Source organism: Malaclemys terrapin, chromosome 1 (genome assembly GCF_027887155.1).
Source record: "Malaclemys terrapin pileata isolate rMalTer1 chromosome 1, rMalTer1.hap1, whole genome shotgun sequence".
In the NCBI taxonomy this organism is placed as follows: Eukaryota; Metazoa; Chordata; order Testudines; family Emydidae; genus Malaclemys; species Malaclemys terrapin.
Genome location: NC_071505.1, coordinates 153835782 through 153960002, shown reverse-complemented (window position 1 = coordinate 153960002; position 124221 = coordinate 153835782). Strand labels below are relative to the sequence as shown.

The window sequence follows — 124221 nt, the reverse complement described above, 5'->3', positions numbered from 1 at the left end:
CTGACAGGCTCCAGAGACTTCAAATCCAGTGCAGGTTAATAGAAACCGACAGCTGCTACCTCAGGGAAGCTCTGTGGTAGCCTGTGAGAATCCGGGAGCTCCTAGTCGACAAGTGTCCACATAATCAGATAATAGACATTAAACGCTCCCTTTATTAGCAGGCAATATGCCAAACCTAAAGGAGCCAGGGAGACTTGACTCCTCTTTTGTCCAGAGAGAGCGAGAGAGAGAGAGAGAGAGAGAGAGAGACCCCCTCTAGCTCAGCTTTGAGTGGAACTGGCTGACATTTTTTGAACATTTTCTTTTCTTTTTTTTTAAGTCTCAAACAATTTTATATGAAAATTTGTTGACATTGTTGAAATTTGACATCAACATTTTCAAGTTTTTTGGATACTTTTGGTTGATTTTTTTTTTACATTGAAAACAAATCAAATATTATCAAAATGGTTATTGACTTTTTTTGGTTTTCTCCCAATGTCAGGTTTTTTGGGTAAAAGAAAAACAGTTGATTTAGGTTTTTGATAAATGCAAAGTTCCAGTAATCTTTGACAGTGTCTTTGCTAAAAATGTAATCAACAAGAACAAACAACAAAAATCACAAAAGAAAGAAAACTAGACTGAATTTAAAACACTTTGAACCAAAAACATATTGGCAATTTTCCCAAATTAATTTTGGATGTAAGCAACCAACAAACTCTAGCTCTGGGATACATTTACAGGCAGTGGTGAGCAGGAACCAGTTGCTAAATTTAGAAGCCCCTTTAGAACCAGTTGTCCTGCGCAGGACAACCGGTTCTAAAAGGGCTTCTAAATTTAACAACCGGTAAGTTGAAGTGACCCAGGAGTGTAGCTGGGGGGGAGCAAGGGGAGTGGCCACTCCCCAAGCACATTATCCAAAAGTGGCGCCTTGCCGACCCTGTGGGTGCTCCAGCTCCCCGCCTCGCACCCTGGCCCCAGCTCACCTCTGCTCCGCCTCCTCCCCTGAACGCTCCACTCCGCCCCTGCTCCCCCTCTTCCCGCAAATCAGCTGTTCGTGTGGAAAGCCTGGGAGGGCAGAGAAGCAAGTGGCAGCGTCGCGCTCAGGTCCAGGGAGGCAGAGGCGGAAGGGAGGTGAGGTCAGCCCTTCCAGGCTTCCTGCACAAATAGCTGATTCGCAGGAACGAGGGGGAGGCTGAGAGCTCGGCTTGACCCAGTGCTCCAGGTGCTGCACGGCGTCGTTGTGGCCCGGCTCCAGCTGAGTGGCGTGGCTATAGCACCGCCAGCCACCTCCAGGCAGCATGGTAAGGGGGCAGGGAGTGTGTGGGGGGGAAATGGGGGTTGGATAGAGGGCAGGGGAGATCGGGGGGTGGAGGGGTGGATAGGGTTTGGGGTGGTCAGAGGGCGGGGAACAGGGGGGTTGAATGGGGGCAAGGGGTCCCAGGGGAGCAGTCAAAAAGGGCGGGGGTTTGATGGGGCAGTGGGAGACAGTCAGGGGCAGGGGTTCCAGGGGTGGTTGGATGGGGCAGGGGTCCCGGGGGGGCCATCAGGAATGAGAGGAGGGGTTGGAGGGGGCAGCGGGGGGCAGTCAGGGGACAGGGAAGGGGGGGTGGATGGGGCAGGGGTCCCGGGGGCAGGCCACGACCCCCTTGTGGGGTGAGGAGGGAACCGGTTGTTCAAATTTTGGCAGCTCATCACTGTTTACAGGGCAGTGGAGGGGAACTTGTCCATGCTTTACTGTTCTATTCTCGGGCTCTCCCAGATGCATAGATTTTAAAGCCAGAAGGCACCATTATCATTATCCAGTCTGACTGCCCACAAGACAAAGGCCATAGGACTTGCCTGAATTAACTCCTGCTTCAAGTCCAATAGCTGTGGTTGAATGAGAGTACATCCTTTAGAAAAACATGCAATCCTGATTTAAAGATTTCTAGTAACAGAGAATCCAACACATCTCTAGTAAGTTGTTCTTGTGGTTAATTACCTTCACTTAAAATGCGCATCTTGTTTTCAGTCTAAAAATATCTAGCTTTAACTTCTAGTCATTGGATTTTGTAATGCCTTTTTCTGGTAGATTAAAGAGCTGTCTATGTTCAGAAATTTCTTCTCCATGTAGGTACCTGTAGGATTTGTTATACCTTCGTCTGTTAGATCGAAGAGCACTCCATTATCAAATTTTTGTTCCCCATATAGGTTCTTCCAGGTCACTGACAAAAATGTTAAACAGAAGAATCGATCCCTGTGGGATTCCACCAGAAACACACCCGCTGGATGATGATTCCTCACATTTACAATTTCATTTTGAGAGCTATCAGTGAGCTATGTTTTAATCCATTTAATGTGTGGCATGTTCATTTTGTATCACTCTAGTTTCCTAACAAATTAAAATACCACATCAAGTGCCTTACAGAAGTCTAAGTATGTTACATTGACACTACTACTTTTAACTAAACTTGTAATCTCATCCAAAAAGATATCCAGTGAGAAAACAGATTTTGTCACCCTATAAACCCATGTTGATTGTCATCAATTATATTATCCCTCATCAAGTCAAGTCCCATGTCAGTCGTTCTATTATTTTGCTCGAGATCCATGTCAGACTGACAGGCCTATAATTACTTGGTCATCCTATTTATGCTTTTTAAATACTAGCATAACATTAATTTTCTTCCCATCTTCTGGAACTTCCCCAGTGTTCCAAGACTTATTCAAAATCAATAGTAGGGGGCCAGAGAGCTCCCCAGCCAGCTCTTAAGATTCTTGGATGAAAATTATCCAGACCTGCTGATTCAAAAATGTCTAACTTTAGTAGCTGTTGTTTAACATCTTCCTTAGTTACTGTTGGAATGGAAAGTATTTCATCACAACCATATGATATGAAAATACCATTTTACTTTCTTCCCCAAACATAGAACAGAACTATTTATCAAACACACATCTGCCTTTTCTGTGTAGTTATTGACAATGCCACTATTTCCTCAAGTAATGGACCAGTTATCGTTGTAGGATTTCTCTTGTTCCTAATGTATTTAAAAATTCCTATGGCAAGCAGAAATAAAGGACAGTAAGATTTCTGTGTGTCCTTTTGCTTCTTGTATTAAGTTTCTACCATTGCTAACTTGTGATTTATGTTCATTTCTATTAACTTCCCCTTTTTCCCATTTGTCATTATAACAAATGGAAAAAAGGGGAACTTGATTGCCATTAATATAATTTATATATAAAATTTTACAGCTGTTTTTACTTCTTCTCTCAGAGTCAGGCTGCTTTCTAACCAGCGTAGTCTTGCACCTAAACAGTGGCAGATTTAGAGAGTTAGTGGAGCCCGGTGTGCAGCTTCATTTTTGGGGGCCCCCCTCAGTAGCGGTGGCCGGGAGCCCTGGGGCAGCTGCCTCTTTTGCCCCTACCCTTCGGCGGCGGCCCTGGGTGTGTGGGGGTCCTGCAGCACCCCCACCTTTTATATGGGGCTCTGCTGCTGCCCCGCGCCACTTATGTTAAAACATTGTTAGGAGCACAGAACTGCCTGGGCTCCTGGGGAGACAGGGAGATGCCCGAGCCTGGCCATGGGGGCTACAGCGTGGCTGCGGCAGTTAAGACGGAATTGCAGCCACCTGCTTTTCAAGTGCCCAGCAGAGATCAGAGTGCAGAGGCAGCAGCGTGCTCAGGTGGCTGCCGATGGACCCGTGCTCTCCCCCCCTTCAGGTGGGTGTTCAGCCCACGAAGGTCTCTGGCCACCCAGTGGGGCAGCAATGGAGCCCGCAGAGCCCCGGGTGTGGGGCAGCAGCTGGGACCCTGGAGGCAGCGCATGAACGGAGTCGCCACGGAGCTGGAGAAGGAGACAGGAGACACCAAGATCTTCATAGCTGAGAACAGCTTCAGGTATCCTGGGGCCTTGCACTGGCCGGCCCCTGAAGGCGGTGGTGGGGAGCACGGCTTCATCGACGGCCACCTGAGCCGCCTCCATGCGCTGATCTCTGCTTGTCTCCCCTGGCTGCTGGGTCCTTGCAAAGCAGGTGGTTGCGATCCCCCTTAGCCGCCGCGGCCATGCTGCAGCCCCAGTGGCTGGGCTCAGGCACCTCCTTGTCTGTCCAGGAACCCAGGCGATTCTGTGCTCCTAACAATAGATTTTAATATCAGTGGCGCAGGGCGGCAGAGCCCGCAGAGCCTTGGGCGCGGGGCAGCAGCCAAGACCCTGGGCGGCAGCAGAGCCCTGCAAAAAATGAGAGGATACTGCAGCACCCCCGTACCCCTAGTCCCTACGCCTATGTTTTGGGGCCCCCTGTTGTTGGGGGCTCCGTGCCACGGCACTGTATGTTTCAGGGTAAATCCGCTCCTGTAAGCAAATAGCAATTTTTAGTTAAGTGATCAATTCCTCTCTATTGGTTAAGATGAAGTCTAATATAATGTTGGATGCTATACTTTGAGAGTTAGGAAACTGTCATAATTTTTAGACATTTAGGGGAACACAAGACCTCCAGTGTGTGTCATTCAAGCTGACGTCCCTCATGAGCACACACAGCTTTTTTCCCCGTCACATTATAGATAGGTGGTCATCCTGTTCTCTAATGTGATTTGATGGTCTCTAGCAGACACCAGTTAATACCCCCATCTTGAGCTTTGTTGGTTAGACCATCGATCCATAAACATTCAAGATAATTTGCTTCCAAACGGTCACTGACTCTCTCCCCCTTTTTGCCCACTTAAACCTTCCTAAATACGTTATAACCACTGATTTTAATATTCCAATGGTGTGACTCACCCCACCAGGTTTAATTAACACTAACCAGATCCAATTTTTTTTCTCATAAATGAAGCAATTCCAATTTTTCTTGTTTATTACTCAGGCTCCTAGCGCTGGCGTATAAGCAATTACAGAATTTCTTCTCTTCACGTCCCTTGATTACTCCCCCACCCCCCCTCCCAATTTTGTTCTGAGTGCTCATATCTTCCCCATTTGTTATTAGTTTAAATCCCCTAACTTCTGTAGCCAGCCTATCTGAGGAGATTGGGTCCCATTCTACTGAAATGGAGGCCATCCAAATTGTACAGCCCCCTCCTTACATAGAAGGTAGACCAATTTTCCACAAACTAAAACCCTCTACTAATTTACCTAGCCAACAGCTCACTTCCAATGTCTTCTGTCTTCCTTTGCTCCTGGGACAGGAACGACTTCAGAGAAGATCACTTGGACATTCCTTTCCTTCAGCATGCTTCCGAGTTCCCCGAAGTCCTCTATAAGCTGTGAGGTATCATTTGAAGTGGTGGTGTTAGTGCAGATATGCAGCATGACCAGTGGATTCTTATCCTTGGCCACCAACTTCAGAAACCTAATCTGATGGTATCTAGTTTGCAAATTCAGATTAGGCCTGAATAAAGACTGGGAGTGGTTGGGTCATTACAAAACCTAAACTTAATTTCCCCAATACTAATTTCTCCCTACTGTTACTCACATCTTCTTGTCAACTGTCTGTAATGAGCCGCTCTCTTACCACTTCAAACATTATTTTTCCTCCCTTGGTATCCTGCTGTTAATTGATTTATCTTGTTAGACTGATCTAACACTTGGTAAAGCACTCCCATCCTTTCATGTATTTATACCTGCTCCTGTATTTTTGTATTCCACGAAAGCTTCATAGAAGGGACCTCAGGAGGTCATCTAGTCCAACCCCTGCTCAAAGCAGGACCAATCCGCAACTAAACCCTCAAATCCCTAAATGGCCCCCCTCAAGCATTGAGCTTACAACCCTCGGTTTAGCAGGCCAATGCTCAAACCACTAAGCTATCCCTCTCTCCCCCCACCCCCTTGTTAGTCTCTAAGGTGCCACAAGGACTCCTTGGTTTTTTTTTTGCTGATACAGACTAACATGGCTACCACTGAAACCTGTAAAATTAGAGAAGAAGACAAATTCTGCGCCCTAAAAAGTTTATATTCTAAATAAGCTAAGGGAAAACGTAGGAGAACAGTTCAGGAAAGGGATATCCATGTTTGTGCCACACCTGAAGAGATTCCTGTAATAAATTATAACAATCCTCCATTGCATCACCAAATTAGGTAAGCAAGTCTGGAAGAGAAAGAACTGTAGAATAGTTATTAAACTGCCTTAAGATAAAAAGAATTGAGGAAAAAAATAAAAACAATTTAAAAAACATGCGTCCAGCAAACATTTCCCGAGGGAGACTTTTTTGGGCAAATAAAGGAGTTAATTATTTAGCTGCAGCAAATACCAGATTTTGAACATAGGTATGAGAGAGAGAGAGAGAGAGAGAGAGAGACTGACTTACCAGGCCCAATGGATGCATTTCAAAACTGGGAGTGGTGAAACAATCAGATGGGTATAACCATTTCTACAGAAAGGCATTAAAAACAAGAGAGGTCTGCAGGTTCTTTTACTAGAAAGGGGTTTGAGTGTGGTTTACCTATTTGATAACCATGTGGCCCAGTGGGTAGAGCACTGCCATGGAACTTAACCAATGTGGGTGCTAGTCCTTGCTCTGCTAGGTGACCGTAGGAAAGTCACATCAAATCTTGGTGCCTCGGTTTCCCCATCTATAAAATTAAGAGGATGAACCTGACCTCCTTTGGAAAGTGCTTTGAGATCTACTGATGACAAACCTGCACCTAGAATCATAGGGTTAGAAGGGACCGCAAGGATCCTCTAGTCTAACCCTCTGCCAAGATGCAGGATTTGCGTCGAAACCATCAAGACAGATGGCGATCCAGCCTCCTTTCGAAAACCTCCAGTGCAAAAGCTTCCATGACCTCCTGAGGCAGTCTGTTCCATCGTCCTACTGTTCTTCCAGTTAGGAAGTTTCTCCTGAGATTTAATCTAAATCTGCTGTGCTGTGGTTTGAATCCATTGCCTCTTGTCCTGCTCCCTGTGGCAAAAGAGAACTTCTCCATCTTTTTTATGGCAGCCTTTCAAGTATCTGAAGACCACTATCATGTCCACCCTTAATCGCCTTTTTTCCAAACTAAACCTTTTGCAGTCATTTACATTGGTGCAAAGCGTGAACAAATTAGAATAGTAGCATTTCACACTCACTTGGCCCTGGTGTAAAAGGGTCCACAAAGTACAGTGCAGAATAGAATTAGGCCCCAAAGCATTTATGTGCTCAAAATCTGTATAATTCTCCAAAAGAAAAGAAGTCATAGAAATCCACCACCGTGCTGTTCTGAGAGTAGCCAATGCCCTCACGCTCACATGCCAGGCCAGTTGATAAGCAGGCTCAACTAGATGTGGTCTCAATCTCTGATGGAAAAGGTAGTAGTCATAAAGGGTAAGAAAAACCAAAATAGTACAGCAGTTAACATCCACACTGTCAAAATCATCCAAGGGAAGAGACACATCTAAAGCAGCTTGCAATTAAGGTAATGTGTATTATCTGAGATACACCCTTTTGTAAATTGTGGGCTGCTTATCAAAATATACGCTCTAGTTTTACAACTTCGTTTCTGACATACATACCAAGTACAGTGTTTTGTGACCAAACTAACTTTTGGTCTTCTCATTCAATTTCACAAGCTGAGCCCAAGGGACTTGTATTCCTAGATAAAAAGTTTGTGGGTTGAATTTTACTTACGTAATTACTGGCAGATAGAACATGTACGGGTACAGCAGGGAATGACTGCCTTAGTATGCTATTGGTCTAATGAGACATTTATAAGATAGATCTTTTCCTGTATGACTGAGAGCAAGGCTTTCTAGTTTCTACAGTCATCGATTAGATTAAGTTGCTTGCTGTGGACCAATAGACATTTAAAAAAAAAGTTTCATTCCAAGGCAGCATTATAAGGTCAAAGTTAAGAACCCCCACCTAAAAAAAAAGTTACAAGAATATTTGTAATACACCTCTACCCCGAGAGTAGACAAGCAAGACGCCAGAGGCCCAATGCAGATGCTATTACAATCCACAGCAGCACCTATGGAATTTAAGGGTATGTCTACACTACGGGATTAATCCGAATTTAGATAATTTGGATTTGAGAAACAGGTTGTATAAAGTCGAAATGAGTGCGGCCACACTAGCACAGTAATTCGGTGGTGTGCGTCCAAGTACCGGGGCTAGCGTCCATTTCTGCACCGTTGCACTGTGGGTAGCAATTCCATAGCTATCCCATAGTTCCCGCAGTCTCCCGTGCCCATTGGGATTGTGGGTTAAGATCCCAGTGCCTGATGGGACAAAAAACATCGTCGCAGGTGGTTCTGGGTACAGCCTCACTTCCTCCCTCCCTCCCTCCCTGCATGAAAGCAACGGATGGCAGACAACCATTTTCGCGCCTTTTTTCCTGGGTGGGTGAACACTGCAGACTCCATACCACGGCAAGCATGGAGCCCGCTGAGGTCAAGACAGCACTCATGAATATTGCAAACACCTCGCACGTTCTCGTGGAGTTTATGCTCAGCCAGGACCAGAAAAACGAGGCGAGGAGGCAGCGGCGGCGGCAGCGCAGCGACAAGCATGATGAGGACATGGACACGGACACGGACACAGAATTCAGTGAAACCACAGGCCCCGGTGCTTTGGAGATCATGATGTTAATGGGGCAGATTCTATCCATGGAACGCCGATTCTGGGCAAGGGAAACAAGCACAGACTGGTGGGACCGCATAGTGTTGCAGGTCTGGGACGATTCCCAGTGGCTGCGGAACTTTCGCATGCGTAAGGGCACTTTCATGGAACTTTGTGACTTGCTGTCTCCTGCCCTGAAACGCCAGAATACCAAGATGAGAGCAGCCCTCACAGTTGAGAAGCGCGTGGCGATAGCCCTGTGGAAGCTTGCAACGCCAGACAGCTACCGGTCAGTCGGGAATCAATTTGGAGTGGGCAAATCTACTGTGGGGGCTGCTGTGATGCAAGTAGCCAAAGCAATCACTCAGGTGCTGCTACGAAAGTTAGTGACTCTGGGAAATGTGCAGGCTATAGTGGATGGTTTTGCTGCAATGGGATTCCCTAACTGTGGTGGGGCAATAGACGGAACCCATATCCCTATCTTGGCACCGGAGCACCAAGCCACCGAGTACATAAACCGCAAGGGGTACTTTTCAATGGTGCTGCAAGCACTTGTGGATCACAAGGGACGTTTCACCAACATCAACGCGGGCTGGGCGGGAAGGGTTCATGACGCTCGCGTCTTCAGGAACACTACTCTGTTTAAAGGGCTGCAGCAAGGGACTTACTTTCCGGACCAGAAAATAACCGTTGGGGATGTTGAAATGCCCATAGTTATTCTTGGGGACCCAGCCTACCCCTTAATGCCATGGCTTATGAAGCCATACACAGGCAGCCTGGACAGGAGTCAGGAGCTGTTTAACTACAGGCTAAGCAAGTGCAGAATGGTGGTAGAATGTGCATTTGGCCGTTTAAAAGGTCGCTGGCGTTCATTATTGACTCGCTCTGACCTCAGCCAAAGAAATCTCCCCATTGTTATTTCTGCTTGCTGTGTGCTCCACAATCTCTGTGAAAGTAAGGGGGAGACCTTTATGGCGGGGTGGGAGGCTGAGGCAAATCGCCTGGCTGCTGATTACGCGCAGCCAGACACCAGGGCGATTAGAAGATCACACCATGAAGCGCTGTGCATCAGAGAAGCTTTGAAAACCAGTTTCATGGCTGGCCAGGCTACCGTGTGAAATATCTGTTTGTTTCTCCTTCATGAAAACCCTCCCCCTTTACTGACTGATTTTCTGTAAGGAACCCACCCTGCCCCTTCCCCCATCTTTCTTTCAAACCAAATAAAGTCACTATCATTTAAAAATCATTTATTCTTTATTAATAGATTAGAAAAAGAGGGAGGGAACCCGGGTGGTATTTGGGAGGAGGATTGCTGGGAAGGAAAAAGCCACAAAGAAAAGGTTAAAAAAATGACAGCCTTTTGCTTGGGCTGTCTACTGGGGTGGAATGGGAAGGTGTACGGAGCCTCCCCCCCCCGCGTTCTTACACGTCTGGGTGAGGAGGATACGGAACATGGGGAGGGGGGAGGGTGGAACAGGGGCTGAAGCGGCAGTCTGTTTTCCAGCAGCCGTTCCTGAACCTCCACCAGACGCCGGAGCAGCCCCAGCGTTGCATCCTTCATCCTCTGGTCTTCCTGCCGCCATCTCTCATCTCGATCGTCTCTCCTCTCCTCACGTTGGTCCCTCCTCTCCTCACGTTGGTCCCTCCTCTCCTCACGTTCACTGACTTCTTTCCTATACTTTGAAACTGTTTCCTTCCACTCATTCAGATGAGCTCTGTCACTCCTGCTGGATTGCATAATTTCAGAAAACATGTCCTCCCGCGTCTTCTTCTTACGACGCCTTATCTGTGATAACCTTCGGGATGGAGGAGGGAGGCTTGAGGAATTTGCAGCTGCTGTAGGGAGGGGAAAAAAGAGAGAATTGTTTTAAAAGCTACATTTTGCAGAACAATGCTTATACTCTTTCACGGTGACCAACACTGTTCACATTACATAGCACATGTGATTTCTGTGCAAGGTCGCATTTTGCCTCTTAATGCTGAGTGCCTGTGGCTTTGCTGCTAGAGATCACAGGTCTGGGCAACAGAATTCGGCTTGCATGCGGCCATGGTAAGCCATTGTTTTACAGCTTCTGCACCCTCCTTTCCCACATACCAAGCATAGCCTGTAGAGTGCTGCAGAAGCCTGGCCAATCTCAGCCAGTTGGGGGGGGGGGGCAGTGTGGGGGGGCTTGTCTGGGCCCCTTCAGGCAAGTAGAGTGCTGCGGTTTTTCTGTTAACATTCAGCAGCACCAGAAAACAAACTAACCCCCCCCCCCCCCCGCCATGAATTCTCTGGGATGATCACGGTACCCCTCCCCCCACCGCGTGGCTGGTATCAGGGAAGATCCCTGCAGGCACCAAACTACCCCCCCCCGCCGCCGACCCCCCCCCTCGCCATGAATTCTCTGGGATGATCACGGTACCCCTCCCCCCACCGCGTGGCTGGTAACAGGGAAGATCCCTGCTAGCCAAACGCAAAAAACTCAGGGCCAATTTCCCATCTGCGCTTGGCTAACTGCAGGGAAGGATTTATTTTCCGCCACAGGCAAACAGCCCAGTAGGAACGGCCACCTCTGTCCCCTTAATTAAGTTCCCGTATTTCAACCAGGTTACCAGGAGTGATATCACTCTCCTGAGGATTACACAACAAGATAAAGAACGGATGTTGCTTGAATGCCAGCAAACACCGGGACCATACGCTGCCAGGCTTTGTCAGGCAATGATACCAGATTACTTGCTGCAAGCATGGCGTGGTCAAGTGTCCTACCATGGAGGAGGGAATAAGGATGCACTGCCCAGAAACCTTCTGGCAAGGCTTTCGGAGTACCTCCAGGAGAGCTTCATGGAGATGTCCCTGGAGGATTTCCGCTCCATCCCCAGACACGTTAACAGACTTTTCCAGTAGCTACAGACTTTTCCAGTAGCTGAACTGACCGCGAATGCAAAGTCAGGCAAAGTAATCATTAAAAACCGTTTGCTTTTAAAACAAGTTTTATATTTTAAAAGGTAAACTCACCTGAGGTCCCTTCCATGGGGTCAGAGTCTTGGGTACTGGCTTGGGAGGCTTGGGAGGGTACTTCAGTCAGGGTGATAAAAAGATCCTGGCTGTTGGGGAGAATGGAGTGCTGTGTGCTCTCTGCAAGCTCATCCTCCTCCTCCTCCTCCTCTACCCCATCGGCAGAATCCTCAGGCGTCGAGACTATCCCCGACCCAGAATCCACGAACAAAGGTGGGGTAGTGGTGGCAGCCCCCCCTAGAATTGCATGCAGCTCGGCGTAGTAGCGGCATGTCCGCGGCTCTGACCCGGAGCGACCGTTTGCCTCCTTTGTTTTTTGATAGGCTTGTCTGAGCTCCTTGACCTTCACGCGGCACTGCTCAGAGTCCCTATTGTGGCCTCTCTCCATCATGCCCTTGGAAATTTTTTCAAAAGTTTTTGCATTTCGTCTTTTAGAACGAAGTTCTGCAAGCACTGAATCCTCTCCCCATACAGCGATCAGATCCAGTACCTCCCTCACGGTCCATGCTGGTGCTCTTTTTCGATTATCAGCCTGCATGGTTACCTGTGCTGATGAGGTCTCTGTGGTCACCTGTGCTCTCCACGCTGGGCAAACAGGAAATGAAGTTCAAATGTTCGCGGGGCTTTTCCTGTCTACCTGGCCAGTGCATCCGAGTTCGGATTGCTGTCCAGAGCGGTCACAATGATGCACTGTGGGATAGCTCCCGGAGGCCAATACCATCGAATTGCGGCCACACTAACCCTAATTTGAATTGCTAAAATCGATTTTGGCGCTACTCCGCTCGTTGGGGTGGAGTACAGAAATAGATTTAAAGGGCCCTTTACATCGAATTAAATGGCGTCGTTGTGTGGACGGTTACAGGGTTAATTCGAATTAAAGCTGATAAATCCGAATTAAAGTCGTAGTGTAGACCAGGCCTTAAACACATGCAGGGAGGCAAAACTGAGATGAGAATAGGAATCAAGACATTTTATAAAGCAGGAGGCAGATGACTTAGGAAAGACAGGTATAGTCATAGGAGCTTCAAGATGAACCATAGACAAAGGGAGCTCCTATAACTTGGCTCCTCCATAGCCTCTCTGAGATGAAAGCAGGAGGGAAGGGCTGGGGCCTATAGGAGTTCCAGAGATCAGATTCTCATAGGGGCATGGAAAGCTACCATTGAAATGCCTGTGTTAGGATCAGCTGATGGCAGTAGCTCAATTTCCTCTCTCTTCCATACATGTATCCTAATGGACATCTTTTACAAAGAGCAACAAAATAATTGTGTTGATGGAAGTCATTGACTAACTTCAGCATCACTGTTTCTCAACTTTCCTGCTGGCATCAAACTCATGTTCCTCTTGTATACTTGTGAAAATTCTGTTGCCTGGCTCTTGCTGGTGGCTGATTCTGCCACTTACATCCAGGCCCAGAAGAATGGGATCATTGTCAGCCTCTAGTGTACCTGGGGAAGGTGCAGGTGAAGATTTTGCTGCCACCTAACTCCCCATTGCAGGCTGCTGAAGATTATACCATCATCTTCCCTGCAGAGGAAGGCATTTAAAGATTCTGCCACTGCAGAAAAACAGCAGCATCAGCAGCTGGCTGCTTCTAGGGTATCACCCTACTAAGACAAGGCTACTGCTGTCGCAGCTGACAGACATTTCTTTCTCTTTCCAAATGTAGCAGCAGGGTCTTTCCAGGAATCTTCTCACCAATGCTTCAGGGGATACCCCTCTCAGGGAACTCTAGTGTCTGAGGGAAGGTGACATGGCTTAAGTAGTGGGGACGGAGGAATTTTGACAGTTTCAGATGGTATTATGCTCGACTTACATGACAAATATTTGAAGAGGGTGAAGGGGGAAGGAGGACTGAAAAGACCAGGGAGAACAACAACAGAATTCAGAATGATAGTAGTTCGAAAGGATAGAGACTATAGCATTGGACAAGTATAGCCTCTGTCTGCCAGGGGGTATCCACTAACTGCACTTCCCTCAAATCCATAAGCCATAATTTATGTTTTCACCTAGGATTTAATCTGGAATAGCTGTTTAATCAACTATTGCAACTAGGGGTATCTCAGGCACATAGCAATGTTTCAATGTTTGGGTGAGTACGAGAGTACTCATAGGTCAATTTAACAATTGTTGGGCCCAGCTTCATGCAGTTGCAACTTTGAACATCACTTCCAATGAGCAGTTAGGAAAGAAACAGGTAAGTATTTGAATCCAGGAAAGAATAGAAAAGGAACACAAGCACAACCAGAGCAAATTCACTTACAAATAATGGTGGAAGTTTATGGACTACTGGTGGGCATGACTACTAACCCAATCTACTAGGGGATAGAGAACCACATTAAAAAGCCAGTTAACATTTTGAAATATTAGAATGGAAAATAAGCTTTTTAAAACAAAAGCTTAAGGCACTGAGTTTGTTCTTCATAGAATATCAGGGTTGGAAGGGACCTCAGGAGGTCATTTAGTCCAACCCCCTGCTCAAAGCAGGACCAATCCCTAACTAAATCATCCCAGCCAGGGCTTTGTCAAGCCGGGCCTTAAAAGCCTCTAAGGAAGGAGAATCCACCACCTCCCTAGGTAACTCATTCCAGTGCTTCACCACCCTCCTCCCCCACTGCAACTTGAGACCATTACTCCTTGTTCTGTCATCTGGTACCACTGAGAACAGTCTAGATCCATCCTCTTTGGAACCCCCTTTCAGGTAGTTGAAAGCAGCTATCAAATCCCCCCTCATACTCTCTTCTGCAGACTAAATAATCCCAGTTCCCTCAGCCTCTCCTCATAAGTAATGTGCTCCAGCCCCCTAATCATTTTTGTTGCCCTCTGCTGGACTCTTTCCAATGTTTCCACATCCTTCTTGTAGTGTGAGGCCCAAAACTGGACACAGTACTCCTGATGAGGCCTCACCAATGCCAAATGGACGTGATCATTCCCCTCTCTCGATCTGCTGGCAATGCTCCTACTTATACCTTCCTGGCAACAAGGGCACACTGTTGACTCATATCCAGTTTCTCATCCACTGTAAACCCTAGGTCTTTTTTTGCAGAACTGCTTCCTAGCCATTCGGTCCCTAGTCTGTAACAGCGCATGGGATTCTTCTGTCCTAAGTGCAGGACTCTGCACTTGTCCTTTTTGAACCTCATCAGGTTTCTTTTGGCCCAATCCTCTAATTTGTCTAGGTCCCTCTGTATCCTATCCCTACCCTACCCTCCAGCGTATCTCCCACTCCTCCCAGTTTAAAGTGTCATCTGCAAACTTGCTGAGGGTGCAATCTACACCATCCTCCAGATCATTAATGAAGATATTGAACAAAACCGGCCCCAAGACCAACCCATGGGGCACTCCACTTGATCCTGGCGGCCAACTAGACATGGAGCCATTGATCACTACCCGTTGAGCCTGACGATCTAGCCAGCTTTCTATCCACCTTATAGTCCATTCATGCAGCCCATACTTCTTTAACTTGGTGGCAAGAATACTGTGGGAGACCGTATCAAAAGCTTTGCTAAAGTCAAGGAATAACGCATCCACTGCTTCTCCCTCATCCACAAAGCCACTTATGTCATCATAGAAGGCAATTAGGTTAGTCAGGCATGACTTGCCCTTGATGAAGCCATGCTGACTGTTCCTGATCACTTTCCTCTCCTCTAAGTGCTTCAAAATCAATTCCTTGAGAATCTGTTCCATGATTTTTCCAGGGACTGAGGGGAGGCTGGCTGGCCTGTAGTTCCCTGGATCCTCCTTCTTCCCTTTTTTAAAGATGGGCACTACATTAGCCTTTTTCCAGTCATCTGGGACCTCCCCCAATTGCCATGAGTTTTCAAAGATAATGGTCAATGGCTCTGCAATTACATCCGCCAACTCCTTTAGCACCCTCGGATGCAGCGCATCTGGCCCCATGGACTTGTGCTCGTCCAGCTTTTCTAAATAGTCCTGAACCACTTCTTTCTCCACAGAGGGCTGGTCACCTCCTCCCCCCATACAGTGCTGCCCAGGGCAGTAGTCTGGAAGCTGACCTTGTTCGTGAAGACAGAGGCAAAAAAAATCATTGAGTACATTAGCTTTTTCCACATCCTCTGTCAGTAGGTTGCGTCCCCCATTCAGTAAGGGGCCCACACTTTCCTTGACCTTCTTCTTGTTGCTAAGATACCTGTAGAAACCCTTCTTGTTACTCTTAACATCCCTTGCTAGCTCCAACTCCAAGTGTGATTTGGCCTTCCTGATTTCACTCCTGCATGCCTGAGCAATATTTTTATACGCCTCTCTGTTCATTTGTCCAATCTTCCACTTCTTGTAAGCTTCTTTTTTGTGTTTAAGATCAGCAAGGTTTTCCACTGTTAAGCCAAGCTGGTCGCCTGCAATATTTACTATTCTTTCTACACATCGGGATGGTTTGTTCCTGCAACCTCAATAAGGATTCCTTAAAATACCACCAGCACTCCTTGTACCTTCAAGATTAATCTGGAGGTCAAGAGAAAACACACCAAGTTAGGAATGAGAGTATGTATCTCGCAAATAGGCTTTCTTGCCCACCATCTCAACACTATGCTTTAACAACATTTCATATAAGCTATCTTTGCTGGTTCTAGGACTAGCTATTTTTGTTTGTGGTGCAGTACAAAGAGTTAAAACTTAGACAGGATTATCAACTTTTTATCAATATATTAGAAGCAAGAGGAAGACCAAAGACAGGGTAGGCCCATTGCTCAGTGAGGAGGGAGAAACAGTAACAGGAAACTTGGAAATGGCAGAGATGCTTAATGGCTTCTTTGTTTCGGTCTTCACAGAGAAGTCTGAAGGAATGCCTAACCTAGTGAATGCTAATGGAAAGGGGGTAGGTTTAGCAGATAAAATAAAAAAAGAACAAGTTAAAAATCACTTAGAAAAGTTAGATGCCTGCAAGTCACCAGGGCCTGATGAAATGCATCCTAGAATACTCAAGGAGCCAATAGAGGAGGTATCTGAGCCTCTAGCTATTATCTTTGGAAAATCATGGGAGACGGGAGAGATTCCAGAAGACTGGAAAAGGGCAAATATAGTGCCCATCTATGAAAAGGGAAATAAAAACAACCCAGGAAACTACAGACCAGTTAGTTTAACTTCTGTGCCAGGGAAGATAATGGAGCAAGTAATTAAGGAAATCTGCAAACACTTGGAAGGTGGTAAGGTGATAGGGAATAGCCAGCATGGATTTGTGAAGAACAAATCATGTCAAACCAATCTGATAGCTTTCTTCGATAGGATAACGAGCCTTGTGGATAAGGGTGAAGCTGTGGATGTGGTATACCTAGACTTTAGTAAGGCATTTGATACAGTCTCTCATAATATTCTTATCGATAAACTAGGCAAATACAATTTAGATGGGGCGACTATAAGGTGGGTGCATAACTGGCTGGATAACTGTACTCAGAGTTATTAATGGTTCCCAATCCTGCTGGAAAGGCATAACAAGTGGGGTTCCGCAGGGGTCTGTTTTGGGACTGGCTCTGTTCAATATCTTCATTAATGACTTAGATATTGGCATAGAAGGTACGCTTCTTAAGTTTGCGGATGATACCAAACTGGGAGGGATTGCAACTGCTTTGGAGGACAGGGTCATAATTCAAAATGATCTGGACAAATTGGAGACATGGTCTGAGGTAAACAGGATGAAATTTAACAAAGACAAATGCAAAGTGCTCCACTTAGGAAGGAACAATCAGTTTCACACATACAGAATGGGAATAGACTGTCTAGGAAGGAGTACGGCAGAAAAGGATCTAGGGGTTATGGTGGACCACAAGCTAAATACGAGTCAACAGTGTGATGCTGTTGCAAAAAAAAAAAAAAAAAAAAAACCAACCAAACATGATTCTGGGATGTATTAACAGGTGTGTTGTGAGCAAGACACGAGAAGTCATTCTTCTGCTCTACTCTGCGCTGGTTAGGCCTCAAATGGAGTATTGTGTCCAGTTCTGGACACCGCATTTCAAGAAAGATGTGGAGAAATTGGAGAGGGTCCAGAGAAGAGCAACAAGAATGATTAAAGGTCTTGAACATGACCTATGAAGGAAGGCTGAAAGAATTGGGTTTGTTTAGTTTGGAAAAGAGAAGCCTGAGAGGGGACACAATAGCATAGATACCTTTTAGGTATCTAAAAGGGTGTCATAAGGAGGAGAGAGAAAACTTGTTCACCTTAGCCTCTAAGGATAGAACAAGCAGCACTGGGCTTAAACTGCAGCAAGGGAGGGTTTAGGTTGGACATTAGGAAAGAGTTCCTGTCAGGGTGGTTAAACACTGGAATAAACTGCCTTGGGAGGTTGTAGAATCTCCATCTCTGGAGATATTTAAGAGTAGGTTAGATAAATGTCTATCAGGGATGGTCTAGACAGTATTTGGTCCTGCCATGAGGGCAGGGGACAGGACTCTATGACCTCTCGAGGTCCCTTCCAGTCCTAGAATCTATGAAGCACTTCCTTTTCTCCTTCATCTTCTCAGAAAGGCACTCAAGCAAATCACCACAAGTTTCACCATGTAGTTTAAAAAAACATGTGAACTGGAAGTTATTTGAAAAATAAAAAGCATTTTATTACTGAAGCCAAAAGAATCAAGCTTAGACTCATACCGGAAAGCAAAGTTTTAACCTTTGATATGAAAGAGCTACTAGCTATAAGTAAAAAAGGTGCTTAAGGATTAACTAGATTAATATGTGAAAATAAAAACCTATACTGCAAGTATAGGAATGAAAAGTGGTTTATTTTACACACAGATCTTCATTAAAAAGTAAGGCTGGTAGTGGAACTTTTTATTTTGATGCATAAACTTGATAAAAGTTGAATGTTACAGAAACAGTGTACAATGCTGAACAAACAAGTCACATGTATAGGGTTTTTTTTTTTAAAAAAATCAGAACCAGTAATTAGCATAGACATTTGTGATTTCTAGTTACATTGTAAAGTGTCTTGTGTAGTCATATTCTATTGTTGGAATGACTGCTTGTACAAATTTCAAGAAAATAAGAAGGTACCTGAATCTCTAGTTAAGGTAAACAGAGTAAAAAAGAGTAATTAAATACTTTATATCCAAGAAAACTAGGTGAAATCATGTCTTTTGTAAGTGGCCTGAATCTTATTAGTATTTCATTAGGTAGGAAAAGTACAGCTTAGAAAGTCTAAAGGGGATAAGAAAACAATACAATAATATAGTGAAGAGTGGCACTTCTCAAAACTTATGATCTGAATGATCAGGTATTATTTCAAGTTTAATAAATTCACTTATTTTTAAAAACAACTTTACCCTGCTAACACTAAGCCAGTTTTGCATGAAATACTTTGTGTGTACATTGAATTGCTTTCAACGGTTTACCTCCCAGTTTAACTTGCTTTAGACATATGTTACACCACATAATCTGTCCCATCCACAGGTAGCTGATATGAAGCAGACTCTACAGTTTATCAAGTATCAGAGGGGTAGCCGTGTTTGTTGCTTTTTACAGATTCAGACTGAGGGTCCTGTGGCACCTTTGAGACTAACAGAAGTATTGGGAGCATAAGCTTTCGTGGGTAAGAACCTCACTTCTTCTTCAGATGCAAGACTTGCATCTGAAGAAGTGAGGTTCTTACCCACGAAAGCTTATGCTCCCAATACTTCTGTTAGTCTCAAAGGTGCCACAGGACCCTCTGTTGCTTTCTACAGTTTGTGTCCATCTCAAACTGTAGTAGAATGACAGAGCCACATGAAGGGTTAAAACCCCACACTGTTAGCTTAGTTATCAGCCTACACTAGCTGTAATCTATACTGGTACAACTTTTTTGTTTATTCAAGGTCTAAGACTAGCTGGTATGAGAGCTGCTGGTGGTGGTTCAGAGCTTTCAGCAGAACCACAGCCCCCCCTTCCCTTCTTGTTTTAGAACAGGAAAGCCAAATGAAGGATTTAACGGGACACTGGTACCTTGAAAGTGACATTTCTGTCTGAAAGTGTTGTACTAATATATTAATGGTGTAATTATTGTACCTACTGTTATTACAAGTATCACTTAAGATTCCTCATCTCACTAAGAGATCAGAGAAAGTACTATTTGTACAAATGCAACTGACCAACAGAAGAGTGAAAGTGACTAGCTATAATATGAATTATTTTCACTGTTCTGTTGGTCAACTGCATTTGTTTTAGAACTAGCATGAGATAACTAATTAATTTTGCTGGGGGAGCTCAGTCAGAACATGCATGCTACTTCCCAATTCCTGCACATAAGAAAAAATGGCAACTTGGCGTGCCTTGGATGTTATTGCTAATCTAAAAGTGACTTCAATAGCAGTAAGCCTCACAAATTACCTGCAAAATAAAGTTTTAGGAATGGACGGAGGATGGATTAGACCTTTATTAGATAACATATTCTTCAGAGGTCTCCTGACATTCCATGGAAAGGATACATATGAACTCCAAGTTCTCCCCCACCTTCTGCAACTGTTTCAATTATTTTCTTCATCACTTCTGCATGCCTGAAAGTAGATTGGGACTCTTATTAGAGATATCATGCCAAGACAACTCACTCTTCCATAACTCAATAAAATTAGATTATTTGTGCAGATTAATAGCCTTAAGAAGTATGACTGGATGGCTACGGAAAGTGGCATTTGGATAGGAAATTTTTTAACCTTTAGCTTACAGGCGTCAAACCAACTCCAAACCATGAGGAAGTTATAACCAATTAACTGTTGTTTGGTTAGGCTTCTGAAAGAATAGGGCATACTTAGTCCACATCAGAAAACACCCTGAAGAACGTTATCCTTATCGGTAAGTTTCATACTTCACCCTGGACATTGTTGCACTGTGTCAGAGGAAGTACATTGTTGAGACAGCGTGGAATAAATTGGAATTAACTCACCTGGAGGTAGGTTGCTTCCATCACTAAAACGTTGTTTTTAAAAGTTTTGGTGCTGGGCAAGCAGAACAATGCATGAGAGTTTTCACAGACCAGTTTTAAACCACAAGATGCCCTCCATACTGTTAAGTCTCATACTTCATGGTTTAGTATGGCAATCTTCAAGCTAGTTATGGCTGAGATTCTTATTCCAGACCATGCACAACAAGATTTTAAAATCAAATCATACTAAGAGAATACACTCCAAAGTTACAAGCGATTTTCATTTTCAAAACAAGTTTAAAACTCAGATCTTGCTTTTACATACCTGCCATATCAGAGTTAGAAAGTTCCAGTTTTTTGCAATAGTTGTGTCAACACCTTAAACTGCAGTAAGATGTTCTTATTTTATTTTAGGGGGGGTTAAGTTACATTTAACCCTTCCACAAATGGCAGTTTAAATTCACCGTCCGATTAATCAAGTCATTTTACTAGCTGTTAGCATAAATCTGACCATGGAGCACCGTGGCCAGAGTGAGATTAAGATCAGGTTCACTAATTATTTATATGTGTATTTTCATCTAGCATCTTTCATACATGGTGCTTTTCAAACTATGAAGAAAGCACTTCATCCACTACTGAAACGGGCTGCAGAGAGACGAGCAATTACAATATGTTTAGGGCCCTTCGTTTTCAGTTATTTTATTTTATTTAATTTTTCCCAGGAATTTATCAGCATTTATTACTACAACAAAAACAGGTGAAAAAAACATCTATGGAAAAACAATTTTTCTGGGTAAATATTGGGTTTATTTTGGTGGATGGAAGGAAAGGGGAAAAATATTCAGTAGATTAATGCTTTGATGAATGGAATTCAAATGTGGTTTGCTGCAGAACTTAAAACACAATGCCACCTCTGAGTTTAAGGAAACGATCTCTCTAATCCTGATTAAACTTTTCATTTGAATAAACAGTTTACTGTTGTAGACTTAGAACTATTAGCCTATAAATATTTACATTTAATAATTGGGCCACGCTGTTTGCAGTGCATATACTCAACTTCATCTTTTCTCCTGTTTTTTGGTTGCTTTTTTTGTAAGTACTTTCAAATACTTCCTTGTGTTCTGAAACGTAATCCGATACGTTTTTATTTTCTTTGCATTTTAGTGTCTCAGATCTTGAAAACGTTATCTGCTAACAGCTTGAAATGTGTACATGGTGGGCGGGAGAGCCATCAGGATGTTCAGATGTGTACACACTTCAGAGCTTGTGGGCGTGCTTGTTTATTGTGTGCATCTTCTAGACTAATACATAGCCTTACTTCAACAGACAGCTTTGCATATACACAAACTAATGTATTATTGTAATACATATATCTCTTGCAATGTATTGTATTTTCCTAATAAAACAAGTTATTTTTTATACATTTGAATGACAAAAGTAGGGTGAAAAATCAGAAAAAAACAAATAATGCTTTTTGTAAAAGTTGGGATATTTTCAATCAGTTTCAATTAAAAATGAAAGGGCTTAAATATGTTTCACAATTGTAAGGGAGGAGAAAGTGAACATTTCCACCTAATGACACTGGAGCAAAAAACTACTTTAAGAATAGCTATAGGACCTTCAATATGTCCATGCAGACCACAACCCCAATTAAAGATTTTGTCAAAGCTCTATGTAGTTCACTTTGAGTTTATTTGTCCCAGAGAAAGGGCGGGCTTGATCATCCCTGCCTGAATCCAAACTTGTGCTTCCAGATCTGATGCTCAAAATACTAAGAAATATTTTAGCCACTGGCAATTCTACATTTCACATACACCGTCTGCCATGCAAGCTAAGTTATGTAATTTGATGGTCAGTAACTGTTCTTTGCTTTTGTAAGCTATCACCACTGTTTTTCGTTTATCTCAAATATGAGCCCACATGTACTCACTTATTGGCATTCTAAACACTGGAAATGTTTCTCTTTTAAAGTGTTTGGCACTTTAAGCCACCATGTTTTGACACAATGATCCATTACACATATCTGGAGAAACATCAGTAGCTGCACACAGAGATGCTCCTGCCAATGCATCAGAACTTTTCACAACCAGTTACAGTCTCAAAGTAAAGATGGCTGTCTGATAGGTTTCCAATATAACATTTGTAGATATGGTAGGGTAGGGAGCAGCAGTGAGAAGGGGTACAGAGTGGGAAGGAGAGAGGACTGAGCAGACAATTCTCAAACAGGATTGCAGGGGAGAGAAGGAGGCATCAAGAACGACAAAGGAGGTGCTTTACATGAAGATCGCTTTAGCTATGCTTTTATTTTAGGTTTTTGTAGTCAAACCTTAATTTGTGAAAAATCCTCAGGTTAAGACGACAAACCAAGGGAAGACCACAAAGAAATTAACAGGATTTTTTAAAAAAATGGTCACCTCAAACTGATTGCTATTTAGGGGAAGCTTACAGAATTTAATGAAAGGGCTCAGATAGCATTATATAAATGCTTAAGTAGATGGCTATTAATCTGCATTCAGTCAACTCTGTTAGCTCAAAGTTTAGCCATCTTGCTCATGTGATTCTGAGAATACAAATAAGTGGTTACCACATTATTAAAACGGATATGGTGAAGTGGAATGAGTCAAAAAGAAGAAGTGGTGTTGGGCAATATCAGAGGACCATATTTCTCACAAGCTATACTACTTGTCTTTACATGCACTTGCTGGGAAATCATAGCCCATTAATATTTTATTAGTCCCACTGCAATACTACTGTAGAGTGCATTGACAAAAATTTACACAGCAGGTGCTTTTTATATATATTTCAGGAACAGTCAAGCTGTTAGCCTCTCAGAATTCTCCCATGTCAGTTCAGCCACACTAAGGCTGTTTCATTCGAGTTCAAAAAGTAAAGAAGTTCATTCCATCGCCATTGAATACTTTATATCAAGATGATCAGAGCAATGCTGCAGCTTGGTGGAAGAGTTATTACAATAGCACTGCAATTTTTCATTATACAATCTAGCCATAAAATGCTGCCATTGTGTTCCTTAGAATGCAAGACCTGACAGATTTCAATAATTAGCAGTCCCATAGGAGCCAACCTATTAGTGTCACGCTTTCATCCCTACAGTTTTATAAAAATATGCACAAACACTTGTGAAAGCAGAACTAAGACTGGAAAGGTCTGAAGTGTTTTCTTTGAGCACTTCATTTTTAAAGGGAAGCAAAGATCTTAACTTCAATATCAGCCACAAACCTCCTCCCTTCAAAGTAGAGAAGGAAGAGATAGTAGTCCTGCAGTCTGTAACAGACTAAGCCAGACATTCTAGGCTCAACAGTCCCTCACAATTTTAAAGTGAAACATATACAAAAAGTAATCCTGGGAAATACTTTTGGATGTGTGATAAAGGATGGTTACCTGGACTCAAAGGAGAGTTTTGAAGAACAGATGGGAAATTGTATCTTTACTAGACATTATCCTGTATCAAACCACACTGTATGGACTTTAAAGAGAATGAAAAGGAACGCGAGGCAGCCATGTGAAAACAGCAATCTGAAGAACTGCAACCTAAAAGGGACTTGAAGGCCTTGTTTAATCTAGAGTTTAGTCCTTTTGTAATTAGAGTTAAATGTTTGCCAGTTAACTTGAGCTAGCTAGATACTCCACCAATGCTTATTTCACTACAAACATTTGATCCATCCTGTAGCCTAGATTGGACCAAAAACATTTGTGTCCTAGAACAAATTTTATCAAATGATGATCTACACATGTCACAATCATAGTAGTTGGCTTAAATTAACTAGCAATCAATTAACTAGTTACAATAGGACTAAGAACTTTCATCCAGATGTCAAACATTGCTACTCCTGCCAAAGAAGATCTGGTGACAGCCATGCATTGGGCTTCAACAAATGGAACAGTCATCAAAATAAGCTTCCTAACACAAAGGCCTCAGTAAGAAGCTCTCTCACTGAGAATTTGTTCTCCCAATTCCAAGGACCCTCTTCCTACCGGTGTAGGAGACCAAATGAACTCCCAGGAAAATCTTTCAGACTTCTGTGCACCTTGAACATATTGTATTAAGTGACTAACTTAAGCATTCAAGTTTGAAAAAGCTGGCCTTGTGGTTTAGTTACACCTTGTGAATTGTGTAATTCATGTTCATTAAAAAAGGTTAGGTCAAAAGAAAAAAGTTTTCCAGAATGGAATGAAACGGGACAGTCTGGTCCAACAAAAGTGATTTGTCTCTTGGGCTTTCACCATGACAAACTTCAAACAGGAAAGGAAGTTTTAATAATGAAGTAGGGAAAATTCAAAGATCCCCCATAATAAAGTGGGTCAGTGTGGAACCTGTTTATGAAAGTGACTTCTGTAGCTGCTCAAACACAGTTAAGTGAATGAGAACTAGTAGCAAAACCAGCATTACCTTTAACTGCAGCTTCCTGGACCTCCAAACTGACAGACACCAAGCCATCTTGGAAAGCACTAAAGTTGGATCACTAGGTGGTCTCCCTCCTCTACTCCCACAACACTCCTTATAATGTAAACTATAGAGTGGAACTCCTAAGCTTTAAGAAGTGCACCATGGACACTGAAGGGCATAGGAGTGAATCCTCCAGTTGACAATATAATATCAGTATTTTTTTGGTTAATTCTTTAAATGACCAAAAAATGAAGTTTCAGGTCAACAAACTATTTGTGAAATCATCTCAAGTTCACATAATAGTTTTGAGCAAACAAATATCAAAATGTTTCGGAAAAGTCAAAGTCACATTTCATTTTGACCTGACTCAAGGATTTTTTATTTTGATTTTGGGCACTGAAAGTAGGTCTAGAACTACAAAATGGGGGGGATGGATAAGAGGAGAGGCAGGAATGGGGATGCCCCCACTCCTTAAAACTCACTGGGATGTGGGATAACCAGGTTCAATTTCCCACCTCTGCCTGATGCAGAGAAGGAATTTGAACTTGGGTCTCCCACATAGTAGGAGAGAGTCTTAGCCCCTGGGGCAAGGGATATTCTGGGTAAGGGGCTCTCTCAATTTCTCATCTTGAAACTGTTCCACTTTTTGTAAGTAAGTAAATAATTATTGGAGCAGAGCCTTGAACTTAGGTCTCCCACATCCTAGATGCATGCCCTAACAAACCCATAGGCTACAGAGTCTCTTTCCCTGACTCAGTCACTCTTCATTGCCCAATTCCTACTTCTACAAACTTGTGGATCAGCATTTATTATTGACAAATTGATTAAACGGCTGCCAATTGATTACTTCTAACAGGAAGTTAGTAAAGACTGCTTTTACCCATCAAGCAATTGCCAAAACACAACTTGTGTGACTATGCTGATTGAACAGAACGTTTGAAGTAATGATTCAACAAGTGGTTAGCGTGCAGCTTTCCATGGTATCTATCCCTTTTTCAGTTCCTCCTTTGAAACAGAATACCATGGCAATACATGCGACAAAAGAAAAACTGCTGAGTGAGCAGGCTGCCACAGTGTTGTGAGCCAACAGGTACTTTCCCAGTTGTCAAGCATAGCCCTACGTACACCACATTGCACAATTTATGGGGTGGGCAAGGAAGCGACAGGGATAAGAGAGGAAAGACTGGAACTTCTTTGTGAAGCAAAGATTAAAGCAGCACCCCTAGCTACTGTTTCTACCTGAAATATCTAGGAGCAGCTTGGAATCCAACAGGCCCTTTTAACTTCAAAAGTTAAGTGACTGAGTGGGCAATTCCCACTCAATAGACACCTTTCACCCCCTCCAGCATCCCTCTGTCCCAAACCAAGCAGTTCCACACCATCTAATTCATAGACCTTAAGGTCAGAATGGACCATCATGATCATCTATTCTGACCATGTCCACATTGCAGGCCACAGAACCTCCTCCACCCCTAACCTTTGGCTGAGGTTACTGAAATCCTCAAATCAAGGTTTATAGACTTCAAGTTACAGAGAATTCACCATTTACAATTCAGCTTGATTTTCTGATGGTTCTGAAGCCCAATCCAGCTGCCTGTCTCCCCTAGGGGTGTCTGACACACAGGCACATGCCAGATGAGATGGCAGAAAACTGCATACTAAACAAGCAACAAGTGCCCAGATCCCACTCTCTGAGAGAACAGCTATTTAATTAAACCCTGTATATGCCTCCCAGAGTCTGTAGTTGCATTAGCACTATCAAAGGCAGCTAGTCAATTTATTAGAATCAGCAATAGTTAAATGCCCCATGTCCACAGCCAGAACATATACTAACAAGACCTGTGCTATCTGTACCACACTCTGGCCTGAAGCCAGACTAACAGGACTCAAGGAAGATCAAAATGCCGGTTAATATTGGAGCGGTCTCAGTACAGTCTCAGCTTTCCCTCTCCAACCCACCATCCCCCGAAACAGGAAGAGTAGCAATTGGAGAGACTATCAGCATGAAAAAACTGCTTCTTGAGCACAGGCCTAAGTTCCTTGACAAGAGTGCTGACACTTTGCTCTACTGGGGAAGGGTGTGGAGGGTGAAAGGTGTGTGACAGTATCTACTGATAGTATTCCCCTTGAGAGATTATCCCAACTTCCCCCATCCACCATCTCTAGAACCTTGCTGAGTGAGAGAAATTCAGCTGGAAAAGAAGTTATGTTGTTTGCCAGCAGACTCATGCTGGTAGGTGCAGGATGCCCAAACACCTCTCAGTAAGAAATTCAAACGAGCAGACATGCTAGATTCAATACACCACGGGTGGCCAGCCTGTAGCTCCGGAGCCACATGCGGCTATTCAGAAGCTAATATGTGTCTCCTTGTATTACCGACTTTGGGGCTGGAGCTACAGGCACCAACTTTCCAACGTGCCAGGGGGTGCTGATTGCTCAACCCTTGGCTCTGCCACAGGCCCTGCACCCACTCCACCCCTTCCCGCCCCCTACCGTGAGCCTGTAGTGCTCTCACTTCCCTCCTCCTGGTCCCCCCGAGCCTCCTGCACGCCACAAAACAGCTGATTAGAAGGTGTGGGGAAGGAGGGGGAGGTGCTGATCGGCAGGGCTGCCAGTGGGTGGGAGGTGCTGGGAACGGGGTGGGAGAACTGATAGAGGGCTGCTGACGTATTACTGTGGCTCTTTGGCAATGTACATTGATAAATTCTGGCTCCTTTTCAGGTTCAGGTTGGCCACCCCTGCAATATACTATCCATGCCCCAGATGGAACTGCTGGTTGGGACTTCAAGTGATACAAGAGGACAACTTTTCATTGCATTAAAAAAAGTCATGTCTTATGCTGTGCCTATGATAGCAATCACCCCCATGATTTCTCCCCAATACTCTGATCGCCTCCTTTCACATTTAAGGCATGTCTACACTTAATGCTACAGCTGTGCCACTGCAGTTATGCCGCTGTAGCGCTTCAGTTTAGACACTACCTATGCTGACGGGAGGGAGTTGAGAGGTGGTAGCTAGGTCAATGGAAGAATTTTTCCTTCAACCTAGAGCATGTCTACACTACAACCTTAAGTTGATCTAAGTTAGGTCGACTTACAGCCACAGCAGTAACTGCCCTCCTTCTGTCAGTGGTGCGCATCCCCATCAGGAGCGCTTCCACCAACTGATGGGGACAGTGTGGGGGGCAGCTGCCCAGATTTCTCAGGCTTCTTACCTCCCTGAGCAGGGAGCCTCCAGGCAGCTGCCCAGCTGGGAGTGGGGATCTGGGGGCAGCCAGGCTGTCTTGTCAATTTCACAGCTCCAGCATGGAAATTGATAAGACAACCAACAGCTGAAGTAAGTAACACGGTGTTGCCCTAACTACAAAGGCATAAATGCCATGCCTCTGGCGGGGGTGGAGTTATCGTATCCATGTAGTACAGCACTTGGGGCAGTCTACACTACAGGGTTAAGTCGACCTAAGTTACGCAACTCCAGCTAGGTGAATAACATAGCTGAATCGACGTAGCTTAGGTCGACATATTGCAATGTCTACACTGCACTGGGTTGACGGGACTTACCTTATGTTTCTGATTCCGGTGGAGTATCGAGTTGACAGGAGTGCGATCTGTGGTCGATTTAGTGGGTCTTCACTAGACCTGCTAAATTGACCCCCAGTGGATCAATCACCACAGCATTGATCCCTGGTAAGTGTAGACATACCCTTCCATTGGCAGGACAAAACTGTAGCATGTACAGACAAAATTAGGTCAATGTAAGGCAACTTACAGCGACCTCACTGTGTCGTGTAGACCAGTTCCTACTGCTATCTACACGGGGACTTAGTTAAACCAACTTAATTTTTTATTGTAGACCAGGCCTTACTCTACTGCAGTCACCTGAGTACCAAGATGACCTGTAAAAGTTGCATACAAGGAGAGGTCAATTTAGCAGCCACTTGACAGCAATGGTTAGAGCATCCTACTACAATATCAATAGATAGTGGACCGCTGCCTGAATAATACCTTCCCTACAGAGGTCAAACCAAATGGGTCAGTTAACGTCAGAGGGCAGCCCAACAACACAGGGCCTGTGGACCTAGTAGGAGTAAAGGTAATGTTACATCTTGAGGTGTGTAATCCTCACCCTGATCACTACCATAGTGTGGGACCACATGTGTGAGAAGACAGAATCCCCGTGGGATGGACTCCCTTTGTTAACGTAAGTGTCCACATAGATGACTTTTTTTCAGTTTGACTTCAGTGCTCATGACCCTCTCAGCAACTCCAACACCAGGCTGGACAAAAACTCAAACTGTACATCTAAGAATAGTAGCCGTGTCTATTTCAAACCGATTCTGGGTCTTGCATATACAGTTGCTGCACTCCAATTTAATCTTGGAATGAGACCGCCTATATTTAGGGTCAGATGCAACCAAGACACATGCAGATCGGTAAGCATCAATAATTTCTCATCTACAACAGGGTGAAGAAGCAACATTGACTTCATGGCTACGCCAGTTTTTACAGTTTCATGATGGCTCCAGCAAGGTGAAAGTGTTTATTTTCTATAGAGAAGTTATTCAAATTTCAGACAAGCAGGACTATTTATTAATCAATATAATGAGCAGAGCAGTATGAATTTCCCTGTGCTACTTCATCAATAGACTATCTTGACTTACATCATTTCTGCTGTTATACTTCTGAGCTTCTCTTGAGGCTGATAGATATGAATACTCAAGACACTGATTAGTGGCTAAGCTGAAACCACAGAAAGTGACCTAGTGTAAGATTTGAACTTGCAACTGCAGAAGCAAAAAAGGCCAGCAAGCTATCCCACTGCGAAATCAAAACACTCCTAGTTTCTCTGGTGTTTGCAGTGCTGTCTAGTGACAATAGCATTAACAGCACTGTCTGAAAGGACCAACAGGCTGCAGATCCTGTGGCTGCACAGAGGCAGAGATAGTGCTCCTCAACCACACACACACACCCACCACATAAGCAGTGAGTGACCAAAAGCTGAGCCATGCTCAGTATCAGACTAAAGCTTGTTTGCTACCAGGTCACATCAAGAATTTCAATCTGTTCAGTGCGACGAAAGCCACCTCTAATCAGAGAGACACGAGGCAAGAACCACAGGAAGTGGTAGTGATGAGCCAGCATAACAGCTACAGAAGCAATTTAAGCCGGTACTGCTATACTCAGTGGCAAAGGGGTAAAAAGTCAGTCCTGTCAGTGCCAACCCTCCCCTCCCTGTATCCCCTAGTTGCAAAACTGCAGAGGAGACAACCCCACCCCCAGGGGCGGGTTGGGGGACTAGGGCTCCTGCATTGTCCCTCCTCACCTCACCCATGTGGGTCTGGGGACACACTGCAAGGAGGAGCCAGCCAGAGACTGAAGCTGGCAGAGCAGCTGCACAAGCATTGGCTGTTTGCTCCAACTTCTTCCCTCCCCCTCAGGCTTGGTCTACACCAGTAGTTTTCAAACTGTGGGTCGGATCCAATCCTGGGTCACGGAATGGAAGGCACCGGGTTGTGGCAGCTCTGGTCAGCACCACAGACCAGGCCATTAAAAGTCCTGTCAGTGGTGCTTCCCGGATAAGGCAAGCTAGTCCCTACCTGTTCTGACACCTTGCTGCGCCTCAGAAGTGGCCAGAAGCAGGTCCGGCTCCTAGATGGGGAGGCCACGGGGCTCTGCATGCTGCCCTGCCCCGAGCACCGGCTCTGCACTCCCAGCTAATGGGAACTGGGGTGGAGGTGCCTGCAGGCAAGAGCCACACAGAGCCACTTGTGTACCTCTGCCTAGGAGCCGGACCTGCTGCTGGCTGCTTTCAGGGCATAGCGTGGTCCGCAGTGCCAGGACAGCGTGGCTGACTCCAGCAGGGCGGCGCAGCTGTAGCGCCGCCAGCCACCAGTGCTCCAGGCAGCGTGGTAAGGGGGCAGGGAGTGAGGGGGTTGGATAGAGGGCAGGAGAGTTTGGGGGTGGTGGTCAGAGGGTGGGGAACAGGGAGGTTGAATGGGGGCAGGAGTCTCGGGGGGCAGTCAGGAAGGACAGGGAGGTTGGATGGGGCGGTGGGGGGCAGTCAGGGGACAGGGAGTGTTGGGAAGAGGGTAGATAGGGGAGGGGTCCCGGTGTGGGGGCCATCAAGGAACAGGGGGAGTTGGATGGGGCAGGGGTCCCAGGGTGGGGGCCGATAGGGGGTGGGGGCCAGGCTACACCCCCTCCTCTAACTGGCCCTCCATACAATTTCCAAAAACCGATGCGGCCCTCAGGCCAAAAAGTTTGCCCACCACTTGTCTAAGCATAGCTGTCTGCCACCTTCTGGAGTTGATGTGAAAGTGCAATTGTGTGACTTTTTTTTTTTTTTTTTTTTTAATTGGATAAACAAAAACAACCTGTAGTAGCTTTCAAAATACAATAGGTTTTTGGTAAACAATTTACCTTCCCAAAAGATCATGCTAGAGTAGAATAAAAGAATATTTTTTTGCAGCAAAAGATCAAAACGAGAATAGCCTGATTCTAGACTTTCTAGAAGAGGAGACTCATGGAGAATACAGTTTTGAGATGCTACTACAAAACAGAAGCACAAAGGAAAAACCAAACCAATTCTCTTAATGCACATTTAGCACTGGGATGGCTGCTCAAACAATTGCTGACTTTTCTTCCCTCTGCAAAAGGGAACAGCTCATGCAGACAGACAGCTGTGGACAAGTGTCCAGGAAATGGGAATTTATGATTGTTTGATAGATCACAAGAGGATGGACAAAAGGCAACTTTAATTAGACAGAATGATCTTTTCACAAACATATCCATAAGCTGGGCTCAGAAAAGAAATACTGAAAGACTGAAGATACCTGCATGGATGAACTGAACACATAGGTGGTGGAGGAAGATGGGGATGATTTTCAATTGTTACTGTTTTTTTGACATGATCTTGACTAATATCTTCATACATGTAGTCTACCGTTAAAGGCTGCCGTTGCTGAAAAGAAAAGAAATGTGTAGCAGGAACAGTGTCGCACAAACAATCTTTTCCTCCTACTCAGAAAGTAGGATAGCACTAAAGTAGCATTTTGCAGGTATATGTGTTATCTCTGCTTAAAGGACCCCAGAGTACTTTATAAACTAAACATAGCACTGAAATCAAAAGTGGCAAGCAACCATAGGGACAACATGTGAGAAAGGGGATCTTAATGACCGGGCAAACCTCTATTCTTATGAAAAATGCTGCAGGATCCATAGGATCCACACAGAGCAGATATAATACTGCATAGTACTTTGTTTACAGTACTGTGGGAGAACTGGGAGCTGAACCTGTGGTTCCAAGGAACCTAGATATTTCTAGACTGAGGCTTATATCACTAAGTCTTCAAACTTACAAGATTCCATAGTGTAAAATGGAAGAATGCTTCCTTACTCAACTTCCTGCTGCCTGTGTACACTTGGTTCTCACACCTTCTTGCTCTACTGACAACAGATTTACTGGTTTTCATTCTTGTTACCCACGGAAAGCCAACAGCTCAGAGAACTAGAATCTTTTCTTTCAAGGGCACCATCATAACTGGTTATGAAGATCCAATTACAGGGCCATTCAAGGTGTGGTGAGGTTGCTTTTACTTATTCTCACAGGCCCAGTAAATCTTAGCTGAAGTCCTGGCTTAACACTGATCTGCTCACTTCCCTTAAACATATATTTAATCAAGTTGCAACAAATTGACCGTGTTACCTTAACTGGCGAGTCTTAACACTGGGGAAAAAAAAAAAAATACTGGTAATACCTCATCATATCCAAATAACCACAGCCTTGGAGTCTGGTAGTATTTGTCGTAAGTGATGTAGAGGTCATAAGTTCTGGTCTGCAGGATGGCATCTTCCCCTCCGACATCAGCTTTAGCTTTGCTAGCTTCTGCTATTTTTCTTGTATCAAGAGTTGCCTGAGTGTAAAGATTTAAGATAAAAGAATAAAGTCAATAACAGTAAAACAAATATTTAAGTAACACTATGCCTTTATTCACCTTTGCCCCATACCTAAAAAGGCATCTGAAGACCATGGTATTCTGATCAATGTGTCAGTTATAATATTCATTTATAACAAAAATTGGTGCTTTTAAAAGTTTTAGTAAATGCATTTTAAAAAAAAAGCAAAGCATATTAGCCATTTGACAGTGTTACCAGTTTGAGCACAAAGTAGAAAGGGTGTTAATGCTGTGGAGGAGGTAGAGAACAGTTCACTCACGTCATCTGTCTCCAATAGCCCACTCTCTTCATATTCTGAAAGGAAAGAAAGAATGTCTACAAGTTCATGCCAAGCTTGTAATTGGTCATCAGAAGCTTAAAAATATGCAACCAAGAGTGCTTCCTTAAAATCTGCAAGCATCTAATATACATGCTTTATCCAAGTAGATTTCCTAATTTTCCCAGTACCATTAAACTACACCTAGACTCTCTAATACTGTAAATCTGACAGATTGTCTACCATGTGGCTCCACTAGACACTCATTATGGAAGCCTCTAGGAAGTCAGCATTTTTCACTGGGTGGGTTTCAGAAACTGAAGTTCGTGCACTAAACAGTGACAGAGTTGCCATGCTAGACTTCTCTATTCCGCGGCCTACTGGCCTAATCTTCCAGTCACTGACACTTGTGCATTCCAGTGGAGTTGTGGTGGCGTAAACCCAATGTGAAAGGAGAATCAGGTCCAACATGGGACTGTTAATAGGCATTACATGGAAACAAGCAGTAGTGCTTTCCTAGAGAGTGCTGCCCTGGTTACATGGCTGAAATAAAGTGCATCCTATCCAACTTAAAAGGAAATACCTTCCATGTCAGCTGCTTCCCCTTCATCTTCCTCATCATCTTCACAAGAGGCTGGATATCCTGATAGTTTTATATTGTCCTTTTAAGTTAAATTGAAAGCAAGTGAGAACAATGCTTTACAGACACTTGGATTCAAGAGATGCAATTCATCTGCTTTGGAAAATCTATTTACAAATGAGTATTTTCCATTTATTCCTATGAGGCCAAACAACATAAATAAGAAAACTGATATTCACATTAGTAAGTACTACATTCTCAGGCATTTAAAGGTTTTTGTACAACATTAAAAATCCACTGAAAGTTATGAGATTCTGTATTCTCTTGCTTCCAGATCAACTCTGCTCAGGCTCAAAGTCAAAGGATGACTTCTGTAACTATCCATGTTGTAAATTCTGCTCTGAAAATACATTTACTCCTATATCACCACCAAGATAGAGACTCTGCCGTCAGAGCATAACTGATAAGCCTGCTGTTTCCCAAGGCATAACAGAATCCAGTTTGCTCAGTGGCACCACACAGACTATACAGCTAGCAGGAAGAAGTTGTCAGCAAAGAGAAGTGTGACTTGAAGACATACAGAGCTGGTACATTGGGCAAGTCAATTTAAAGGAATCAAGTACAATTATATTTAAAACTCAGTATCTGGTTTAAAGCCTGTTAGTACCATAGCAAAAGCCAGTTGTCCAATAATTCCACACTTGTTTTAAAGCCATGCAAGATTCTCAGCTTGTTTGAGACTTTGATCCATAGTCTGACAAGTTAGAGATCCAAGATTGGAAGAGAGAGATCCTGGGTGTCAATGGCCAACATTCCTCCCTTTCCATATAAAGCAGGTTCTAACGTTAAAGGTTCTATACAAGCTTGCTAAGTGCATAATGAAATGCTTTGGGATACAGTACCCGTGTACAGAAGACACTACATAAAAGCAAATCCTGTTCTAATAATATTACACAGGAACGCAAAGATTTGCCATGTTGGATTGGGCCACTGGCCCATCAAACCAAGTATCCTGCAAAAAGCAGATTTTTTTTGCATCTGATGAAGCCAGTTACACAATGCAGTATGTACAGTGCAGATACTTCACATTCTGAAAGAATAGGTGACAAGCAAGCCAAGTGCTTTTATTTCTGCTTGAAAAGTGTGTATTTGCCCTGGGCCCCATAAAAATAGTAAAAATATTGTTGTACAAGACGATGTTGTTGGCCAGCTACAATAGGTCTGTAAGCACCACGAGGGACTACTGAATTAAACTGATCTGTTGCAGTCCTTACCAATTACCAGCTCCCCCCCCCACTTCACACACCAGATTTATACTGCTTTTAGATTCAAAGAAGCCTTCCAATTGCAGCTCAGAGGCACAGCTCCATTTTAGTTAGGTTCCTTTTTAAGAGGCATTTCTACAGATGACTTTCGCCCAATAATGCTTTTTAAACATATACATGTTATTGTTGAGAATGGAAAGGTTCATGCTATCTTAAGTGCCTCTTCAGCCTTAGAGGAAGCTGAGAGCAGCTGGAAGTTTTCCAGATTTCATCTCGGCCCTATGATGATTTGAGAAGTATGGTGGCAGTTAATAAAAACGCACTAAAACAAGAATGAATTTAGCTACATTAGTGCCTCAGCAACTGGAGATACAAGTTGGGCAGAAATATAACTTGTCCAAATCAAGATGTACCTTCTCTAGACCTCCTTAAGGGACCAGGATTTTAAAACTATATAAAACTTGTTGAATAAGCCCCATTTTACCATATAATAGGACTTTTTGTTTTTAAATCTAACAATTTGTCAGCATTCTAATAGCTCTGCACATGCTCACCTCAAAGTTGAGTGAAATCAGTTTCTAGGTGTATGTGGAATATTAGTGAATGTGTATGTTGAATGGAAATACTCCAGATGAACAGTGCCTCATTCCATGATAATGGGAGGGGATACATGCTTACATTGATATTATAAGGGGGTTACTAATTCAGTTCAGAGCTCACCCCACCTTCACATATTTCCTGGCCTCTACTGTTCTTTCATGTACAGAATTAGCTCACATGGCTGTTTAGGGACACTATCATACATCTATTGTAGTTTAACCTTCTAGTACAATAAGTCAATATTCACAAGTTAACAAATACCTTGCTCTCCAGTGTGATCTCCTTAACTGCTTCTGTCCCGCCTGCAATACCTGTTGATTGAACATCAACATTGAAAATAGTCCAAATTAGAAGAGCCTGTTTCTTTGTTACCAGGATGGTACAAATGGCTCAGAAAGGAGTATGTGATCCTTCCAATTACATTTTTATAAAATAACTTTAGAAACTGGAAGGACACGTTATTCAGAGCTGGACAAAGATTATCCCGCCCCCAAGCAGACTTATGTAGGCTAGTACAGACTAATCACATAGGGCAGACTTCTGAGATAAGAGTTTTGATAGAGGAATCTTAAGCAGCTTTTGCACAAGTAATGAGTTGGGGGCAATAATTTAACTGATGATTGATAGCTCTTACCACTACAAAAAAATCTAGATGGACTAATAGTCATACTGTACTACTCATGAACACTACCTTACACATAGTAACCTCAAGCACATGAAAGCAAGGTGCACTCCAAGAATAATAATTTGAGTATATGGCAAGAGCTACTGTACATTCAAAGCATCCTGTCCATGTAGCAGCCTTGACTGTGGTTGAACATGCTTCCTTCTTAGCCAAGTGTTATTTCTATAGTGCCATAAGTGTATAAAATAATTCAAACAAATAAATACTGACATGTCCCTGTTCCCAGGAGCTTATATTTAAAAAGTAGCAGCTTGCCACTATCAATTAATAAGCATTAGGAGAAGAGGCTGATACTGTGGCTACACTAGAGAGCTTTGCGCCATGTAAACACGTTAATGTAGCCTCTCATCGGCTTAATTATGCCAGCCCTGCGAGCAGTGGTAGTTATGTTGGTGGAGAGATGTTCTCCGGCCAATATATGCTGACTTAATTTAGTGCTGTCCAAATCGGCATTTATGTCACTCAGGGGGTTGACTGATTCACACTCCTGATCGACATTACCTATGTCAACTTAAGCTGTAATATAGCCAGAGCCTCTGTCATTCAGAAAAAAGAACACCCGCTGCATTGCCGCTTCTCTTCAACCCATCCCACTTATCCTTCTATTACTTCTTGTTTACTGCTGTTCTTCTCCACTGTCCCGTAATATTACATCACTCTGTTTCAATACAATCGCAGGTCCAGTTAACCAACTGAAGAGGAAGAGGATCTCAGATGACTTCCTCAAAGATACAATGCATTATCTTAGGAGAATACCCATTAGTAGACAGCATGTCTTACCACTCAGGAAAGACACAGCCAGCATACTGGCAACACATCAGCAAATGAACACTGTTTGGGAACAATCATTTCAACTGGCTGGTGTAGTCATGCCTACATATTGTTTCTCCTGCCAGAACTGAAGGTACTCTTAGCTCTATAATATCCTAGCACTGTCAGATATTTTTGTTTACAGAACTGGTTCACAATATCAGCGAACCTCCCAAAAATCACTGGAAGATTTCTAGTGACAAAAATAAGAGTTAAAACATCAGCAAACACAGAATAAAGAAATTAACTTCTGGGGTATTCCAATCACACTAAGGAGTTGTTTTTCTTAGGGCATGTCTTCACTAACATCTGTGTACTCATGCACCAGTGCTGGGAGAAAGCTTTCCCGGCGCTACAAAACAACAACAACAACAACAAACCCACCTCCATGAGGGGAATAGACACCAGCGCTGGGAGAACTGTCTACACTGGCGCTTTACAGAGCTGAAACTTGCAGCACTCAGGGGGGTGTTTTTTCACACCCGAGCGAGAAAGTTGCAGTGCTGTAAAGTGCCAGTGTAGACAAGCCCTTAGAAAGCCTCTAGTCTACAGAGCTACTGAGAGATGTTGCATTACGCAAGGGGTGAAAATGGTTTGAGTACTTTTGATACATAGAAAGGAGAGAAACTTACTTTTAAGGGCTATTCTCAAACACCTTCATCCTGGAATTTAAAGGTCAGCTTTCTCAGGCTGTGTTAAAACAATCATCTACTCTCAAAAGAAAAGCTGAAAGGAGTATACTATGGAAGGCACTTGGGAGTTAGACTGACTACACAGTAGAATCAGATGAACAGTTATTTTTAGTTTCTCTCTCACGGTGACAAAGGCATCCACTTAGCAGAGAAGCCTGTCTCTATGACTAAAGCTTTCAAATTTATGTAAAGTACTAACTCAATTTTCTGTACTTAACTACAGTTTCCTTTTATCATCCCAATTTATCTGAGGGCCCTTAGATACCTTCTAGCAACACTAAACTGTTGGGACTAGAGATCAAAGGCTCATCTAAGGTGGGGCAATATCACAGTTGTGTCACTGCTTAACTGAGATAGAGTCTTAACTGTTGCACATCTCATACTTAAACTCACTGACAACGGAGGTCAGTATGCCATTATTCTTCAAATAAGGTGAAGAGAATGGTGCTTTTATTTCTCTCAGTATCTCTTTAGTAACAAGTTTGGTCCCCTGCATGTGGGATATTTACCTTACCAAATATAGTAATATGCATCTCTATTGTGCTTCTCAAAGGACTTAAAGCTTTAAGCATCCACACCTCTGAGATATTACCTCATTTCACAGAAACAGACACAGGGAGGTTAAGCAACTTGCTAATGTCTCTCACACAGGTATTTAACTGGGAATGTAACTCAGGTCTCTCAAACTAGCGATTAAGACACATCATATATGAGAGTTAATAGACATTTCAAAATTAAAATTAAGAGTCAAGGTCTTTAATATTAGTTAGCAGTGGAAAGTTAAAATCAAGAGTTTCAATACCTGCATTGTGAAATGTGTCTACCCATCCCCCATCACCATCATCTTCTTCTATAATTGCTTCCAGTTCATCTGAATACTCCATCTGTTTACACCGCTTGTAGCATGGCACTGTAAAGATCAGCAAACTCTTACAAGTAATAGGATAATTGCAATCAGATACTAGACAGAGCAGAGACAAACTCACTCTGCAAAGCATTCTGCAGTGAATAAGCTTCCCCCAGCCCCTATTTGCTCTCTGTGGTACAAGTTTTTTTTTTTTTTTTTTAAATAGGTTAAAAATACAAATGTAGACAAAATATCTTTACATTATACAATTTCAGAACATTTGGGTTAATCTTTTAGGATTTCCAACCTTAATTATTCACATGAATTTAGTGCAGGGGAAGGCAAGATGATACTTGGACTCTAGTTAAAGAGCTGGTACATTCTAGGCAGTGGTCACACAATCATCTTACATTTTTCTGCCACTTGTCATTGTGCCTCAACCCTGACCTGTAAGGGTCAGAAGGGAGTGTGAGTCTCCAGATTTTCTGAGACTGCCAACCATTTGGTGGTATCTGGGACCTACCTATCCATTTGTTTCAGGCATTTCACTGAACAGCTTTTAGTCAGTGCAGATCTTGGCTGAATTTGAACATGCAACTTTTACTAGTTATCTGCTGGGCAGACTTCCACTTAAAGTTCATTAGTCATGTAAGTTACAGATCAGTTTGTCACCTGGAAAACTGCTGTTAACAGTAACATGGTTATTTAACAAGATTAGTTTACTATCATATGCATATGTACAAGTTGTGCTTTCTAAAATAAGGCTTTGTCTACACTAGCCTTTTTATTGGCAAACTTTTTGTCAGTCAGGGGTGTGGGGGGAAAAAAACCACCTCCCCCCCCGACCAACGTACGTTGCACCAACAAAAGTGCTGGTGTGGACAGCTCTATGTCAGCGGGAGAGCATCTCCCGCCAACATAGCTACCGCTGCTCATTGGGGGTGGTTTAATTATGCCTCTCCTGTTGGCATAGAGCTCTCTCCTGTTAGCATAGAGCGACTACACAAGAGATCTTAGGGGCACAGTAAAAGTTTGCGTAATAGTACATATCTGATTTAAAGGCAAAACTGACCTTTTCATTAATATAAATAGAAAGATTATGGCTGCAACACTCAAACCCAGCCCTGGAGAAGAGAATTAGTACACAAGAACTACACTTATAAGCTGACTGTAGACCCTCTACAAAAAACAGGACATGGGGGCAGGATCAAAATGAAAACTAGAGGCCATCTCCCTGGAAACTGGTTAGTAGGGTGCTCTGTGGCATCTTTTCTGCAAGCATTTAACTTAAGTCAGAGGTTACCAGTATACCGTGGTCCCAGACGACTGAGCGCAAGAAACATGGAATCCTGGATTTTCTTCCTCTGAAGAGCGACCAGGAGAGAAAGGGCACCAGAAGACCCCACAGAAATTGCAAGTACATCACTTAGCCATGCTGTCATTGCTATTGCCTGCATAGCAAGTTCATTGCAACTGTAGGCAGCACTGGGGGTGGGGTGGTAAATAATTCAATTATGTCCTCTGCAGACCACAGGGCATTCTACTGGCTCACTGAGGATTTCAAGTCTCCAAAATGGGCAAGTCAAGTCAAAGCATGGAATGCCACCTTATGAGGCCATAATTCCTTGTCGCAGGCCTTCAATTACATAGTTTTTACAAGCCAGAACTGAGGGGGCTACATTGGCATTTTTGCTATAGTCAAAATTTGACACAAAAGACAATGTTTCTTTTGTGAAAAGAAAGCTTCCCCCATAATTTTGGCTCAGGTGCAAGTTTTCCTCTTTTATAGAAAGTGGGGCAGTCAGCACTACCATTATACAATGCTTTAATTTTGTGACCATCAGTTGAGCTGTTTCACAGCAGAATTCTGCAGTTTCACTAATATGGTGATCTGAGTTACATAGTTTGCATGAGATTAAAAGTATGAGTGTTACCAAGTAAAGCATTTTGGAATACCTTTAGTAAGCCAGGAAGAACCAGAAGATCCAGTATTGGGGAGGGTGAAGGAAGAAGAATTTTAAGTTAAAACCTCACCGTTGCTAACCCTTGTGTGTGGAAGGGCGGGGGGAGAGAGGCAGAGGATTAGAGGAAGCAAGCAAGCAAGGAAAGATAAGGAGGGCTATTTAGTAAGTGTTTTTGGACTTAAAGGTTTCAATTTCACAATGCAAGCTGCAATGCTGACCCCAAGCATATATTTATCATCTTCATGCTCGGTGATGACAGATTCTGCGAGGAGAGAGATCTGGATACTCAAGTTCAGACAGACAATCTGCTGCTTGTGTCACCACAAAATTAAAATGCAGAAGATACAAGGGAAGTTTAGTTTCCATTATCAATTTTATGTATAGGGTAAAATTTGGGTGCACAAGCATAGAATCATAGAATATCAAGGTTGGAAGGGACCTCAGTAGGTCATCTAGTCAAACCCCCTGCTCAAAGTGGGACCAACCCCAACTAGATCATCCCAGTCAGGGCTTTGTCAAGCCAGACCTTAAAAAGCTTTAAGGATGGAGATTCCATCATCTCCCTAGGTACCCCATTCCAGTGCTTCACCACCCTCCTAGTGAAAAAGTTTTTCCTAATATCCAACCTAAACCTCTCCCGGGTTGCAAGCTGTCAGCCTCCACCCCAAACCCCACTTTGCCTCCAGCATTTACAATGGTGTTAAATATATAAACAAGTGTTTTTAATTTATAAGGGGCGGGGGTCACACTCAGAGGTTTGCTGTATGAACGGGGTCACCAGTACAAAAGTTTGAGACCCACGGGGCTAGAGGGACCGTTGGTGCCCCATATGCAGCTACGGGGGTCTGGATTCTCCCCCGATCAGGCACTGGCTTGACCCAGCATCCATCCGAGCAAGTCTGGGGAAGGAGGTCTCCGGAGAAAAGCACAGGCTGTAGCTGGTGCTTTCAGCGTCACTCCTGGGTCGGGACTGGCCCCATCTCCCCCGGGAGGACCTGTTCTGGATGGCGCCAGATCCTCCACTGGTGGACGGCGGCCAAGAACCAAGCCGGGGGCAGAAAGGGATGGGGGATGTGGAGGGAGGTTAGGGTGCCTTTGAAGAACTGGCTGCAACTCCCTGCTGCGCCACACTCCTGCTGCTGCCACTGCGTGCCTCAGTGTCCCCCTCTGTGGTCGCAGAGGGGTGCTGACTCCATGGAACTATGGCTCTTGGGGGCCCACTGATGATCTGGCCCCCAAAATCCAGGGTGATTAAAAATCAGGAGGAGCGGGGGAGGGTCAGAGTTCTCCACTGAGCTGAGGCTGGGTTTATGCTCCTTTCTATTTCCCTCACCAGGATTTAACTTAAATGTTCTAATAGGCCTACAATTATTTTCCCCTCAAGTCATTCACAAGAGCTGTACTGCATTCAGCTCTACTAAGAGTCATTCTTACCATTTTTAGTTACCAAAAACTGTTTGTCTGTTGGCAGATAAGCCTTGACCTTTAATTCTTCTCCTGAAGCCCTTTAAAAAAAAGCATACCACAAAAAAGTGAAAACTTGTTTTGTAGACAAGAACACTTCTATTTTCATTCTGTGTGGCCAGAAGACAAAAATACCACCTTCCTGCTTCTGTTTGAGATTAGTAACTACCACACATGTAGTAGCAGAACTTGAGATAGGTTGTTTTTGCAGTATCTCTCTTTGCAATTTGAAACGTACCAAGCTGACCAATGAGGTGATCCCAAGTGTGAGCAGGAAGGGGCTGGGAAGAAGTATATTTAAGAGCTTTCAGCAGAATCGCCTCACAACCTATTGTGACTCTTGCCATGCTGACAAATCTAAATCTACTAATCGTATATTGCCCACATGCATTGGTTTTTGGCTTGAACAATAATAATCTAGACACTAATGTCATGTTCTATCCACTAACCATTTCATGGTTTATTTTTGTGATGCAAGAAAGATCCTGTTAAAATGTACTGAATACATTTTTTGTACATTCTCATTGCATTCCAGAGGTAAAAAAAGCCTTCTCAGAGTGATTATGGCATGTACATTCAGAGACAGACCAGCATTTTCTAATCTATAACTCAGCTGGATATGGACTCAAGATCAAATTTAAGTAGTGTAAGCTATTGTTTTTAATATGTAGGTTACATCAAGGCAATGACTTTACAAGTAGCCCTTTGTAATTAGTAATTTCAGTGACTCTCTGCCACCATGACAGAGAACATGATCTCAAGACTTCAGATTCCCAATAACCAATGGAGCCAAGAAAGGCCCAAGGAAGAATGAGCCTGCTATTACCATTAGAAATTGAAAGTATTCATACCAGAGTGGTCTGTTCAGAGAAACCATCCTGACTGCAGCTACAAATGGTAGCTAATACAAAAGCCTCCTCCCCAAAAGTGACTGTAATTTGGATCATGACAAAGATATCAATGGCATGGGTTCTACTGCCAGAGTTCATGTCTAGATTTAGTTCTCATCTACGTTAAATTGAGATATACCATACATTTTTGCATCTGATGCAAATGTAATATGACAAAAAAACTTGCTGTTCCTCTAGCTTTCCGCACCTCTAGCTCTTTGTGCTTCATTCTCTTTTACTTACCATTGCCAAGTAGGACAGTGGTGAACTAAATGGTCTCCAGCTGCCACAAACTGTTTGGGCACAAAGAAAAAAGTGAAATATGTATGTAGTATAAGGAAACTCTTATAAACTTGAGCAATATTAACATTTCAGTTGTACAGAGATCACATTTTTGTAAGTGTGTTCAATGTAATCTTTATAGCGCTTTATGCTTTAGAGATGCAGTGAAAAGAAAAAGCATCTGTTTCCTCCAACTGGTGTAGACAGACACTAACTGATTTCTTTCATCTCGAGGAACCATGCAGTAAAGAGAGTCATAACTGCAAAGATGGACAGAACTTCCAAGAGTTTTCTCTATACCTTATGGCAAACCCGAAAAGGTTTATGAACATTTACCAGGCTAGATAAAATATACTTGTTGTCATAAATATAAAGGGAAGGGTAACCACCTTTCTGTATACAGTACTATAAAATCCCTCCTGGCCAGAGGCACAAAATCCTTTTACCTATAAAGGGTTAAGAAGCTCAGGTAACCTAGCTGGCACCTGACCAAAAGGACCAATAAGGGGACAAGATACTTTCAAATCTGGGGAGGGGGAAAAGGTTTTGTTTTGTCTGTTCTGTGTGCTTGCTGAAGACAGATCAAGAAGGCAAGCAATCCAACTCAGTTAGAATTAGTAAGTAATAATAAGGGAATGTGTTAGCTTACTTTTATTTTGGCTTGTAATTTTCCTTGTCTAGAGGGAGGTTTTTGTCTAGAGGGAGATTTATCCCCAGATTTGTAACTTTAAGAGGATCTCCTCTCTAGGCAAAACCTATGTTCGAGTTTTTTGTTATTCTGTAAAGTACTTACCATCCCGATTTTACAGAGGTAATTCTTTTACCTTTTCTTTAATTAAAATTCTTCTTTTAAGAACCTGATTGATTTTTCATCGTTTTAAGATCCAAGGGTTTGGGTCTGTGTTCACCTGTACCAATTTGTGAGGATATTATTCTCAAGCCTCCCCAGGAAAGGGGGTGTTGGGGCTTGGGGGATTATTCTCAAACCTGCCCAGGAAAAGGGATGTAAGGGCTTGGGGGGATATTTGGGGAAGGTAGGGCTCCAAGTGGCCCTCCCTAAATGTTTGTTTGTTTAAATCACTTGGTAGTGGCAGCGTTACTTAATCCAAGGAATAGGGGAGTTTTAAACCTAAGCTGGTAAAAATAATCTTAGGGGGTCTTCATGCGGGTCCCCACATCTGTACCCTAAAGTTCAGAGTGGGGAGGAAACCCTGATACTTGTTCACTCCACCATGAAGACAGTGGTGAAAAAAGCTAGTTTTATTTGCCCATGGGGAAAGTTTACTCTCTCCTATATCAGGATTTGACAAGGCTGCTTTATTAAATAAATGCTTGTTATAGTTAGCAGTACAGGCAAGTAAAATTTGGATTGACATTTAATTTTTGTGAAAGCTTTTCTTTTTTAAAAAATACCCAAATAGAAGTATTTCCTCATTCTCAAATTTTAACTAGAAGTTCTTAAAAACATTTCCCTGCAGTGTTCAAAACCAAACACTGCAACATGAAGAAACGGAAAGTGAAACAGACATCACTTATTCACTGTTAAAGTCGAGAGAAATGCAAGAAGTGGATACAAGTAGTATAGTATGGCAGTGCCCAGAGATGCCAATCATGAATGAATATCAAAGTGTGCTAGATGCAGTGAAAACATGAAAATAGGTCCCTTTCCTGAAGAGTTAGATTTTAAAAACTCTCTTTTAATAAACTGTTAATAGTAACTGAGAAAGAAATCTCTTAATTATGTTTCTAGTATATTTTAAAAAACAACAGCATTTAAGAGCTACATAGAGTGAATATTAATGCAGTCTCATCCAATCATTTATTTGTCGCTTTATTCTGTTCATAATGGGAAGGAACAGCTGAAGTTTTAAAGCCATAGTGAATTTGTTTTGCTTGTTCTTTACAATGTTATTAGTTTTGCAAATGACTTACACATCTGTTGTTCCAGCTGCTTCCCCATTTTAAAATACTATTTCACAGTAACATGCTACTCAGCTGACTGAAACCCATTGCAGAATGGCATCACAGTCTATAGTACACCTCTACCCTGATATAACACTGTCCTCGGGAGCAAAAAAAAAAAATCTTACTGCGTTATAGGTGAAACCGTGTTATATTGAACTTGCTTTGATCCGCCGCAGTGCGCAGCCCCGCCCACCTGAGCACTGCTTTACCGCGTTATATCCGAATTGTGTTATATTGGGTCGCGTTATATCAGGGTAGAGGTGTACTTGCACAGACTTTTTGTAGAATCAAATCACGTTGTATGCCTAATGTCCAGGGAACAACCAAAGTTCAGGATAGGGGCATCTGGTCCATTATTTGAAATGTGTCCTACATGTAAACGTTAACGAAACATTTTTCTTAAATAATTGAGTGAAACAAGTATGTGTTTTATTCTATGTAAATCTGTTCCAGCAAAGGATCAGTTTATAACTTCTATGCTTTTATAAAAAAGTGAGAATAGCTGTCAGGCAAATTAACTATTGGATTAAGTGCAGATATAAGGGTCTGAATATAATTAAACAATTTTATATTCCTTTTAATCTTTGTAAGCACTTTGGGGGATGAAACACCATAGAAGGCTGTACAAACAAAGCAACTACTCTAATACCCATACTGAATCAAGATGGTCTAGTTTGCACAATACTACTTCTGACACAGGGCTAAACTCCCCCCTACCTTGTTAAACCCCATGTTTTGGCCCAGAAACTAAAGTGAATTTTCATTTGAGTAGTTTCCTCCAGTTCATACTACTCGGGGAAGGGCAGGATCCCCCTTCATCTAATGGAATGGGTAGTTACATTTGATACCCTAAACTTGCAGATACACCCCTACTCCAATATAACCCTGTCCTCAGGAGCCAAAAAAAATCTTACCGCGTTATAGGTGAAACCGCATTATATCGAACTTGCTTTGAACCACCAGAGTGCGCAGCCCCGCCCCCCAGAGCACTGCTTTACCGCGTTATATCCAAATTCGTGTTATATCGGGTCGTGTTATATCGGGGTAGAGGTGTATATAGTTTGGCCAACCATTTTCTCTTGTGCTCCAAAAACAATGCTAGTCAGCATAACAAAAATATCACAACATTTGTTCAGTATGGATAATAGATTTACTCCATGGAAAAGTAATTTCCTCTTTCTAGGAAAGTGTCTGGAGACTGACCTCTATTAAAAGTAAAGTTTTACCGTAATGGGGAAAACAGTTTAAAAAAAAAAAAAAAAAAAATCAGGGAAGACCTATAAAGCCATTCACTCATACATGAGAACACTCTGTATAATGTAGAAAACTGCAGCATTCTTTATAATCCTGTACTTGTTTAAAACACTTGAATGGATTGCTTGTAGAAGTGAGGAAAATAGGTACATCCTAACCATTTTAATGACATCGTCAACATAAGATGTCATTTTAAAGTGTTTTCTTACCTGGGTTAACCCTGTAAATTACTAAAATGAACTTTAAATCTCATTTGCTTTTCATCCTTCAGTTTTTACAGTGAAACTAAGGCAGTCAGTTTCACTTTGATTTCCATGAAGTAGTCCTGTGAACATAGGTTTGTGTTCACAGTACTGCAGGAAAATGTTTAACTTAAACATCCTTAAATATGTTAATACAAATAGTTTTCAGTAAGTGTACATTTAAAATTTCATAAAAGTAAGTCTGGTGGTGTCCTTTTGAAATGTTACTAGCAATGATTTAACAGAATATTCATGTAACACCCAAAAAAAGTGCTAAAATGAATTCAAATATCTGTTGATATACTAGAAACAAGAAGAGGCAGGATAGGAGTTTAGCTAGGTGATGCAGTGGGTAAACTAGCTAGCTAGCCACCTCAAGAGATATGATTAGACCTAGCTTTAGACAATAGGACCAAGTCACAAAACTGCCATAGAATTCATCATAATTTGCAATCAGCATTTCAGAGACAAAAGATTGGAACAACAACAACAACAACAACAACAACAACAAAAAATGCAAGCCTGGAATTGAAATGCATTAGCAAGGTGGTACAAGTTTGTGGGCCAGCAAAACATGGGTTATCTGGCAGTAGGTACCCCTTCATTGCTTGTGTGCGTTACAGTTCACTGACACTCTCAAAGAGAGCACATGAGCGCTACCATTAAAGAGACAGCCTCTTATACACCTGACAGAATTTCTCTTTAAGAGCTACAACTCCTAGAACGATTAGGGATAGTGGAGGAAGATTTTTCAGAAGCACAAATGGCAGTTGACCCTTAAAAATCCTACCCTATATTGGTTAAGGCACCCAATCTTGGTGCAATGATTCACTACTTTACTCCTCTGACCATCTGCTTTACTATGGTCTGTTTCCATAGAGAGGAGACACCCTGCTAAAGCAGGTCTCTCACTGGTTCTTTTTGACCCACCTCCACTTTCCCTCTCCACCCCCCTGCAGAAAATAAACTCAGCTATGGAAACCTACCAAATGGCCAAACAAAGAACCAACCAAAAATCAGTTCCTCCATGGAGCTAAAGATTGAGGTTATCTCAGTACATTTGAAGATACTTTATGTGGGTCTCTTAAGACACAATGTTGCCTAAAAAAGAGACACTTTCACAGCGATTAATTTATTTTAGAAGACTCAGAGCTGTTCTGTGCATCTTAATAACATGGGTCACTTTTATGAAGACAGAGTCAGAACCAGAGGCCCAACTGATACAACATACACCAAGGCAGAGTTAGAATAAAAAGCCGTAGCTCTTTGAAAGCAAATTACCAAGATACATGGAGAGCACATGAGCTCTCAACCTCTTGGGAATCACTACCCTTGAGTCTAGAGCAGTGGTCCCCAACCTTTTCAGTGTGGCAGGCGCCTGACAACTAGCTGCCAAAGAGCGCGGCCGCCGGACAAGCAGCTGCTGAAATGTCACCGTGAAGTGGCAACGCGAAGAAGCGTCTCTGCTGAAATGCCGCCGAGAAGCAGCGGCATTTCGGCAGCGACGCTTCTTGACGTTGCTGCTTCTCGGCGGCAGGGTCCTCCCTTGTCAGTAGGTGGGCGCCATGGCGCCCGCGGGCACCACGTTGGGGACCACTAGTCTAGAGGACAGGCAGTCTCCTTACACCTCCTGCAAGAAGAATGTATGCCATATGTCACACCAATGGTCCATTAAATCTAAGATCCTGCCTCTGGCATGGATTTATATCTGATGTTGCAAACAGCAAAGACTCCAGTGCATATAGCCAGCTGACCCAAAAGGGAAACCCCTTCTAATTAAACACTCCTGTGCAGCTTTTCCCCACAGATGATAGGGCTAAGTGTCAGTGGTTCAGAGTTATCTAGAATTTTTTTTTGGGTGGTCACCGTGAAGTTAGAAGAAAATAAACACAACTATCTCAAAAGATTATTTAGCACTAAACAAATTGGTTAATTCTATACTACTCCAGCAGGCTAGCAAAAATGATCTCCTCTGGCACATAGTGTAGCTCAGTAGAAATGTTTCAGATGCCAATATTGGTATAATATTTCTGCCTCATTTATCTTCCTATGTTATTTGTCTGCCTTGCCACCACTACTTTCATTTTACTCTTTTGTAGTCTCTGCGTAGACAGTTTCAGAGACAACAGTTTTCAAACGCTAGCCCTTCCCATCCTTGTGTGAAGAGGAGGAAAACCAAAAAACACCATTGCATTCGATACAGAGAAGAAACAGGCCAGGAATTTGTAATCCTGGTTTCCTTTTACAACAGACTCCTTTGTAAGCTGCTACTACAGGAACTTACTGGAAACATGGCCAAGCTAAGGGCAGCCTATAGAGGAGTACAGAAAAATGCTTGTGCATGGCAGGTGGCCAACAATATGTTGTGACCCCACCACACACTCAGCAGCAGGTGAACAAAACATATGGCAGTCCCTGGATTGCTTAACAGAGGCGGAGTTTTCAATCCAATGAACTCTTTCCTGCTCCAACTTCAATGCAAAATGGAGCTGCTGACCCAGGAAAACCAAACCATCTAAACCAGAGGTGGGCAAATTTTTTGGGCCGAGGGCCACATCTGGGTGGGGAAATTGTATGCAGGGCAGTGGTTGGGGTGCGTGAGGGGGCACGGTGTGCAGGAAGGGGCTCAGGGCAAGGGATTGGGGCAGAAGAGGAATGTGGGGTGTATGAGGGGGCTCAGGAAGGGTGCGGGGTGTATGAGGGGGCTCAGGGCAAGGGTGCAAGAGGGGTGCAGATGGCGAGAGGCGGCTCAGGGCAGGGGGGTGGGGTACAGGAAGGGTGCGGGGTGTACGAGGGGCTCAGGACAGGGAATTGGGGGGCAGGGTACAGGAGGGGTTCGGGCTCTGGCCCCACTTACCTCAAGCGGCTCTGGGGTGGCAGCAGCGTGCACTGGGACCAGGGCAGGCTCCCTGCCTGCCTGCCCTGTCCCCGCCCCCGGAAGCGCTGCAGCCCCTGGGGGAGGGGAGGCAGAGGGCTCCGCGTATGTTGCCCTTGCTGCACCTCCAGGTACCTCCCCCGAAGCTCCCATTGACCAGGGTTCCCCATCCCCGGCCAATCGGAGCTGGGGGGGGGGAGGGGGGAGGCAATGCCCAGAGGCCGCTGGCGGTGTCACAGGCCGGATCCAAAGCCCTGAGGGGCTGGATCCAGCCTGCGGGCTGTAGTTTGCCCACCCCGATCTATACAATGTTCAGAGAAGGGTGGGTTCTCCCTGAGCCTATATTAGGATGCCTAGGGCTTGCGCCCCAAACTCCATTCCAAGAGGAATTCTGTTGCTGACAGACTCCAATAGCAGAAATATTTTGCACATAGTAGTAGCTATCACATCCTCAAATTTGCACTAAGTTAGCAGTTGCAAGAGTCAATTTAAGATTGATTATAATGTTATGGCAACTTTTACCACAATTTATTACTATTTTAATAGCTTCCTTAAGTACATTTTATAAGTTCTGAACACTCACCTCTTCAGGAGTGATGACTCCAGTTTCTTTAAACTTTGACTCCTAGAATAAAGACAATTCAGAAACATTTATATCTCTGTTGACATTTGAATCCCACTCTCCAAGGCTGAAGAAACTCTGCTAGGCTCTGGTCCTGCAACTGTTTCTCTCTAGGTCAGCGATTCTCAAACTGTGGGTTGTGACCCCAAAGTGGGTTGTGATCCCATTTTAATGATTTCACCAGAGCTGGCTTAGACTTGCTGGAATCCAGGGCCGAAGTCCGAGGACTTCAGCCCTGGGTGGCGGGGCTCAGGTTATAGGCCACCTGCCTGGAGCTGAAGCCCTTGGGCTTCAGCTTTGGCCCCCCACACCACCCATGGCAGTGGGGCTCAGGCTTTGGCCCTTTCACCCAGTGTGGTGGGGCTCAGGCGTCAGTCCCTGCTCCTGGGCTCATGTAGTAATTTCTGTTATCAGAAGGGGGTTGCGGTGCAATGAAGTTTGAGAACCCCTGCTATAGGTAGCTCTGTGCACCAGCTTGAGGACAGTTGTGGGGTCAGTACCCTAGTTTGTAGCCAGCCTGCATCCATTTTCTATAGCACAGAACATTAGCAAGGAAGTAGTTCTTTGCAGAATCCAAGAGGTTATCAGAACTGCCACATAACTAAAGCATATTTTTCTGCAACTATAAACAGTTCAGTTGGCTAATAGGAGAGCTCCTGTGATCAATGCTGTACTTGCTTAAGAGGCAGAAAGCCAATCAGAACCAGGCACTCTCAGCCATGATTTGTGTAGCTGCCCTAAGTACTAAACTAAAAAATATTAACGTAATGCATCAGTTTGAGATTACAAAAAGCAAAGAAGTCCAGAAATAACAAATGATTGTTCCCACTGCCAAAGTGCCTTGGACCCATTTTGTAGAGATATTTTATTATTTGCTTTTTTGGTGTATATATCCATCCCTTTATTGTGCGCCACGTGGAAACAGTTTTGAGTTTCTTGAATTTTCTCATGCTGTTTTCATTAACTTGTTCTCGGTTTGGACAAGGTACATTGCTATCTATAAGATTTCAGTTTACTTTTGCATTCAGACAGACATCTAGAAAGTTTGTTAAGTGTAAAAAACAGGTGTAATTCATGCTCATGTAAACCCAGAATACATAGAAAATTTTAGACTCCAGAAGAAATAACATCAGCACTGAAAGACCAGAAGTTTTCCCCCGTAATTTTAAGACTACCCAAGAATGAGAGAACCAGTAGTTATCCATATTTGGGATGTGCCACCCATCACCGTAATATTTGTGGTGGATTTCCTTTCTACTGCCCTGAACAGCCCTCAGATTTCATCATCAAGTCTCAGGCCTCTTTTCAACCAGTACTCTGACTCTAGGCTACACTTCCATCCTGTTCAATCCTCCAACATCATTCAGTCTTCAGTTAAGCATACATTATACTGCCTCCACTGCCAGAATTAATTGCCATAGATGCACAGCATGGGGCACAAAGTCGGAGGACGTCCAAATTGTCTCCTTCTAACAAGGGAGCTGAAAAAAGCAAAGTCTTCATATAAGCAATCTAGTCTCTCTCCTCCCCCGCCCCCACAAAGATGAAGGAAAAAAATATAATTTAAGTGCATGATTCAGATGAGACAGGCAAAACTCTTGTTGTACCACTGCGAGACAACAGAATATCAACACTGCATGCCAATGAAAATTCTCCTTTTAAGAGTTTGGAATAATACATAAATCTCAAGACTTTATGGCAGTACATTGTGTTACCGTATCAAAGTCTCAGAATGCAATGACCTTAGGACTCATTCCCAAGGTGCATCATATAGCACATACAAGTCTGGGATCCTGAGAGTGGGTGGGGCCAAAAATAGACCAGTCTGGATCCCCTATCAACTTAGTGAAGTGTAAAAAGCTTAGCTTCTTTAGAAGGCAAGGCTACATTATGCTGCATTCCTAGTGGGTATTTTTAAAATCCCATCCATCTGTAGTAGAAAGAGAGCCTGAAGCAGAGGCCTGGTCCAAGACCTGAATCAAAGTCAGCAAAAGTTATGCTTTGAGCAAAAGTCAGGCCCTCTCAAAAGGAGATGCTTGCCTGTAAGTTCACTGTTCCGTACATGAACTCGACGCCAGTACTGCTAGCGTTGCTAAAATATACTGATTATGTAAATACATTCCCGCAGGCTAGGACAAGAACACCCCAACATAGCACACGATAAGATGGCTTGACAGAAGTGATGACTAGTGATGTTTTGTCTAAAACATCAGGAGAAAGGTACAAGGGGTGGTAATAAACATCATGAAACACGTAAGGTAATACTGTATGCAAGTTGTTTATCTCAGATGGTTTGTTTCAGTATATAAATGCTGGAATGCTTCACCTTAACCCTTTGTCCAGCTGCTGGTTCTCTGTCATGGGCAAACATGTATTAAGTTTACCCGTAGCACATATATGGAACTAATACTGTGCTTTGTTGGCAATAAACCTGGCCTAGCGCTTTCACCACTGAACAGTCTGTGGTCTTCTTGGGCAGTTCAATCGAAGTCTGCTGTGCGAGCTATCTTGTCAGAGCCTGTGCAGCACTCAGCAAGAACACACACAGAGCCAACAATTCACACCACAATTCATTTAGTTTTCAATTGTTGTTTTGTAGCATTCCAGTCTCTCACAACAAGCTATTCAAAGTGCAAGGATAGTGAACAGCATGTGTCTTCCTTTAATACAATGTGTTACAGGGGTTAGACGGGGAAATTTGGAGTTAGAACTCCTGGGTTCTATTTCTAGCACAGCAAGTGACCTGTTCAATAAACTTAGACAAGTCACTTCAACTCCCTGTGCCTCAGTTTCTGTCTCTACACTCACAGTTACAGTGATGGGCAATGTTACAAAAACTTAGCTAAAACATGGACACCCTAATATTTACTTCACAGGGGCAAGAAAATTTGGTTATGAATGAAGAATGCTATAAAGTGGTCTACAAACAAGGATCTCTGATGTGAAGTACAAAATATGTAAGGAAGTTACATTATAGAAGCCTGAAATGATCAAGAGGAATGTGTTTGTTTTTTCCCTTAAAAGGGTCCCAGTAGAAACAACTCTTCTGAAAGCATGCAGTAAAGATCTGAAAGCAAAACTGTCTTCACTGTTTTCATTACCTGGACTGAGGAAAATCCAGAGACTAAACTGACAGGAAGAGAAGAGAATGGGGATTTTTAAAAAAAATCATCAGTTTTAATACAAGGGATTATTAATAACAGAGGCAAGAATACTTTGCAGTAGGACAACTACATGTAACAAAGAACTAAAGTGACAGAAGTACCTGCATGTGTCACAGCTACATAAAGCACAGAAGTAGATAAAAGTATTTGCACATTACAAGGGTTTGGCAAGTATTAGACTAGGTCTAACAGAGCAACTAGACACCCACAGCAAGCACAGGACAGCTGCAGTGGTTTAGCTACTGTGTAGATATAGCCTTATTTAAAGGCCTTGCCAACACACAAAAATTGTACTGCTTAAACTACACTGGTATAATAAGAGTGGTACAATCCTCCTGCCACCCCACGGAGTGTGGACTCAGTTATACCCAGATGCTTATACCAGCATAGGAAGGGGAACAAGCTATAGTGGTATAAGGGCACGTCTTCACTACCCGCCGGATCGGCGGGTAGCAATCAATCTATTGAGGATCGACTTATCGTGTCTAGTGAAGACGCGATAAAATCGATCACTGATCGCTCTGCCGTCGACTCTGGAAATTCACCGCGGCAAGAGGCGGAAGCAGAGTCGACGGCGGAGCGGCAGCGGTCAACTTGCCGCCGTCCTCACAGCCAGGTAAGTCGACCTAAAATACGCAACTGCAGCTACGCTATTCACATAGCTGAAGTTGCGTATCTTAAGTCAACCCCCGCCCCGGGTAGTGTAGACCTAGCCTCAGGCACCTAGGGTGACCAGATAGCAAGTGTGAAAAACAGGACAAATTTTTGGGAGGAGACAAGGAAGCTATAGTTATGTATAAAGACAAAGCCCTTAGTATCAGGGTGGTGCTGATAATATCAGGACATCTGGTCACCCTAAAGGCACCTTTCCACCCATGAAACTGCACCTAGACTAGTACAACCCCTAGTGTAAACATCTCAGTACAAAGTCACGCCCCTAACCAACACAGCAACACCGGCACCAGAACGGTCATCGCCCAGGCCTAGGAGCCGGTACCCGAGGGCAAGTCACCGTTAAAGGCTCCCTGCCCACTTGTAGCCTAGCTTGGGGCACCAGCCGGGCCCCTCCCAGTGTCTGGGGCTGCGCCCGCCGCCGCCTCCCAGCCTGGAGCAGAGCGGGCTCCCTCCCCGCGCTGTGACAGCCCCGCAGGACCCGGGGCCCCGCTGGCGGGACGTGCACATGAAGGCGACACGGGGACGGAGCAGGCTGGGGGCCGTTTCGCGGCTCTCGCTGGGACACCAGCCTGCCCCAGACACTAGCGGGCTACGCCGCCGCGGGAACCGCCCGGGGGGGGGGGGTCCGACGGGAAGAGGCACCTCCGGGCCCACCCCCTCCCCCGGGGTCAGGCTGCGGCGGCCCCACCGGGCGGTACCTTGAGCACGGGAGTGAGGTACTCGGCCACCTCCAGCGCCTTCCCCTTCACCGTGTTGATGACGTTCTGCATCCTGCCGGCGCGCGCGGGGGTCCCTAACGCCCACAGCCCCGCTCGCGCCACAAGCCTTCAGCAGCGCCCACCGCCAACCAGAGTCACATGACCTGTTCTCCCCCACGCACGTGATACAGAAGTCTAGAGAGGGCAAAGCTCCGCTCACAGCTTTATGCTTGCTCGGCAGATTGCCGGCTAGAGCCCAGAACGCGCATGCGCACGTGAAGGGCCAGTTCCCTGCGCGCACGCGTAGAATGAGGGGCCGGATAATGCACGGGGAAGAGATCACATGACTGTATGGAGCGCTCCCTAACACGTGACTAATCGGCAAGGGGCGTGCGCGAGCGGTGATGCTGGATGGGGGAGCCGCTGCCGCCTGGTGAGCTGGGGGGGCGGAGTCTGGGAGCTGTCAGGGCGCGTGTCGCTCGCTGCCCCGCGCCGAGGGGCCCGCGATGCGGCGTCGTGGTGGCGGCGGGGCCGGCGCGGAAGCCCGGGGAGCGGCGCTCTCTGAGGCGGGGCTGCCTCGGCCTGGGAGCGAGCGCGGGGCCCGCATCAGCCCCGAGCAACGCCGCTGCCCGGAGCGGGACCCGGCGCGGCTGCCCTGGCCCGGGTCTCACGCGGGAAGCGTCTCTGGCTTCGGGCCGCGGCGATCTGCGCCGGCGGCATGTCGGGGCATCCCGTGCCCAGCGCGCCCCTCTCTAGCACCAGCCTGGGTATTTACTGCTCCCCGTCAGAGGCGGCCCCGTGCGGGTGGCCGTGCTGCCGGCGGCCTCTCCCGTCTGTACTGCAGCAGGGCGGCCCCCGGGAGCAGCTTTCTAGGATAAACACCGGGCCGGGCAGCTGCACATGCCACGTCTTTGTGCCTACGGTTTCTGGGCACCTGCAGCCTCTTCTGTACTGACACTTGATTCAGCCCATCGGTCTCCAGGCAATTTGCCAGCTTGGCTCTCAGGGCATGTCTGCGCTAGAAAATTAGGTCGATTTTACAGAAGTTAATCTTTAGAAAACGAGTTTATACAGTTGATCGTGTATGTACCCACTAAGCACTGTAGGTCGGCAGAGTGCGTCTTCAATACTGTGACTAGCATCGACTCGTAGAGTGATGCACTGTGGGTAGCTATCCCACAGTCCCCGCTGCCCATTGGAATGCTGGGTTAAGCTCTCAGTGCCTGATGGGGCAAAAACATTGTCACGGGTGGTTTTGGGTACATGTTGTCAGTCTTCCCTCCCTCTCTCCTTGAAAGCAACGGCAAACAATCGTTCCGCACCTTTTTTCCTGGGTTACCCATGCAGATGCCATAACAAGGCAAGCATGGAGCCCACTCAGCTCAGCACTGCTGTTGTGAGTGTTGTAAACACCTCCCGCATTATTCTGCAGTATGTGCAGAACTTGGCTAGGAGCTGCCAGCACGAGGATGATTGTGAGGAGGACATGGACGCAGACGTTCCTGAATGCATAGGATGTGGCAGTTGGGATATCATGACGGCAGTGGGGCTGGTTGATACAGTGGAACGCCGATTCTGGTCCCGGCAAACAAGCACAGACTGGTGGGACCACATATTGTTGCAGGTATGAGATGGTTCCCAGTGGCTGCGAAACTTTTGCATGTGTAAGGCCACTTTCATGGGACTATGTGAGTTGCTTTCCCCTGCCCTGAAGCGCAGGAATACCAAGATGAGACCTGCCCTCACGCTTGAGAAGCGAGTGGCGATAGTCCTGTGGAAGCTTGCAATGCCTGACTGCTACTGGTCAGTTGGGAATCAATTCGGAATGGACAAATCTACCATGGGGGCTGCTGTGATAAAGGTAGCCAAGGTAATCACTAACCTTCTGCTAGCAAGGGTAGTGAGTCTGGGAAATATGCAGGTCATACTGGATAGCTTTGCTGCAGTGGGGTTCCCTAACTCTGGTGGGGCGATAGATGGAACGCATATCCCTATCTTGGCACCGGACTACCTTGCCAACCAATACATAAACCGCGAGGGGTACTTCTCAATGGTGCTGCAAGCACTGGTGGATCACAAGGAACGTTTCACCAACATCAACGTGGGATGGTCGGCAAAGGTGCATGATGCTTGCATCTTTAGGAACTCCGAGCTATTCGAAAAGCTGCAAGGAGGGATTTACTTCCCAGACCAGAAAATTACCGTTGGGGATGTTGAAATGCCAATAGTTATCCTTGGGGACCCAGCCTACCCCTTGCTCCCATGGCTCATGAAGCCGTACACAGGCAGCCTGAACAGTAGTAAGGAGCAGTTCAGCTATAGGCTGGGCAAGTGCAGTTAAGTTCTTTGGACATTTAAAAGCCTGCTGGTGCTGTTTGCTGACTCGGTTAGACCTCAGTGCAACCAGCATTCCCATTGTTATTGCAGCTTGCTGTGTGCTCCATAATATCTGAGAGAGTAAGGGGGAAATGTTTATGGCAGTGTGGGAGGTTGAGGCAAATCACCTGGCAGCCAATTTTGAACAGTTAGACACGAGGGCGATTAGAAGAGCACAGCTAGGAGCACTGCGCATCAAGAGAGGCTTTGAAAAACAGTTTAATGACTGGCCAGGCTACGGTGTGACAGATGCAAAACCACCCCCTTTGTTGAATGTACTTCCCTGTAAGCCAATCTCTCTCCCCCTCCACCCCTCCGACCACAGCTGGCAAAGGAAATAAAGTCCCTATTGTTTTGAATCCGTGCATTCTTTATTTATTTTAAAAAAAGTGAGATCACTGACAAGGTAGCCCAGGTGCGGTGGAGGAGGTGGGAAGGACGAGGCCACATTGCTTATTGCAGCCACACTACAAATCAAAGCTGTTTGAATGACAGCATTCTGTTGCTTGGGCCGTCCTCTGGAGTGGAGTGGCTGGGTGACTGGAGCCTCCCCCTCCGCGTTCTTGGGCGTCTGGGTGAGGAGGATATGGAACTTGGCAAGGAGGGAAGGCGGTTATACAATGGATGCAGCGGCGGTCTGTGCTCTTGTTGCCTTTCCTGCAGCTCCACCAGACGTCTGATCATGTCTGTTTGCTCCCCCATTAGCCTCAGCATTTCCTCCTGCATGTTCTGATCATGCTCACTGAATGCTTTCCTGGCCTCCGCCACTGAATGCTTCCATGCATTCAGCTGTGCCCTATCAGTCCGAGAGGATTGCATGAGCTCAGAAAATACGTAATTGTGAGTGCATTTTTTTCGCCTTCTGATCTGCGATAACCTCAGGGATGGAGATGATAAGGGAACATTTGCACCTGCAGGGGGGGTAAAAAGGGAGAGTAAAATTTAAGAAGATACATTTCTGAGAACAAAATGGAGACTCTTTCATAGTGAATCAAACAATTCACAGCAGACAGCACGTGTACTTAAGGTACAAGGTCACATTTTGCCTTTTATAATGAGCGCCTGCTGGTATGGTGACACATCACACACGGCTGGGCAACAGAATTCAGTTTCCGGGCAGCCATGGTAAGCCAAAGGGTATGCAGGGTTGGCTTCTGCCTTCATAACATGTGAGAATGGTTTCAAACTGCAGCACCCTCCTTTTCCATAGCAAGCAATGCCAATTGCGTTTGCCATTTAAAAGGAGGGGCTGAGGTTTTGGGGTGGCTGTGCAGCACACCCCTCCCCCCACTGTGTGGCTATTCTCCAGGATGATCCATTTTAGCCAAGTGCAAACAGCCCAGCATGAATGCGGTCCTTTTACTGTTCACTTACAAAACTTCCCCTGTTTCAACCAGGTGACCATGAATGATATCACTCTCCTGAGGCTGTCACAGAAAGATAAAGATCGAATGTTGCATGAATGCGACCAAAACCCAGGGCCATTTGCTGCCATGCTTTGTGCTGCAATGATTCCAGACCACTTGCTACTGGCTTGGCATGGTAAAGTGTCCTACCGTGGAGGAAGAAATAAGGCAGCCCTGCCCAGAAACCTGCAAAGGCTTTCAGAATACATCCAGGAGAGCTTCATGGAGATGTCCCTGGAGGATTCCCCTCCATCTCCAGACATGTTAACAGACTTTTCCAGTAGCTGTACTGGCCATGAATGTATCCCAATTCTTCAGGGCAAATCAAACATTAAACACAATTGCTTTTAACCCCTGTAGTTTAGTTACAAATGTGCACTCACTAGAGGTGCTTTCTCCACCTTCAGGGTCTGGGATCTCGCCTTGGGAGAGTATTGGCTCCAGAGTGATGAAAAGTTTCTGGCTGCCGGGGAGAACGGATTCTCCCCTTGCCTGCTGCGCATTCTCCTCCTCCTTGACAAAATCCTCCTCCATGTTGCATGAGACTCCCCCCTTGCAGGTGTTCATGGACAGTGGTGGGGTACTGGTAGGCCCCCCCCCCCTAGAATGGCATGCAGCTGATCACAGAAGCGACGTGTGGGGCTCTGATCTGGAGCGTCTGTTTGCCTCCTTTGTCTTGTACTAGGCTTGCCTGAGCTCCTTAACTTTCACGTGGCACTGCTGTGTGTCCCTGGTGTAGCCTCTCTCCACCATGCCCTGTGCGATTTTGACATAGATATATTTGCATTTCTTCTTTTTGATCGGAGTTCTGCCTGCACAGATTCTTCTCCCCATACAGCAATCAGATCCAGTGTCTCCCGTTCGCTCCATGCTGGAGCTCGTTTGTGATTCTGGGGGGACTGCATGGTCACCTGTGCTGCTGAGCTCGCCATGCTGACCAAACAGGAAATGAAATTCTAATTTTCCCAGGGCTTTTCCTGTGTACCTGGCTAGCGCATCGGAGTTCAAAGTGCTATCCAGAGCGGTCACATTGGAGCACTCTGGGATAGCTCCTGGAGGCCAATACTGTCTAATTGCACAACACTGTGTCTGCACTACCCCAAATTCGACCCAAGAAGGTTGATTTTAGCGCTACTCCCCTCGTCGGGGAGGAGTACAGCAGTCGATTTTAAGAGCCCTTTAGGGCAACGGAAGGGGTTGGTTGTGTAGCCGCATTGCTTATAAAATTGACCTAAAGTGGCTAAATTCGACCTAATCTCGTAGTATAGACCAGCCCTTAGTGAAACAAAGTTTGGGGCTTCTCCTGCTCTTTGTCTTAGCAGCACCAATAAGAAATAGGAGCGGGTTTCTGATTGCATTCTTGTTTACTAATTTCAGTGCTTCAGGTAACTGAATTATAGTAAACATAAGTCTTGATGATGTTAATATATGCTGTTTAGTAAGACTGAGAGGTTTGTGTAGGGGTTTGGACTACTATCGTTGGACTCTATGGAAATGAATGAGATCCTGTTTCAGCACATGAGACATAGCAAATTGCCAACAGTAGAAACAAGATTGTTTTTTAAAATGTGAGACGTCATAAAAGAATAGATAGATACCAAGACTATGCCATTTGTTTAACCCCAGTAGTTATTCAGCATTGTACAAATACATCCTTCTCCCAGCATTGCTTTTTTGGGTCTTCCACTGGAGCATTCAGTGCATGTTGTGTATCTCTTTTGCTGCTGCTCAGAGATTTTTCCAAAGCAGCAATAGAATGAAACTATGGTAGGGCTCCAGAAAGCAATAAAATCGTGTGCTTAGATATCTGTTATCAGTGTCTGAAAATACGTGTACAAGATATTTTCGTTTTGTTGTCCAAAGGGCATTGACAGCCAGACAGCAGAATGGAGACCACGTGCTGCAGCCCATCTCTATGGTGCTCCAAGTCAGCCTTGTACACATTCCTGCTAGGAGGAGCATTTGTTACCTTGGGTTCAAGTCGTATTCTCCTGATGAAGTATTCCGCCAATGAAGGTAAGGTTGGATGTTTAATATAAAATGTATTACCTGCAGAAATTAGTTTTCTACTTGGGGTAAGACAATGTAGATGCTGAGATTAAACCACTCTATTGCAAATATATTTACTAGGTTTGATGTCCCATTCGAGCAGTGTGTTTATCCTTGCCTTTCACCTGCAGGTTTGTTAGGAGCATAAATGTTTTAATACAGAATCTGTTTCTGGGGGAGCAGTGTGGTCTAGCGAAGTGTTTCTCAAATGCGGCCACCAGGGGCTTTTCTTGCGGCCACAGCCTCCTGGGCGGTGATTTGGGATGAGAGGGGGCAGGGCAGGCGCAAAGCAGCAGCCCCTCCCCAGGGGCCACCAGGAGTGGTTGGGACCTGCCTCCCTCCAAAGAGAGACAAGCTGGAGGAACAGGCAGCCAATGAGTTCCCCACCTTCCCAGGGAGAGTGGGATCGGGCTTTAGCCCTCGGGTGGCAGGCTTTAGCCACGGGGCTTCGGGCTCTGTCCCCTGGGCGTGTGGTTTTGGGCTCCATTCCCTGGCTGCGTGGTGATGGGCTCTGACCCTAAGCTCATCCTCCACCCCCATCACCTCTGCCCCCCGCTGCCTCTCCCAGTGCCCCATCACCCCTGGCCCCTGCTGCCTCTGTACCTACCTCCCCATCCAAGGCTTAATTTGTCCCAGGGCTTGCTTGCCGGGGCTGAGTAAGTCTGTTGTGAAAAGTGATATTGTATGTTTGTTAATATCACTTTTCACAGCACACTTAGTAGCTAGCAAGTCTAAAAAAAAAAAGGCAACCAAAAAAAGCAACAGAAACAATAAGAAAAATGACAAGAACATTCAAAACACCTTATTTGTGTTTCTATTCTGTTTAGGTCCAAAAAGAATAGAAACAACTGTACACCATTTTTATTATTGAGTCTATAAAAAGAAAACACCCCACATAGATAGATTGCAATGATTTGGACATGTACCTTTGCATATTTATTTGTTTTTCCTAAAGTTAATTAAGTATTTTAGGAAAAATTTTCACCAACTCTTGCTGGTGGCCGCACTCTGAGGCCACCAAAAAAATTGTTATGAGAACCCCTGATCTAGTGGATAGAGCACTGGACTCAGGAGACCTGGATTCTATTCCTCATTCTGCCACTGATCTGCTGGGTAACCTTGGGCAAGTCTGTGCTTCTGTTTCCCCATCTGTAAAATGGGGGTATGGCACCTCTTTCATTTAAAGCACTTTCAGATCTACTGATGACAAGAGTGATATAAGACTTAGTTGTTGTTGTTATTGTGCATTGGAATCTGTCAGCAAAGAGAGTTTTTTCTATGCTGAAAACCTTTTATTTAGCCCTGATGTGCCTGATATTGGAAGGTGCTATGCCCTCAACTCCCACAGAAGTCAGTCTTTCATGATCAGGCCTTTTGTTACTATATAGTATTGTGGCTGCCAATTTTAGTAAAAACTGATAGAATATGTGTGAAACAGATTTGAAATACTTACAATAATTCTGGCTAACAATGAAAGGTCCTAATCCTTGAAGAAGGGTTAGCCAACTTAACAACCTCAAACTTGTAAAATTGTCAGTTTTGTTTTGTGTGAGCAAAAAAAAAAAAAAAAAAGCTCAAATTTAATTAAATTGGAAAAGTATGATTTTTCATCTTTCAGTAGCACTCTATAATGGCTGAACTAATTATACTCAACCTTTACTGAAGAATTCAAACTTATGAGCTTGAAACTAAGCATGGAAAACTTCAGCCTGGAAAGTGAAATGTTCAAGAAGTTGTGTGCCATTGAAAATATGGATTATTTATAATTAAAGTCATGAACATAACCTTAACTTACAAAGTGTGCGTTGTTTATGGAACCTGGCCCAAACTTCTTAATGGATGTGTTTAAGCGATTATCATGGAATTGTTGTGCTCTTTCTGTTGCTCTAAATGTGATTGGAAAAGTTGGATGAGTAAGAATGTTTATTTGCTATAATAATTTTGCTGAATTTCACAGATAACAAATACGATTACCTTCCTGCAACTGTGAATGTGTGCTCAGAGCTAGTTAAACTGGTGCTATGTATGACAGTGGCACTCTGGATAACAACAAAAGGTAAGTTCATATGGCTAAAAATCTGTTAGGAAATGTTCACCTTATACTTTAAATTCCTCTGCTTTTGTATGATGGATTCTTGCCATGCTGTATTAGGAGGAGAACATCACCAGACAGACATTTAAATTGTTTTATTTAACTAAAACAACTTTATGTATTCTGGATTCTTTTCTTCAACAGCAAACATATTTTTACAAAACAAGCATATGAATTTTTGAATTTAGTTAAACATTCAAGTTTTTTAAAATCAGGTTTGTTTTTGTTAAAATTATTTTTAACTAAAATAGATAAATATTTAAAAAAACAACAAAAAAATTAAATAGACTATGTCAGTAAGGTCAACATGAGAAACATAAAATATTGGCTTATGCAGTAAACTCAGTCGTCTTCACCTTAATTTTCCTGTTTGTTCATAATCTGGAAAAGAAAAACAAGCTTTCCTGCTTTTTCAGGTCTCAAACGATTTCTCAATTTGGAATGAATTAGTCCAAAAGAAGAAAATATTCTTTCTACACCAGCAGAAGAAGCTACTGCTGTTAAAAGTGAGATTATCACTTCAACAGTCTCTGAATCCAAGTGGTTAAGTGACTTCCACCAGTTCACTGGTGTGACTTTCTTTAAAACATCATCAGCCAACATATATTTCTTGAACGGTTCTTATTCCCAAACTGGGTCTCTTTTATGGCCTGCTGCCATTATAGGTTTTTCCCTTCTAGTGAGAGAATGGTATGGTAGATCTCAAATCAATGAAGGCTACACTCAGAAAGACCTCAAGACTTTTGGAATATGCTGCTCAAACAATTTCACTTTCGTTTCTACTGCCTGTCCCTCCCTTCTCACATTTATCTCCAGACTTCTCCTTGTCCAGATCTTTTAGAGAGAGGTAAGGGATTGACTCTGCGTACACAAATTTGCAGAGGGACAATAGGTCTGTTATTTCTCACTTCTATGTATTTATTTATTTATTTAAAAACATTTTTGCTGTTAACAAGCATATCTCTGGAGACACAAATCCACAGTTTGAGAACTGCAAAACTAAGCATCTCTGATGCTATCTTCTAGACTGAGCACTGAGTCCAATTGGGTAGATAGAAAGATTAGCCCCTTGAACCACATAAGATTGGGTCCCTAATCCATGAACTATTGGAACTCATTTACAAAACTTTTCTTAAACATTACATGAATGTATTGTGTCATACTATAGAATTAGAATTTATAATCCCTATTCCATGATGAGATATCTGTGAGCTATAATGTTTCTTAATTAAAACTCTTTAGATAAGTTTTTTTCCCCTCAAAAAGCATTTAATAAAAAAAAATACGATTTTTTTTTTAAATCATTGATTTTTATCCACCCTGATCTGTACACCCCGACAGGCAGTCAACTCAAGTGAAAAGCACCATCATACTGTAGTGAAGGGTTTTTGTGTATGGACAGGACTAGAGCTAGGGGCAACACTCAAGTTATAACTTGAGTTAACTCTGAAGTGAAGACAAGCCCTGGGTCTGTGATCTCTTCAGATCTTATAAGCTAAGCCAGGGTCAGGCTTGGTTACCTAATGCTGTAAAAAGTGCTGATGGCGACTCTTATGGTTCTCGGGATACCCAGGACTGAGAGTCATCTTATTACCCTCTGCCTCCAGCATGAGGGAGTCTTGCCTGTGCCTTGCTGGGCATCAGCTCCCTAACACCAGCCTGTCAGCCACTGAAGCACTCTCCTCTGAGCTATGCCAGTCCTGTCTTTACCTTTCAGATTAACAGTAGGTGCATCCTGGTCCCTGAATCCCTTCAAGAGTTCCCCTGTGATATCCAGCCCGACACTAGCTACTGTCAGAAATCCCAGATCCGCTGCCCCCAAAGGCACAGTGTACTGCAGTTTACTAGTTTTACCTTAAATCCTCTCCTCTATATAATGCACAGCACTTATGAGCACTTAAAAGAAGATTAAGAAAGAATAGATGTTCCACTGGAAATGAGAGAGTGGTGGAAACAAATGGTTAAAATACAAAGCAAAATCCTAAAGGATGAACCTGGGTCTATGTTCATTAATAATTACCTTTCCTATCTAAAAAAGTAGGTCCCCCCCCCCACTCACCCCCCAAAAATGTACAGTCTGTGGCAGATCTGGCTGGCTTCACAGACCAGGATCCAATTTTTCATGAGAACATTCCTGCGCCTCAAGATGTTTCCTCCTCAGTGTAAGTATATAGAGTATCTCTCCATGCTCTGTTTTGTACTGAAACAATCTTTTGTCTCTATTCATAGGCAGGGTAATTCTCTGTCTGTTGTAGTGTTTCTTTTTTACCTCCAAGTGGTTTCGATAGTTTGCAGTTGCCTCCGATGGTTTTCCATTGAAAATCTTGAGAAGGGAGCAAGGCTAGACAATTGAGCCTTCATCACTGTCTAACCAGGACAGGGGGTGACATCTCCTTCCTGTTTGAATGAGCCATCACAGAGATACATTATCCCCTGGTGACTTACTTCTGCTCCAAGTCCATAAAGCATACTTTCAGTATAACTACATTGTTCCTTAAATATTGCCCATACATGCATCTTGCAATGGTTATGAATCTTGACAAGTTACAAGCTTTCCATAGATACCTTATATATTACTATTTATGGATCATTATCCTGCAAAACATGTTTGCTGTAGTGAGTTTGTCAGGTCTGAGGTGAGTTGTTTGCAAAGAACAGGGGACCCTTTGCCAAGCAGCCTCTGTGTCTCAGCGATTCAGTAGGCTATACTCTTCCTTCTGAGCTGGTGCTGATTCAATGTCCCAGCACAGTGCATGCTGCTTGGGGTACCTTTTTTTTTTTTTTCAGATGAGACATCAGTTTCTGATCAGTTGTGGTCATTAAAGATTTTATGGTGATCTGCCTGAATTTCATTTTAGGTAACTATATTCTGTCTAGCAAAATTCTCCCTGTAGTTTGTTAGATACAGTATTCTTCAACCTTAGAAAGAAGGGAGTGGTCCTGTGGTTCAAGTGTAGAATTGGAAACAAGAATTTCTTGTTCTGCTCCTTGGCTCCATCACTGTATACTTTGAACAAATCCCTTAACTACTTTGTTCTCCGGTTTTTCCAGTGTAAGTTTTGTAAGGCTTGTTTAATGTTTATAAAGCACTTGGAGAGACTCGTAGGAAAGGCACAAGAGAATAGTATATTTTTGTTGATTGTAGTTCCTTCTTTTCCACCCAACCTCTCTGTAGCTTCTTCATAAAGTGAAAAAGATCAGTGGTTAACCTCACCATTTCATAAAGCAAAATAGTAGAAGACTGATACTTTTGTACAGGAGAGAACGACAACCTTGTGGGACTTCAACCATTTTGTAATAGAGACTGAAAAGGAACTTGAGTGAAATACTGGTTTCCACAAATGTTAATGAAAAAGCCAAGTTCAGGTAGATCATAAATACAGTGCACAGCCCGTGTTTTCAAAAACAAACTAAACTGGATATTATTTTTTCCACGCATGACTGTAGCACCCAACAAGGTATTGTATGAAAGGGGTAGATAAAACTGGCCTGTCTTCCAAAATAGGTTGATTTCCTAACTGTAGTAGGTTGACCTTTTCCCTCGTAATCAACTATGTATCAAAATATATATAACAATCAGTTCCTTTTTTTAACCAGAAGCCACTGTGACATGTCTGCTACATGTATTTACTTGAAGGTTCACACATGAAAGAGTTGGGCTATCAGCCTGGACAGTGTAGTTGGTATGTCACTACCAACCAGCATCAGCTGAGTAGAATTTCCAGCTTCCCAGTCACAGAAGATGAGGATGACACATGCCAGTGCCTTGTGCATGTGTGTCCTTTGCCATGTGCTCAGCAAATAAATGCTGTTTTTTAAAGTTCACGTTTAAAGGAGTAAAGTCTTTATGGGCAAGTATCCACGCTGATGATGATCTAGAGGTGGAAAGACATATTAGGTCATCCAATCCATCTCCCTGATGGTGAAGGTTTTCTACCTACTGCATGTTACTATACATACAACATGATGGGGGGCTAATTTAGCTACAACCAATCAGGAAAGAGATCTTGGAGTCATCCTGTATAGTTCTCTGAAGACGACCACGCAGTGTGCAGTGGCAGTCAAAAAAGCAAACAGGATGTTAGGAATCATTAAAAAAGTCTCCATCTTATTCGCTATCCCTATCTTATTGCCCTTATATAAATCCATGGTATGCCCACATCTTGAATACTACATACAGATGTGGTGGTCTCATGTCAAAAAAGATATACTGGCATTAGAAAAGGTTCAGAGAAGGGCAACTAAAATGATCAGGGGTCTGGAACAGGAGAGATTAAAGAGGCTCAGACTTTTCAGCTTGGAAAAGAGGAGACTAAGGGGGAATATGATAGAGGTATATAAAATGAGTGGTGTGGAGAAAGTGAATAAGGAAAAGTTATTTACTTGTTCCCATAATATAAGAACTAGGGGCCACCAAATGAAATTAATGGGCAGCAGGTTTAAAACAAATAAAAGGACATTCCTCTTCACACAGCGCACAGTCAACGTGTGGAACTCCTTGCCTGAGGAGGTTGTGAAGGCTAGGACTATAACAAGGTTTAAAAGAGAACTAGATAAATTCATGGAGGTTAAGTCCATTAATGGCTATTAGCCAGGATGGGTAAGGAATGGTGTCGCTAGCCCCTGTTTGTCAGAGGGTGGAGATGGATGGCAGGAGAGAGATCACTTAATCATTACCTGTTAGGTTCACTCCCTCTGGGACACCTGGCATTGGCCACTGTCGGTAGGCAGGATACTGGGCTGGATGGACCTTTGGTCTGACCCAGTATGGCCATTCTTATGTATGTTCTTATGTTTGATACTGCTGTTTTGCTCCTTCAGTATATTTCCTGGACAGAGCACCTGTCATTCCAAAGTGCTTTACAAACTTTTACTAAGCAATTTAATTCTTTGCTTTGGGAATAAAGTGTAGTCAGATCGAGGAGAAGAAATGACGCACACCTGCATTCAAAGACTATTGATTGAGAATGCTAAGGGTACATTTATCTTCCAAACTTTCTCCCCTCAAATTTAATATAGTTTGAAGGGAAGCTGAAACTAGTCAGCCCATTCCCACCTAAATTTCCCCCTTCACCTTCTTCCCCTTTCCTTATCCTTTTGAGCCTTTAAACACATCTTTCTTCCTATTCCTCTCATCCGCATCCTCACTGCTATTCACATTTAATATTACATTATGTTTTAAGACACACATCCCCTGAACATTTAAGCACATGTAATTATTATTCTTTTTTTATTTGTATTACCGTAGCACATAGGCACCCCCGTCATGGACCAGGATCCCAGCATGCTAGGTTCTATAAAAACCTAGAACAAAAAAGTGATCCCTGCCACAAAGAGCTTACAAACCATGTGTAATCGTGCATCTTCTCCCCTTGCTCACCTTCTGTTTTGCCTGGTCTTATGTCATGTCTTCATTTAGATTGTAAACTCTGAGAACAGGGACTGTCTTTTTGTCTGTAAAATGCTACTGTACTTTGGGTGCTACATATGCAGGTCTCTTACATCTAGGCTATTGTTTCAAATCTAGGCATGCTCAGTAGTCAGCAAAAGTAATTTCTATCTGACTGTCATTCTTTAGGCATCAATAATGAAGGGTGGTCTTATCCTAGTTCCTACTGAGTATTGTGCAAAAGGACCACCAGCCTTGTTGATGGTCTCTCTGCTGAGGCAGAAGACCAAATGACCGTTGAGATTGAACGCCTCTCCTTAGAGGTTGTTGCTTTAGGTTCTTGGTTAAGGCAGATTGACGAGAGTATGGGGAAGCTAGCCTCTGCTTGTGTTGTATCTCCTGTGGATTAATGGAAGACTAAGGTCTCCAGGGCTGTCATTCTGACACCATTCATCAAATGCTACATTTGCTTTAAAACAAACCAAAAAAAGCAATTGCTGTCCTGTCAAATGGGGATTAAAACACACTTCCATTAACATGGAAAGTCTTTTACACAGATTTTTATCATTCTAATCAAGTTCATTTTACTGACTGATTTTTTTTTTTCCTTTTCTTTTAGAGGGACGTTCATATAGTGACTTTGGATGCACCTCATGGAGGGAGTTTTATAGCTACATGAAGTGGTCAGTTCCGGCCTTTCTGTACTTTTTGGATAACCTGATTGTTTTCTATGTATTGTCCTACCTCCAACCAGTAAGTATACACAGACCAAATAAAATAGCATTGAAATGATGCAAGTCTCTCTCTTGTTGGAGGTTTGCTAGTTGGGGTTTCATGGTCCTGCAGTTGATCTGTCTAAGGCTGCCCTGTACACAAGGACTGTTTCTATTAATCCCTTCCATCCACCTGCCCATCAGATCCTGTTTTGTAGCTTCCAGTTGAGAGAGAATCTTTCTGAATTATCTACTTCCTTTCTGATTTAGAGGTAGCGTTGAATGGCTTCAAAGTGATGCAAGTGATGGTCCTTCCTTCTCCTTTCTTGAGCTCAGCATATCTGTTTGATTTGAAGGGGGGATTTTGAGTCCCATCCCCTATACAGCTCCTACCATTAATGTCTTTATATGAATGACTTCATTCAGTCACTTTTGTATTTTGCTTTCTTCTATTTTGCATCGATACCATTATGATCAAACCCCAAAAATGAGAGGAAGAGGAGGTGGAAAGAGTGTTGGATGCTGATTTTTTTTGCATTTAATTACCTCCCGTACCTGAGCTAGTATCCAGTGTGACTGACATTTGCTGCTTTTATTCACAGAACCTGGAATCAATCTACAAATGTTCAGAAAAATTGTGATCTTCATTTTAAGCCTGGGATGATTTTTTTTTTTTGGTTCAAGTTTTATTAGTGTTGACTATAAAATAACAGGGAATTCTCAATATATTTATCATGACACTAGAGAAACTATAGTTAAACTCAATCTAAACCTTTATTTTCACTCTCAGGCTATCTCAAAAAATTGTCCTTTAAGGCTCAAATTTCTGGCATGGACAGCTGTAGTCAACAGGACTGTTGCTTTTGCCTGGTTTGCAAACATCTGGTTTTAGGGGAAAAAAGGTCTGGGTGATTTAAAATAACATATGCACTGCTTTAGTAACTTTTGAAAGGTGAGCACAGATATAATGCCCTGAATAATTACAGAATCTAATGTTTGAAAGATTACGTCTACATGCAGTCATTTTCTTAAATAAGCAACTTGGCTTTTGGTTGAGGGGATCTTTTATAAAGATCATACAGCAAGCTTGTACACACACTAGTAATTTGTATTTCTTCCCTTAGAGCGAACGCTGTTCAAAACCCTCCATTTCCATTATATAATTTTTTCTTTAACTTTCGATCTGGTATATTTCATAGAGGTTTATTAAAATTGTAGTGCTATAATGGTAAAACAAGAATGAATAATAACATTTCCGATATTTAAGTGCATCCTGGGCTGAATAAATTCTGGAAGGCATGATAAGCTGCAATTGAAGAGACAGTAGCTAGTTGCATGAAAGAAGATGCATGTAAGCCTTGTCTCATGTGATTTTAAAAACTAAGTAGGTATGGGTCTTACTAGTACTTGAATGAGTGACTGCCTGAAATACCGAGGGCTCTATGCTTGGAGCAGTGGCTGTTCTTAATTATTTAATGTGACTTGTAAATATGATTTCATTAGGGTTACCATATTTCAGCAAGCAAAAAAGAGGACGGGAGGAGCCCCGCCCCTGCCCCTCCCACTTCCTGCCCCCCCAGAACCCCCAACCCTCCCCCCGTTCCTTGTCCCCTGACTGCCCCCTCCTGGGACCCCTGCCCCTAACTGCCCCCCAGGACTCCACTCCCTATCTAAGCCTCCCTGCCTCTTGTCCCCTGACTGCCCCAACCCTTATCCACACCCCCACCCCCAGACAGACCCCTGGGACTCCCATGCCCCATCCAACCACTCCCCACCCCCTGACAGCCCCCCCCGAACTCCCAACCCATCTAAACCCCTCTGCTCCCTGTCCCCTGACTGCTCCGATCCCTCTCCGCACTCCTGCCCCCTGACAGCCCCCCCCCCGAACTCCCAGCTCCCCACCCCCCTGCTCCTTGTCCTCTGACTGCCCCTTCCTGGGACCCCTGCTCCTAACTGCCCTCCAGAACCCCACCCCTAAGCCTCCCTGTTCCTTGTCCCCTAACTGCCCCCTCCTAAGACCCCCCCCAACTGCCCCCCAGGACCCTACCCCCTACCTGTACCCTGACTGCCCAAAACTTTCTCCACCCCCCCCCAAAAGCCCCCCCCCCCGTTTCTTGACTGCCCCCTCCAGAACCTTCCTGCCCCCGGTCCCCCTTACCCTGCTGCTCAGAACAGGGTGTTGGGCTCTGTGCGAGCCGAGCCAGACACGTGGCTGAGCTCCCCAGCACAACAAAACCCGGTCCCTGGCCCTGCACAGTGCTGCCGGACCGGGTTGCAGGAGAGGCCAACTCAGAATGCAGGGCGGCTCCGGCTCCTCTACAGCTGCTCAGGAGTCCAGCCCGGGATTTTTCTGCAGCCCTCCCAGCCGCTCACTCTGCCGGGGGAGGGGGAAATCCCGGACATTGTGAGTGCTTTACAAATTCCCCCCGGACGCTATTTTTAGCGCGAAAAGGAGGACATGTCCGGGTAAATCCGGACGAATGGTAACCCTAATTTCATGTTCTGTTATCTGATGTGTTGCGTAGTGGTCTCTGGTAGATTTGGCTCCGATTCCTGCCCTGTTGTCTTGTTCCTTGGGACATCTGTAAATAAATACTGGAAAACAATATCCAGTAGATATTGCACCATAGGCTGTTGGAGACAGGACATAATAAAAATTTTGGTTTGTACTTTGATTGATGACCACAAAGCAAAAACAAAAATGTAAATGGAGCGTATGTTTCAATTTTGTATCCGTCCCTGTATCTGCTAGTCCATCTCTTGAAGAACCTCCTCTGTCAGTTCTGGATTCACTTATCTAGTCAAATATTTTTCTTACTTTTAAAAGTAGAACTAAGGAAATTTTATGCTTAATGGTCTAGTAACAGTTTTAAAAATGAGACTTTAATTTCACAAGTCAAGAAAATCAGAGGAAACTTTAACTGACCTCTTGTGTGTATTCATTGCACTTAGCATCTTTGATTAAATGGGAACACAGTACTGGAAAATGTGACCTGCTACTTGACAAATAATACACTGGATTATAATAGAAAGGAACTGCCCCTTTTACTGGTTAACGCAAGACAACATTAATGCAAAGTTAGGGTTGTGAATTTAAAGACATAAGTCATGAAGGTCAGAATATACGCACAACATGGAAATTATTTATATAAATATTTGATTAAAATCTATTGTGTAACGAAGAGATCTTTCTTCATAAAGGTCTACTGCAGGGAGAGACTCAAGGTAAGTTAAACCCAGATTTCTGTGTTTGTCGCTCTTTGTTAAACAGGCTGAGAGATAAGGAGAGGTATATGACAGAAAAATATTTTTTTAAAATACTTTTTAACCTCTGTTTCTGTTCGGGATTCATTAGCGTTGCACCAGAAAAACATTGTTCTGGGACATAAGATACTACAAGTCTCATATGGCCACTGGCTCCTGTGGTGCCAATGATGTACTATAAATGATGCATTCTCAGATGTCTTCAATGATCCCTTGACCTGGTTGATGAGGGCAGTAATTCAGTTTTGAATTTTGCTTGGCAGTTCATGTTTAAAGACTAGGGTCATGGCATGTCAGACATATTAATGGGAACCCACTACTTCCTAGCTAAGTCAGCCTGGAATGACTTTGAGGACATGGTTAAGATTATAGAAAATCCCCGTGGGAACCTGAATTGAGAATCTTCTGACTCTTAAGACTTTTTAAAGTGTGGTTCTGCTCTGAAAAATGCCATTGTTTATGAAGTATCCAAATCAAATTTGTTCCCATTTCCCAAATAAAACAGTGTTGTTGTTTTAATTAATGCTGCTGCAAGCTTGCCCTGGGTTCTTGCCTTCCATTCATTATCACAAATAATGAAGATTTTGCAGACCAAATTCTTCCTTCAGTTACACCTGTGCAGACCCGTTGTCTTCAAATTATGCTCTGTTACATCTGTGCAACAGCATTAGGCTAAATCTACACTACGCGGCTTTTAGCGACACTAAACATTTGTCTTTTGGGAGAGGTGTTTTTTTTGTTTGTTTTTAACACTTCTGAAAGACAAAAGTTTTGCTGTTCAGATGCCAGTGTAGACAAAGCCTTAGTCTTGTAATTGATAGCTAGTTGATAATTCTGTTGATGAGTAAGCCAGAATAGACTCCAGGAGCTGTATTGGTTATGCACAGCTAGCCAGAGTAAAAAATAGCAGGCACTCCACTTTTTTTTTTCTTTCAGTAAAATCTGTAGATCTGACTCTGATACTCACAGAAAATAGGATTAGGAAGGAGCCATTTTTACACAGTCACTTTCCAGAGTAGAACTGTGATTTATACATCTGTTTTCATGTGCACTGTTGAGATTGTAATAATGCTCAAATGTCAGAGTACAAACAGCAAAAAAAAATCTGAACGTACGCCACAATTGAAATGACTAAATATTCTATGTATTAAAATTCTAACTCATGGCTGTAAAAGAAATTTATTGGCCCAAAGTTCTTGATCTAGCGCTCACTGAAGTCAGTGGAAGTTTTTCCAACTCTGTTTAGCCCAGGGTGAAATCTGCCCCATTGCAGAAAACCCTAGCAAGATTCTATGCACCACTTAAGCCATTAATGTGGAACTGGCATTTAGGATCTTGTGTGGTTCCTCCTTGCAAGAGTGAATTTCGCCCCGAGTGAAAGGTCTGTCCCAATATGATCACTTTTTGCTGTGGGGTCTTCTGATAGATGAACACTGTGAGCTGATTTTTTTGTTGGTCAGATTCTGTCTGGATTGTAATTTTTCCCCTGTCCTCTTTTTCTAGGCCATGGCTGTATTATTCTCAAATTTTATCATTATAACAACTGCGCTCCTATTCAGGATAGTGCTAAAGTAAGTAGCTATGAAAGCAAATAAAACATTGGGGAAGTTATGTGGATTCTTTCTCTCCACATGAGGGCTATAGTATTTTGAATACTCTGTATTTTCTGTAGTCTTTGGCATACAAGCGTGAATAATGGCTAAGTGGTTTAACTTTACTGTAGGTATGAAATACTTAGCTTAATTGGAACCACAAGTTTAAATTTCAGCTTATTTGTCTCAGTCCTTCATTCTTCTGTAATGGATAAATAGAATCATTATTGTAATGTTGTCTCCATTGTGAGTCGTGCAGGAGCTCCTCATAGGCAGCTGGGGGAGGCACTTGAGCACACTGCCTCTTTTGGTGTCTGAGATGAAGCTCTAGGGAAATCCTCACCCCATTGAAATTAATGGGAATTTTATCTGCTCAATGGAGCTGAGATTTCCCGCTCTCTCTCTGGGTTTGCCTGTGGTGTGGAGGTTTCTCCGTGCCACGTGTCATTTGTTTTCAAAATGCTGAACACCTGTCCCTGTACTCTAAAGGTTTGGGGTTTTTTGTCTCCACGCAGACGGCAGCTCTCCTGGGTGCAGTGGGCATCTCTACTGATTTTGTTCCTGTCCATCATAGCCCTGACTGCAGGGACCGGAAGCCATCAGCACAGCTTGGCCACACACGGGTTTCATCATGACATGTTTTTCAGCTCATCTAATCGCTGCCTTCAGTACACCAGGCCGGAGGAAGAGTGCTGGGGAGGAGACAACTGTACGGAAACAGGGTTCTTTCCCAGCTTCAAGTGGAATGTCACTGCTACCACTGCAGGAGCATTGAAACCTCTCCGCCTCGGCTTGGGCCATCTGCTGATAATAGTGCAGTGTTTCATCTCTGCTTTGGCCAACATCTATAATGAAAAGATCCTGAAGGAAGGGGACCAGCTCAATGAAAGTATATTTGTGCAGAACAGCAAGCTATACGTCTTCGGGGTGCTGTTCAATGGGCTGATGCTGGGCCTGCGCTCTGAGAACCGTTGGCAGATAGAGTACTGTGGCTTCTTTTATGGCCACAATGTGTTCTCTGTAGCTCTCATTTTTGTCACTGCCTTCCTGGGGCTGTCCGTGGCCTTCATTCTGAAGTTCCGAGACAACATGTTCCACGTCCTGACTGCACAGATCACCACTGTGATCATCACCATTGTGTCCATTGTCATCTTTGACTTCAAGCCTTCTCTGGACTTCTTCTTGGAAGCACCTGTGGTGCTTCTTTCCATATTTATCTACAATGCCAGCAAACATCAAGGCCTGGAATATGCCACTCAGCAGGAGAGGAACAAACTCCTTGGTGAGATCTGGGAGCGATCCAGCGGGGTAAGGCTTTGAAATGCTTGTGTCTCTGGTTGACTCCCTTTCTCAAAGACTGTTTACCCAGTTGACCATTCAGAGTTCACTACACGTGTGGCTGGACTCATAATTCAACCAAATTGTCACTTTCATTTAAATGACACAAGATCAATCTCGGTCTTGTAAATAAATCTTTGTTTTAGCTCCATACTTCTATGTGTAGCTTCCTCTTGTTTCCTGATGCCTGGCTGAAGCTTTACCTCTCTGCTCTGACCTCAGGTGATCCTTCAGCCATCTTGGCTTGAACATTCTTTTAGCATTTGTAGCCAAATGCCCCATCAAACCCAAATATCCCAGCATTCTACTGGGGAACTGATTATAAACAAAGAAAATTGACTAGTCTATTTTCACAGCCCAGGTTCAGCTAAATGCAGAAAGTAAACATACAGCATAAATGGAGGAAAATAAAGTAGATATTTAAAAATTTTTCAGCTTTAACAGTCTAAGATGTTTTAAGAAATTCAGGTAAGATTTTTTTTTTTTTTTTTTTTTTTAAAGAAATGCAGGTAAGGATGTTTTTAATGTAAGATTTTCAACAGGTAGTTGCCTCTTCCTCATGAATCAGTTCCTCCAGCCTCCTGCTATAATTTGTGCTCTTCTATGAACGAAGATCCAGATGCTTAAAATCTAGGAAAATCTTTGTGGGGAAGGGGCTTGCTCCCAGACCTCACATTCAGGTGAACTGAGAAATAAGTCTGCAGTATTTATAGTATATTTATGGTCTGTGAGCAGCAGAGGGCACTGTCTGCATTTAGTCCTGGGAAACTTCATTTATCCCAGAAAGAGGAGGGTCGATGTTTCCTTGGAATTCTGCACAGTGCTATTGTAGAGTGATATTTAACAGTAAATAACACATATAGTCACACATTTGTAAAATCAGTCACTGCATGTTTCAGCAGATGTAATTAATTAGCTACAGTACAAGTTACTCAGCACCTATGTATTTCCCAACATAGGAAGGGACACATCTATTAATTGAATACAGTGCAATTGGTAAGATTTCAGGAAGGACACCATGGAAAAATGGTAAATATTTAGCTATAAAAAATATCTAGGGACTGTCCTTCAGGAACAGCTATATGTGTTGTATCTTAAACAAGGATCTTAGTGTCCCAGGACAAAAGCTTTTAAGTACAGGTCCTTGATTTTGCAGTTGTCACTGGACTGCTGCAGGGTAAGTATTACTAACAAGAAGAAAATTTGCTAATGCTGTTACTATCTTCTTCCCCTCCATTTTTCGGCTCCTGTAGGATGGAGAGGAACTTGAGAGACTGACCAAAGCAAACAGTGACATTGATACAGATGAAGATGCCTTCTAGCATGAGCTTGTGCAACTGAGTGCTGGGTATTCTCCAAGAGAACAGTGTTGGTATCTTTTTAAACTATGGGATAGTCTTTTTTCTAAGTGCAACAGTTAAAACTGTTTGGATGGTTTTGTGATTCCAGAGGATGTGTATTGTGTTTTTAAGTTGTGCAAATAAAACACCGCTCCAAGATCAGAATAGGGTGTGTCCAGGTTTGGGGCTGGGATGTCCGATGAGAAAAAATGAGTAAAGCCCATTGGATTTCAGAAGTTGACAAGGAAAACTAGAGAATTATCAGTTCGAGCCTTGTATATTAAGGGTTTTTTTCTCTTCTCACACTAGTGTAAATCAGCAGTTAATTCCAGTGCAGTCAATGATAAACTGATAATAAAAGTTGTATATGAGAGAGGTTTGGCCCTAGCTTAATGATTTGGGTCACATGGGTGCTGTATTATGTATAGTAATCCAGAACACTCAGTGTCCTCAATTGCACGTGTTTGTATATCATACACTAGTGTTGTATAGGGGTAATAATATTTCTCACTGGTGAAGGGCCTGATCCTGTAAACCTCAGATCCATGATCCTGATTCAGTTGAGAATAGTCCCATTGAATGGGCCCCTAACATTTGTAAAGTTCTTTAAAGATATGAAGTGTTATATAAGTGCTAGGTATTCTTATTTCCAGGGCTACATGTTCATTGGTATCGTGCACCCCTCTGCAATTTGATTAAGGGATGATTCCACAGCTGCAGAATGAGTTTCCTCATTTCTGCAGTGATTTGCAGGCACTGCTGCTCCTATGTGTCCTGTGGAACATTACACCCAATTATAAATAAATTATAAATAAATAAATATAAATTCTGTTTGTTTGGTAACGTGATTAGTGTTGCACAGTGGCAGAGAAGCTTTCCTGATATTCAGAATACAAGCTTTTAAATAAACAGAGGGTTCATATACTTTCCTTTGGGGAAGTAATTTCATTCTTACTCTACCTGGAATTGCAGTTTGCCCATCACAAGACATCAGGGATTTTCATTCTAGTTCACTATAAAAGTAGTTACCTTATGTCCAAATTCACTGTAAGTGCATTTCACCATATCTGTAAATACAGTGTTTTAAATCTAAAAAGATAAACTTGATCCCAAATTTAGGTTTTTGTAAAAACAAGCTTAAAAAAAAACAACCCTAAGAAATATTTCTGTAGTATTAAAAAAATCAGATTAATGGGTTCTGTTTAGACCAACATTTTTCTGCATTGTTTGCAGCCCAGATGCTACAAAACTGCGCTAGTGTGTGGGGTGGTCTAGATCAGTGGTCTCCAAACTTTTTAGATCACGCACCCCTATCAGTAAAAAAATTTTGACCACACACCCCCTGAAAAAGCCACTCGGACTCCCGCCTGAGCTGACGAAGCAAAAAAAAAAAAAAGGCTCCTCCTGCCGCGCACCCCCAAAGATCTTCTTGCGGACCCCACTTTGGAGACCACTGGTCTAGATAATACATAGTCATGTCTCAGTGTAGGGGCTGGACTAGATGACCTATCGAGTTCCCTTCCAATCCAAAGTCTGTTCAGTTTTGAAAAATGATCTGTTTTATTCCATGCAGCATGGTCTGGCGGTCTCAGCAACTCCCGAGTCTAATTTCTTCCACTGCTTCAGTTAGCCACCTTGCCTCAGCCATTTCAGCTTCCTGAATGAGTTTCCCCATTTGTAATATAGATATAATACTGTTACCTACCTCACAAGTGTGTTCTGAGGATTAATTATTGAATGTTTGTGCAGCACTTTGAACAGTAAAAAACTATACAAACACTTCAATGTGTTTAGTAATCTAAGCTATTACTAAGAAGATAAGAACACTTGTGTTTTGGTTTTTAAATAGAAGGCCAGATTCACTCATATGTTTCAGCTGCTTTTTGACACTGGCCATACAAAGCACCTGTAAACCCAGCTTAATCAGAGAGCCCCTTTGAATTTGGCTCATCCTTTTTTTTTTTTTTTTTTAACCTGACAGTGTCTTCTCAAACATACCATTTGGGTTAGGGATGTATTCCCTATTACAGGTGCAGCTCTTGAATGTGTGGTTTGACCGTGGTCCAGATTCTGACTTTACCCCAGTTTTATGCCAGGATAACTATTGGCTTGTGTAGAATTCCTCCTTATGTATGCTGGTATAACTGAGAACAGAATAAGGCCTGTTGATTTCAGCAACTCACCCTTATATTGCATTCTGTGTGAGACTCTGCTGCTTTCATATGTACTGGTGCCTATGGTATATGACAGCTTTGTAAATAGGTGTTGTTTTACATGTAATTTATTATGCCTAATTGTGACACAAGCCTGAATAAATTAAAGTTCATTATGAAATGATTGCATCATAAGTTATTTCTGGTGTGTGGTGTATTCATGGTTTCATAGAGGGGGCAGCAAACTAGAGATACAATATTCCTTTTCTCTCCATTGCCACTAGAGCTATTAAATAAAAACAGCAACACAGTGTATTCTCAACAACCCTAGAACATTTGACAGTTGCAGCATATGAGAGAGAGTGCAGTACATAATGACATTTGGTTGTTTCTGTAAGGTAAGCAATTTAAGTATAATCTCTTAGCTATGTAGGGTTTCTCTACACTGGTAGCATTTTATACCTACTGTGCACTGGTATATATAATTATGCAAGATGCTGGGTAAAGTGAGTTGAAAGTGGCTGCTGGGTGATGAAATGCTGCTAGAAGAACATCTGGGGATGGGAAATGGGGTCCATATAGTTCAGGTAAACTTGAAAGAAGAGGAAAAAAAATAGAAGAAATGTAGTCAAACTAGTAGGGAAAAGAAGCTATAATTTTTTCCCTTCTAGGAAGTATCTTTCATAGTGGAAACAACCACTGGATAATTCCTCACAAAACTATTTCTTAAAGGGTTATTTAATGATCCATGCTCCATTGTTAAGCTATGCCAGAGTGTGCAGCAGCAGCTCTTTGCAGAACATGATATTAAAATACTATGTCAGGGATCAGCAACCTTTGGCACGCGGCCCATCAGGGAAATCCGCTGGCGGGCCAGGACCATTTGTTTACCTGCAGCGTCCGCTGGTTTGACCAATCGCAGCTCCCACTGGCCATGGTTCACCATTCCAAGCCAATGGAGGCTGTGGGAAGCGGTGGCCAGAACATCCCTCGGCCCACGCTGCTTCCCACAGCCCCCATTGGCCTGGAACGGCGAACCGCAGCCAGTGGGAGCTGCAATCGGCCAAACCCGCAGATGCTGCAGGTAAACAAACAGTCCCAGCCCGCCAGCGGATTTCCCTGATGGACCGCCTGCCAAAGGTTGCCGATCCCTGCACTATGTGATTTAATTTTTAACCAATCGGGATGCTTTCGTTATTGACCAATTATGTTATCAACTTGCACTAAGGTATTAACTTATCTACTGTGATAAGTTTTGGTTTTTTTTAATTTTTTTATATATGTATTAAAAAAAAAAGTCCCTTGTGTTTAACTGTGAATAATACTACAGTAAATGGAAACAATGAAGTCACACTACTGTGACTCTTTTGGGTAATGTTGATGGCTAATTTGGCTCCTGAACCACTGAGGTCTGAGTATCACTGATTTATACTATTCTTGGGTGTTGAAGGAACTTAGTTTTCACAGAGACTAAACTCTGGGCCAAATTTGAGTTGACAGCATCCTATAAATACCACACCCCTTCTCTTTTCTGAAGTTAGACTGACAGTCCACCCACTTCAACTTTGCTTAATACACCCCAAACTCCTGATGAGACAGCCACCGCAATTCACAGCTGGGGCTGAGCCCAGTACACAAACACACACCTGGGACTCCCAGCCCCACACTACTTCACAACTCCAAAACAGGTGCCCAGATGCACCTCTCCATTTTCAAGCTAGAAATTCAGAGCAAGGCAAACAGGCTTTACAGGGAAACTGCAGCTCCCAGTGCAGGCAGCTGGCTCTGGGTCCCCACGTGTGCTGCTGCAGAGTTTCTCAGTGGGCTGAAGGAAATCCTGCCTTTGAACTTGTGCTCCAAAATTCACGAGGCAATGTGTTCTATGGCTTATTAATGTACACTCTCTGCCACGCTTGATCAGTTAATTGGTCCATCAAGTGTGATATCCAACCTCCAGTTGTGCCAATACCTGTCAAGTTGCACTTGGTGTTTCCCCTCCAACTGCTACAACAGTCAGGCTTGGTCTACACTACCCCCCCTAATTCGAACTAAGGTACGCAACTTCAGCTACGTGAATAACGTAGCTGAAGTCGAAGTACCTTAGTTCGAACTTACCTTGGTCCACACGCGGCAGGCAGGCTCCCCCGTCGACTCCGCGGTACTCCTCTCGCCGAGCTGGAGTACCGCAGTCGACGGCAAGCACTTCCGGGTTCGACTTATCGCGTCCAGACTAGACGCGATAAGTCGAACCCAGAACTTCGATTTCCAGCCGTCGAACTAGCTGGTAAGTGTAGCCAAGGCCTCAGCTTCTGAATTGCATGTCTAATTCACCTCAGTGTTAAAATGCTTGATTTTAAACCGCTAAAGCTGGGAGCAATTCAGGGTTAGGGCCTCATTGTGGTGCTTTATTCCAGCCCATATTATATAAAGAGCATTACAACCATGTGGTATTGATAAATGGTTGCAGATTGATAGATGGGATACAGTAATGAAGAGCCATGAAGATGAAGACAGCAGCACTTGAGATGCCTGCACATCCAATATCAAGTCAAAGGTGGTTTACTTGGACTCACTGATTCACTTTTCTATCCAGGTTCTTTTACATGACCATAGCACCCTCCCAGACCTGAGCCATCTTAGGTAAGTCTGTCTATTTAAACTCTTTGTATGCAAAACAAGAAAGTGCTTGGAGGGATCTGAGGGTGTGAGATGGTGTGGGCTAGGCCCTGAGGCCCCCTGCTGGAAGGCCTAGTGTTCCTGCCACACCCCGCCCCAGAAAAGGGCAGTAGAGACGTCCTCCAAGCTGCCTAGAGCGGCTGTGTGGGAAGCAGCCAGTCAGGCCCAGCAGGCTAGTATACGAAGAGGTGCAGGGCCAGAGCGAGTTCGGTTTCTTGCTAGAGCTGGAGGGGTGTGGATGGTGCTATGGGCTGGCTGCTGGGACTCCACCAGGACAAGGCCCTGAGACAGACGGTGTCTGACTTGGCCGGAGGGCTGAGTCAGCGAAGACCCACCACAAACACATACTCAGCCAGGGGGTGCTCGCAAGAGGTGAGTGCCACACTGTTATAGGATGAATGAGAGATTCAGAGCAGCTTTTTGGAAAGCCAGAAAAGGGGTTACAGTTGTTAAAGGTATGAATCATCAAACCACAATTTGGGTGAGGAACCTATTACAAATGGCAAGATCCCCTAACCACACCCCTAAGCTAATGTCAACGTGCAGGTTTCTGAAGGCTTCAATGGATATCTCTCAGGTTGGTCATCATGTTAGTTTTCTTATTACACTTCTCAGAATAAGGTTTGATTTCCCCCCCACCTTTTCGATTTCAGTGGATATGCTTCCCGCCCTCTACAGCTGTGTAGTGCAGCTAATCAGCTACAGTGGTCCACCCCAGCTGTGGATGAGGTGCTCCTTAGCTCTCCCGTGCTTATTGCACTGGGATGTTTTGAGGCTTAATTAGGATTAAATTGGGTCTCTCGGCATGTTGATGAGCCATCCTAGGAAAGGAATTGTGTGTCAAGGAGCCACTGTTCCTTCCCTATTCACCCCCTCCTGTGGTGGAGAATAATTTGCTGCTAGTGCAAGTTGCTACCCTCCACGCTGTGCTGGCTCAGCTCTTTTGGCCAGTACGTTGAGGGTGTAGTCGGACTCCAGATTGCTGCTCTGGGAGAGAGTAAGTAGGTGTGTAGCACGGAGCACCCCTTGTCTCGGCATCCTTGGACCCATGGTCTGGATTGCCCATGCCGGGGCATCAGGAGGATGGCGACTTACCTCTTTCTCTTACTTCCATATTATATTGGTGTACAGTCCAGGCTACTGTCTAGGAATCTGGGTCTTAATAGTTGTTAAAGCATTTTGAGACACTTGGATGAAAAGCAGTGTGCATGTAAAAGTAGTATTCTAGTTCCTCGCTTTTAAAAATGTTCCTCCTGAGGGGAGCAGTGCCCTTTCTCTAGTGTATTTTAAAGAGTCAGACAAAAACTCACAAATCATGGTTGTGATTTATTTATTAGCCATTACTTTCTAAGTGACACTTAGATGTGAAACTTCACAACCAGACTCATATTTTCTATACTCTTACGGTAGCTCGTTAACAAAGAGAGAATCCTGCCTGCTTTAACCTGTACAGAATGTAACAGGAAAACACATTTAAATGCAGTTTCCAGATGCATATTTTCATTGATGGGCGATGGCCTGTTTTGGGAAGGGAAACCATTAATGCACAAAACACCTTAACTGTTAAAATTTCAGTGGCTTTAAGACACATTTCATTGCTTTCCATGACATGCATCTTTGCAGTATACAGTATGTGCCTGAATTTCCTGTCTTTTGCGAACATGATAGCTGTCAACCTTAGAATGATGCTTCCAAGAACAACATATGGAACCATTAGCTTTAGATTATATTTCATTTAAAGGAGAGTGACAGCTTTTACATAAACTTTTCCAGAGAGTTTTCCCACATGCAAAGTCTGAGCATATAAATCAGCCCAACACCTCTAGAGACTGAAGATCAAACCAGTTCAGACGGTCTCCAAAACTACGCTTTCGGCCTCCCTGCCTGAGATTTCTGTCTGAAGACAAATGAGATGGAGAAAAGCCATTTCTGAACTTTATAAAATGTGCTTAGTGTAGTGGTGGCAGTATAGTCTAATGGCTAGAGGATGGAGTGGCACTCAGGAGACCTGGGTTCAATTCCCAGCTCTGCCACTGACCTGTTGGGTGACCTTGGGCAAGTCGTGTCCCCTCCTTATGCCTCAGTTTTGCCATCTGTAAAGTGGAGGTAATGATACTGACCTTTGTAAAGCACCTTGAAATCTGCTGATGAAAAGTGCTATATAAGAGCTAGGTATTATTATTCCAAGTTTCCCACGTGACAAAGTTAAGCTGGGCAGCTGCAAGAGAGTCATGGAAGGCAGGTATGTGAGCCTTTTTTCCTATAAACTGCGAAGAGGTTACCTCAGGTCCATTAGGGACACCTGAGTCCAATTAAGGGCTGCCTGTGACCTTGAAAAGCCCCTCCTCTGATTAGAGAGGGGGAGGAGAGAGAAGCTGTTGCCGGGCTAATGGCAGCAGGGAGATAGGCTTCTCCAGGGTGAGAGGCTGCTCTCCTCCCTACCATGGGAAACCCCCAAGGTGGATTGCCTGTTTAGGGGAAGGACTGACACCCCGGGCTCAACAGCAGGACACCTCCCTCCCCCCCCACCTCCCCCAGCAAAGAGGGCATGGGAAAGGTATTCCCCTTTTGCTTTGTGTTTGTAAATTGGTTCCTTTTTGTTTGGTGGAGGAACCGTCCTTGGTCCTGTCTTCAGGCCTACTTTGAAAGGACTGATAAGAGAACATGGAGCGGGAGAACAAACACTGTCTAAAGTGGGGCTGATTTAACCCAGGCCCCGCCACTGCCAGAGGAGGAAGTGCAGAGTCCGGCGAGATGGAGAGGCCTTCCACATCCTAAAATCTTGGTTGAAAAATCTGTAAGAAAATTGAATGATGCTTCCATGCTTGATGTATCTACACCAGGTCTAACCATATGGAGACATCAGGTATGTAACTGTAGAGATACACCAATCCATGTGTCTGCAACTCCAAGGAAGGGCAGACTTTGGGATATTAGGGCCAAATCCAACTCTTGAGGAAGTCTTTCCATTAACTTCAAGAGAGCTGGATGGGGCCCTTAGTGAGGTTCTCTTGAATTGGAGAGAGAAGTAGATAACTTACTAATGGGAGGGAGACATACCTCGTCTGTGCAGCAATAGGAACATTGGCTCCCACCCAGAAATGGGCATACATTTTCATTTACACTGCAGTGAGTAAATGTGCAGCATTGTCGAGGATGGTGTGAATGCCATCCTTCACAATGTTTCTCTCACAAATGACAGAGTGCTTTAGGAGAGCAATGGCTGAGCAGAACATTGACTTCTGCCACATGGCCTCTGACAAATAAATTGGGCAGAGAGCATTATGTCCGAAGACCATTCCAAGCTGTGTTATTTGGGGTACATCTACATGGTCCGTGGCAGTGAGCATCCTAGCCCTGGTCAACAGCCTCAGACTCACGCTAGTGCTCTAAAAATAGCTGCATAGGCAGCGCTTTGAAGTTGAGAGGTTTTTGTTTCTTTTTCTTTAAAAAAAAAATATTTGAAAATAGTGTTTCCTTTGGTAAATTTCATCAGTATTGTGAATCCAAACACAACAGCATTGGTGATAGGAGAGAGCCATAGGAAAAATGACCTAAAATCCTATGACTCCTGCAAACATTCAGAAACTCCAAAACATCGTTCTCTATCTACCATGAAGGATTGCTTCATTAACAGGCATAGAAATATGAACATAATATACCTGCATGATGGATAGCTAAGCATGTCTCTGTTTCCGCTTGTTCTCAGAGTGCTGCTAGAGAATGGCCGCGTTAAGGTTGTTTGTGAGACTAACAACATACTTTCAAATGTTTGGGGCTATTTTTGTTTTTGGTAAAGTGGAACCTTAATTTGGAAGTTTCCAGCTTTCTAATGTTTGTGTGTATGTGTGTGTGGGGGGGGAGGGGGGTGTTTGAGAAAGGTACAATATTCGCTTAAGGGTTTTTTTGGCTAACTATGGGATAGATTATTTCAACCTTAGCTCCAGGTTAACCAAGTTTTCTGCCCAGGGGACTTGTTAAGGTGCAAAATTCAGACCTGCTCTGGATATGAAACCTCATCCCTCAACATTTCAAGTTGTTCAGAAAGGGAAGTTAGGTTTGGTCTATTAGAAATAGGAGTCAGCACCAAAATTTAGATCCACGTTAAGAAAAATCCTAAATCTTGCCGGTATTCAGATGCAGACTTTGTTTGGACCAGTCTCTATACATTGACAGCCACATACCTATCTCGACTTCAGTGCTAAACCCATAGAGTGACAGGATCAGCATCTGGTGCATACACAATTTTAAATTCTCAGGATCTTGCCTATTTGGTCGAACTTTTCCATTTGTTTTGGCACGTTAAGTACCTTCTCCCCCACCCCAACACTGGATCTTTCTGCTAACTCATGATTTACTGTGCATTCATTTAGAGTCATTGCAAAAATACAAAGACCTGGAAATGTTTTAAATGACTGAGAAATCTCCTTAAAATGGCATCATCTTTCATCTAAAGGATGTAAGTGTTAGAGAAACATCTGGTGTATCTTACCCTACTTCTGCCTTAGGCCAAGACGATTAAGCAGCTGACCGTTTTGCATTAAGGCAATCAGTACTTATTTTCTTAAACTGAGCCATAGGACATCATAGACTTTCCTCTAAGACGTGCTTCAGTCTGGCTCATTATTTTTTATCATTCCTTCTTGCCTTTTTAAAAAAAAATCTTTTCCCCCTCCACTTCAGCTGCTGAATTGCTGCAGGCAATAGCAAACTTGAAAGATAGAAGTTACAAAGTAAACAGTCTTTTCAAGATGGCTCCTTCCAGGGCCACCCTTTACCAGCAAGCCCCAATTACCATTCCCTACCTAGACAGTGAGACCCAGATCCTCAGGTGCCTAAATATCTTTAACTCCCATTGATTTGAACAGGATTAAGCACCTACAGACCTTTGAGGATCTGGATGTGAGTGTCAAACTAACCCCATGATGACTAGGCCTCATGGCACTGAGGAAAGCCTGCTCCAGAAGGTGACTGGGAATCCTGGTGCTGAGGGAAGCCTGCTTCAGAAGCCAGTTGGGCTTTCTGGCAATGTTTCACTCTTCCTGTGCTTATCAGGATGACCCAGAACTGGGGTGACCAGATAGCAAGTGTGAAAAATCGGTACAGGGGCTGGGAGGTAATAGGCACCTTTATAAGAAAAAGCCCCGAATATCAGGACTGTTGCTATAAAATTGGGACATCTGGTCACCCTATCCAGAACTAGCATACAAGGCTGGACTTTTTGAGATGGTTTCTAAGGAAAACACCTGGTTTTCAGTGAAGCCCTTGTTTTACCAAAGTTTGTTCTCATCTGGGGAGACAAAGATTTCCAACTACTTGCTTAATGTCACACTGTGGGTTGTACTTTGGCTCCCACTTGTTTCTACCTTGTGGTTCTGACCACTGATAAGAATCCTTTTCCAAATGTATCCCTAAGAGTGATGGGTGGGATGTGTATCATGATATCAAGTTTCTGTATAATCAGTGAGGATTAAAGGTCACCTAGATGTGCCTTCCATCATGGCAGTGACCACTATGCAGCCACTAAATCAGATACATCTTGCATGAGGCCTTCTCATTGGGATATTCCTGAATCTTGCTGTAGGGCCCTTAAGGGTTAAAGGCCTGATTCAACTCTCATTAAAAGAGTAGATAGACTCCTTCCCATTGATTTGAATGGGAGTTGGTTAGAGCTCTCTAGGAATTAATTTTTCCAAGCCCCTATATTCTAACACAGTTTCCTTGACTAGGGTGGAGTTAGGGTGACCAGGCAGCAAGGGTAAAAAATTGGGACGGGGGTGGGGGGGTCATAGGAGCCTATATAAGAAAAAGTCCCCCAAATCAGGACTGTCCCAATAAAATTGGGACATCTGGTCACCGTAGGTGGAGTTCATATTTTTAGACTGTATGTTACAAAACAATAGGATAGAAGATTGGTACCCAGGAGTTATTGCCTATGGCATAGTGTGACTAGTACAGGTCTCAAAAAAAAAAAAAAAAAAAACCAGTGAGCATGCTAGTTACAGAAACCATAGCAGAAGCAGAGCTAGCTGAATAAGCAGGTCCAAATTTTCATAAACATTTTTGTAAAAAATAATTGTCCTTTTGGGAGGGGTGCGGGAGGGTGGAGAAGGAATTTGAAAGATGAAAATTTTTGTAAAAATATCTAACTGGCTCCGGAGATGGAATTTTCACCAAAATGTTATTAGAAATTGCTGGTTGAAAAGCAAGTAAAAATGTTCACAAATATTTTTGAGAAATTTCTTCCTTTTCTGCCAAAATTCCATTTTTTTTCAACCACCTAGAATTCGAACCCTGCTAGCTTACAGCTCTGGCTTAAGCAGAGCTGTAGCTAGGATGGATTTAATTGTCTCATGGAGCAAGAACCCCAGCTAAAGAAATAGTGACATGCAGCAAGATTTCTTGTTCAGAGCTTTTTCTGCTGTATTGTATCAAATCCTTTAGCAACCCTTAAGGTTACATTTTGGTAGGTTATGGATGAAACTCAGCTAAGTACAAAGCTGATCTGTTATAAAAGAGATGCAGTCTTTTTAGACAAGGCATTTCAAAAGGGTTTTTTAAAAAAATATTATAAAAGCAAACCTGCCCCACACTTCTTTCCTAAAATCTCCTTTCTCGGGAAAGTCCTGTGGTGTGATCCTCTGTGTCTGTTCATCAGCATGACACAAAATTCTCACTTTCCAATAAATATGCTTTGTTTTTCTCCTTGGAAAAAAATATATAAAGTGTTACAATGTCTATTGTACAGTTTGTGTCCTGGCTACAGTATGAGGTCCGTGGCTGAAAGGGCGGGGGAAAGATTTTGTTTTTTGTTTAATGCAAACAAACTGCAACTGGTGATGCCCTCTGATTACAGGGGTTAAAAAATATAAAGGAGTCTTTACTGCTTAAAAGCATCAGTGCTACTGGTTTGAAATATTTCACTTAAAGGCTTGTGGATTTTCAAAACGGCAAATACAATGTTTATTTAGGCCCTTGACTGAATACTGAAAGAAAGAGGCATGGGCATTTAGGTGGCTTGAGAAGAATTTCCATGTCTGGCCACTTGCGGCTTGAACAGCTATTAGGATGCAGGCAAGAGACAGCAGTCAAAGGTTAAGTTGCTCTTTTTAGTACGGGTATCCATGGTGGTAACTTTCATGGTGACGGTAGTCATCTTGGTAACCTTCCTGGTATCCCTGGTGATAGCTATGGTAACCATACCCACCATACTCATCTTCTGGGCATCGCATGCCAAGTGATTGCTGAATTGCCATTTCCTGTCGCCGAAGCTGCATGGAATCGATCAAATCATACACGATCACCATGGACCACATTGGGGAAGGGTACCAGGATTTGACGTTTCCATCTTTCCCAACCAGAAGCATGGAGAAATATTCAGGGCTGATTTGGAAATAATTGCGGATGTCTTTCACCAGGTTAGCAGGGACATCTTCTCGCTCCACATTGGAGCTTCCTAGAAAAGGACAGAATCAGGAACAATGCTGGTGTTTTGGTTGCCCAGCTAAATGATAATTTGGAAAGTATGCCCTGTGGCCTTTTCTTCCTATTTTACTGCCCTCTGTAAAAGATCCTGGTCAATGTAAGGATCTCACAACCCTCCTCAGCAGAGATTGACTTCAGGACCTCCTTGTTTCCAAAAACACAGGTCACTGTCATGTGAGCAGAAGAAGAATTTATTTGTTTCAGTAGGGTTTTATTTGTTCTGCAGGCTGTAGCCAACAGAGGGCGATATAATCACACACTCACGCACATGTCTGATATTCCATGCAATTTGGGGCAGTGGTTATATACCCCAAAAGAGAGCAAGGTGGTGAGGTTCCTCCCTGTTTTCACCTCTCCTTTGGTGGATGTATTTAATAGGGGTACGTAGCCGAAAAGCTCCCTGCCTCCAACATGTGCTGTGGTAGTGAGATCTCTAGTGCAAGGCTAACCCCGTGTGGGCCTTGTGGCACTGAAGGAAGCAAGGACTTGATGATGAAAGGAACCTTGAATGAAGCCAGAGGCCTACACATGAGAAGTAGCTGTGACTGTGCTTTATTAGCTTCTCCTTAAGCCTTATAGGAGGTAATGGTATGGACACCCCTTTGGCGCCGGAGGGGGCGAGGAGAAGAGTGCATTTGACCCACTCTATTTTGACTTCAGTGGGAGCTACAGACATGCTGCACCCAGCTCCGTCCCTATACAGCCCAAGCGCCCCCCTCCCGGGCAGAGGGTCTAGGCTGCGCTCAAGGCCGGCGGGGCTGCGGAAGCAGGAGGTGTGGGGGCTGCTTTGGGGGCCCCCACAGGCCCAGAGCGGCCCGGGGGATTAGTGGGGGGCCTGGTGCCAGCATCAGGAAGCGGAACGACCCATCCCCAGCCTGCTCTGCTCCCCCTGCCCCAGCCGTGTTGCTCGGGGGAAGAGGCTTGGGGGAAGGGGTCCACCCTTCCACCCCCCGCGCACTCACCGGTGGCAGGAAGCGGAGCGACACAGCAGGGAGCCAGCGGAGTGGAGCGGGCTAGGGCGCTCTGCTTCCCACCACTGCCGATGAATGCAGGGGTAGGCCTGACCCGTGCTGCCAGCACCAGGTCCCCCCGCTAATCCCTTGGGCTGCGTCCGTCGCTGAGGGAGGGGGCTTGGGAGAAGGGTTGGGGTAGGGGCAGCGCAGGGGCAGAGGGAGTTGTTCTGGGCCCCGCACGCCCCTAGGAACCCACAGTGGGGCCAGCTGGGGGATGGGGCTGGCTGCCGGCGCTGCCACATCGAAGCACACAGCTGCATAGGGCACCATGAAATTTGGGGCAATTTGGTACCCCAAATTTCATGGTGCCCTACGCAGCTGCGTATTCTGCGTATCCTTAAGGATGGCCCTGGCTGCACCTTTCAGGCTCAGGCCCATCATTTTTATCCTGGCAGCGTCTCTTAAACAGGAATGTTATGAAAGTTAGAAAATGTGCTTTAATTCTAGTCATAGCTGTGCCTCTTACCACGCTTTCAAGCAAAGGTCCCAGCTGCCCCTTAAAAACACACAGTGCTGTGTATGTGCCCTTCATGAGCAGTCATTAAAGACTGGGAAACCATTTCTCACCATTGATGGGATACAGTTCTAAGACACCACCGATCTCTTCCCCGAGTCCTAGCAGCTTGAGGATAGTTATGTGGCGCAGACCTGCAAAGGAACGAGAGAGGCTTTGGGTGACACCAGATCTTTCCACTCAGTCATGGACAGATGTTATTTTAACTGTCCAGATCCATGCTTGTTTGTTGGGGTCCAATCCCACCCTTCTGTGCAGGGACTGTCACTGATTTCAATAGGAGTGCTGCACGTGAGCCATAGACTGAAGCAACCGTTCTGATAGTCTAGTCTGACCTCCTGCGTAACACAGGCCGTAGAATTTCCCTGAAATAATTCTGTGGCATGGTGAGCTTAATCAGGGGTTGGAATTTGGGGCTAAACTAATCCATACAGGCAGCGTGCAACTTACATTGTGAAAGCAGAGACACAGGAGCAGCCAATGTGGTTCTGCTGCATGAGAAGGCAACCACAGAGGGGACCGGCACACTGGGGAATTGCATAGGCCAACTCTGTGGGCATAACTTACTTTTCCCACACAATGGGAAGTGGGTTTGCGGGTGAGGGAAGTGGGGTGGGTGAGGTGCACCAAGAGGGACACATGGCAGGTGGATGCTACTGCAGTAGCGGTCATGGAGTCTCCTGGCATGTGCATGGATGGTTTCTTCAGAGGCTGAACGAAGGAGCCCTCTTGTCCCAGGCCCAGCCTTTTAAGTTGTTCCCTAAATTTTCTGCTAATGTTCTTACACTTGCATAAACCAGAGTACAGAATAGCTCCTGCACATCTCTGGTCAGGGATACATAACAATAGCTCCGTACTTGTGTTTATTGTTTGACTCAGAGAGTCTTTTATGAGGTCCAAACAACATGTGAGTTGGTGATCTTGTATTAGTTCCGCCACCCAGGAATTGAAATGCCATGGGAAGAGCAGCTCTCATGTTGTTTTGGCCTCCACCATGGCTCTACTCAGTCAAAACTGCCAACAACTAAGATCTGCAGGATTTTGCTCTAAGTCATTAAAAAAAAAAACCAACAACCTGTGAACAAAGTAAATATAAACAAAGACAAATATTAGAACCTCAGCTCACCCTGGCACAAAGCCACTAGGGCATTCGTGTTAAGGCAGGTAAGCTGGGCAGATGCAATTTACTGCTCACTTTTATAAATTGCTCATAATTTCCCCAAATTAGGGAGCATACGCTCTGCCCCTTGGCTTTAAATGCATGGATTGTGAGCAGTGTTCCCTCTAATTTTCCCCATACATGTGCAGAATGAATTTTGTATGTGCACCAATATGTAGGTGCACATACAAAATTCATGTGGTGGGGGTGGGGCCGAGGGGTTTGGAGTGTCGGAGGGGGCTTAGGGCTGGGGCAGAGGATTGATGTGCAGGGTGTCAGGGCTCTGGCTGGGAGTGTGGGCTCTGGGGTGGGACCAGGAATGACGGGCTCAGAATTTGGGCAGAGGGTAGGGGTGTGAGGGCTCTGGCTTGGGGTGTGGGCTCTGGGGTGGGGGGCAGGCTCTGGGGTGAGTCCGGAGATGAGGGGCTCAGGGATGGGGCAGAGGGTTGGGGTGTTTGCGGGGGTGCAAGCTGGGGATGAGGGGCTCAGGGCTGGGGCAGAGGTTTGGGGAGGGGCTCTGGGGTGAGGCTGGGGCAGAGGGCTGGGGTGTGTCAGGGCGTGAGGGCTCTGGCTGTGGGTGCAGGCTCTGGGGTGGGGCCAGGGATGAGGGGTTTGAAGTGCAGAAGGGTGCTCCAGGGCTATGGGGGGGAGAAAGGACTCCCTCCCAGCTCTCTATCTCCCCCCCCCCCCCCCAGCAGCACCTAGGCTGGCAGGGAGAGGTGCCTCTCCCTGCTGCGGCAGCTCCGGGGCTGGGGCCAGGGGATAGGGCTGGGCCAGGGCTGGGCTGGGGCCGGGGTGCCCCAGCCACGCAGGTCCAGGACTGAGTTGGGGCTGGGGGAGGGGCACTGCGGCTGGTCCCGGATAGGCGGGTTCCCTGAGCTCCTGTGTGGTGCTAAATGTGCTGCTGTGCAGCCGTGCAGTTTACAGGGAACTTAGGTTGTGAGGGGCAGGGTGAATAATCTCAAGGGAAGAAGCTGTAGGGTCTGGTAACTGATCAGGCAGCTTTAGAAGTGTCATGTTGATCTCCTAATACTGGAAGGATGGTCAGAGACCATCACCAGGTGCAAAGCAAAACTATGTTACTGTATCAGACCATGAGTCCAGTACCCCACCCCCACACCCCCGCCATACCAGATCAACCCAGTGGTCCATCTAATCTCATAGCCCTCTAGGGGAGTGTCCGGCCATGCTGGATCAGACCATTGATCCATCTTAGTCTGGTATCCTGCCTTTGGCAATAGAAGTATCAAAGAAGGGAAAATCACCCCCTTCTAATTACTCCTGACCAGTTGTGCAACCCTGCTCATGGGGATGAAAACTCCTTCCTGACCCATGGAGCAGTTGTTGGGGTGAGATTCACAAAGGTATTTCAGGTACCTATCTTCCATTGAAATCAAGGGGAATTAGGTCCTTAAATATATTTGTGAATCCCACTCTTCGTGCCTTGATGCATGAGATTTTGTTACCTCCGTTTGCAAAAAATCTCAGGAGATCCAAAGAGTAGTGAGAGATTTATTTTAAATCAGTGGAAAGAAATGAAGAGAGAACCCCACCAAATGCATGAAAAAGTCAGCATGCAGAGAATAATGTGCTTATTCATAAGATGTACAGTGGCAAACTGTTTGGAGGTAACATAACCTGTAGCCCTCAAGTGGGAAATTACTACGTGGATCAGATTAAATCAGGCGTCCATTTTTTCTTTTTTAGACAGAGGATTGGAATGCTGTCTTTGAGAAAAAATCATGGAGACGCACCAGGGTCCCAGTTAGTGAGGCACCTCTTTCTATACTGGGAAGAGTCCTGGAAGCTACTATTCTAGTGACCCAGAGGCAGGATGCTTGGAAATGCACAACTTGATTTAGGATATTCAACCATGGCATGAGGAAAAAAGGAGGGTCATGCCTTATTAACGTTCTTGAATTCCTTAAGGATATCCCCAAAAAAGGGAAGAGAGTTAAGTGAATAGTGGCTGTATGCAGATCTTCAGAAAGTATGTGACAAGGTTCCACATCACACACTAATTTGGTATCAAGGGAAATGGAAGCGGCTGAGGGTATGTATTACAGTGAGACTGCGATTAAGAGAGTGACTCTGTAAGGCCTGATCTACACTGTGGGGAGATCGATCTAAGTTATGCAACTTCAGTTACGTGAAAAACGTAGCTGAAGTCGACATACTTAGATTGACTTACTGTGGTGTCTTCACTACGGTGAGTCAACTGTTGCCGCTCTTCCGTCTACTCCGCCTGCACCTCTCACCGAGCTGGAGTGCAGGAGTCGACGGGAGAGCGCTCGGGGATCGATTTATTGCGTCTAGACTAGACACGATAAATCAATCCCTGCTGGATCGATCGCTGCCCGCCGATCCGGCCGGTAGTGAAGACATACCTTAAGTGACATTGTGTGGATCCCTGTTTATTCAGGCACCAGTGACATTCAGTGAAACAGTTGGAGACTTCTGCTACAGTAGGCATTCCACTACATCGCCGTTCAACAGGGAAAAAATCTAGCCCTTGTCAGTACAGCTGCACAGAAGACTCCAGACAGTGTGGAGCTATGATGCATGGAGGAGGCTACGCACCAGAAAGCTGGGCAGTGGTGTACTTGCTCCATTTACATGGCTGTTAGGGGTAGGACAGGGAATAGGCAGAGCTGAGGGAGCCCCCACTGCATGGATCCTCTAGCTCTTCCTTTCCAGTAAGGCTATAGGCGCCCTGAGGGCTCTTCGTGCTAAGGGGCTGAAGTGGCCTCCATGAAGATGCTTTACATAGTTGGGATGAGGAAGGAAAGAAAAACATAGCTCTCGCCATCCTTCCATGCATCTCCTTGCTGCCCATCCTGGCTCTGTACTGGGCTGATGATTTGTGGCACCTTAGAGACTAACAAATTTATTAGAGCATAAGCTTTCATGGACTACAGCCCACTTCTTCGGATGCATATAGAATGGAACATGCCATGTACATTGGCCAAACTGGACAGTCTCTACGCAAAAGAATTAATGGACACAAATCTGACATCAGGAATCAAAATACTCAAAAACCAGTGGGAGAACACTTTAACCTGTCTGGTCATTCAGTGACAGACCTGCGGGTGGCTATATTACAACAGAAAAACTTCAAAAACAGACTCCAATGAGAGACTGCTGAGCTAGAATTGATATGCAAACTAGACACAATCAACTCCGGTTTGAATAAGGACTGGGAATGGCTGAGCCATTACAAACATTGAATCTATCTCCCCTTGTAAGTATTCTCACACTTTCTTATCAAACTGTCTGTACTAGGCTAGCTTGATTATCACTTCAAAAGTTTTTTTTCTCTTAATTAATTGGCCTCTCAGAGTTGGTAAGACAACTCCCACCTGTTTATGCTCTCTGTATGTGTGTATATATATCTCCTCAATATATGTTCCATTCTATATGCATCCGAAGAAGTGGGCTGTAGTCCACGAAAGCTTATGCTCTAATAAATTTGTTAGTCTCTAAGGTGCCACAAGTACTCCTGTTCTTCTTTTTGCGGATACAGACTAACACGGCTGCTACTCTGAAACCTGGGCTGATGATTGGTTCCTATAAGCACAACTTGCTTATACCACTAATTTGCTGAGTTGTGACAAGAAGATGGACAAGCCCAGGGCTGTTCTATTGCTAAAATGCCCATCAGAGAGAGAGTCTGAAGGGGCTTAACTCTTCCCTAACCTAAATGAGGGATTTCAGAGGAGGGATCAGCATCCTCAACAGTATGCTTGGGTGGCAGCGGTTACTAAGGTTCATGTCAGAGGTTTGTCTTCTTCCATCCCTAGCTGGGTGGATTCGGTTAAGTTTTCAGTTGGACAGACCTCCTCAGACTGTCTGGGTTTAGATCTGAGTGAAGGAATCCATCCCCAAATGGCACTCCGGAAAGATGTGGTATGGGGAGCAAGAGCGTAATACAGTCTGACTTACCAAAATTACAGGCCTGTCCACTGAGGGCAGAAAGCTGCTGGGAATAGGCCCAGTCCTCGTCGTTGGGAGCAGAGATCACCAGCAGCCTCCTCCTCCATCGGAATCTGGAAAGAGATGAGAACACAACAGAGAAGCATTGTTCTGTGCTGCCTCAAGCACCCTGTGCATTGTTTTTAATTGAGGGGTCAGAGTAGATATGGTATTTCACAGCCTTCAAAGTGCTTTATGGAGCAGCCAAGGGGGCCCATTGGACGCTACTGTGACTCACATGATGCACAATGCATCTTGCTCCTAAGGGAGCATCATTTTGAAGGAAAATTCCCACCCATCTCTAGTGGGGAAGCATTTTTAAAAGGTTTGTTAGTGTTAACTTAGGTGCTGAATGTGCTCCCCTAACTTGCTTAGGGGGGTTATAGAACTATAGAAAAACAGCTTAACTCAGCTTTCATTATTGCTCCATAGTTCATATTTGGGGGTATGTCTATACTGCAGCTAGAGGTAGGTTTGGTAAGCTAGTGTGCTTAAAAATAACAGTGGCACTGGCAGCAGCATGGGCTAGTTGCCCCGACTACAGTCCTATCTGAGATCCTAGGTACGTACTTGGGTGGCTAGCCCATCACACTGCCACAGCTACATGGCTATTTTTAGTGCACTAGCTTGATCAAAACTAGCATGTGTATGTCTACCCAAGTTGGAAATTACACCACCAGCTGCAAAACAGATGACGACTTTGAGAGCTTAGAGGAGATGTGCTACAGCACTGATACTCAGACTGCGGCTTTTAACCACAAGTGGCTCTTTAATGTGTCTCCTGCAACTCTTTGCAGGATATAATATTAAAACACTGTGTGATTTAACGATTAACCAGTCTGTTATTAACCAATCAGGATACTTTTACTATGTTATTAAGCTATCAACTTGCACTAAGTTATTAACTTATTTGTTGTGAGAATAATATATAAAAAACTAAATATTTCCCCCATTATTCACACTACTGTGGCTGGTGTGGGTAATGTTCATTGCTAATTTGACTCCTTAATACTGAGGTCTGCATATCACTGTGCTCCAGGAAGCAGGGAAAGAAGGCAAGAGATGAAGAATGAGAAACAGGGGATGGGCAAAGCATCTTAAAAATAAACCCAAGCTCTCCCCCCACACGCCATTCTCCAATTTAGATTTGAATCTAGAACCAAATTCAAGCCATATGTTTATGAAGGTTCGCAAATGTTTGGTCAATATTTTCATTCATTATTTGTATTCAAATTAGAGATGGAGCCTGAGCTGCAAAGTTTGTATCCAGACCTGAGTTGTCTCAAAGTTCAGGTAGTGTTCAGATCTAGGACTTTGGTTCATCCCATTTACAGCTGGGATTCTCCATTAATTTCATAGTGTGGCCCACGTCTTAATAAAGGGCTTATCTCCTCTGCTCCTGTTTGCCATGATCACCTCCCTCCCAACATTCATGAATGTACAAACCACCTCCCCCCTCCCATATATGAGTACAATGTCCCTGTGGCAACTAGAGCATTTTTTTCCATGGAAAAGGAGGATGAGAGGAACAATGGTCTAGTGATTTAACGTGCTGACTTAGGAGACATGGGTTCAGGTCCCTGCTCCACCCTGGCTTTCCTGTGTAACCTTGGGGTAAGTTATTTTAGTCTCTCTCTCTCTCTCTCTCTGCCTCAGTTCTTCATCCTGTATAATGTGGGTAATAGCACTGCTCTACCTCAGAGGGGTGTTGGGACAGTAAATGTGATAAAGACTGTGAGATGCTCAGATAGTGGGGTAATGGGAGCCATATATATAGCTACGAGAGAAAAATATTGAGTGTACTCTTGGCTTCATTTTAGCAGTTGGAACAAGGAGGAGCCAGCACCATGTGACTAGCCAGCTCCCTGTGGACCAGAATCAGGTGTTCCACAGACCAGCGTTTGGGAACCTCTGCAGTAGAGGAATATAGGCTAGATGTACCTTGAGGGTCCAGGTCTGAACACACTCAATATTTGGGGGTGCTGGATTTAGGAGTTCAGTTTCATCTCTAATTCTCATATCTATGTTGTTCCCAGTTCTATCCAGGAGTGGAAGAGGATAAAGCCTGATCTCAATTTTGCATATCCAAACATCTTGACTAAGCATCTGAATTTTGAATGCTCAGCCAACTTGACCCTCCAAATGTCAAGATCTTTACCCATTGCCATCTCTAGTTAATATAATGGCACTGGGAATTGTATTTCAGACTGGGACAGAAAAATCACCATTGAATTTCTTACAATACACGTTAGCTTTCAAGCTGTTCTATGCTGCTAGAAGAGCTCCAACAGGTTGCAGTCAGACAGTTTGTATATGGATTAGAGCTGCTCCTTCTAACTGAACATTTCACTGTGAGGACCACCTGGCATTGTCTTATCCAAGAAGGGTGGTGACGGGGAAAGATTTGTAACCAGTCTCAAAAACCTAAATGAAAGGTTACTTAGTATTTTAAAACAACACTTTTTTCCGTAAAGGTGCCTCCCCATCCAAAACTAATTAGGTTTAAAAGAATTCACAAAACTGCAGGGATATTTTTGTGCCAGGAAATGCTCTTTTAAATGGAGGCAGATGTTGCTATAATACGTAATAATAACAACGGTATTTACTTTGAGCAGTATGATACAAGCCTGTAAGACATCCCAAAGCTTCAAAACCTGTCAGTGTCGCCATTCACAGGTAACTCTGAATTAGTTGATTGTCTTTTTGAAATTTTTGAGCTGAGTCCAAAAAGAAAGGTCTACGCGCATGGTAATTTTCTGGGGAGGGTCTAAGTAGGCCAGTGCTTGTGTCACAGCATGGCCTTCTGGGACAAAAGCCAGGACTTTTGTTGGGGCAGGGAGTTGCTGTTGTGACTTTTTTATTTTAAGTAAAAAAACAAGTTACATTGTTTTTTAGGCTATTGATGCCAGCTGATGAAGCAATGGCTGAGTTCCTCAGCCATATTGCATAGCAAAGAGATGCAAGCCAGCTCCTGACTAGCTGGTCTGCTGATGAGGTAATGGCCCTGCTTCCCCACCCAGGCCCATTACCTCATCAGCAGACCAGCTAGTCAGGTAGCTGTAGTCTTTCCACTGCCTTTAATGGGCTTTGGATCCGTTTCCCCATGGAGCATGGTGAAGAAATCGAGGGCAGCTCCTAACCAGCTGGTCTGGTGGTTTGGCAATCAATGGCCTGATTTCTTCATTCCAGTAAGACTGAAGAGAGAGATTCCTGGGAGGGAGCCTTAAGCCCTGAAGCGTGCCCTGCTGGCAGGAGGAAGCCTATGTGGGAGTGCGTGGGCAGAGTGAAAGAAAGGGAAAAATCATGTCACCCTTTAAAAAAAATAATCCAAAAATCTCCTTTGTGATATTTTCAAAACTTAACATGGGAAAAGCCCCATCCTAGCTATAAGTAGGGGCTTAGGATGGAAATTTTGGATTAGATTCTGCCATGGCACCTACCCATGCAGCCACATGGACTAAGGTGTAAATCAGGCTGGAATTTGGCTCATAAATGATGAGAGCCTCTTGCAGGAGTTGTTTATTTAAGAAAAAGATTCACAAAGTTAATTCATAAAAAACAGTGGGGGCAGAATTGGAGCAAGGCCGGAGGGAGAAGTTCTACAGGAGACGGAAGAGTAGCCGCAGTTCTGATGCACAAACATGTCTGATACACTGAGTCCCCTTTTCCCGTGGTCTTCCATCCAAGTACCGGCCTGACTCAGCCCAAGCCTCTGGCTCTGCTGGAATGAATCACTCACTCAGCCTATGCTGTCATCGCCAGTGTAGATGTTTGAGGATGGACTTTACCAAGGAACCTGTACCATGAGCCTTCAGCTGTGCAAGGATGAAGATAATTGACAATACAGTGCTTCCCACAGTTAGTAAGGGACTGGCACCCACATACCTCTTCACCAGGGCCTTATTTCTGATAAACAGCAGGCCTGGCATTTGGAATCTGAGAGCCTCCAGGCAGCTTTGTATCCAGACCTTCAACCTCTTTTCCCTACAACCACCCTCCATTCTCTACATTAGTCTGCAAGGGAGGTCAATGGTCTCCGTCCGGGCAGTGAGCTCAGACAGCATAGTCAAATATCCTGTGTTAAATTGGGACTGGTCCCCGCTCCAAATGGACACTCCCCACGAACATCTGTGGGTTTCAAGGGTTCCCAAAGACAGCTCTGACTAGTGGTTTCCTTCCATGCCATTGACGCAAATTAAGAATGATATTTACAGTTTAATTGACTTCCCTGATGAGAGACAGCAGGGGGTGACTCAGTTCTGGCAGTTTCATTCACAGGGAGAGGTAGTTTATGGACAAAACAAAATGAGCCCTGCTGAGGGCCAGGCCAGATTCAGTGACTGGCACGATCTATCCACCCTTTAAAGACCCATTGATTCTCACTTCCTAGAAAACAAAAACATCTTTGGAGACAGTTGTGTTTATAGATCCTCTATTTCTGCCTTTCTCTTCAACTGTTGTTTTTTATTACTAGGACTATTTTTAGGGAAACACAATTTTGTGGCTTCCTTCTCTGCAAGTATACAGCCTCTTTATTGCCTAGGACAGCTGTTCCCAAAGTGCGGTTCTTCTTGGTGGTATAGAATGAGTCATTCTGAGAGCCAAGCAGGAGGGGAATGGGGGAGTTTGGAGATGTGGTGGATCTGGTAAAGGCTCTCACTCGCTTTCTCTGAGGAAGTGGCCCTCAGAAAAAAGAACCAATGACTTATGCATTCACCTCTCCCGGCTGCTTATTCTCCCTTGGAGTCACAATCCTCAATGTCCTCTCAGTCATTTTCATAGCAATCAGGCATAAGAGCACAAACTGAGGATTTTGATGGTAGGGGAGGAATATGCAGCAGCAGCAGATGAAATCCTGAACAACAGGAGATCTCATTTTTGTGCAGATCACCCAGTAATGGAGATGGGCCAGAGCTGCAACATTTAACTTCAGATCTGAATTTCTCCAAAGTCCAGGCACATTTTACACTCAGGGGTTTTGCCTTGTGGGGAGAAGAGTAATACAGAATATACAGACTACATGAGCAAAGCCGTCTCTCTAGGCAGGTTTTTTCAGATGTTTTCCAGGAGGCATTAGCAGCTCTTTTATACTGGCTGGTGACTAACACTGGGCAAAGAAAGGCAGAATTATTTCAGACATGATAAGAAAGACATTAGGGAAAATGGAGTCCGTGATCTGAACTGCACAGAAGGAGTTGCAACTGAAATAATGAGATTGTCGCGTGTGGCGTCCAGCGACTGAAGTACAGAAACACTGCAATGCTATTCTAGAGCTTAACAGGTTCAAAGCATTGCACAAACATGAGCTAATTAATCCTCCCTTGCCCCTGTGAAGCAGATTAACTTTATCTGTGGAAACAGACACAGAAAAGTGAAGTGTCTTGGCTAAGACTGTGCAGTGAGCCTGTGGAAACAGAACCCAGGAGACCCCATTTCCAGGGCTCTACTCTCCACAAGAGTATGCTGCAGCTGCATCAGAGTTAACTGTGGTTAAATCTCATTACTTTGCTGGACATGATCAATATTGTGAAGTCTATTAAAAAAACCTCTTTCCTTAAAAATAAAGTATGCCAGATATTTTAAATATGATTAATTATCACTAGCAGCTAGAAACAGGTCAGTGCTGAAAGTAATACCTGGATAAGAAGTTTTCCAGGGACTGTTTCTTGTCATCTTTGCAGACAATACCTTCCCTCTTCTGCTTTTCCATATCTTTGATTCGTGACTGGAAGGTGTCAACGAAATCAAATATTGACTTCATTGCAATGGGCACTTCATAATATTGCTATAAAATAAAAGGTAAAGAATAGGTCAAATTACAAGCAAAGCCCTTAAGCACATAACATGCCACTGCCAGAAGAGATAGAGAGGGTGGAAACTGTCTCTGATTTCACAGAGTCTGAGTGTGAGGAACTGGACTATTCCTAGGATTCCAGCTTTAAGTGTTTGCCTTGTAGGACAAACTTGTGTGTCAAGACACTGCACACAACTCACTAGAATCAGGTTATCTTGCAGTATCGTGCTGTGTCCTAGAACATCATTCATATATGATGCAGCATCAGCGTGTTGTGTCATGATATCCCATGGCAGCCCCAGGCTGCATTTCAGGACATCGTGTGCTGCATTCAGCTCCTCTGATAGAGGTAGTTTTATGCTTGTGGTGAGTTGCCAGAGCACCATCCCAGCACACACACAGACCTCCCACTGGAGTTCCCCCATCTTGAAAAGATGGACTGTGCCTTCCACCCTTCCCGTTTGCTGTCAATCTCCCATGCTGTCCACCTTCTAGCTGATGAAACCCTTATAACCCTCCAACTAATGGCAAGGCCCTGAACCAGCCTCTCTCGTGCATCTCATAACAGTCCACAGCATATTTCTGCTTTCCAATGCCTTTATGTTCAAAGAGCTCAACTCCCCACCTTGACTCTCATGTCAATATCCGTCAGCACCATGAAGAAGTCATTGTAGGTCATCCCATATTCTTTCCTCAGCTCATTGATGAGGTGCTGGTCCACTAGGTCATCATCCTCTACCACCTTCATGGGCTTCTCATTATCTTAAAAGCAAATAAACTGCTGATAAACATGGAATCACAGAGCAAACTCATCAGTTTCATCATGTAAGTCACACAAAAGGGACCCAAACATCACCCACTCTCCCTCTTGCTAGTCATAACGGGCCATAGTTTTCAAAAGGGAAGTGATTTTGGCTGCCCAATTTGCGGCACCGTAAAGGGGACTGATTTTCAGTCCCCACCTTCTGAAAATCAGGCCCCTTAAAGGTATCTTAAGCTGAACATCCAAAATTGCTAGTCACTTTTGAAAATCGAGGCCATGTGTAGTTTATCCTGAAGGAACTCAAAGATCTTCACAGATATTTCACAACTATGGAAATGCAGTCACTTCTGGAATGGTATGTAGTGATTATTTAACAGTGCACCACAACATTCTATGAAAAATAACATATCCAAATAAAACAGCACAGAGAATTTAAAACTGTAAAATACAGTTAACACAGTTGGATTTTGGTTAGGATTCCTGAGTTAACATCCCAATTCTTGCAAAAATTGACATGGGATCTTTAATGACCACAAGTGACCAGGATTGCTGTTTTGTTTCATCCAAAAGGCAGCAGGTCCAGTCCTTTAGTGCCATGTTGGGGTACTGATTTGCTACTGAGTGCCACCTACTGATCATACACACACACACTTCCCCATGCCAGCACTCAACAATTGAAAAAGCAAGGTCTGCAGGTCAAGCCTGATTATGTAAATACACTCATCTCTACTGCGATCACAGAAGACATTCAAAAAGGCTTGCTAAAACACAGAGACAGTATTTTCATTTTGAAAAGAAAGCATCTTTGAGTTATCCACATGCAGCCCCTCCCCCCCCAAAGTAAAACTAAACTAACCAAAATCTCAAACAGCGGAAAAGATTTTTAACAAGTGAAAACATTATTTTTGTTTTCCTACATCTGAATAACCAAAGTGACCAAACTGATCCTGCAGACACTTTCACATACGCACCAGAAAAATAAAAAAAATTGCTTCTAAGAAGTGACCATAAGAAACCATAAAAAATTTCAGTCCATTATAAAGGTTTAGCCAGGTGACATAAAAAAGATTTGAAATAGCAATGTCATCATCATCTCAATCTCAGCCACAGTGTCAATAGTGCTGTTCTATAGTACTGCAGCAACGATCTAAAACACTCCACTACACAATAGCATTCCTGCAGTGTTTTGTATAGTTTCTGTAAAGGAGGCCACAGTCGCACATGAAGCACCAGTTAAATGGGATTAACTCTGGCTCAGGTGTCATCTTTAAAGTGTCTATTACCACAACACAGCACCGAAAGAAAAAGGTGCATAATCCAAACTGTTTGTAATATCCAAAAGAGATATTAAAAGGTACATGCAGCAGAGGGTGAGATCATACTGGACCCCCACTATCTTCTATTGCAGTTCCCTAAGAATGCAGGTGGAAACAGGAACAATAAGATATATTAAATCTCACAGCACAGGAATCATATTAACGTCTAGCAATAGAGAAATAAATACATGAAAAATGACATTAAAGGAAATGTGGGGAACAACAAACTGTGAAAGAGTACAGTCATAACTATGCTATGCTCTTCTATAGCACCTGCCACCTGAGGATCTCAAAGCACTCTACAATCATTAATTAAGCCCCCCCCAAACAGCCCAAGATGTATATATTGCTATCCCCAATTGCAGATGGAGAAACTGAGACATAGGTATTAAGTGACTTGCCTAAGTCAGAAAAAAGCAGTGGCAGAGCTGCAATAGGACCCAGGAGTCCGACTCCCCTGCTCTAACCATTAGACAATAGAGAATAGAGACGAGGCAAACTAAGTTGGATAAACTAAATAAATACTGACCAGAATATTTGATCTCTGCAAACAGTTTGGTTCACTATTCATTACTTTTCTTTTTCATGCATTTCTGAACATCTCCATGCTATGGGGGATATGGGTGTGGATTCAAAGCTCGCTGCAGGCCCATTGTCTCTATAACTGGATGCACAAAAACCCTGGATCCACTTCAGATATGGATCTGAACTTTTTGTAGCCTGAGCCTGTTTCTAATAGAAATAGTCAACAGTCTGAATATTCCAGTGGTCACAATTTCTATTATGGGTATATTTACAAATAGTTTATGAAGGGTTAGTACATGATTAACAGCATGTTATGGACAGGATTTATATGTGCTAAACATGGTCATAGGCACAGCGGTAGAAGATGATGTCGTTGATTACAAGCTTTGGTTATAAGCAACCTATTGAATCCCTGGACTTTGACAATCACTTAACCATTTATTAAAACAGCTGTAAATCATATGAAATATTTATACATGTATTCTTAAACTGTAAAACTGGCCAGGAGTAAACTTAGGCTGGGAACTAGAAGAAAGTTTCTAGCCATCTGATGAGTGAATTTCTGGAACAGCCTTCCAAAAGGAACAGCAGGAGCAAGAAACCTAATGTTGTAAAATGGAGCTTGATACATTTTTGAATGGGATTATATGATGGGATTACCTGTGATAGCAGGGAACTGGATACAATGACCCAAGAGGTTCCTTCCAGTCCTATGTTCTTATAAAATGTGACTTCTAAAACATATAATAATTATTACTAATACTAATTATTAATAAATGCAAACAACCCTGCAAAGCAAAGACAAACCATCTCAATAGAGTAGGGCAAGAAAGAACACCGAGAAATGTGACTGCAGCCTGCTCGGTGGTAAGTTACTTGACACCAGATAAATGTAAAATAAACATTAACCATGTGTCTATAACCATGGCACTATTTGTTTTGTTAAGATTGCAGATGTCAGTACTGAGGTGACATTTTAGGGCTTCTCTGTTAAGGGAGACCAGAGAAGACAAACTATTTGACAATGCTCCTCTTCACAACTGATAGCTTAAGGCAGAGAGTAAAACTAGGAGTTAAAGGCAGGAGCAGGAGACAGAACTAGACATTTTTGCAAACCGGGAAGAGATTACTAGCCAGGGAACCCAGGGGTCCATTTCAAGATCACTCTGTTATTCACCACCTGCCCTCAACCTCCATGGCCAGAGATGGTCTCTAGCAGCAGGACCAGCATCATTCTGCTGTGCAAAGATAGGGCAGGAATTGAGAGAGACCACACGATCTACTGCCACATGGAAGCTGCTCTCTTTCCACCCTTTCTGGAGGGGTCACAGCAGGAATGTGGGAACCCTGGTACCCTCACGGCTTCAATAGCAGCCCCAGAGCAGTTCTGCCACTGGGGGGGGGGGAGAATTATTTTCCTTCCTCCCTCACATACATCTCCACAGTGCCAAGCCCAGCTACTTAGGGGCTTGGGGAGAGGATTTAGATGAGGTTACAGCAAGGTTGGGTTGCTTGGCTGAGCAGTACAGTGGCCCAGTGCATTAAGCATTGGCTGTGGACCTAAGCAGTGTGGGTTGTAGTCTTGGGTCCAATGCTTAGTTTCTTAACGTGGTCCTAGCATTTGGAGTGAAGGTGGGGCTGTGCAGCCCATGCACATGTGGCTAATTTGGCTACTTGGAGTGGGATTTTCAAAAGCACTTAGCACTGGCCTAACTCTGGTCTAGGGAAGTCAGTTGGGAGACTCTCATGGGATACAATAGGAGCAGAGCTAGCCAGTGCTTTTGAAACCACCCTGCCACTGAATGTGCGAATCTTTTCAAATGTGCATTGAATGAGGCCAGCTCTGAAGGAGACTTTATGAGCTCGGTCAGTAGTGCTCACTCGTGTCTGATGACAGATTTAAACCTATGCTTCCCTTTAGATCCATAGATTTTAAGGCCAGAAGAGCCTATTATAACCGTCTAATTCAACCTTCTACACAACACAGGCCAGAGATCCTCACCCATTGATTCCTGCTTCAAGCCCATATCTTGTGGTTGAGCTAGAGCATGTCCTTAAGCTGGAAGTTTCAGGAGAAGAGATTCTTGCATGAGATTATTATATTATTATCATTTAGTATTTGTATTACAGTAGTGCAGAAAGGCCCCATCCAAGATAGGGACACCATTGTGCTGGACACTAGTGCATCTGGTCAGGCCATAAATATTGCAAGAACAGCTCTCCTTGGGAGATATTGCTGCTTCTGGTCCTGACGAGAAGCCAGACAGGACCAAATAAAAAATGAAAAGGGAAAAAGGAAAATAAATTCCTATTTTCTGAACACATAAAAGGTTCAGGATTTGGCACAAGTTCAGGTGGGCTCTTATTTTAACCAAGTTGTTTTTCTCGTGTCACTAGCTGAGATGAACCCCTGTAAGCTTTCTGTGTTTCATCACCTAATTTCTTTCTTCTATCTGAGGATTCCACTCTCGTACACTTGCATGGTTTCTGGAACTTTGCTGGGTTTGGGTTAAACCTGGAACAGGCTGAAGGAGTATGGCGTATGTCAAACAAAGTGCATTTCTGTTTTATTATCCAGATTGCAGCTACATATAATCCTTATCAGGGCACTGATATGTGTATGGGCCTAACTATGCATGGGGTGATCTTGAGTAAACTTAGACTTACTTAGAAAGAGCTTTCCCTGCTCCAGGTGTGCTATAGAGACACAGAAATGCTCTCTAGACTCTGCTCTCAGGGCCCCGCTCTGAGTGGCTGGTGATTCCTGTTGTGTTTGATGATGGAATAAATGTGCCCAGGGAGTCACAACCCTCACAGACACAGGGACCTAGATCCTCCGCTGAGGCAGCAGGGTGATAGCAGGCATTCCGTCACAACTTCCCGAACCTCAGACCAGCTGTCTGCCAGCCCTGAAATGCCACGAAAGAGTTGAGCTCATGAGATTTCCAGCCAGTCTCCCTTACCCAAGAAGTTTGGAGAAGCAGCTAAACTCCCAGAGGAAACTGGGTTTGATATGGCAGAGCTATGAGAAAGAGCAATAGTTTCTATACAAGCTCTTCAAAAGCTGCAATCCAGCAAAGCACATAAACCTATGTGTAACTTGAAGCATAGAGCAGCCCTTTGATGTAGTGGGATTGCGCCGGAATGGCATACCGGCACTTTTGCTGCATGGAGGATGCCATTTTGTTCTCAAAATGGCATCCTACACATAGCATAACCTCGCATGCACTATGTGTCCAAGGTCGTGGCCTATAGAGGATACCATTTTGTAGAGCAAAATGGCATCCTCTGCACAGCGTGACCTTGCATACTCTGTGCGTCTGAGGCCATGCTGGCAGGGGTGTTCCCATGCTTGGGGCATTCTGATATTACCAGTACTTGCCCATTCATAACTATACCCCGGGAGTAGCCCTACTTGACATCAATGGGACTATTCACATATTTAAAGTTACACACAAGCTTAAGTACTTTGCTGGAGTGGGAACTAAGGACCTGCTCCAAAACCCACTGAAGTCAACAGGAAGACTCCCACTGAGTTCAGTAGGCTTTGCATCAGGACCTGAACTTGTACACTCAGATTTTCAAACCTGCCTAAGGGAATTGGAGACCCAGCTCTCATTTGGCGCTTTGAAGATGCCCCCCTTAAAGAAGGCAGCAGAGGGTGTGTGTAGCTGGTTTAGATGCTTAGTGGAACATGCATGGGCTGAACAAAGTATCTAGAAGAACCCTGGGTTCATTCACTGACAGTTGGGGTGGTGCATAGCACCATGAGCTGAACAACTGTACACCAGCCACCCAAAGTAGCCAGGCTGGTTGTACATTGCTTTATGAGTAAAGAAAGCACATTTGCTTGAGCCCCTTCTAAGAGAATGAAAAGGCTCCAGATATCCAAAAGAATATCCACACCACAATAAGTAAACTAAAGCTGTGCTCAGCACCAGATTCAAACTTCCTTCCCCACATTTTTGCACTGTTTGGTTGGGGGCCATCTCTAGGCAAAACATGTTTAACAGAGAGGGGAAAATACTGAAAAGCACACCCTTACAATGACCATGCCTGAGAACGCTCATTCTGGGGGCATGCTAAAATCAGACATTTGCTAGGGAGGAGAGAGCTGATTCAGAGAAGGGAAGGAACTCTGACACAATAGCTGTCTAGTAAGGTTTCCTGTCTGTCCTGGTTTTAGCCCATGTGTGTGAGGAAAGCCTTTTGCATGGCATTTTGGAAGGGTGCTTCCAAATCTGTTCCAACCAAACCTAGGGTTACCATATTCTGTACCTCCAAATGGAGGACACTCCACGGCCCCCGCCCCCGCCCCCAGCCCCGCCCATACCCCCTCCCCAACCCCTCCCCCTCCCCAAAGTCTCCGCCCCCTCCCCTGCTTCGCGGGAAGCCTGAAGCAGGTAAGGAGGGTGTGGGGGGGAGGAGGCGCAGCCCAGGCTAGCCCCCCCGGCGGCTCCAGCCTGGGTCGGCTCGGGCCCTGGGGTGCCGGCCCTGGCCCACCACCCCCGGCCCGCCCAGCACTGCCGGACCCTGGCTCCCCGGCGGCCCGGCTCCCCGCGGGCCCGGCCGACCCGGCTCCCCGCGGGCCCGGCTCCCCGCGGGCCCGGCCGGCCCGGCTCCCCGCGGGCCCGGCTCCCCGCCGGCCCGGCTCCCGGCCGACCCGGCCCCCCGCCGGCCCGGCCGACCCGGCTCCCCGCCGGCCCGGCCCCCCGCGGGCCCGGCCGACCCGGCTCCCCGCCGGCCCGGCCCCCCGCGGGCCCGGCTCCCCGCGGGCCCGGCTCCCCGCCGGCCCGGCCCCCCGCGGGCCCGGCTCCCCGCGGGCCCGGCCGACCCGGCTCCCCGCCGGCCCGGCTCCCCGCGGGCCCGGCCGACCCGGCTCCCCGCCGGCCCGGCTCCCCGCGGGCCCGGCCGGCCCGGCTCCCCGCCGGCCCGGCCCCCCGCGGGCCCGGCCGGCCCGGCCCCCCGCAGGCCCGGCCCCCCGCGGGCCCGGCCGACCCGGCCCCCCGCCGGCCCGGCTCCCCGCGGGCCCGGCCGGCCCGGCTCCCCGCCGGCCCGGCCCCCCGCAGGCCCGGCCGACCCGGCTCCCCGCCGGCCCGGCCGACCCGGCCCCCCGCGGGCCCGGCCGACCCGGCTCCCCGCCGGCCCGGCTCCCCGCGGGCCCGGCCGACCCGGCTCCCCGCCGGCCCGGCCGACCCGGCTCCCAGCCCGGACCCCGGCCCGGCACCATGCCCCCGGCCCCGCACCGCCGGCCCCGGCCGAGCACCACCCAGCCCTCCCGATTTTCCCGGACATGCCCGGCTTTTGGGGATTTCCCCCCGGACGGGGATTTGAGCCCCCAAAAGCCGGACATGTCCGGGAAAATCCGGACGTATGGTAACCCTAACCAAACCAAGTGCAAAGGGAGGAGAAAATGTAACATTCAGCAACAGGAAGGGAACCATTTGGAACTTCAGAATGGGAGTTGAGTTGGTCTGAGTTGTGAGTAACTTTTTATTTAATCAAAACCAATTTCCCCCTCCGTTGTGAAATGACTCCTGTGAGTGACACTGGCCAATTTATTGTGGCAGTTCCTAAAGCATAATAGGCTGTAGCCTGCCACTTGCTGCTGATGGTCTGCAAAACAAATCCAGTGATATCACGGAAATGTAACTATTCAGTTACCCAAAGAGATGGATACATGAGACGTCTACAGGCCTGAACCAAATAATCGTCCTGCCCTCCCCTGGTCACACTTTTCTGCTTTCTACTCTTTCACTGGCGTTAGAAACTACCACACATTTCACCTTACAGTGTTGGAAACCTAAACATGAGAAATACCAGAGACAGCTATGTAAATACAAAGTGTGGGCAGTAGGCGGGGGAAGTTGCCACAACAAAGGATCTCTCTTAGACTTTAACCCCAGTTGGGTTTCTCCCTTCCCTCCCCCATGTTCGGCCCACCTTAAAAAAAGAGACAGGAGAGAAATAAATATGTAAAAAAATGAACCTAGTTGAAAGTGGTCAATCTTCATGCTGCTGTTGTTCATGGTGCCGAAAATTGTGATGACTGAGATTTTCCTTGTGGCCATCTTGCAGAAACTTTCCAGGTATTCGTCTCGCTGTTGCACGTACATGGTGGTGTCGGCCGTGGGGGTCGTGATCAGCTAGGGGATGGCAGAGACAAAGAGTTTGATTAGTTTCAGAACAAAGCCATAGCGAGCCCCTATGTCAGAGGAGCAGCTCTCCAAAGAAGAACAGCATCTTAGTGCTTGCCCCCTGAGGTTTCTTTTCCACACAATAGCCAGCAGCTCAGGAACTTACATTTATTTGTTTAGGGATAGATTGTGTCTTTAGGCCCAGCCCCGAGCAAAAGGTGATAGGTCAGCTAGAGGAATAGCCCCAGAGACACCCCTCCAAGACACAGTCACTCTGGCACTCCCCTGTTGTGCTGGTAGGAGAGGAGTACGTTGCTACAGACGTTACAAGGAACAACATACTCCCCTCTTACATCTTTGTCTTTCTGAATCCAGTCAGTTCTCCAGCCCAACCCATTGAGGCGGGAGTAGGTAGGTCGACACACCCTCACATCCATTTGTTTATAGAGGCGAGAACACTGGGTACATAGCCTCAGATCATCAAAGGTATTGAGGTGCCTAGCTCCCACTGATTTCAATGGGAGTTATGTGCCTAAATACCTTTGAGGATCTAAGCCAGGGGTCGGCAATCTTTGGCACATGGCCTGTCAGGGTAATCCACTGATGGGTGGCGAGACATTTTGTTTACGTTGACCATCTGCAGGCATGGCCCCCCGCAGCTCCTAGTGGCCGCGGTTCACCATTCCCAGCCAAAGGGAGCTGTGGGAAGTGGCGTGGGCTCCAGGGACTTGCTGGCTGCTGCTTCGCACAGCTCCTATTGGCCTGGAACCATGGCCACTGGGAGCTGCGGGGGGCTGTGCCTGTGGACAGTCAATGTAAACAAAATGTCTTGCAGCCCGCCAATGGATTACCCTGACGGGCCGCATGCCGAAGGTTGCCGATCCCTGATCTAAGCCACAGCCCTTTCTTTCTCCCCTGTGCCCATGATCCAGGCATATCTAATGTGGTCCCTCTACTAACCTGCATGGTTGCATTAGATCCGGGCACCATCTACCTCATAGTTAGCCAAAACCACTTGGAAATTCCCACTTGTAGGCCTTATTTAATTTGTTGAGCAAGGAGGGAGGGGAAAGATATGTAAAGTGGTGTGGGGCGGGGCAGGAGGAAATGATTACAGTAGAATAAAAAAATCTTTTAGGTTCACACCAATGCCTCCTCAAGTGTTTTCCAAAAGACACAGGTGTGGGAGGTGAGATGGCAGCTGTTTAACTACACAGCAACACCACACAACAGTTTAGGACGGGAAGTGGAGGAGAATCCTGCATCCACTTGAAACAGAATAGTTCTAACTAGAGCTGTCCAAAACCCCCAGATCCCAATGCTGCTGAACACTGGGGGAGTTGAAATCTGGAGCCAAATTTTGTGGCTTAGGCTTATCACAAGACATAATATTGTCTTAACTGTGTAAGGCTTTCTGGAATACTTTTTATGAAACATGCTTTATAAATACAGTTTATCAGTACATTCAGTTACAAGGACGAGCTATAGGCCTATAGGGCCTGAGTCTCATTTATATTGAGGCCCCTTTACATCACCCTGGTGATGAAAAAGTGCTTTAGTGTAAATGAGAATCAGGCCCATAGAGGTTATATGAACACAAGACGATTTGATTACTGATCTATAGCACAAGTCATGTTACTTTAAAGTTGCAGTAAAATGCTTAAAAAGAAGTATTTTAAATATTGTTTGAGAACTCAAATAAGTACCAGAAAATGAGCCAGGTTCTGCTCCCAGTTTCATAGCCAGTGTGTGGATATGAATGCAGAATTTGGCCCAGTGTAACTGTATGGGTATAAGTGAGCAACGAATTTGTCTCACTCTGGCAAATCTTGTCAGATAAAGTGGGAAGCATTTCAGAGGCAAAGCAAACCTCAAATCATAGCTTTAAAATAGCCTGGCATTCTCTGCAAAACAAACTGGCTGTATTTTAAAGAATCCTTATTGAGGTTGCAGGAAAAAAACAACCCAATGTGTAGAAAGAACAGTAAATATGGCAGGCGACCAGCTTGGCTTAACAGTGAAATCCTTGCTGACCTTAAACGCAAAAAAGAAGCTTACAAGAAGTGGAAGATTGGACAAATGACCAGGGAGGAGTATAAAAATATTGCTCAGGCATGCAGGAGTGAAATCAGGAAGGCCAAATCACACTTGGAATTGCAGCTAGCAGGAGATATTAAGAGTAACAAGAAGGGTTTCTTCAGGTATGTTATCAACAAGAAGAAAGTCAAGGAAAGTGTGGGCCCCTTAATGAATGAGGGAGGCCACCTAGTAACAGAGGATGTGGAAAAAGCTAATGTACTCAATGATTTTTTTGCCTCTGTCTTCACGAACAAGGTCAGCTCCCAGACTGCTGCACTGGGCAGCACAGTATGGGGAGAAGGTGATCAGCCCTCTGTGGAGAAAGAAGTGGTTCGGGACTATTTCGAAAAACTGGACGAGGACAAGTCCATGGGGCCGGATGCACTGCATCCGAGGGTGCTAAAGGAGTTGGCGGATGGGATTGCAGAGCCATTGGCCATTATCTTTGAAAACTCATGGCGATCGGGGGAGGTCCTGGATGACTGGAAAAAGGCTAATGTAGTGCCCATCTTTAAAAAAGGGAAGAAGGAGGATCTGGGGAGCTACAGGCTAGTCAGCCTCACCTCAGTCCCTGGAAAAATCATGGAGCAGGTCCTCAAGGAATCAGTTCTGAAGCACTTAGAGGCGAGGAAAGTGATCAGGAACAGTCAACATGGCTTCATCAAGGGCAAGTCATTCCTGACTAACCTAATTGCCTTCTATGAGGAGATAACTGACTCTGTGGATGAGGGGAAAGCAGTGGATGTGTTATTCCTTGACTTTAGCAAAGCTTTTGATACTGTCTCCCACAGTATTCTTGCCAGCAAATTAAAGAAGTATGGGCTGGATGAATGGACTATAAGGTGGATAGAAAGCTGGCTAGATTGTCGGGCTCAATGGGTAGTGATCAACGGCTCCATGTCTAATTGGCAGCTGGTTTCAAGTGGAGTGCCCCAGGGGTCGGTCCTGGGGCCGGTTTTGTTCAATATCTTCATTAATGATCTGGAGGATGGCATGGACTGCACTCTCAGCAAGTTTGCAGATGACACTAAACTGGGAGGAGTGGTAGATACGCTGGACGGTAGGGATAGGATACAGAGGGACCTAGACAAATTAGAGGATTGGGCCAAAAGAAACCTGATGAGGTTCAAGAAGGACAAGTGCAGAGTCCTGCACTTAGGACGGAAGAATCCCATGCACTGTTACAGACTAGGGACCGAATGGCTAGGAGGCAGTTCTGCAGAAAAGGACCTGGGGTTACAGTGGATGAGAAGCTGGATGTGAGTCAACAGTGTGCCCTTGTTGCCAAGAAGGCTAATGGCATTTTGGGCTGTATAAGTAGGGGCATTGCCAGCAGATCGAGGGACCTGATCATTCCCCTCTATTCGACATTGGTGAGGCCTCATCTGGAGTACTGTGTTCAGTTTTGGGCCCACGCTACAAGAAGGATGTGGAAAAATTGGAAAGAGTCCAATGGAGGGCAACAAAAATAATTAGGGGGCTGGAACACATGACTTAAGAGGAGAGGCTGAGGGAACTGGGATTGTTTAGTCTGCAGAAGAGAAGAATGAGGGGGGATTTGATAGCTGCTTTCAACTACCAGAAAGGGGGTTCCAAAGAGGATGGATCTAGACTGTTCTCAGTGGTACCAGATGACAGAACAAGGAGTAATGGTCTCAAGTTGCAGTGGGGGAGGAGGGTGGTGAAGCACTGGAATGAGTTACCTAGGGAGGTGGTGGATTCTCCTTCCTTAGAGGTTTTTAAGGTCAGGCTTGACAAAGCCCTGGCTGGGATGATTTAGTTGGGAATTGGTCCTGCTTTGAGCAGGGGGTTGGACTAGATGACTTCCTGAGGTCCCTTCCAACCGTGATATTCTATGATTCTATGAAACAGGGATTTACTTATTGGTTTAATTTTAGGTTGCATTTTAACTGCTACTTGCCTATGTCGTGTGTGTGTGTGTGTGTGTGTGTGTGTGTGTGTGTGTGTGTGTGTGTGTGTGTGTGTGTGTGTGTGTGTGTGTGTGTGTGTGAGTGAAATGCTACATACAAACCCTCAGTCTCCACTTCATCACCACAGAATAACACACAAAAACCAAACTCCCTCAGGCAAAACTTTCTGACCACAGATCTGAACCAGGGTGGGGTTTCAAAATCCAGATCAAGATGTGGATACAGATTTTACAGCAGTTCTCTATATCTATTAAGGGATGAACCAAAGCCCTTGCTCTGAACACCCTACAAACTTTTGGACATTTGAAATTCAGATCAGAATCTGCAATTTGGGCCCAGCTCTCCGTTTAGCCAGTTATAGCACTTAACCCGCCCCTATGAAGTGGCTGGTTGAACCACCATAAGCAGCGATTCTCTCTCTAACTTCACGTTCGGGGGGAGGATTGAGACAGGATCTTTTGGAGCCAGGCCCCGTCATCCGAGTGGCCCAAAGGGAACAGTGTAGCAGAGCAGTGGGAAACCGCACAGGCAGAGCTGATACTAGAGAGACCTGGGCTGATTCTTTTGGGAGGAAGATCAAGGACTCAGGAATGTAAGAGAACTGTACATCTGGGGCAATTGACTGGGAGAATTGGACCCGAGAGGAAGAGATAGCAGAGCTGGATAGAAAAGTCTGCTTGGGGAAAAGGGTGCAAGAGAAAGAGTGCAAAGAAAGGTGGTTTTTATTTTAAGGGGCCTGAAATGTCAGTAGATCCAGATTTCAGTTACCTTTAATCTACCTTGTGCATGTGTCACATAAAACAAAGGCAGAGCCATGTGCTGTATCTCCAATATCACCTCCATTAATGACTACTGCATAATGAATCTAGCTTCCAGGAGGAGGAGACTATTGGTAGTACCGGACTGTGACAAATTCTAATGCAGCTTGGTAGCAGCGTTTGCCTGCAGCCTGTTCCGGCCCGACTACCCGAGACTGGATGACTCATTTCATATCTGAGCTCCAGCTGAGAAGTGATCTGAGATCGGGAGATTCAAATTCCAGACGGAGTGATGAGTCACCAGGGTCCTTCAGGGAGGAAAGCAGTGGCTGTCCGGCTTCTCTGATTTCTATTCTGTACTCGTCTCTTTTTTTGGCCTGATGTGACACTAATTTTTGGAAGCCACAACGTTCAGAACTAAAGCCAGGTTTCAAAGACCCTAAACTTCAGGGCAGTTCTGATCTGCGGTCTTCGTTTGGCCAAGTATTAAGACCAGGGTCATTTGCAAAATTCAGATTCCCTAGGGTCAGGTTTTTTCAAACACATGGCCCCCTCCCTGTTTCCAAAATTCAGTGCTGTTCAAATCTGCTGTTTTGGTTTGGATCTCTCTCTCTTTCTAGAGCAGTGAGTCCCAAACTAGGACCACCGCTTGTTCAGGGAAAGCCCCTGGCTGGCCTGGCCGGTTTGTTTACCTGCCGCGTCCACAGGTTCGGCCGATCACGGCTCCCACTGGCCGTGGTTCGCCGCTCCAGGCCAATGGGGACTGCAGGAAGTGGCGCAGGCTGAGGGACGTGCTGGCCGCCCTTCCTGCAGCCCCCATTGGCCTGGAGCAGTGAACTGCGGCCAGTGGGAGCCGCGATCGGCCGAACCTGCGGATGCAGCAGGTAAACAAACCGGCTCGGCCCACCAGGGGCTTTCCCTGACTAAGCGGCGGCCCTAGTTTGAGATCCACTGCTCTAGCGCATTTATTCCTTTTAGCCCTGCAGAGCTAAACTAGGGGAGAGAAAGTTGGATTCTGTGCTGTCTCATGCATCATCAGCGTAACTGTCAACTGAACTCCCATGGCAGATGGCAGAATCTTTGTTACGGGCGATGGTATAAGGGGCAGAAGAGCCTGGCTGGATTTTTGGAGCCCTGGTGCTGTTGGTGATACTGGCCACTGGAAAATCCTTGTAAACTGAGCTAACCTGTGAGACTGAATGAGAACTCCCACAATGCTATTTTTCAAAGAGCTACTTTTCAAAATGAACCTTTAAAGCGAATGCTGCCTACCAAAGAAATCATTTGAACTGGGGCTAAATTGTTCCCTTTCACAGGTGAAATGTTTTTAGATACATACAATGGAAAAACATACAATATTATTAAACCCTGGGAGAAGCAGCTTCAGGCTGTGCTCAGTTTCTAAGCCTTGGAACCTCACTCAAAGAGCCTGTTGTAATTAAACTAGCATAGGGTGGGCTCGCCAGAGAAACCTGAATGCCTAATTCCCATCAGAAATTAATGGCAGCTTTGAAAATTCTACCTTCAGCATGTATATGCGCAAGCATGTGTGCATATATACATGCTCACACATGCCCACAAGCAGTGCCCAACCACTTGGCCTGTTTCCAGAGTTTGGACACTAGCATCGCTATGAAACAGATGTCAGCTGGCAGAGCATGCTGGGAACTGGAATGTAGTGGGTAGTGGTAACACCAACAAGCATCCCAATTTGGTTGATGGACAAAACCCACATTGCAACCTCATTTCATTAATCATCCCAGATATAGAGCCCATCACCCTACAGAGCCAAAACCAGGATGGCTGTTTGGTAGCTCCATGCAAAGCGAATGAGAAGGCTCCGGTCCAATTCCTCACAGACTGCTGTCCACCATATCAAGTATCAGAGGGGTAGCCGTGTTAGTCTGGATCTGTAAAAAGCAACAGAGAATCCTGTGGCACCTTTAAGACTAGCAGATGTATTGGAGCATAAGCTTTCGTGGGTGCTCCATGCGTCTGACGAAATGGGTATTCACCCATGAAAGCTTATGCTCCAATACATCTGTTAGTCTTAAAGGTGCCACAGGACTCTCAGTCACCATATCAAAGATGCCAGCATGATTGGTGCCCTTTATTGGCTGTTGCAGCAGAAGGTCAAGGACTGAATGAGCCATGGATGATGAACTCCCCTTTCGCCCGAGAGAGAGTCCCACCAATGCAAGGTTAAGAACAGGCACAGTGCAGAGGGCATTGATGCAAGCTTCCCCACTGGAGGCCTTTGTCTCCAAAGCTGTCAGGCTGGTACCTTTCACCGCCATTGTAAAAAACAATGTTAAAAAAAATAACCCCGCCCCAGATTTCCCATTCACTACAGTCTCACTATGGGGAGAATTATTTTAATGTGTGAGGTGATAATGCTCAGGAACATGCTACTTACAATGAGTCGCCGTTTGCCTTCAAAAAAATCCAGGAGGTTTGTCACCGATTTCCTGGAGGGCTGAACGAAAGGCTTTGTGTTTGGCTTCAGGTGGCCCTCGTTCTCAGTCCTGCTCCCCTTCTTGTTCTTCTTGCTGCGGTCTTTGTCCTGCTTGGTCTTCTTCTCAGCTTTGTCCTTCTTGGCCTGCTTCTCGCTCTTCTGCAGCTTATCGGGTCTCTCCTTCTTCTTCTTCTTCTCAGGCTTGTCTGGTCGATCGTGCTTCTTTGGCTCTTTCCCTTTCTTCGGTGGGACATTCCCTGCTGCGATCTCTTGCTCCAAGTGGGGGACAGCAGGCCTGCTTGGGTCATATTTATCCTCGTATTCATTGCTCAGGATCTTTTCCTGGGTTCTCTTTTTAGGTGGCTTGGCTTTGGCTGGTTTGTGTTGGCCTGGTGTGACACTGGGATCCCGGTGTATATAGTCTTTCCGGTCTGTACGGTTGTCTCTAAATCTACCTGTGTTTGCCCTCGTGTAGTGCTCTGAGGCGGCCAGGGGAGCCTCTGTGTAGCTGTCGTAGCTGGCAACTTTGCCAGGTCTCCGGGTGGCTACTGGGTGTCTCTCCGGGTGACCATGCTGCCTGTCTCTGCGGTTCTCATTCCACACAGGGGAGTAGAAATCATCAGTGGCTGTTCCCCGCGGGGCAGTTGCCTCAGGCGCTGTGGGCAGCCTATCATAGTCGGAAGTGGTGTGTGACTTTGTGGTCCAAGTTCTCTGAGTGGTTGGAAGGGGTGTGGCTGTGGTGATAGGTCTGCTCGGCATCATCACTGTGCGGGTGGTTGCCTGGGTAGTGGTGGTTGTGGGAGGGAGGGTGCTGCCCCTCGTTGTAGGGGGAGGAGGAGCCACTGTGGTCGTGATTAGTTTCCTCACTGTTTTGCTCCTTGTTGGCTGAGCATTGCTTCTCCTTGGCTCCTCCTTCCTTACCGACAGCTGGACTTGTCCACCACTTGATGTAGGTCTGGTGCTGCCACCATTGTTACTTTCCTCCACCACTTGCCCCTCCACCCCGACAGCTTTGCATTTCTGGATGAAACCCTTTTGCCTCATCTTCTCGATTTTCCTGATGGGGCTCTGGTCGATGACTTCGTACATGGCCTCTAGCCTTACAGGGTAAGGGTACCTTTCCTCCACCTGTAGGGTCTTCTTCAGCAGCACCATGCCAAATTTCCCTTTCTCCAGTTTCAGAAAGCTCATGAGCTTAGGGATGAGGCTGGGATCTAGAGGCTGCTCCAGGATTTTCCCTTCGCTGGTTATCCTCCTGACTTTCCCTCCTTCCTCCCCTTCCTCATGGAACAACACAATCTGCTGGATGTGCCTCTCGGCCAGTTCGCAGTAGACATCGCTCTTAAGCAGGCTCATCATGAGCCGGTAGTAGCCTTCAGAGGCATGAGGGGCAGAGATGACCCAGACTCTGTTCTTGCCGGCAAAGCTGGCCAGGACATTGGGAGAACTGGACCCTGAAGGGAAACGTACAATCCGTGACCGAGATACGGCAGACTTCCCCTCGTCCTTGATCATCTCAGGCTGGGGATGTTTGGCCGCAGTGGTGTGTCTCTGCGTCTGCCTTACTCTGGCCCTGACTCTCCTGGCCTGGGCCGGCACTTCATCTCGCAGCAGGTCAGGTTGTACATTTTTTGATGCTGGAGTATCCCTCTTGGCAACAGGACGTTGGAGATTCCCCATTGAAGGCGTCCAACTCCTCTGGGATGCCTCCGACCTTCTCAGGAAGGACAGCGATCCATTGCTAGCCTTGTGAGAAAGAGGCAAGTAACTAATTTCATGGCTCCCTCTGTCTGCTAGCCTCACGGTCTTCTCAGAGTCACACGCTAGCCATGTTGCCCACAGCATGGCTAAACTCAGAATGAGTGTCCGGTTCATTGTGCGATCCACTTCAAAAGAAATGAGGAGAAAAGTTAAATGTTAATAGTAGAATTTTAGATATAGACATAGACATAGACAGATATATCTTGCATTTTCTTAGTGACCAGAGAGCAACACATACACTGTGAAGTTTCAGTTATATAAAGTATTAAATACAACTTAGTCCTGTCATGGTATTTCTATAAAAACTTTGGAGGCTATTTCTAGAAAAGCACAGAGTAGATTAATTTAGGCCAAAAATGAGATAATCAGTCTATAACATGAATCTATTTATCTATCTATCCAAATAAGTAAAAAAATATAGTAATTATGTTTACATCACACACACACACACACACACACACACACACACACACACACACACACACACACACACACACACACACACAGTGGCTCACAGAGGTGGTAAGCCAAGAGTTTGTTTTTAACTTAAAACGTACCCTCTCAGGAAAGTTTCTGTTCAAGATCCGTGTATCCCAGCCCTTTCTTTAGAGGGAGAGCAATGCCATGGAGTTTTGCTGCAGCTCACTGGTTTTTATGTAACAAAACAGACTCCAGAGAATGTCCGGTTCACTGTGAAGCTTTTACTTTTTTGTTTTTCTTCACCTTCTTGACAAGTGGGATGAAGCGAAAGGAAATTTCCTTTGTGATCTTTGCTGCTCCATTTACCTGCAGGTCTGTCTTGTTTCTGTATCAGTCACACACACAGAGAGACACATTTCATCTAATAAAAGTGAACTCTCAGTTGTTTCTAAATCTCTCTCTCTCTTTTAAAGTTTCATGATCCTTCTAATCACTCCTTTCCTCCTCACTCTAGTTTAGCTCCTTTGTTTCCAGAGAGAAAAAGACCTGGGATTAATATATTTTCCAGGCTGAAGCAAAACACAGGAATGCGATGTTGAGAAAAGAAGCCCTCTTTAGCCTGCTCTTTATCGCCCCACTTTTTTTCCCAATCTTTTCTTTTTCTTCTTCTTCCTTTTTGCTAGATGTGATCCCAGAAATGTCAGGATAACCTCATCCCTGCTCTAAACCAAACTCAAACAGCAGCCACCACTGGAAATGAGGGAAACTTCACTAAGAATTTAACAGATCAGCAGAACACCGCCTCCTTCCCACTTCAACTCACTGAGGGAGGGCGGAGGAAATTTCTTAGGGGGTTGAAACGTTTCACATCATCATCATAAATCACTTTAGAAAAGGATGACTGCGACCTTAACTCTTTAAGCACCTCAAGCTCTCATACTGGCTTGACCTTCCCCCCTAGCCCTCCCTTCCTTGTCTTCTTTTCTCATTCCACTAAACTGACACTATCAAGTTAAAAATTACATGCTTAAGAAACTCATTTCCTTACCTGTGTTAATAACAGCACATTAGATAGTTAAAAGCTGAGAGAGTTTTTCTTAAAACCTGATTTCCTCCCCCCATTTTTACTGTTTGTTTATTTTCTATATTTCAATCTGGAAAATAAAAAGAGACCAGTCAATTTCACCTTAGTCAATGCCTCTTTTATATTCTCATACACAATTGCTGTAGTCTTTAATTTGCAAACAACCAAGGGGTCAGTTGATTTTTAAAAACTGGATCAAAAAATTTAAATACATATTTATATTAATTTTGATTCACAGAAGTGTGCATTCTGCAAGTCAAAAACAAAAAGATGCAAACTTGCAGAGAGAGATGTGCAAAGACCAGCTCTCCAGCTGGTGTAAATTGGTGTAGATCTATTGACTGCAGATCCTCAGCTGGTGTAAACTGGCATAGCTCCATTGCAAACAGATATACTAAGCTGATTTATACCAGCTGAAGATTTGGTCCACAGACTCTTGACTAATACCCAAGAGGTGGTGAAACATCACATCTTGGTAATTGATATACAACACTTAAAAGTACTAGAATGGAAACACTGCTATTGCTCTTTGATTTGGAAAAGATGATGATGATGTTCATCATAATTCCTATTTACAAATCCTAGATGAAATGTTTGATCAAATTTAAGTGGCCTTTTTAAAAAATGTAACACCCTACACTTTCCCCCTCTGTTTCAAAGTATTTGCATATTCATTCTCTCTCTGTCTCTTCTTTGCTTTGTTTTTGTTTTAAGTTGGCAAGTGCTATGGAAAACATTGCTGGTGTTTTTATTTTACGCTCATATGGGTGCAATGTTACATTTCTGTGGTTCATGGGTTGCTCTTGATGTGGGGTTGGATCCTGCAATGTGCCATTAATCTCTTAATAGGAGTGGAGAGCATTCACCCCCAACCCCCTCCAGGATCAGGCTTAATAAGAGAAGCTCATTGCAAAGCAATGTGTTGGAGACAAACAACAGTGGCTGGACCAGTGCCCCTGGTGCGTTGTTCCCTGGCTAGCTGGAGTTGGGAGGGCTGTGTCTCTCCACCGAGCTCCCAACTCTGGCACAGTGAGATGTCAAGGTTTTTGATGAGCTCAGAAGAGCTGCCTGTCTAGACTTCCTCAGCCAAGGAGAAGCCACCATGTATGGCACAGGGTCATGATGTAGATCTGTTGGGGCAGATCTATTGACTGCAGTAGTTAGGGATTGTCCAACTGTATATTCTATTACACTAATATGCTGAGACATTTGTAGGAATGTGATTTACTCCCACAATATTCTGATAAAAAATTAGCACTATGCAAAATCAGTGTAGCCCAGTTCAAAACTTGGTTAACTGATAGATCTCAAAAAGTAATTGTAAATGGGAAGTAATCATCCAGCAGGGGTGTTTCTAATGGGGTCCTTCAGGGACCTGTCCTTGACCCAATCCTTTTCAATATCTTTATCAGTACTGTAAAATTTGCAGATGACACAGATATTGGTAGAGATATAAATAATGATGGGCATAGATCAGCTAAACAGGCTGATTTGGGTCACTTGTTAAGGTGGACTCATTTGAACAGTGTATGTTTCAAAAGAGCCAAATGCAGCGTTGTGCATCTAGGAACAAAGAATGTAAGACACATTTATAGGATGGAGGACTGTATCCTGGAAAGCAGTGACTCTGAAAAGGATTTAGCAGTCATGATTGATAACCAAATGAACATGAGCTTCCTGTGTGATGCAGTAGTTAAGAGGGTGAATGTGATCTGTGGCTGTATAAGCAAGGGAATATCAAGTATGATTAGGAAGGTAATATGACCTCTGTATGCAGCATTAGTGAGGCCATTACTGGAATACTGTGTCCAGTTTTGGCATCCACACTTCAAAAAGGATGTTGGAAAATTGGAAAGGGTTCAGAAAATAGCTACTAGAATGATTAGAGGTCTGGAAAATATGTCTTATAGTGAGAAACTAAAGCAACTCAATCTATTTAGTTTATCTAAGAGATGCTTAAGACGTGGTCATAGTCTATAAGTACCTCCATGAGGAAGAGATTTCTGAAAGTAGACAATTCTTTAATCTAGCAGAAAAAGGCATTATGAGAGGCAGTGGTTGGAAGATGGAGCTAAACAAATTCAGACTAGAGATAAAGTGCACACTTTTAACAGGGAGGGTAATTAACTCTTGGAACAAATTACCTAGAGAGGTGGTGGATTCTCTATCACTGGAAGTCTAAGTCAAGAATACTCTAACTCAACAGATATTATGGGCCTGATGCAGAAATTTTGGGTGAGGTTGTATGCTCTGTGTTATGGAGAAGGACAGATTAGATCATAATGGTCCTTTCTGGCCTTGAAATCTATGAATGGATGAACTGTTTGGCTAAACTAAGGCGCTGCCTCAAAACGTCTAAAAAATGGATGGAGATTCAGAAAAGTTTAGTTAAACACTGTCCAGTAGTTTTCACGTCCACGTGGCCCCGTGTATTATCTGGAAGTGGCCAGGACTGGAGATGCCATCTTATAGCAAAAAATGGCTGCTCTTAAGGTATTTTCAGCTCTGCTGGGAGCAGGAAGTGCTGGACACCTTTTGGGAAAGTCCCTTCTTGCCAAGATTTGCCATCAAAGGCCAGCCATTAGAACAGAACCTTTGAAACGTACTGAAATTTGCCTTTCCCTAGAGACCTCCCTTCTGCTCATGATCTGGTGAGACAGCTGCTCTCATTGAAGAAGCTGTCAGTATTAGGCCCAGGGTGATATTTTTAGGAGTCAGAAGCTGAACATTCTCAGCAGGGATTCCTCCACTGTAGATTTTGGAACAACCTGCTAGGAGTGATCAGGATGAGCCCAAACTGGAATGCTTTCTGGGTGTGATGAGGTGTCCATGGCCCTGCTGGAGGCCCTATGGTCCTATCACATCCTGCCCCAGGAAGGAGCAGTGAAGGTGGGTTTTTCAGGCCTGCCTAGAAAGGCTACACAGAAGCATCCAGGCTGAGCTAAAAGGAGCTGCAAGGCCTTAGCAGGGCAGTTCCTGGATGGGGCCAGAGGTGCAAGAAAGGGGGCTCTACTCTGGCCAGAGGCGAGAGGAAGGGAGCTTTGCTCTGGCCAGATGAGCTCGACGGGCTGCATTTACTGGACAAGGGAGATAGAGAGGACCTGAGAACTGTAACCCTAAAGTAACGGACAGAGGTAAAGGGAACCCGTGAGAAGAGGCCTAAAGAAGTAGCAGCAACTAACTGAAGGGAGCAGTATGTGACTGCTGTTTATAGGGTCCCTGAGTTGGGACTGGAGTAGTGGGCAGGCCTGGGTCCCACCACCAGTGACTGGCAAAGTGGCCTAAGCTCCAGGAAGGGGACAAGAGTCCTTTAGAAGCCTGAGCGAAGGGCTGGATTTAAAGGGTCCAGAGACAGGGCTGAAGACTCTGGAGAGGGCAGACAGCTTGTTGAACTCATTGCTGCCCGGGAAGGGGTTTATTCTGACTGTATGACTTGCCCGGCGGGTTGAGCCACTGAAGACCTGCTAAGCAAGGTCAGCAACCTACAGGTGCCAGGAGCAGGAAAAAGAATGCAGTACCTCACCCAGCCACTATGAGGCACTCAGGAGGTGTGTGCCCCCTGTTACACTGGGCATGAGCAAATCTCGCCTGGACCAAGCCTTCCTGTGATACAAGAAAAGGATGTAACAAAAGTTGAAGAACAGGTAGGATGAGGTATTCCCTCAGGAAACTTGGTTCAGTCCCGTGGAGGGCTTTGGTGATGAAGACTGAAACTTCAAATTTGACCTGGTATTCCATGGGGAGCTGGTGAAGAGGACAGGGCACTGGGGTGATGGGCACTCAGGGGGCTGTGTTGCTGTGCCAATAAGCTTGACGGTTCAGAACCAGTTGTAGTTTTAAGGTCAACAGTTTCATAGCTAGGTTCAGAAAATGACATTCCGGCCTAGTGGTTACAGACACATGGATCACCATGGTTAAGCCACCATGATCACCCCAACAGGATGGGGCATAGCCTTCTTGTCAGCCATAGTATGAAAATGGTGCTTTTCATGTACCCAGAAGCGGCGCAGAGTCCAGGGTGCACCAAGGCTATGGACCGCCTTAACAATCTGAAGACGGATGCCCCACCCACAGAGGGTGATGCTGTGGCGCTGGTGAGTTCTCTTAGGCTCTTTTACCTTTTCAGTACTTCCTAGGTTGTATTTC

General features: G+C 44.7%; 3 protein-coding genes across 8 annotated transcripts; 1 reads left to right on the top strand and 2 right to left on the bottom strand.

Moving 5' to 3' along the window:
* Positions 1-18201: 18201 nt before the first annotated feature.
* Positions 18202-54697, bottom strand: ATG3 (autophagy related 3). Its single transcript, XM_054044290.1, has 12 exons — positions 54522-54697; positions 49946-49987; positions 42988-43037; positions 41825-41895; positions 38382-38489; positions 35654-35703; positions 33531-33609; positions 32951-32985; positions 32493-32648; positions 31569-31696; positions 19898-19966; positions 18202-18491 (listed from the first exon to the last, which is right to left on the bottom strand). Exons 1-12 carry the CDS (start codon positions 54591-54593, stop codon positions 18410-18412), a joined length of 942 nt encoding a protein of 313 aa, XP_053900265.1. The 5' UTR covers positions 54594-54697; the 3' UTR covers positions 18202-18409.
* Positions 54698-54877: 180 nt separating this feature from the next.
* On the top strand, positions 54878-78418 carry SLC35A5 (solute carrier family 35 member A5). Of its 6 annotated transcripts, XM_054044243.1 has the most exons (8): positions 54884-54954; positions 55954-56145; positions 60167-60319; positions 62310-62408; positions 68453-68586; positions 73314-73381; positions 73918-74710; positions 75994-78418. In XM_054044243.1, the coding sequence occupies exons 3-8, from the start codon at positions 60190-60192 to the stop codon at positions 76060-76062; spliced, it is 1293 nt and encodes a 430-aa protein (XP_053900218.1). In that variant the 5' UTR covers positions 54884-54954; positions 55954-56145; positions 60167-60189; the 3' UTR covers positions 76063-78418. The 6 variants fall into 6 exon arrangements, with proteins under 6 accessions (XP_053900227.1, XP_053900218.1, XP_053900209.1 ...); XM_054044252.1 differs by lacking the exon at positions 55954-56145 and having other exon boundaries at positions 54878-54954; XM_054044234.1 differs by lacking the exon at positions 54884-54954 and having other exon boundaries at positions 55122-56145.
* A 3804-nt stretch (positions 78419-82222) lies between these two features.
* CCDC80 (coiled-coil domain containing 80) lies at positions 82223-119752 on the bottom strand. The gene is made up of 8 exons (XM_054044222.1): positions 119129-119752; positions 116772-118696; positions 109440-109596; positions 101472-101608; positions 100689-100837; positions 95023-95126; positions 89975-90055; positions 82223-88365 (listed from the first exon to the last, which is right to left on the bottom strand). Exons 2-8 carry the CDS (start codon positions 118683-118685, stop codon positions 88019-88021), a joined length of 2889 nt encoding a protein of 962 aa, XP_053900197.1. The 5' UTR covers positions 118686-118696; positions 119129-119752; the 3' UTR covers positions 82223-88018.
* Positions 119753-124221: the final 4469 nt, after the last annotated feature.

Excerpts from the sequence above, each read along its gene's own strand:
- SLC35A5 (XM_054044252.1), top strand. The coding sequence starts at position 60,190 with ATGGAGACCACGTGCTGCAGCCCATCTCTATGGTGCTCCAAGTCAGCC. Across the intron at positions 60,320-62,309 it reads GAAGTATTCCGCCAATGAAG|ATAACAAATACGATTACCTT; the intron begins GTAAGGTTGGAT and ends TGAATTTCACAG. Across the intron at positions 73,382-73,917 it reads CTATTCAGGATAGTGCTAAA|ACGGCAGCTCTCCTGGGTGC; the intron begins GTAAGTAGCTAT and ends GTCTCCACGCAG.
- ATG3 (XM_054044290.1), bottom strand. The coding sequence starts at position 54,593 with ATGCAGAACGTCATCAACACGGTGAAGGGGAAGGCGCTGGAGGTGGCC. Across the intron at positions 41,896-42,987 it reads CACTGTCCTACTTGGCAATG|GGCTTCAGGAGAAGAATTAA; the intron begins GTAAGTAAAAGA and ends TTTTTTTTAAAG. Across the intron at positions 18,492-19,897 it reads GGAGAACTTGGAGTTCATAT|GTACCTTCTTATTTTCTTGA; the intron begins GTATCCTTTCCA and ends CTAGAGATTCAG.
- CCDC80 (XM_054044222.1), bottom strand. The coding sequence starts at position 118,685 with ATGAACCGGACACTCATTCTGAGTTTAGCCATGCTGTGGGCAACATGG. Across the intron at positions 100,838-101,471 it reads ATATTGACATGAGAGTCAAG|CAATATTATGAAGTGCCCAT; the intron begins GTGGGGAGTTGA and ends TTTATTTTATAG. Across the intron at positions 95,127-100,688 it reads CTGGAAAACTTCTTATCCAG|ATTCCGATGGAGGAGGAGGC; the intron begins GTATTACTTTCA and ends ATCTCTTTCCAG.